Here is a 125,375-nt window from a genome sequence, read left to right as displayed (position 1 = left end):
CCGTTTATAATGCAGCCCCCACATCCCTGCTTATGGAGGCCTGCGTAAGCAGGATGACATTTGGGCCGCCAAGAAACTGACAATGTTTTCAAAATTTGCCACTGTGTTGCTGAGAAAAGCAAGATGTACTGCATGCCTCAGAAGTCAACAGCCATTATGGAGGTCTCCAATTTATGTGAGAGGCAGTTGACGGTAATTGTAGCTTCCAAGCGTTTTACTGGCCACTGGACATTGTTTCACTGCCTTCTCCTTTTTAAAATGCTTTCAAATTTATTTTTATTAACTTTTGAATCTTTAATCTGTTCTGAAACCAGAGAAAATGAATTCATAAGTTTACTTTAAACCCATCAATCCTCCCAATAAACAGGGCCACAGCTTCCACTCTTCTTGGAAGGCTTTTCACAAGATTTTGGAGTGTTTCTGTGGTAATTTGTGCCCATTCATTCTGTAGAGCGTTTATGAGGTCAGGCACTGATGTTGGACAAGAAGGCCTGGCTCGCAATCTCCGTTCCAGTTCATCTCAAAGGTGCTCGATGGGGTTGAGGTCAGGGCTCTGTGCGGGCCAGTCAAGTTCTTCCACACCGAACTCATCAAACCATGTGTTTATAGTCCTTGCTTTGTGCACTGGGGCTCAGTCATGTTGGAATAGAAAAGGGCCTTCCCCAAACTGTTGCCACAAAGTTGGAAGCATAGCATTGTCCAAAATGTCTTGGTATGCTGAAGCATTAAGATTGCCCTTCACTGGAGATAAGGGGTCTAGCTCAAACCCTGAAAAACAGGTGTGGCCAAATACTTTTGTCCATATAGTGTATATTTGGGAGAGCCATTTTCTTCCAGAATGTCTTTCTTCCATGCAATTTGCTTTCCTGAATAAACTCAATGACAACAGAGGGGGGTAGGTTTACGCCAAGCTTATTTTCCACGGCTACATAAGACTCATTCCAAGGATCACGGATTCTATTCTAAAAACACAGGGATGGTAGTGATGACTAATTGGGTTCCATACTTGGTCTTTCTCCTGCCTTTTACATACTTCTCCCCATCAACAAGAGCTATCAAAACACTCAATTATAACAAGCCTAGTCAAGCAGTGCACTGAAAACTTTCCCAGAGGGCATCTTTTCAACGCAGAATTAAAGGGCGGTTTATTTTAGTGGGTCTTCACAGTGGTCCTGATTGGCTGGGTCAGACAACCCACAATGCCTGCACTGTATCTCCTCCATGGGAATCAGACAGCTGTCCAAAAGTGAAGTGCACCTACTTCAGGGAGACACAATATCAAGCTGCACCACCCCAACCCCCCACTCCACTTCCACGCTGACCCCCTCTATCCAATGATGAAAAACGCAATTAGTGGAGCGAAAGTTTAAGTTTAACGTGTAAATTGGATGAGGCTTTGTAATAAACTACACAAACACCAGTAAGGAGACACAGGAAGACTGAGTGCAACATCACCTAGGCTCAGCACAAAGCATTTAATCATTCCACAAAAATATTTCTAGTTGGTTTCTGTGTTGCTATTTGGTCAGAGGACTTTTTTCTTTTTGTCTAGCACGAGAAGAAAGCACTACTCCATACTAGAGATGAAACGGTATGAAAATTTAATATCAGGATTATAGTGACCAAAATTATCATAGTTATCAGTATTATTGCGGTATTGTTAAAATGCGCTGAAAATGTTTGAAAAGTACTGATACACAAACTGAAATCATTTTACCAAGTTTTATAGTGAAACCCACAAATAAAATTAGCAGCACTATGCACTTTTTGTTTGCATAAACATTAAAATAATAACATAGCCAATACCTTATGGAAACATATGAAAACCATATCAAATGTGCATTTGAGTATATGCAATGACCCCATGCAAAATTTACACAAATACAAATGAGTCTTAAGAAGACAGTGATAAAGACAGTGATTTTCGAAAAAGCTTGAAATGGAATATTGAAGAGACTGAGGTATGACAGAGAAAACAGGAGAGCAGACAGTTCAGGGACTTGTATTTGTAAATGCAAGGCTCAGACAGTGCAGGCTCTGGGGACAGGGCCAGACGGAACGTCCTCGGTTGGCCGGTTAACTGTGGAACACTCCAAAGCAAGGCTCCTTGAGACCTTTGCAATCTTTTTACATGTACATTTTCAATGCTCTGTTCAAACTTAAGGAGTCTTTGAGGGTTTCCTTTCTGTGCCCTTTTCTCACTTGAAGTTGTTTCAATAGGATTTGGTATTTGTATTTTGTATAAACCACCCAGACCATTAGCAAAATAGTTAGCACAATGTTCTCAAATGCACAGCAGCAAATGAACTTGTTCAGCATTTGCATCTTAATAACGTGTAATGTTAATATTAGCTGCTTCATTGAATCACCTGGCAACTCCTGTTTGACACAGCTTTCAGTAATTGATCTGTAAAGTGCTGTAGCTTTGGAGGTATTGAAGCAAAATATCTGAAATGGCAGTTCAATACTCCCATGACAGCTATCATAAAGGTCATTTTATGTCTTAATGCCAATGACAATATGATGACATATATGAAGACTCTTTAGATTTTTATAGTCTTATAACTCTAAAAAAGCTAAAACCATTTGTGCCAAACAGAGAAAATCAAGATGTACCACCATTAAGTCCCATTCCGTGATACTAACATGAAACTTACCCTTAATTCAAGGCCAGGGCTCCCAAGAAGTTAGTAAACTAGCAAAACTATAAAGCAGCAAATGTCCCAGTTATATACTTGGTTCCCAGTTGTGTTGCTATACACGGGTTACATGGAAAAGAAAAGAGTGCATAACAGTGACTTCTATGCAAAACTGTAATGTAAATATAGCATACTTTGTGAGGAGTTAGGACGTGATGGACAGAAATAGCCAATACAAAGCTTTTTGTTTAGGGGTCTTAATAAAAGAGGGAGGAGGAAAGGAGGAAAATCTATGCTTACAAGGCACTTAAGGAATCTGACAAATTCCACTGCCAACACTGTACAAAACCACCTACGTGTATGTGGCTACCACACCAAGCAGGGGGTAGTGGTCTGAATCAATACAGGCAATTTTAAACTGATCAAGTTCTTGATTTTGACCACAGCTTCCCCTTAAACACGAGACACCCTATAATTTCTTGGACTCCACGTAACACCTGACCATTCCTCATAGGTTGAAAGTAACAGAGAAGGATCGAACTACAAAGATGCAGGCATTTAAAGAGTTAACGCTCATCATTTCAAAAATGAATGGCTCGTGATTAAACTTTCAAAAGTGCTCTCTATTGAAGAAAAGGCTTAACATTACGCAGAACAAAAACATCACTGTCACGTTGTGGCGTGGGCGTTGCACTCTGGGTAATCCCAGCTGGGGAGCGAGAGAGAAAGCGTTCTTTTCCTTCATCACCACAGCCCATGTGTTCACCAACAACCTGCAGGTTTAAACATGCAGGCCTCGAGCACATACAGTACAAAAACAGCTCTAGGCAGCAGTTGCCCATAAGTATGGATGCAGCACCAGTTTTGCTGTTTAGTTTATAATGGTTAAATAGGTAGAACTGCAGGCGGGACACTGGTCCTAGATCTGCACTTACGTGCAACTTCTGCCCCGAGCACAAAAAAGTAGCACAGTACGCAGTAAAACCAGTTCTCTGGATACCAAAATGGAGGAAACCGCACATCCCGTTTTGAGGTGGCCTGAAAACAGCCGTGGAAAGCCGGTGGTGAAGGAACGAGCTGCGGATGTTTGTACAAAAATTTGTTCATGCACGTATGATGATGTGGAACGTCACACTGATGGCGCTGACAGCCTTTCATCCTGGGTCATCAACAGAGCAGCTTGGCCGATGCTTTTAGAGTTGAACTCGTCTTCATTGCCCACACTGTTCTGACCGATTTCCACCTGCACTTGGTGCTCTAGTGCACTCCCCAGTACGATCTGCATCCCACAGTCTAAACCTTTTTAAGAGTAGGCCAATGACAGCTTGAAGCTCACTGATGAGAAACATGGGCAGGTGTTTTCAATAAGGCACATTTAACTATTTTTAAACATTCTAAGAAAATCATCTACACACAAGCCCACAATTACATATGACTCCAACTGGTCCATATCAGGAAATTGCTTTCAGTTTGGAAAAATTTATGAAAAATCTCAAGTCTAATAAAAGTATTTAGATAATATGTAGACTTGTGTTTTGGATAGGTCCTTATCATTCTCTAAGGGTAACTACATGCAATCCAAAAATAAACAATCCACATTTAATCAAATATGGAGTAATACTAAGCAGAACCTTACTAATAGTTCATCTGTTGTTATATATATTAGCAAGAAAGCTTCAAGAAGCTTCAAGAAAGAGGATAGTTAAAAGTACATCTTCTGTACACCCATTACAATATGCTTTCAAATTTACTGCCTTTTTCAAATTTCTTATTGATGATGGTCTCTGGTACCAAAAAAGAAGAGCTGGAATATTAGTGCACAGACTGACATTGCAAACAGGAACATAACTAGAGCCTGATGTAGCCTGAACTCTTTTCTGATATGTACACTATGTACCCTTTACATTTGTCACAATGTAGGCCTACGCATTTCAAAGCTTGAACTCGAGCCCACATTCTATGTAAGCATAACACTGTGTCATTGTGTTGTTTGTAACGACCCTTGCTTCTTAACATTCTTCATTAATTTCAGTGCCTACTGACCTCACTTTGTACAGACAGAAATACAGAAAAAAAAGCTTCTATCACAACAAGTTAAGGACAAAACAAACTTCAGTTAGATTGAACAAGGCCTACAAGTTTCAACAGATCAACCTGTTCTTCAGAGGAGATGTCAGCTATCAGGGCACCATGTCTCCACGAAACCTTGCCATCGGAGCCTTCTTTCTGAGCCTGTCTAAAAGCAATGAGCTCAAGACCAAACAGTGAAAGGGGTCAGATACAGTATTTTCACATCTCACCTCTTACTTGTAAGCATTATCTGTTTATTAACTTTGCCTACACAAAGAATTCCCTTTGCTGCCAGGAAAAGCAAGAGGTCACAAAAGCACAAGCTCAACAGTTATGTCACAACTACCAAAAAAAAAAGAATTTAGGCCACTAGCAATCTGTAAATATTCAAAAATATTCTTCCATATTTTTCCTGTCAGAACAGAGCTAGTATTAGAAAACTTATGCCAATGTAAGTACTAAGAACAGAATTTCTAAGTAAATGGCTGTATTTCTTTAGCAGAATATTGTAAACACACAGAGTAAGAAATAATATTATAATAACTACATAATATTATAATAACTACAATACATGAAACAAAAGACTCCAAGAACAACAAATGTAAAACTGCAATACAAAAACCATCACATGACAAATGTTCCTTTTACTATGCCAAACTCTGCATTGTTTGGAGGAATCTGATAGGCCAAGCAAATGCTACTTTACCCACAGTTATAAATAGCCAAACTTCACTGGACTGAACACTACACTTCGCTCAAAAATGTGAACAAAACAATGTGAGGACCCACAACACTCTGCCCGATACATTCTAGTCCCATACTTTGCTTAAGGCACGTCTGTCTTCCTGAAAACATGATCTTCCACTCATTTTATCTTCCACTGGCATATGTTACTTAACACTGAGCAATACGGGCTAGGAAATTATGGCTACATTTTCTTAGGTCATTCAGAGGTCAAACAGCTATGAGCGTTTTGACTTGTTTAACAGAGGATGTCAATACATCTACCTACACTGTGAATAACCATGAAGGAAATATGCAAGCTCACTCCTGAGATGTTGAACTTGTGTCTGCCCCTTGAAATAGAGGTGGGTAACCTGAGCCAGGCTAGCAGGTGAAGGCCACAGAGAAGGGATTGGGGGGGTGTAATACGGATGGGTTTCACTGGTTGTTACAGTCATCTGGTTTCAAGGTTCTACCAAGGCCCTCTCTTGCAAAAGCAGCTGAACCCCTTAACAATAGAACAACAACTTATTGGTTAGCACCAATTTATCTCCAAGACTGGATTGGCTCACGCGGTAAGTGCAGCAAAAAGGACTGGTCCATGCAAATAGGACCAGTCCAGAATAGGAACCATTAAATATAGCTAGAACTTTGTTACTGAAAAGAGCCTGGACCCTTTGTGAACCTTGAACAATGTTCAACTTCTTACTTTCAACATTTAAGTGCAAAGCACCTCATACAAGTTGTTGCCCAGGTCATGAAACACAGCGGTGTGCTTCGGGAAACCTACAGCAAAGCTGTAGAGAAAAACACATTTTCAGCATCCGCTCATGACTGCTTTCCCAGGCTCAATAGTGGAGCACAATGCATGCTGTGGTTACTATCCAAATAGGCGTATGTACACAGAGTTTGGAATGACTTGCTACCAAAATGCACATGCAGGGCAGTTTATGATGGTACACCAAAGTGCTCTGTCATACACCAAAATCCTGAACAGCATTTTCCTCATATATCTGACTAAAAACATTGGTCACATTATCTTCTGTGCCGTTGTAATCTTATTGAGAGACTATTGGGTAGGATACACTGTACGTCCTAGCCAATGCACAACGCTTTCTTGAGGGCAAACCTCCCATTCAAACTGATTTTAAACCTTGTAAATCCAGCAAGCTGGGGTTTAACGAGATGCTTTAAATCCTGCCAGGGCTTTGATCATCAAGTAATCACTTCCCCTTTTCTTCTCAGGAACAACCTCCTAGACCCCCATCAGTCAGGATTCAGAACTGGACACTCAACAGAAACTGCACTCCTGGCCGTGACAGAGGCTCTCCACACGGCTAGAGCCTCCGGCTCGTCATCTGTCCTCATCCTCCTCGACCTCTCTGCTGCTTTCGATACAGTCAACCACCAGACACTATTATCAAAGCTGTCTGAGATGGGCATCTCTGGAACTGCCCTCTCCTGGTTCATGTCCTACCTGACTGGTAGATCTTCCCAGATCTACTGGAAAGGCTCCACCTCTGCACCCACCCCCCTCACTACAGGAGTCCCACAGGGTTCAGTACTGGGACCCCTACTCTTCTCAATTTATATTAACTCTCTTGGCTCAGTTATCAAATCGCATGGTTTCTCCTATCACTGCTATGCTGACGACATCCAACTCTTTTTCTCTTTCCCTCCCTCTACCCCCCAGGTCAACGAAAGAATCTCTGCATGCCTGGCTGACATCTCCAAATGGATGACATCCCACCACCTGAAGCTGAACCTCAGTAAAACGGATCTCCTCTTCATCCCAGCCGGCCCTTCCCCCCTGCATGACCTTTCCATCACCTTCGATGGCACCACAATACCATCCTCTCGGACAGCAAAGAGCTTGGGCGTCACCCTCGACAGCAACCTGGACTTCAAGGAGTACATTGCTCGCACGTCACGGACCTGCCGATTCCTCCTCCACAACATCAGGAGGATTCGCCCGTTCCTAACCACATACGCGACGCAGCTCCTTATCCAGGCCACAGTTCTCCCTCGACTGGACTACTGCAACGCTCTCCTTGCAGGCCTCCCAGCATGCACCACCCACCCTCTCCAGCTCATCCAGAATGCAGCTGCCCGACTGATCTTCAACCTCCCCAAATTCTCCCATGTTACTCCCCTGCTGAAATCCCTCCACTGGCTTCCTGTCGCTGCCAGGATCAGATTCAAGACCCTGACCCTCGCCTTCTCTGCAGTCAACAGGACAGCCCCTGCCTACCTCCAAGAACTCATCCAGCCCTACACACCAGCCCGACCCCTACGCTCAGCAGCAACTGGACGCCTTGCTCCCTGCATGGTCAAGGCAGGAGGTGCTCGTTCTGCCAGACATCGGCGTTTCGCCTACATCGCTCCCCAGTGGTGGAACGTACTCCCGGTCTCGCTACGGACAGCTCCTTCACCCCAGTCCTTCAGACGGGGCCTGAAGACGCACCTCTTCAGACTCTACCTGGACTGACCCAGCACACAATTGCTGCCCCCCCCCCCCCCCGCCCATCAGTGCTGTAAATTGCTGTGCTTTTTTAAAATTGCTGTGCTTTTTAAATTGTGCTTTTAAATTTTGTCTCTTGTTGCCGCCTTAACCCTGACGCTCATTGTGCCGTTTTGAAGTTGTTGAAGTTTGCCGTTCGAAAGTATATCGTACTAGTTGCCCTTTAGGCTGTAATTGTAAAAATCTGATAGTACTGCGTCCTCAAACAGACCTTGCTCTCAGCTGAGAACTGTCTCATTGTGGAACTGTACACATCCTGTCCCCGTACTGTCGCTGTACCTACTGTATGCACTTTTGTAAGTCGCTTTGGATAAAAGCGTCTGCTAAATAAATAAATGTAAATGTAAATGTAATTTTGCAAACACTCCGGTGTGAAGCTGGCCATCGTCCCGACACAGCGGGATCACCTGAGCTGTACACTGAAAGCTTGTTTTGTTGCAGTTTTGTGCCACCAAACCATCTTTGTTTGATTTTTCAATCCACTTTGCTTCCCGTTCACACGTTATCAAGCTACCGAGTAATCCTGATCAGCTGCTAAAGTCACTGCCGCAGACTCAGTTAAAACAAATGTAATCCCCCTCTCCATGAAAACTGCTTACAGGCTCCCATAATAACCAATTTTCTCCTAACATGAGTACAACACAGATGCAGTGCATTTAATTTTCCTTTTCAGCTCCTTGCAACCTAAAGCTGTCCTGACAGAATGATCACATTCATACTACAGACATGGCAAGCCTACAACATCAGGGAGATGCATAAAATATCCTTTTATAATGCGCAGACTGTCAACTCAATACACTATGGCCTGCAAACATTGAAAGTGGTTTCTTCAATGTGACTGCCTGGAAAACCACATGTGAGCGCTAGACAAATAGGATTTTCATTCTATTCAGAACGAATGCGGCTCGCAGGGCACACCCACCAAAGGGAGGACTTCTCATTCACTGTTCAGAAGGGAGGGGGAAGAGGGAACTCCCCTCTCCATGGGGGCATCCTGTCCTTTTCAAACATCTGATGCAAGAAGGATGACAGGCCTTCCACATCAACAGGCAAATTTTCCCTTGTTTTTCTTTTAAAAATAAAGTCGCATTCCATTATAGTCAACAGTGTTCTCTACACCGCCGCCAGTGTCGCCACGCGACTTTCTCTATGCTGCACGATCGCCCAGCTTGAATTGATTTCTGTCGCATCACTTGGCAATTTCTACCAAACAACCAGAATTATTCATCGGTGCTCAAGGAACAACCCATGTGCACTCCCAGAAATCATTGTTTTTGCACAGTTCTCCTATGGGCACACAACATGACACCTGCCATTACCATAAATGCTCTGTGGCTACACTTTAGGTTCAGGCACTGCGTGATCTGTGAACACAGGATTAATGTCAGACAGACCTGCTGACCACCATCTTCCCAGTTTCGCAATTTCAGCACACATCAGTCTTGATGAGTGAGGCAGCTCTAAATTTTGCAATGACCAGAAATGCAAATTTGCTAAGGCATAAAAACCAGCAAATCACATATTCCCCACCCTAACATTTATTTGTCAAGCTCTACCCTGCTCTAACCTGATTATTTTTCCACTTTGACTTCATTTTCCTTCCAGCTATTCAAATAGCACCGAGTGACTCAGAGCAGCCCTCCCACAAGTTTTGCACTTCTGAATTACATTAGACCTCACTGGAAGTAGTGTCCATCATGACTGCCCAAACCGGCCGAGCCAGAGAGTCTCCTCCATGTTTCTCACACTGAACAGAGTGATTCTCCTCTCTGCTGAGGGGGATTATGGGGACCTAGCCATGGCAAGGGCAGATTAGATGAGCAAACAGTTCTAACCGAGCAGCAAAGTGGAAGTAATTTCCCCTAAACTAACATGGGCCCATGGAGCCATTTTACAGCCCGAGAGAGGTGACAAGGCCCCTCAAGCCCAGACTGCACTTTGATCACCGCGCACCAGCTTCACAGCAAGGCGTAAATTTAGGAACCATAGCCATATGTCCACGGGGGGGGGGGGGGGGGGGGATAAACTTAAAACACGCGCGCCCCAGAAAAATGTCAGATGTCCACCCGAGACCAGCCGGTCCCCTCTCCGGCTTTCACCACGCACTGCACTTTGGAAGGACCGCCACCAGCTTCCGAAGGAGAAATGGCACAGGATTGCATGTTGTTGACGCAGGCAGATAAAGCTGTGTTACATGCGGTAGATCTTATCCAATCAGAGTGAGCATGTCATTAAGCTTTCATAACTAGAAAGGGTTGCAAAGGACATGGGGTTAAATACCAGTTTACAGACCTCAGTGAAAACCTTGAGAATTACACATAAAGGTCTAGGCCCAGAAAAAGGCAATATTAGTTGTGGCCGTCAGTGCCTGAGCTTAGTAGTTAGCCCCTACCTTTTGGTTTGGGGTTGTGTGTGAAAAAGAACTGTAAAGCCTCCTTCACTTTCAGACACCACTGGCCCCTTGGTCCCCAGCTGAAGGTAATGGAGCATCAGGGAATTATATACTGGTGAGAAAACCTGACCTGATTATACTGAAATTATGAAAAGAGGAATTGATGACAAAAAAGGCTGAAGAGGACCTTGTTCTTTGATATTGCCTTCTATTATTGAATTATCAAAGGCTAGCATATGATTTTCTCTTCCAGAGAGATGAAACCAACCTCTTTGTACCACTGGGAAAGTCTCCAAATTCAGAACAGCCTCCGCTCAGAATGGCCTAAGATCCCAGCTTTGTACAATTGACACCCTGTGGCCGACTGAACTTTATAACCTGCTGCCTCAGCTATAGAATCAGTACAACACTGTCACCTTCACTTTTGATTATATTGGGCTCTTAAAAAGAAATGGATACAAAAAAATCAGGAGATCTGAATTAAACATTATTCCCTATTGAAATGTTTTACCGAGTCCTTCCAAGGAATACGGCCTGAAATGGAGTCCCCTCCCATGTCTCCCCTGCTCCCCACAGTGGCTTCATTTACACACTTGATAATATTGGGAAGTTGCTGACAATTCCTTTCATTGCTGAATAATGATGCTTTTGTTAGTGCTTCCAACGCTCTATTTCAGGCCATGACTGTGTTATTCAGGCCACGCAGGAACAATAGCTATGCCCAAAACTATATCAAGATATCACCAGTGAGCTCCTGGAAAAAAATTGTCTTGTTTTACCCTTTACAGAGAAAATGCCAGGAGTCTTCAGATAACAGAGTTGTTTCCATCTCTGTATAATCTGTGTTGTTTTCCATAAAGCCAAACCATGACCATGTCCATTGTCCTGCTGTATAATTAATTTCATTTATAGTAAAATGTATGCAACAGCTGAGATTAAAATTGGCCTTTTGTCCAATGAGAAGGTAAGAAGAAACAAAACAATCGGACAAACACAGGGACTAAAAAAAAAATTAAAAACTGTCCACAGAAATGAATAAATCCAAGGTTTTTACATGAACTTTTTAATGAATATGAATATTGTATACAGATATGACTTTTTGCTTTACACCTCGGTTGACTCGGCCACCAAATCCTTTTATCTGATCACCTTAAAAAAAGAATAAATAATGCCTAAAAATGCCTAGCTTCTGAATATTATGAGTGCCACAAAAATACCCAAGTGTGTCCCTGCATTTTACTTCCTGCTACTGAAAAATGCAACAGCCACCCAATGTTTTGGACATTACACCACCACACCAACAAAGATGACACTTCTAGAAGCAGAAATGCTGTACACAGGATTGTGTCACATTCAAAGGAAAGTAGCGCTGGTTGTCTGGAAGTCTGCATTAAGCTTTGCCATTTGGTTATTCCTAAGATATGGACCCTCATTACATAGTTTGGAAGGGTAGCAGTTTGGCACCTTGGCCCTTCACAACACTGGCCTTGCAATGGTTGTCCAATGTGCTCTTAATCCTGGTCACCTCATGAAATTTTTTTAAGTCCCACATTTCAATACGTAATCTACAGTGGTAGAAGGAAATGAAAACTGCACTACTGATTAAATCCTATTACAGTACCAGTCAGCAGTCAACCCTGAATTTTTACAAGGAGCGCTAATACCTAACAGCTATTCTCACAGTTTCTTAGTCTGGCTGGTAAATACATCTTAAAATGCATCTGCATGGTTCTAGAATAACGTTTTTAAAAAGAAAAATGTGTTGTGAGACACACCATGCATTCATAAAGAATCCCTGTATGGTCTCCTGTGGTGGGCTTTGAATAACCCAGTAAACACATTCACAGGTGGACATTTTCAAATACTTTAAAATTGAGTCCATGATTAACTTACATTTGTTCAATGGTAAATGTAAAGGAAACTGCTAATTAATATTCAGAGAAAAGTCCCAGATGTGCTTTAAGTACATCATCGCTACATTTTGACTGAAAAGATGTGCTGAAAGGTCACAGTTTGAGCAAGCAATTACAATCCATATTAATTTTGGACTAAACTAACATCAACATATCGGCTAAGAATAGTTCTGTGCAGGAAACACTTCACACACACATTATACAAAAAAGTCTGCTATGGTTTTCAAAGAGTTTATGATGTGTACAAAAAGTGGACAGTCTGTTCAACGCTTTGGCTCAGAGGCATTTTCCATTTCACCGCTGCCCTAAGTCGGAGGAAAACCTAAGCAGACTCAACTTTGAAATGCCAGGGAAGCGTGGCCCTTTAAAATGGGTAGCATACACCTACTGTGCATTTCAGTAGGAGAACGTCGAATGAACCATGCTGGTCAACACGTACAACAGTAAGATACTTTGCTATCCATTAACATGGTACTGCGAACTTTCTTCCCACGGTGACATACGTGTAACTTGACTAAAGTGGCTTCCTCTTTAGGGAAAAATAGATTGCCGGACATATAAAAAAACGAACAGGTGTGGAGACGTCACCAACAGCAGCGTTCACTTACACAACCAACTAGCAATCCAAAATCGTTAGTCAAAATGCTAGTCTACTTGGTAAATCAAGTGCTTTGATAAAATCAGAGTGAAAGAGTTGAAACAGATAACTTTTCCAGGCAGCCCCTCTGCATGCCGAGAATCGAATGCTTTTCTCCGTTTGCATATTGGCTGCATTTGCCGCTCTTCGCTACGGGTGCAAGCACACATCTCATCCAGAACGTAACTTGGTATATTTTAGCCAGCAACATGATTAACTAATGTTTCATGAAAAAAAAACTGAATGGGTAGCTACTCACCTCGCCTTAAGACCAAAAGTACAGCGCATATGCTTAACACGTTGTTGATGTTTTTCATTTAAATATACCCTTTTGCCAAACCAGATAGGCACACACATTAAAGCATTGCTGTCCAATGTTTTTTTTTTTAATTAGTGTATTCTTCTGCACGTTTCTACGCCAAATTAAGCAATGACTACCAACACGATTGATTCCCGTCTATCTTTCTTTCACTCTTCTCTTTGTAGTTTCTGTGTCCGCCACCAGCTTCACTTCGTGCTCATGCGCATAAACTCAGCTCCGCAGAAGTGATCTATTCCACCCTGTCCCTAGAGTGCTGTACAAAGGATGTGCCGTGGCGCAATGCTCCAATGGGACACCGCGACAGGTATCCGACACAGATACTGTGTCAAATATTAATGGCGTTCGTATCAACGCGTCCTTGCTAAAGCACGTGTGCTACTGAGAGTAGCATTTTTGTACTGTAATTTTGTGCGCGCCCTGTGGTTAAACGGGAATGAGATTGAGTAATTAAACGAGGGTCATTATTAGCAGAGTTGTTTACACAGTAGCCTATTTGTGTTAATTATAACAAATCTATGGTCTATTGATATTAAAACTGCTTCTATATCTGTCAGTGAAATCAAAGGCAACACATATGTAGCCTATCTTTTGTCTCAACCCGCAAGCGTTATTTCAATTTTATATTTGACTAGTACCTCTGAGAACAACTTGAAAGCATTTCAGTGTCATACATTGATAAACCGTTATAGGTCTAAACATGAACAAATGTATTTCTAACAAATGAAAAAATGCGTTATCCTTCTCTTGAGCTATTAATGTTACACTGACTTTAATTAAACATGTTTTTCAGAGAACTTTGACGTTTTTGGTCCTTAAATCAGAGGACATTGTTTGGTCATATTTTCTGCGGCCATTCAAACACGTTAAACATAAATTCTAGGAACTACTGTTTTGTAAATTCTGTACATACCGGTCTCTTTCGAGTAAAATAGCATGCCGTTGGAGAGCCTTTATTCAAAATAACTCAAAGTCAGGCTCTAGTATTTCATTGCACAACAGAAGCAAATACCTGAAGTAAATTGAGAATGGTCTTGTGTCGTGTTTCACCACTTCAAATAGTAATTTAATGACTAAACTGAGAGGGACGCCAATTTCTTGAACATATGCAACAAAGGGGCGTTACAAATCGCTCCTTTCTGCCTGGCTAGGCCGAAAAAGATTCTTTGACCAAGAAAGAGGGAAGCCCTTCCACAATCACTGTCATTTAACAGCATTTAGTTAAAAAGAGCTCGCCTCCTAAAGCTTGTGTTACCTGGTTAATAAACCCCTTTCTCCATTTTCATTGAGCGGTGTCGCGTCTGGTCCTGCATTACCGTGCAATTTCCAAGTCACGACCGGCTCAGATTATTTTACTTCCAGCTCAACATTTTTTTTTTTTACCTGCACTCGTACATCTGATATGACAACCTGCATAAAGTTCAAAATATAACTTACATTGATCAAAAGTATGACATGAAGTATTGGACATATCCGTCAGGTTTTCCCACACAAGTGTCCACAAGGTGGCTTCGTGTTTGTAAATGCCCTTTTTCTTTCTTTCTTTCTTTTTTTGCTGAATAACTTCTGCTTCAAATCCAAATGCATTTTCGTATATGCGACAATTGCTTGTCAGTCATCGTTCAAATCATGTTGTTAAGAGTGTTTAAAATCATTTCACTCAGTGGCAACTCAGTCGCAATTTAGAGATTCCAGTGTGTAACCGTTGTAAGCGGGTGCCTGTTCACGAAAAATGAAGTGGTTACAGTGGAAAAAAGGTTTGAGGAAACAGTACAAACCCAAGTGATAAACTTTCAATCTCAGAGATGATAGCTCATGCGTAATGAATAATTTAGCGGGGGAATTGATAAAGCACACAATGTCCATTTGCAGAGCAGGTTCACTGAAAAAATGCAGTCATGGTAGTGTGCTCATGGGTCCAGCACCCCATCTGAGATTTAAAACTGTAACTCTCTGATCAGAAGCGTCAATCTATTGTGACAAGTCCAGTTCTATTATTGCTATTTCACACTGTTGCCCATGTTGATTGGTACTACATATTATTGTTAAACAAACCTTTATATGCAGTCAATCTTTAAAAAAAAAATCCTCTACTCTGTCCTGTAGTCTGCATAGGCATGCTAGAGTATGAATTACTTGAGCTCCCTGTACATTCTCTCCTCAGTGTGGCATTCCTTTATGAACAGGCGATGATGGCAGTGCATGTGATTTCATGCAGGGGATTAACCAGCCTGCTAAGTAGTGGGCCCACTCAAGGAGAGCTCATTTCAGCTGCAAAGTTGACATCTCCGATATCTGACAGTCTGCAGAGCTCATCTGTTACACTTCACTGGGGAAACACAGCCAAGAAGATGGACAGTGGGAGTCACACATCCAGAAAACCAACAAATCCAGTCAACACAAGAGATACCTTTCCTACCTGTATTCACTTCACTGACAGCTTCAAAGGGACTTTGCTGTATAGAGTTCAGCTGGAATATGACATGTCCTTCTGCTTCTGACAGATGACAGATGACACTAATACATCTATTTTCTTTTCTTTGTTGTTGAGTGAGAAGTGCAGAGTGGACATTCTGAAATGAAATCTGAGCAATGCACCATTTTCCTTCTTTTTTTAGTTACTTGTCAGCACTCCATAAACATGCTCCTTGGGGACACTTCAATTTAAACTCTGAATTCCTCAATGTCCGATAGACCAATTGTCTCCAGCCTGTTGACTCCAGCACTGAATATATATGTTGTTATTCATAACACAGAAATTTGGTACTTTAGTGGCATCATGCCACTCTTATCCTTGAGCTCTCCCAACATGGGGACAAATGAATAAAAGGGAGACATCTTGTGGTTAGAAGAGGAAGTCCATTTTTACTTTTTATTCCATATTTCTTACTTCTAAGAGTACATATACTTAAAATTGTACTTTATTGCTTTGTTTTTGTTTGTGTGTGTGTGTATGTGTATGCATGTTTTGTTTTTACATCCAGTCCAGGATGTGGGTGGAATATCCCCAGTAAAATTCATATTTAAAGCAATACAAAATATCTTTAAAATATTTCATTAAATTAGATATATAATGTTTAATTCAGGCTATGTCAAGAAAACCATTTATTGCATGAAATTAGAATTTGCTCTTTGATTGGCATAACATATTTTCAAGAGTAATTTCCTCCTATGCAGGCCTGTTCAAAAAACCCAATATTTACCTTTGATCTTTTTACAATGTCAGGATGAAATGTTTCTATTTGCTTATTTGGATTGGGCTTGATATTTGTTTGGAACAGTACTGTATGCAGTATTGACACTCTTCTGAAGCCTATACCTTTATTCACCAGAAGATGGCAGTATCAATTACAGGCCAATAGAGGAGACTGGAGTCAACTGGTAACAAGTGTTACAACGGATTACAGGCTCTCAGGGAAAGACCTTACCTGTATTGTACTTGTTATATGTACAGCAGTGTATAATGTTTTGAGCATCAATCACAAAGCATTACTTATACACTCAAAGAAATTTATTTGAGCTAAGTATCTTTCAGAGAGATTGTTTAGCTCTGTAAACACTCAACATGAATATGGGAAGTCAATACTGAATTACATGATAGTCTACATTTTAACTGACAGATGATGCATAACTCTCTGACAAAGTTCAAATGAGCCTTTTGTTGTGAAAAAATATAGAGAAGTGTTATGAAATCATGTCTGGTAAGTCTAATGACCCCGTCTCACCTTGTTGTCTGTGATCATTGTTCCCTCCACAAGGCATTTAGTAATTTATTCATTAATCATACATTATCTGACCTATACACTGAACTTTGGTCTCAGAGGTTTCCAAAGAAAGCATGCTTACAAAGAGAACAGCAAATCGATAATGTCACAACATATTTAAGCCTATGGTGTGCTGTAATATTTTTATAATCTGCACAAAATTTTCACTGCATTCATTTTAAATTAACCAGAAAAGAAACAATGCTGACAATTTAATGAACGTAATATTTCAATGTTTTAAGACATTGATGCTTCTGCTGTTGCTGGGAACCAAAAAAAAAAAAAACTAGATTAGTTAAAGAAGCATGGGGAGATGTTTGCTCAACTTCATCTGTGGGAATCTTGTAAAACCATTTGCTTCTCTTGTGTTACTGTCTGTATATTGCTTTATGATCATCATATGAACACAAGGTATGCTAACGTGGCAGAGTGCAGTTGCACCATGGGTAAGCCACAACCTGAGGAATGAGGATGCATGCCTTTTGCAAAGGAGTGATCTAAGGTGTCTGCTGAGAAATGCAGCTGCTTTGACAGTCTGCCAGAGGCACCAGTCAGGATAAATCCGGCTACTCCACCTCTCACAATGCACCCACAATAAATCACGGCATTTGAAGACGGCACATCTGCACAGACCCAAGGCCACTGGAAAGACTTTATTGGATTCATTAGGGCTTACATAACAGCTCTCACAGATGAAGAGGAGCTCCCAGGACGAGGTGACAGGAAGGGCTGCCTATGGTCGTTTGCATAGCTGGCACCCGCTGCGATTCCAAAAACTTTTGTCAACTCAAGTGTTTATTTTGCTGAGACAGGTTTTCCCCTAGTAACCAGGTCACTCATTTCTGGGCTTTTGGTAGATATTTAGCATGTTAAGTATATCTTTGTCTACTTAGAGGTTTACACTACAGTATAATATTGTAAGAGCAGTGCAGCAGAATGTAGCGCAGTACTTAAACTGGGCCTGTAGCTTGAAGATTGCAGGTGTAATCCTAGTGTGAGTAACTGACATTGTCCCCTTGAGCTGTAGCAATACCATGAGTGTATATCTGATGTGTCTGTAGAGGTCATAGGGACAGATGCCTGGCACAAATGGCCTGTGATTTTTTGGCTGTTTGGGTGTTGTTTATTTCCTTTAGGTTACTTCAGATTGTTAGTTTGTTACAGTCTTATAGGACAGCATCACTGACCAGTGGTGGTACTGTACGACTTGTAAAATATTATTGAATCATGGGGCGTTGTGCATACTCTGACTCCCTGATTTTCAAAACTTGTGTGGTGTGTGGAGTCCCAACTCCACAAATTCCACTGCAGCCCGCTACATGTGTCAGGTTCATTCCTAGCATATTTTCCTGCAATTTGTAAAAAAATGTAACATATGCACTAGGTTTAAACTGGGTAGCACAGTTATAATGAATGATTTACAAAAAAATATATAGGATATGTTAAACCAAAAACAGGAACTGCAGATAAAAAATACCAAAAAAACCTTTCTTCCCCCCCCCCTTACTCATTTACCATACTGTAGGTGTTAGCTTTGTAAATCACATTCACGTTGCCATAAATGTGCACTTTATAATAAAAAGAGCTTAGATAACACTTCCTTGTTTAAACCATGTGTCACTTTCCCAAGCAAGCCCAATACAGCCTCTAGCATTAAAGACAAACTTCCAATTCACCAGCACGGATCTCATCTGAGGTAAACGGTCATTCGTGAGATCAGTCGTTTGAATGAACCTGTCAACTCCATGTGCTTATTAGTGCTGTAGTTTACAACTCGGTACTCGCACACGTAAACGTCAAGTATGAAAGAGGCTCTTGTTATTTTCGCCAAGTGCTTTCTCACTCTGCGTATCTGCACTAGTTGTCTTCTGTTCATTGTTGTAGCACTACCCCAGTGAACAATTTCCAGCCACTCCTCTCTGAGTATGATATCAATGTGGATTGGCCCAGCCTTCTTCACACCCACTTCTCCCACTATTTCCGTGTTTGACTCCTAACAGCTAAAAGTGAATGAAAAGTGACTTTCATCCCGCTCACTTTTCTGACCTGAAACTGCAGAGCACGTCGACTCCGCTCTAACCACCAAAATGTCAGACAAAGCTGCGTTCGATACCAATGTTGTTACCCTCACAAGATTCGTGCTGGAGGAAGGGAGGAAAGCTAAAGGCACTGGAGAATTGACAACGCTGCTAAACTCAATGTGCACAGCCATCAAAGCCATCTCATCTGCAGTCAGAAAAGCTGGCATTGCCAACCTGTAAGTTTTACATGTGCATACATTCTTACTGAGCAGGTCACTGAGTACTGAATGAACTGAAATGAATTTAAAACGTTCCGTACCGAATTCATTCGATTTCGTGAAAACGCTATGTCAGATACCTGAGCTGCGAAGCTAACGTAGCCACTGGGGAGAGCTCGCTCCTCACGAATTCCCAGCATAATACGATTTAGGTAAGTCTGTGTCTTGATTTTGACCAAACATCGTAATATGTGTAATTTTAACTTGATGGTGATAACGCAGTATATCTCGCGTTAGTTAACAGCGTTAACTAGCATGATAACTAATCAGTTTCCTCGTTTGCTACTAACCTCAACTACAGAGGAACAAGGGTTGTGTTTTGCTCGTTGCATGCAACGTGGAAAGGGGTGTGTCGTAGAGTTTGGGCACACTTTGTGACTCCTGATTGGATCGCATTGGTTACGGTCCTCTCGACCTCATTTTTTGGTCACAATGTAAGCACGTGTCGAGCTCGAGTTCTGCTGTGATGAGCATGTTAGAACTCCATGCTCAGGTCTCATGTGTACATGTAGATGGGACTTGACTATTGCGAATTTCGATTTTGTTTCAGCAGCACGAATAATTGATTAACCTTGGCTGTGTTTTCTTCTACAGGGAAAAGTTACCCGTAAGTGCTGATCTGGGACCAGCCTTGCCGTTTAACGTATAATTGTTAACGTTTGAATTGGGGGTGGGGAATCTGGTCCTAGATCAGCACTAACACGCAACTTTCGCCTCTAGTGTGTTTCCGCGACTTTTAGGCCTTGGCAAATCTTGTTCAACAGGAAGTGACCTGAAAGTATCAAAGCATCCTGTAGTAGCCTCGATCTCACCGTCTGACGTCGCCATTAGACTAATAAAATAATTCATTAAGACAATTCGCTGACGCTATTGTCATCGCCAGTGGGCTGCAGCGCACACAGTACTCGGTGGTTGTGTCTTACCACAAATGTGTGAATGGGGGAAAATGGATTACCAGCTCTGTAGATTTAGCACTTTTTAAATAGTTCTGGATTTCAATCAGAGGGTCAGAGTCAAGGAGATGTTGTTGTCAGCCCATCCATATGCAGTATATAGTAGGGTTTAAATAACATTTCCCTGGGACCCATGGTGCTACATTCATTCAATTTGAATAAATACAACAAGACAATACAGACGAAATAACTATACAATAAATAGACAAAAAAACAGGACAACAGATTGTAAAAGTGGCAGGCGGAAGAGTGAAAGTGAATATGTAAACTTGTTACACTTTTTAAAGTGGTTGAGTGCATTTTGAATTTGGGGTGCTCAGTCCAGGGGAGTGGGCAGGGGGCATGCTGTGCTCCGGGGGTGTGGGTCTGTTCTTGCGTAGGAGGGGAGGAGGGGGCAGCGAGGAGTTGAGGAGCCTGACTGCCTGAGGGGAAAAAGTGTCGGGCAGTGACGGTACGGATGCTCCGATACCTTCTGCCAGGTGGCAGGGGGTGAACAGTCCATGGGAGGGGTCTGTGGCGATGCAGGTTGCATGCCGGATGCAGTGGTTCTGGAAGAGCTCTTCCATGGTTGGAAGAGGGACCCCAATGATGAGGATGAGCCCCACCACTGTTGTGTCATCTGCAAACTTGATGATGTGATTAGAGCTGTGCTGGGCAGCACAGTCATGTGTCAGCAGGGTGAACAACAGTGGGCTCAGCACACAGCCATGGGGGGCGCTGGTGCTCAGCTTGATGACCCTGGAGGTGTTCTTTCCTATACTGACAGACTGAGACCTGTCAGTCAGAAGTCCAGCATCCAATTACAGACAGAGGTATTCATGCCCAGTAGGCTCAGCTTCCCAACCAGCCTCTGCGGAATGATTGTGCTGAATGATTGCAGTTTCAGATGGCAATTTCAAGGTCTGCAGTCTTGTCCAAGTTTGGATTCATTTATCAGAATGTCATTTGATAGTAAGCAGCTGTTTATTTTCATTCCATACAGTAGTTTTCACTACATAGGTGTCAATTATGAGAGTGGAGGTACATTGTTTTTTTTTTGTTTAAAATATAATGACTTTAAGAGTGGGAGATTTAGCACTGAAAAATATGCACAATACAGCTAAAAAGCATTTCTTTTATCATAAATAAATCACAAATCCCATTCAGAATTTTTAAACTATGGGATTTTTGAGGAATTGATACTTTTATGGAGTTGTGAAAATTGACCAGTGCACGACTAGTTAATTGCCATATTAAAAGCTTATATTTCCACTTAAGAAATAAGTTTTGTGCAGTAAGTTAGTCTATTCCATATATTTTTGTCAATGCCTTGTACATAAATTCAACCTATCATTTTAACAGTGCATAAATTTCACCTTTGGAATAAGAGTGAATTTAGCAGCTGTAAAATTCCTGTGGGATGTTTCAGTTCTTCCTCAGAGGTCGCCCCACCACCACCCCCTTCCTGTAACACATAACACTGAGTTATGACTGTTCCAGTAGCAATGGCCTCGTACATGTCAGGCAAAATACTTGCCGTGACATTCATTGAGCATTTTGACTCCGGTCAATCAATCAATTCATCCAACACTCCAGTGCCAGGAAGGTCAGTTCATTATCCTGCATCCATTCAGGATACTGCCCCACAGTATCAGTTCCACGCAGTATCAGTTCCGTGCATATTGTTCAGCATTCTGATGCTAAAATGCTACCCCCCCTCTCTCCTGCCAGCTATGGTATCGCAGGGAGCACCAATGTGACCGGAGACCAGGTGAAGAAGCTGGACGTGCTGTCCAACGACCTGGTCATGAACATGATTAAGTCTTCTTTCACCTCCTGTGTGCTGGTTTCCGAGGAGGATGACAAGGCCATTATTGTGGAGCCAGATAGGCGGGTAGGTGTGGAGCACTGATTTGAAACGGTGGTTCTATGAGAAAATGGCACTAAAAACATACCATGCATTTATAGGTTAGCCTCAAGTCAAAATGACTTGCACTGAGGTAGTCAATACTGAGATTCATTTTCAAATACTTATTTTGTTTTTTTCCAGAAAACATGAAATGTGTTCTGACAGCAGTGATTGATGCCCTTTGACTTATCTGTCACTCAAAAATTGATGTAGGGATAATACCACTTCTAGTTACACACAAACTTTGAATAATCTCTAAACAAAAGTCAAGCTATGAAATTCAGATGCATGTGTTATATGATACATTTAATCTATAGATATTAAAACGGTCACGTTTTTGTGATAATTTTTGTCTTCACCAGGGAAAGTATGTGGTCTGCTTTGATCCTCTGGATGGCTCTTCAAACATTGACTGTCTGGCATCAATTGGATCCATCTTTGCTATCTACAGGAAGGTGAATTGTGCCGAAGCAAAAGTTAGGCCTATGGTTTACCGTCACAATATTGGGTAGAACATATTTGAAAAACTGATATCTTAATTCAGTTTATTATTTGAAGCACAAAGATGGCCTTGATTAAAAATGCATATAATTGCAGCATTTGTGAATTATCCCATTTCTACTGTTTGTATTTTCTTGTGCCTTAATATTGAATTATACTTTCATTTAATAAGTGACCCATTGTTTAAAAATGAGTATTGGGTTGGTATGCTTCTTCATTGTCAGTAAATATGAGCAAGAGTGTGCTGCAGTGGTTAGGAAGAGGGCTTGTAACCCAAAGGTTGCAGGTTTGATTCCGGTAGTTACAACCTTAATTGCCTCAGTAAAAATCCACCTGTAAATGTTTAACATGGAAAAATGTCAGCTTTGTCAGTCACTCTGGGTAAGATAAGAGTGTCTGCGAAGCAAGTGTAATGTGAAACAAAAACATTGTTAAATACTGTATGTGTGTCTTTATCTCCAGGTGACGGATGATGAGCCCAGCGAGAAGGACGCGCTGCAGCCTGGCAGGAACATTGTGGCTGCTGGGTATGCCCTGTACGGCAGTGCCACCATGCTGGTCCTCTCCACCGGCCAGGGGGTCAACTGCTTCATGCTGGACCCTGTGAGTCCCTGTCCCATCCCTATTTACAGCTGTGGACTAGGGTGGACTACCTGCTTGTTTACGGGCATCACCTCAGACCAGGCGCTGCACAGATCCACGTATCTTTATATAATTTGGTTGCAGTCGTGTGATCATGTGCGTCCATTGTCTTCAGCCCATCCCAACGATATGTACACACGTTGATCTGTGCTGCACCTGTTCTGAGGCGATACTTGAGGACAAGCAGTACATCTGGTGGGAGGTGTTTTATGCATAGAGATAAAGAAGCTATTAGAACTTCAAAACAGTCATTTTTATAGTCATTGCCATGTTTTAACACCTGTTGTTCGGGCAGATGCAGCACTTTGAGTGCTATGTACCTTGAGAGAGTATGCCCCTTGACTTGTGCATAGTTCAAACAGAGTTACAGAGGACTGAATTTACAGTGAACTAAAATAGAGAATGTTGATGTTTAACTCCTAATGTCTGCAGTTAACTATCAACGCTGATCTCTTAACTCTCCAAGCATTAATCTACATAGAACACACCAAGTTCTTTCTGTCTCAATGCCAGTGGCTTGCTTTCATAATGAACTCACCTTCCCTATGTGGTTGCATGGTAGAAGAGGGAGTGCCTGTCAGTAACATGAATTCCTCTCTCAGGCTATCGGGGAGTTCATCCTGGTGGACAGGAACGTGAAGATTAAGAAGAAGGGGAAGATCTACAGCCTCAATGAAGGCTACGCCCAGTATTTTGACCCCGCCATCACAGAATACGTGCAAAGGAAGAAGTTCCCAGAGGTATGGTGGCATTAACGTGGACACCTTCCCAGCCAGTCTGTCTCTCCAGATCTCTCTCTTCCTAAATTGTATTTGCTAAAAGGATAAATGCATTCCCTGTATGTTCATTGTAGTTTCTTTTCTCATGGTTCAGAAACTGGTTTCACTCTACACTGCAGTTTGTTTGTGTCAGGACAAGCATGCCGCCTGTTTGTGCCCAGTGGAACACTTTAACTGAAATGAATGTGCTTTGAAACCTTTTGCCTGACATTTAGGACGGCAGCGCCCCCTACGGTGCACGGTACGTGGGCTCCATGGTGGCAGACGTACACCGGACACTGGTGTACGGAGGCATCTTCCTGTACCCTGCCAATGTCAAGAGTCCCAAGGGAAAGGTAAGGCCAAAAGAGCCTCTGAAACAGTTGACAGATGGATACAAGTTGGATTGATCCACAGGGAAGTGTGTTCAGATGTAATGAAAGGTTCAGATGTAATGAAAAGGGACGTTTCACAGACATTTCACAGAAAGGGCAAAGGTCATTTCAAAGACAATGTTTATGACTGGTGCATACATAGGAAGGTGTAATGCATTTCAAGATGCCTACCACAGGTACTCCATGTTGTGATGAGATATTCAAATCCTGTGTTCCCTCTGTAACATTACTTGTCATTTAGTTTCAACATAAAACTAGGGTTGGGCTTGTTGATTCTGCCATGTTCTATTAAGTTGTGCAATTAATAAAGGTGCCAACCTTTTTGCTTCATTAGCAGTGCTCCACGTTTGAAAATCTGTAGAATCAGCTGATATGTTATCTCTCTGCGTGATTCTGGAGCATTTGTATTTATGAAGCACATCTATAGTGTCAAAGTCTGCAAGTGACTTGATAAAGTTTATTTGCCTCCACAGATGAGTGGCACTTGTTTTCTGTACCCTGAAATAACCTCACTAAGATTAAAAAAACATCACAAAAATCCAAACGCCAGTTTTCCCCCTGCATTATATTATATACACACAAATGTGTACTGTGTTTGTTTCCATAACTTGAGTGCAGACTGTCTCGTGCTAGCTGCTGTCCTATTTATAGAAGAGCCTTGCATACCTGTAGTTCCTCACTGCAGGAAAAGGGGCAGGGAATCTGTCAGGGAATCTGGCGTGCTTAGGAATCTGTCTTTGAAATCCCCCAGCTGCGGCTTCTGTACGAGTGCAACCCCATGGCCTTCATCATGGAGCAGGCCGGAGGGATGGCCTCAACAGGGACCGTGAACGTGCTGGACATCCAGCCCGAGTCCATCCACCAGAGGGTCCCTGTGGTGCTGGGCTCCCCTGACGACGTGCAGGAGTACATCGACCTCGTCAAAAAGCATGCCAAATGAGCGCTGTGGCGCCACCACCTGGATAGGGGGCCAAATGACCAAAATGCCAAAAAAACAAATAAAGATGCGGGACCAAATGGGCAGCAAAGGAGGTGTGTCCTCACAACAGGGGGTGTTACTGATGATGATGTCATATACGTTACATCACACCCAGGGTTCAGTGTTTATTTGATATGTGACCATGTCAGTAATTCTTTCTGTGGATCACTGCCTTACTTTGCAGTCCCAAGAAACAATCAGAAAAACTCCTCAGCCCAAGGACCAAATAATGCCTTTACATATTGCATATGCTCTCGTTATGGGTGTGCCTTATGTCTCATGAATGTTTGTTGTTGAACTGAAGGATTGAATTTTGAATAAAAACAACTGTGCAAAAGTGAATGCTGTTTATTTTTCCCTATAATCCCGGATAATTTTGTGCACAAGTATATATTTAACCATTTAAGCATTGTTTATTGAATATCTTGACCTGTTCCCCTCCTGTTATGATTATAGAAAGCTGAGACATAAACAACTAAATGCATACTAATGTTGAAAATGGCATATCATACTAACTTGAAATCCATGATGTTTTATTTTCAGAACTACAGACAGTAGTTGAACACAAATATGAGAGGAATTTCTTCCAGGATATTTTAAGATTATATCAACTGTCTCAATATTTGAAATGATTTATATTTCAACACAGGGCTTGTTGTACAGTGTCATGATGCTATATCCAGAGAGGGTGACCTTTATACTAAAGGTCGGGTGAATGGCATGGAAGTCCAATGACATTTAAGGCAGGCAGCCTAGGCTGTTGTGTGCATTGGATTTTCAATCAAGTCCTAACTTTATCTTCACCTTTATTTAACAAAGCTGAAGTTAAAGTTTTCTAATGACAAGCTGGACAGATGCAGAGGAGAAATGGGTTGCAAGGATTTCCATCAACCACTTATGTACAGCAGGGAATGAAAAAACATTTTAAGAATTACAGGAATGGAATCTGGGAAAGGCACCTTTATTTGCATGTAATTTTGACTGCCACCACGAGTCATATTACTGGAGTGAGCACTAGTTACCTCAGCCTAGCTCATTAACACAACAGCTCATAGTAACCCATTTCACTGGCTGTGTACCAGCTACTGATCTGGCTTCAGCCATTCACTTACAAGGTCTTGGACAAAGACTGCCTTCTGGCAGTACAATAAACTTTGACATAAAGAAGTTGAGTACAGCATTAACTTGAAACATACTGCATTTGTCAAATTGGAGACTCAATTTAAAATCAGCCTTAAATGCCCTTTATTTGCTTAGAAGATGGCTTTATCCTGGGCGACTTACAAATTCTGTTTTGTGCAGGTCAATCTATAAAGCTGGTTATTTACTGCAGCCAATGAGGTGAATCACCTTCCTGAAAGGGACAGCAGCAGTGCCCTACTTGGCAGCTGAACTTGGAAACATCTGCTTACAAGCTCAGTTCCCTAATCACTACACCCCTTCCAACAAATAACCAAATGAAATCAAACTTACTCGCTGGAAGACCTGTGTGAGTACCTACCTACACGTCACGTGAGGTTAGAGGGCAGTGTCTCTTTTGTGGATGTGCATGACCCAGACTCCATCGGAATCTCCGTTACTTGATCTGTGTGACATTCAGCTCACAAATATAGCACCTGGCATCGGTCCACGAGCTCTGCTTGAAAAGAATCGGCCTGGCTACAACTACGCTCACAAGCTCCCTTGCTTGCCTGCCTTGCACAACACACACACACACCTGCACACAGAGGACCCCCGGGGGGAACGGAAAGAGAGCTTCCGAAGATGTCGGATCAATCGCCCTTCGATGTGGACGTTTGGACCCTCACGCGGTTCGTCATGGAGACGGGCCGGCAGGTCAAGGGGGCGACGGGCGAGCTCACCCAGCTGATCAACTCCATCCTGACAGCCATCAAGGCCATCTCCTCGGCTGTCAGGAAGGCAGGCCTCGCTCACCTGTAAGTGCTGCGGTTTCCAATCTGTCTCTGTGTCCCTGTGAGAGGGGTCTGTAGATAGACAAAGGAAAGGCCCTTGGGTCTGTAAGGTGATGCTTTTCCTGGGGCTCCATGTAGGGGAATGCATTTTCTCTGTACTGCAGTGTTCTCCTACACAGTCTAAGATTAGACAGTGTGATGCCTGGATTCATTTCTATTTGAATGTGTAAAAAGTGTGAATCTTTAACATCTTGCAAGAGCACTTTTAAGCAGAGATCATCTGAGACCTAAGATGAATTGCAGTTAGATTTTCTTTAAGGTGCTCACAAACATAAGGTGACCTTTGACATTTAGATTGGTCTAAACAAGTTTGAACAATTTGTTGGATTTAATCTACTAGTTATGGCAATCAAACTTATGTTTGTGCAGGAACTCAGGCGTTTATGTTTATGTCTCTTCATGAGTGATTGAAGTGGATTTGCTACAAAGTAGCTATTCAAAGTGTGTTATTACAGCCCTGGTGTTAGTGACTCGTACATGAATTCACCTATGACATTTTCAAATGACTCTGTGGCAAGATATCACATTAGCTTCAGATGTTTAATCTCTCTACTCATTCAACACATTGCTATACCTTTCTATCAATTTACATCATCCTAATTGTATATGTTGCATGGTTTATGTTTTCTACTTGCATTACAAGTAGTCTTTGAAGTCTGTTTGATTTTTGCAGCCATGCTGTAACATAGTAATTCTGTAAATGTATACAGAATTCAGTGAATCAACATGTGAATGCAGGTCTTTAAATTTTAATTTTCATTACAGATGTTGTCTAGGGAACACATATCTGGATTATTAATAGTCACACAGATTAGTAATTGTTGCACATATACTTGTTCTTCAGACAACAAGACTGTTCTTTCCATCCCTTCAATCTGTGCACATCATGGAGGTGGTTTCTAGCAGTTTCATATTTGAGTAACCTGGTTAGGAAGGTTTCAGGTGGCTCATAAATGCCTTTGGTTGCTTAGCTCATTCACATCGTTCCAAACACAGCTAATGCCCATCTCAGGTAGGCTGAGTAAATTTTCAGCACTGGGGGAGATAAAAGAAGATGGCTAGGTTGGCTTGTTGGGTATGGGCCTGTCACCACTTAATACATTGTTTCACCCATCGCTAAAGGCAGGGTATTGCTGGCACAGTGAATGTCACAGGAGACCAGGTGAAGAAGCTGGACGTACTGTCCAATGATCTGGTCATCAACATGCTGCAAGCATCCTACGGCACCTGTGTGCTGGTCTCGGAGGAAAACAAGGACGCTGTTATCACACCAGCTGAAAAGAGGGTATGTTATGCACACACCTGGCCATTTGGTGGAGCACTAGTACTGTTGACACGAAGAGAATGAAATGGAAATGACACTATATCTACAGGAATGTTTCTAAAAGTTCTTTCTATTGAAAAAAAAAAAAAAACATGAATTTCATTTACACAACAGCCACCAGGTGTCTCACTAATCTTACTTGAAGTTGCAGAATATATTTTGGAATGTTCCTTCCCAGTTCTAAAATAGTTTCTATTTTTTTTAAATACTTTTTTTTTTGAATGAATGAATGATGAAAAAAAATATATATATATACATAAATATATATACAGAGAATTTCTGAAACTGTATATTTTCATCCTGTCTTTTACACAGGGTAAATATGTTGTCTGTTTTGACCCACTGGATGGTTCCTCTAACATTGACTGCTTGGCATCGATAGGTACCATTTTTGCCATCTACAAAAGAGTGAGTACTTCAGAAAGCTGAGAAAGGCTGTAGTTTCTGGTGCATGTAAATCATTTGAACTTGCCATATGAAAATAATTAATGGTATCTATATGAGAAGATTAATAAAAGCTTTGCTAGGGTGTTACATTATGTGTATGTGTATGCTGCAAGCTTGACTAATAGTCAGAAAAAGAAAAGCACTGTCATTAGCGTCCTCTATGTGGCTGCCAGTCTATGGGACACATTATGCTGCTATTGCTAATGTCTGATAACCCTTCTGTCAGAAAGTTTGCTTCATTTGATGTCGAGTCTCGTTGTGTCTCGTTGTGCTACTCTCCCACGCAGATTGAAGAGGTAGATGACCTTCTTTCCAGCACCAAGATCACATGTGCCTGCTAAGACATGGAATTGTGACAGTCTATAACAACACTATGGTGACTGAACACAGCTAAAAAAAAAAAAAAAACACTGTGAGCAATAAAATATCGATCTTAGATCAGTCTGTAGACTTTAAAATAAAGGTGTAAGGTATTAAGGAGTTAAATCCTATCCAGTGGTGACTCCAACAACCTTCACATCCAAACAATTCCGGGTAAGAGAAAGCTTCGCCAAAAATGTCAGATCTCCAGCTCAGATACTATAACCACACTCACTTACTGCATACGGTAACATACACTAATGAAAATTAACCGTATTAGCTGGAGTCGATAATACCCACTGATCCATGTTAAATAAACTTTGGAGAACTTATTGGAAAGTAGACTGCAATGACTTCTACTGACCTCAGGGGGTGCTATGACCTCATTAAACTCGGTGTGCATGCAGAAGTCCCGTATATTTATTTAAAGCACATCAACTGACAAATAAAAACTATTCCATATATGAACAAACCATGATTCACATTATATATATATATATATATATATATATATATATATATATATATATATATATATATATATATATATATATATTTATTTATTTTTTTCATATATACCTTTGCTTAACCCATCCATGGGCAGCGTGAGAAGCTTAAAGATCCTACGCCACCCTTACCCTTACCAATAGGTTAGAACAAGACTTGCTGACAGAGAGCTCATAGTAACAAAACGTGTTTTGCATGACCCTATTAACAGTCCGTTTGCAAGGCTCGCAGACAACACGTTGGCATCGTCTCCTCTCTGTTCCTTCTGCGCTTAACCCATACAGACCTCGGAGGGTGAGCCGACTGAGCAAGACGCCCTGCAACCCGGCAACCAGATAGTGTGCGCCGGTTATGCGCTTTACGGCAGCGCCACACTGGTTGCGCTTAGCACCGGGGCTGGAGTCAACTTCTTCATGCTGGATCCGGTGGGTATACAGTGACATTTCCGAGGCCTCTCTTTATAGTAGCCTACAATCACAGCCTTAGACACGAATGCTGTAAAGTCACTGATATTCGATAGTTTACTTGACGTGTCAAACAAGCGCGGTTGTTCATAGAGTTTACATAATACTAGGCAATCAAAAGGGTTGCCAGGAATAACACAACAATGTACTGTACGTTGTAAAAAGGTTAGCAACAGTAGTAAAGCACTAAACACTGATGGGGAGTTAAAAAAATAATCTGGAGGGCAGAGAGGCGATGTAAAATATGGACAATTTCTCAACAAGGACATCTGCTGTTCCTTAAGTTTAATGCGATCCTTGCATTGCAGTGCAGTGAAATGTTCAACAGCGTGTTATTTGTTTTCAGGCCATAGGGGAATTCATTCTCACTGAGAGAAATGTGAAGATTAAGAAGAAGGGGAAGATATACAGCATCAACGAAGGCTACGCCAAGTACTTTGATCCTTCAGTGAACGAGTACCTAAAGCACAAGAAGTACCCCGAGGTATGACCGACACAGCATTAGACAAGTTGTGCATGTGACATTGTAAACGTGGTGCTGTGAGGCCTTATTTAGTACAGGCCTAGCACAACAAAAACTAAGGCCTCATATGCTTACCCCATGATAGGCCTAACTACCGCTTTACATATTCACACACAAAAACTTTAAAAGCTAAAATAGGGTTTGGGTGCAGATTATTGTGTTGGACAAAAAAGAAAATAACGACTCTGGCAAAACTCCACATGAGATAAAAACTGGCTGCTGTCTAAGCGGAATGGCAAAGTTAAACACACGACATGCGTTTCCACCTCATGATGTACCTCTCATCCAGCTTGGCCACAGTCTGGGTCAGCTGCCCCCAGGCAATGGTGACATCCACAAAACCACACTGTCGGGATCGTTGCATTACCTCCTTCCTCAGGAAGTCTGGTGTTGACCATGGAGAAGAGAGACTATAGAATCCATATGGTCAGCATTGCGTCAGTCACAGCACATGGCGTATGTCAGTTACATGTGACCGTCCATGTGTGGGATGAGTCCGCACAAAAATGTGTCAGATATGTAAAAACAAATGTCGAACATCTCATCTGTCGACAAGTCGGGGACAATTCGAGGGACGAGGTTGTCCTGCCCTTGAGAAGAGTTACTGCTAAATCAATAGAACAGTCACTAGAGTTTCCAACACTGTGCTTTGATCAAACAAACAAGAGAAAAACACATCTACCACACATCAGTCATTTAAAAATGATCAGAAGCTTCTGTGAAGTAATGACTCAGTGTGGCTTTTCACTTACATGTTAGGTTTACATATTCGACACTTGAATAGTGAATATAATAGCCTAAACTAGCCTAAACTGGAGTTAGTGTAACTCATAGACCCAAAGGGAATGCTAATGCTAATTTGTTTGGGGCTATTACTTAATAAAAATTAAAAAAAAAAACATTTGACCGCAGTTGACCCCCACATACCTCAGTGCTGTTTGTTTTCACCTCTTTTTGCCTGCTTTCAAAGTAGGAGTTGCCTTCCACTGTTGCCAAACAGCATAGTTCATCATGACTCCTGAGGGTGATTCGCAAGCACATGATGGCTTAAGGGAGCATTTTTATTTACTCTAACAAGGTTCTCTATGAAGAGAAATGCATTATTCTCTCCACAGTATTTGTTTAATACATCTTAGTTCCATAATTTTGTAAATCAAACATTGTGTGGCTTTTTGAGTAGTCGTGCCGTTGTTTTCTTTTGATGTTTCATTTGATCTTTGGATAGGTGGTAATTACCTTTTGTATTTGCTCAGAAGAGAAAAAAACAGTGGTGTTCAATCTGAATCTTTAAAAATTAAATCTTTAATTACTCATAGAGATGAAAGTCGTGCTGAAATAAATTCTCCACCCTGGTCCAGTGATCTCACTTGATCTTCAGACTTTTTACTTCAAAGCAAGCAATTCAAAAATCCCATTTATTTTGAGATATCATCTTAGGAACAAGCCATGATTCACATTATTTTCCATATATACCTTAGCTTAACCCATCCATTGTTGTGGTCTCAGAAGCTTATACTGACCATTAAGCCCTTTTAAAGGGTCTGGCAAAGTCCCTCAGTTCTCTGTCTTTTTTTGCATCAGAGCATATAGGTCAGGTATACTCAGTTCTAACTTTTGATGTTTTGAGTCCTGTCCGATGATGTTTCAGCATCCAAAGTAGGAGAATAAACAAAAAAAAAACTTTACAGACATTTCTACAATGTTGACACTGCTGTTAGTAACCTCAATGACATTTGTGATGCACAGCTTTGGTAACTACAACTTGCATTCAGTTTACAATATATCTCAATACAAATGACAGTCAAGGCAGTAATTTTAGCTATTCAAGTTTTTTCTCTGCAGCTAAATGATTACACAGGAATTAGTGGGTAGAAATTGGATCACACTGGGCCATGTGACTTGCCAAAGGTGTGGTCTAAATACTCACAAATAATCATAAGAAGCACACGGATGACTCAGATGCGAGATACCACAGAAGACACAATAGCAGAGGCTTGAAAACCTGACCCAGAGCAAAGCCATGTGTTTAAGCACATGATTGTTTGCAGTCTATGGTCACCATTCTGTACTACTTCTGATTATTCAAGCATCCTGTTTGAGCAATTGATCCCATCTACCCTCTTCAATTCATTTCTATCCAGTAGTAGGGAGTACCTTTTTGGGTTTGCTGCGGAATCTGGACGCTGCTCATAAACATGCATTTTATACCTCTACTATTTTGGTCTTTGGTCAATGTTCACATACCAGAAACTTAAAAGCTGAACATATATTGATTCCGGGAGAATTACAGGTCCTACACTGTAGATCCTTCAGTGGACTGGCGTCTCGTACAAGTGGCATATATAAGACTTGTACGCTACTCCAGTGACACTGAGGAGCTCTGAGCTGGCCAGAATCAAGCTCTACTTTTAGTGGAGTTACCAGGGTAAAAGCAAGAGCAGCTAACTAATGATAAAAGATAATGAAAGGGGTATTGATTCAAACCTTAAAGGAACTTGGAAATTCTGAGATGTATTCAAACTAATTCCTGTTCCACTATGTCCTTGCAGGATGGCAGTGCCCCATATGGAGCGAGATATGTGGGATCAATGGTGTCCGACATTCACCGCACTATTGCTTATGGAGGAATCTTCATGTACCCAGCCAATGAGAAGAGTCCGAAAGGGAAGGTCGGTCATTCAACATTTTCAGTACAAGAGTGTCATTACTTAAACATAACCTGAAACTATCCAATGCATAATATAAAAGCAACATTACAAGTGAACATTGGATTCAGTGTCCAGTTTTGGGGAAGCTACTTTGAAAGCTTAGCTTTGCAAGCTACCAATTACTTCACACTGGAAGAAGTTGAACTACAGCAAAGCTACCCTAGGGAGAAATCTAGTTTGGTTAACTAAAGCTACTTAGAAAAAGTAGTTTGAACTACTCTGTGGAAAAAATTATCAAATTGACAATGTACATGTGATACAAAATTATAACAAAATATAATTCAAAAAAGTCACATGCCAGCAAAAAATGCCACTCAATTGAATTTATTGCAAAAAGTGCCCACTTGTTCACAGGTCATACATAAACCAAAAAAATAAAATGCCCCACTATTGCAAGGAATGTCAGCTTTTTATGACCCAAAATTGTTTGTAGTTTCAGTAGTTAAATACACAAAAAATGGCGAAAAAAGTAATTTAACTACTTGAATCGCTACACAAATATGAATGTAGTTGAACTACCAGCAAGCTACTGCAAAATGTAGTTAAACTACTAATTTAACTACATGTATTTCACTACTCCCCAACACTGTTAGTGTCCCAGGAGGTTTGATGTTGTGAAATCAACAAACTGCACAAGGACAAAGAGCACCTGACAGAAATTTTCAGGAAGGAAAACATGAAAAGCAAAGTTGTTATTGGCAGTGTTATGTCATGGCAGGCAGCCAAAGAAACTAAAGAACAGCAGGTAGAAAACTTATAAAAACAGCTAGATGGTAAAAATAGGCCTGTATGCTTCTCTTGGCCTTTTTATTAGGTCATTCATTATACGAAAATCACAATAGGAAGCCATCAAACTGCATCAGACTCTTTTCAAACAATGAAAGAGTCTTTCAAGTGGACCTGACCTGCTCTTATTATGTCACATGTATGTGTGAGTGGGAGATTTACATTGACTTTGAAGTTCTCTGGAATAATTTATCTTTAGGAAATATTATCCATGTAGATGTCTGGTTGTATATAGACCCAGGTAAATTTGGTTTTTATAAGTGGATCTATAAATGCTTCCCAATAAACACTTTCCCAGGTGTTGGATTTTCTTCTAATCTTACAAGTAAATGAACCGGACCAAAAGCGCGCTTGGAGAAAAAGCTTTATTTGGTGATGGAATCCGGCAGCATCTCTGCCTGCGAAGTTTTAACTGTTACCGTGATCGGCCTATACCCTGAAACAAATGGCAACAAACAATAGGTTTACACTGTTGCAACATCAACCTATGTTCCCAGTGCAAATCGGGATCCTTTGATGCTGAACGCCCCTTTGTGTGGTGATGGTTGCCAATTTTCCACTCCCGGTTGTATGCTACACTTGATGGCTGTTGCCTGCCTTAATCAATTGTTTGATTACCAACAATTGAAAACCAACTGTAACGTGGCGCCAAGAGGTGTAGAGCTTCCTTTGTAACCATGATAATAAGGCCATCAGGTTAACAGTTCTCTGATTCTGAACCACGTCTGGTCAGATGTTAGAAGTACTATAATCTTACACAGGGTTTCATTTTGTCAGAGAAGAGTCTTTAGACTGTCTCTCTCACTGCTTTACAGTAGTGAAGTGAAATCTGTGGGAATCTTTTCCCTTTGTTTATACTGAAAGACCATTGTGGTCCCTCGATCAATATCAGCACATATATTTTTAAAGTTAATATGTAATCTGTTGAATACATAAATTGTCATCATATTATTTATATAATTATTTATTTATGGTATTTATTGTATTTATGCAGTTGTTGGGGTGTACCATCATTTTCTGTGGTGAACAAGTTTTTGTTCTGTATTGTCACACACTGCTGTGAGATGTGTGATAATATAGACCATTTCCTCTTTTCTCCAATTCCCATCAGTATGGGGTGTTGGGAGTTTACATTCTCCTAAATAAAGGTTCTAAATCTCCTGTTTCACAACGTCACCCAAGTATGCCCCATAAATACCCGTTTTTAACAGTAAACCTTTAAACTATGGCCTCCGACACCTCATATCACAGCTCACCTGACTTCTCTATGGGTATCTGGTCGCGCCCTCACTGTGAGAAATCTCGTAAAGTCACGTAATGGTGAATGTGCTTGACTGTAGATTAGTGTAATGTACTTTATCACTCCAAATGTCACTATCCAACATGTTTACTTTCTTCCAATGTACAGCATGGTCTTTATATTTTCAATCTTTGTTCGACAAACAGTGCCAGCGTTATCGTGAAATCCAAGCGTGTTATTTTCGAGCAAAGTTTTTTCAGCATATCACGATATGTTTCCTAACAAGCCGAAGAGAGAGGGATGGCTGCAATCTATTATGTTAGCGTGAAGGTGGAATAAGTCCTGACTTTGTAGACTGTTTTGGGCTCCAAGTCATGCAGAGGATCTGATTAATTCACTCTGCCTTGGGTTGTTCCCCTGCCCCGTGTTCTGTGTCCTCAGCTGAGACTGCTGTATGAGTGTAACCCCATCGCGTTCATCATCGAGCAGTCGGGTGGCATGGCCACCACAGGAACCCAGAGGGTCCTGGACATCAAGCCAGAGTCCATCCACCAACGCGTGCCCTTCGTCGTGGGCTCCCCGGACGACGTGCAGGAGTACCTGTCCTTCGTCAAGAAGCATCAGAAATAGTCACGTGCTGGGTGTCACTTTTCTCAGATCTGATTTAGTCTGAGATCACTTACCCTTAAATATGTTATAAAATCCCTAGTGTTGATCAGCTACACTACCCCGATCAAGAAGTACAGCAAATCATGAAGCATTGTTGTTGAAGTCACAGCAAAGCAAAACAAAGTATATTGATTGTCCTTTTCTATGAAAAGCTCAATAAAAAAGGTTAACTTCAGATGAAAATGTGCTTGTTGTTCCAAATACCTCCCAGTGCTGTTTCCATTCTTGCGAAAGAGCTGTCCCTGACGGATGGGCTTCTGTCTGGGGGTGGAGGGGGGTGAATGTGTTTGTGTGTAGAACAGGAAGTGTCAGTGCTTGGCTCCAGGCCCTCCTTGTCGCAAACATGATGTGCTGAGTCAGCATGGAGCTGCTGCCAGCAGATATGAGACCCGCAGTAAACAGCGAACCCCTCCCCCCGCAGCCCCTGCCCTGCAAACCCCCCCAGTCTCTTCCCCAGCGATCCCAAACTGCCCACTGTATTTAACGGTGCCTCACCCTGTCGGTTTGAACAGGCTGCTTAAGTTAAAAATAAATACATATACATGAGCACATGCCATTCTCAGACACAGAGAAGCCAAGGGGCTTAGTGATAGTCAGCAATCTGAGGGCATTGACATAGGAAGGTAGTGCTTGGTTTTCTTACAGAGAAATCCAGACATTGGTAGGTATTGTACATCTTCACAAATAAGACAATGTATCTGAAAATATAATATGACATCCTTTCAGAGTTTTGAATTTACCCTAAAAATACATGACATCTACAGCACGAAGCATCTGTGGATAAGGGGGATTTAAAAACAACACTGTGAAGCAAACCTTGATAATCAATGCAGAACTAACACTTCAGAGTTATAATTTGAACAAGTGTTATAGCTACAGTGGTTTATTTTTTTAGTGGGATAACTCAATGAGCCAAGCAAATATCCAAATCACTAGCCTGCATGTAATCTGACCTGCTTAGAATGGTACACTCATTTTACCAGCCACACAGGTTATCTTGTTCTCACTCTCTGTAAATAATTTTCCAGCCCATACTGTAAAGCATTATCTCCTTCAGTTTCTTCCTTCTCAGCTGTAAGCAATGAGCGAACCAGCAACAGCCACAGACGTACATTGACTGTCACAATGAGGACAAACAGCATACACCCAAAAGCCTCACGCAGCCATGTTTGTACTTCAGCTCTAAGGAACAACACAATCTTTACACCTTTCAACCTCACCATTGTCAGAAAAGTCAAACATTCACCCATGTAAGAAAGTTTATTAAAGGGTTATTGTAGTATGAAACTAATATTTAACATTTAAGTGATGGATTATAAGAATCTCATTTTGTGGCTGAAATTCAGTATTTCCATTTGCATTCAAAACAAACTGTCATAACAATTGTATTTCAAGGTCCATCTACAACAGTTTTGTCACATTTTTGGTTTATATCCCTTATGTGCCATTTGTATCCAAGTAAAGAATGAAATAATTCAGTGTCCTGCTCACCTGTTGATGCTCAGCTTCAGCCCTTGTTTAAGAAAAGGCATCAAACCAAAACCAAACTGGACATGTCTCATGCCTGTTTCACACTTACTTGGTTTAGAAGAGGCTACCTGGAAGCAAGCTCAGTTTTCAGAGGTTTAATTTGTTTTAATTAAAATTGACACTTAGGTGCTGCTTAGCAAAACTTAGTTTTCACTTCATTTCCTATTTTACTCATTTCCTTACACATGCTTATTCAGCAGTGCTAGTTAACTACTCAAAAGCAGTTTGAAAACCAAGATTTTTATGAAGTATCATGTAGAGTAATTTGCCAAGTGTCCTGTTCAATCCAAAGAGGTGAGATCTGTGATCACTTGGCCTTAAATATTCCCAGTATCCATCAACTACATTTCCCCACTCCAGTGGATTATATGAAGCTCATTTTTGGGTGTACATTCAAATGCTGATGTGTGTTCAAAAGTAAATACCATGTCACACGCACCTGCTAACACTGACACTGGAATTTGGCAATGAAAAACAAAGCATTGGGTTTATAGACTCATCCTCCCATGGCATCCCTTCATGTCCAACTCATGGCGCAAAGGTGCATTTTTGCCATGATACACTTCTCATTTTTACATCAATCTGCAGTTTCAGATGACAATATCTCTCTCACACATCATTTTGCATTTGCAGCTGAAATACATTCCGCTGCTCGTGGTTGTAGTATGCGGTGTTCAGCTGGAAAACCTGGTGCTATTGCCTTCCTAGGAAACGTAATTTCTCAACATTGAATAGGGTGTGGAAACAAAAAGGGGGCATTTCTCTTAAACCAAAACACTTGAGTCAGGTGAAGCATCATAGCCTGAACCCAGGAAAATTAACACGTAGGGAAGGGTTATGGTTTGTGTTTTCGCTAAGACAGGGCATCAGAACCCACTTGTAATGCCAGAGGAAAAAAGGCAATGGAAAGACAAAAACAGCCAGGTTTAAAGAGTTTTAATTGACCGTGAAAGTAGAAAAAAGTCAAGGACCAAAAACATACGACCTGAACCTTAAAACCCACATGTAATCTTTACATGTAAACATATTTACAAACATTTAACCTAAAAACAGCCAGACAATCAATACAAACAAACAAAACACCATAACAGAATTGCATTATTCCCTAAAAGTGTTTTTTTTTGTTTAAACCACATAATGTTTGGTGTGGTTTCTCCTTCTATCCAAGCCTCATTAAGGCTGCATTATAAACATGGTTCTTTCAAACCATTAAGGAAAAAATAAAATCAAACTAGGCACATGTTCCCACATGCTACACCAGAGGGTAGCTAGCAGCAGTAGCAATACCACAGTGGTTCTGCCTGTCCTTGGCCATATAGATGTAACCTTTGTCACCCCAATTCTCACTCCAGCTGCAAGACAGACAAATGGCGCTGTTAGCATGGCATGTGGTGCTGTTGTGTGTATTTTCTCAAAATGTCTACAATGGAAAAGATGAAATCTGCACTCAAAGGACATGAAGGTCAGAACTAGGAGACCAATGGTAAGCACTTAAGCCCAGTATCAAAGTTTGCAATCGTACCTGTTCTTGACGATCCAGTACTTCTTGCCATCTACATCCTCTCCCTGGAATCCGTAGCCCACAGCCAGTACTCCATGGTCCAGGTCTTCACTGCTGCAGTCTTTCTCATAGTAGATCCCTACAAGAGGTCAGACAGGCGAATGCCGTTAGCTCAAGAATGAGGGAAATCCGGGCGGTTGAGGCATGTACAGAAAAACATGACTTAGTCTGAACTGTGTCATGGCTGCTACCACAGAAAGGGTTTTAGCGGATTCACCTCCCAGCTGTGGACAAATAGCTGCATGCCTCTGCAATCACATCAGTCAGTTTCCAACCCATCTGCTGCCCAACTGACCATTTACATATGCATAGCAAATGCACTCAGCATGCACCATCAATGAATCATTTGGTTTAGCGAATTCCCCCAAATACTACCTATGCAAATTCCATTCAAATCAGTCTCCAGTTCATTTGGTTTAATTCTCTAATGGGATTTGCAAGTTGTGCACTTCAAACCTCAGGAAGACAACACAGGGTGTGCATACTGAATTTGTGCAGCTCCAATGAAACCCATCGCTGCACTGCTCTGAGGACACGGCTCACCCGACAGGTTTCACTCCCTGGCAGGGCAAGAGGGCCTCAGGCATTGATAAATTATGCACAAATTGGGGTTGACTGTTGCCAGGTGAGGACCTCGGGAGGAGCCTTCTGCACACTCACCTGACTGGTAAAACTGGAAGGACTCGTGGCCAGCATCAATGGCAACAGACACGGGGCCCACGGCGGCCACGGCCTTCATCAGTGCATGCTCCTTCCCGCTGGGCAGGTCCATAAAGCCTGTGTCGTTGGCTGAATTGTACTTCGGGTCATAGTGGCAGGGCTGATCATCCTATTAAAGAGAAGGGGAGATCTTCAATTCAAGGCTGCCTTTTGCACAATGAACGTAGAAAAAAATGTGTGGATTTGAGAGAAGACACACCTATCAGTCCCTGACTGAAAACAACAAACCACATTTTTTTGACCTCCTGGTATGGCCTGGCACAAAAGCGCAGACCAAGGTCAAGATACAGTTTACACAGTTTTACTACTCTACGCATATGGAGCCACTTGCACATGCATGTCAGCATTAGAAGACTGCTGTAATACTCTTAGATACAGTGCAATGTTAAAAAGAAAGGGACTGACGTGGCAGGAAAGGGAAACTTACGGTTCCCAGGTAGGGGTAGGACTCCTCAGAGTCGATCCCATTGTTGTCCTTGACATACTGGAAGGCCTGGTCCATGAGCCCACCATTGCAGCCCTCATTGCCCTCGGGCCTGGAGCAGTCCACCAGGTTCTGCTCACTCAAGGACACCAGCTTGCCTGTCTTCCTGAAATGCTGACCCTCCAAGGCACCGGTGGTGCTGAAGGCCCAGCAGGACCCACACTGACCCTGATGGAAGGCAAGGGAAGCAATTATAAGAAAACCATTCTGTTAAATATAACAGTTTACTATAATGAAATGACATCCAATACTGCATTACAGCCATTAGCTTTAGGGTTGAGGCCATGTCTGAAGAACTGGGGCATCAAAAATGTGCAGTTTAAAGGCACAATTTTACAGAAGAGCTGGCTGAAAGCACTGCCCTCACTTGTGCACATTCATGGTGATAGGAAGTTAATGTTTTAGTAATGCAGTTGTATGAGGAGAAAAAAAGAAGACTGTGTCTGGTATATATAGATACACTTGCCCATGTGGATCTGCTCGACAGCCTAAGCAAACTGTCATGGAGCAAAGTCCAACAACTGTTAGCCAGGCCATAACGTGACCACATACTCCGCAGAGAACCGTTTCCATGCACTGTTAAAACCGTTCCTCACTATGCAACTGTATTATTACTATTAACATACTGAACGGTGTCAAAAAAGCAGAGCTTTCACTTAACTGCGCTTCATTAGACACTCCACCCACACAAATGTTAACAGCTTGATAAAGTGGCTGGACCCATTTCAGCACACAGAATAACCACAGGGGTGGGGTATTAAGGAACATTTCGTCCTCATTGCAAACTCAGATGAAATGTGCCAGAAAAAAGGAAATAAACACAAAAAACCCAGCGTTGAACATTTCGCACCTGATCCTTGACGGGAGTGACATAGCCCTTCTCCCTCCAGTCAACCTGACGTGGCGCCTCCAAGAAATTTGGCTCCAGGAACATCGACCCCTTGAACTTCCTCTCTGCCCTGCGCTTGTAGCCATTCATGACCTGCCTGAACTCCTCATGCGGCTGGAGGGAGAAACATCAGAAGTAGAGATCTAGGAGATGACGCCATCATGCACTGTGCTGCGAATGCAAGACTCTGCATTTTATATGACCAGGAAAACAATGACATTATGCAGCGAGCAAACCTGACTCACCATGTCACCGAAGTGGTTCATTCCCAGACGATAAGAATGCTTTCCCATGGAGTGTTCAAGATTGTGCATCTCGATTTTCTTCAAGTTCTTCTCCCAAACCATTCGTCTCCAACCTTCTTCCTTCTGAAAAGTTACAAAGCACATATTTACATTTCATGTTGACAATGTGGACATTGCCAAACCATGCTCACAACGATTCCAAATGACAAAAGCTCTTGATTACTTTTAACACAGTCTAGACCTCTTCAAACTCTACCTGGACTGACACCCTTGTCATTTGACCTTGTAAATTCTGAGATTCTTGGCTCGTACTTGTAGCACTCTCTCTTACGTTATATTTGTAGCACGTTTTTGCCTAGGTAGTATGGCAGCAGTTTATTGTCTCATAACTGTATTTGATATATGTAACCTTAGATCAGATTAGTTCTGTCTCGCTACACCGACCTTGTGCTCAGCTTCAGCACTATCTGCACTGTATGACCTGTACACATCTTGCCCTGTTGCCTGTTGTTTGCCCACTATATGCACTTTTGTGCGTCGCTTTGGATAAAAGAGTTTGCTAAATGAATAAATGTAAATGTACCCTTGTTTCAGGCAAAGAGTTAAAAATCTGGGCTCAGCAGACACTGTTCTTGGAGATGCAAAGAAAAAAAAAAACACACTTGTGCAGACCAACCTCGTGGTACTTTTTGTTGTGCCACTGCTTCCATTGATCCCAGTGGTCGTTCAACTGTGGGTCCAAGCTTGGGGCTGCGCAAACAGCGCCGAGGCACAGCGTGATCGCCACCAATTCCAGCTTCATGGTGACACGGCTGTAAACCAACGAAGAAGGGTTAGTTTCGAAGGAGTAAAAGCCACGAATGCCATACTATCGCGTAAAAAGACAGGAACATACATTTCTTCAGATTAGCCTACTTCCTTTAAACAGAGAAATAAAATGGCATTTTACAGGGAGAACGGGACAATAAGGCCGGTGGCAAATATATGTTTATCCATATTCCAATAAAAATCGACGGAAATTAAACACTGCAATCGACGACACGTAGGCCTGCAACTGCGTTTTATTTCATTTGTTTATATAAAATAAATGCTCGACGTACTGCTCCCACTGCACATTCCCAATGGCCAACCAGTGCAACACTCGCGTTACCCCTCTGTATTTAAAAGAAAGGGGGGGGTCACGTGTTCACACATACACAGGACAGTCTGCATGTTTACAGTAAATGAACACCACAAATTGCTTAAACGATTCAAGCTGAATCTGAAGTGTGTTTTGGGGGAAAAAAATGCCATTTCCTTTGTTCTTGGTGATCACGAGCTACGGGCGGCTCCAAACCAAGCAGCTGAATCATTGTCCGGGAACAAAACATGGATCGAATCCAAGGCAACGGAAATCGAAAAGAAAAGCGATACAAACTTGTCGGAATACTTTCAGGGAAAGAAATAACGTTCAACCGATTTGTGTTTGAATGATACACGTAACGAATATCAGTGGCTACCAGTATTTTACTTTTAACATGAGTATTTTGCGCCGTAATCGAGAAAAAAAATTCGGCAGCAACAAGGCCATCAGCAGTCACAAGAAATAAACCAGCATTACAACATCACCACATAAAAAACACATTTTACACAGCCACATTTAACATTACATGTTAGCAAGATACGTTTTTTCTTGTTTGTTCCAGAAATAGCCAAGTTTCACGTCAGCAAGCACCAGGTTTCAGCAACGTTAAATCATCACAAGATTCACACATGGAATTTGCAGTATACAATAAAACGACTCCCAAAAGTAATACTTAGTCTCACCTACTGTCTCTGATGCCGATGGACGATTTCAGTACAACAGCAGGAACCGCAGCTTTATAGTGTTACAGCTTGTGTGCACACACAACACGCAGAGAATCAGCCATTGGCTGAGAGAAGACCATCTGAACACGTCTTGTTCCCACCCATAAGTTAACTCATCCTTGCATGTGATCGACGAACACGTGACAGTATTCCAAGGAATGACGGCGACTTTTGGGAAGTTGGGCAAACCAGGAAACAGTAATAGTTTTTTGAGAATTGTGGAAGTGCCCAACAGGCATTTTATATCTCAAAACGGGTATGATTCCCGGTGCTGCACAGCCCCTTCCAATTTGGCATACCTCCCGTAGCATATCAGTTGTTCTCGTAATCATCTGATAGCGCCAGGGTCTTTATTTTGTCGGAACGACCCATGAGCCGAGTTAACATGATGTCAAAATATCCTACTGACCCCCAATCAATACGGCCAAGGCGCGAAAAAGAGTTAGCCGTGAATATCTTTTTTGGTCAGACATTTAAAACAGCACGAAAGGTTTCGCAAATCACGCTTGGCTGTGAAAATGTGTGGATGAAGAAATGTTTCTCCTTAAATTGAATAACTATCACTACTGTAGGTTTAAGACGAGGCCTGTGTGTATCCATTATGGAGAATGCACGAGTAAGACAAAGCAAGAGAACTAATTGGTAGTCCTGAGTGCTTTGCAGCAGATGGTTTTCAAATGACTGTGTGCCCCATTTCGCGTTCCCGTTCGGTCAAATATTATTTAAAAATACCATTAAAAAGTGGTACAGTTTTGCATGTTCAAGGGTGATACCTAGATTTAAATGAATCGGTGAAATCATGTTTTGAAACCCATTACGATTTTTTAGAAAGTGTCGTTCACAGTCGAAGAAACAACTCCATGTGGCGTCTTCAACAGTGAGAAATAACATGCATGTTAGAACAGGTATGGTGTCACAGTTTGCCTTATCATTCTTACATGACTGAATTGCGAAATAGCACATTTTGTTAAACTTAACACACTACCCGCTATGCTTAAGGTTTATAGCTTTGCTGTACAGTATATTTACATACTGTTTGTAACACAAGCACTGCAATACATGTATATAAATATATTTACATATATTAAGTTAAATTAAATAGTTTTTTGTAGATTGGCAGGGACTGTTCTATTGTATGCTGTGGTACTGCTGGGAAGACTGATGTACTTACTTGGAGGAGAAGGAATTCAAAAAATATTTACATATATTGAGCAATTTAAAAATGCTTCAGGTAGCACACAGTGAGAAGCACAGCATATGGTAAATATGAAGTCATGTGAGTCTGTGTGGTTCTGAACATATTCTTTCTTGAAACTAACTTGCTTTCAGTTCTCTACAGAAATGATGGTGAAACCTGTACAGGGTAAGCTTTTTTTCCCACACAGTAAGCAAGGTTGGCCCTTTCTGTGCTGTCAGTATCTCCCAAACAACCTGGTTCTTCCAGTGTGTGACTGAATAACATGGGTGATGTACTAAATGCAGACGTTTCTGGAGGCCTTGGCAGAAATGTCTCATATAAATGATTTAGTATTACATGTAATGTAATTACAGGCTTGATTATTTTATCTTTGTGTGACTATATACTGGTGTGTTGTTCTATTGTGTACAGTTCATTTCAGTTTTTAATTTTTGTGCTTACCATGTGCTTACTTGGTCCCCTTCAAAAAGATTTTTTAAAGTTTCAAATAAATAAAGGAAATAAATCAGTTCAGCACTAGCAGAATGTGTCCGTGGATGTCAAGTGCTATCTTTCTGACAAAATAAAGCATATCCTATTCAAATTATGCAGTATTTTCAGTAAATGTCATTCAGTATCAAGGCATATCAGTATCAGATTGAAGTATGTCGTTACTGACATAGCAGTAAAAAGTGATGCTACATCCGTTTTATCAGCTGTGGTTCAGTCTTAATCATTAATGCCAACAGCATGCTGTACTGCTGTATTGTTACCCTTGGTCACATACTGTAGGATGTAGGTTCTCAAACAAGTTTGTCAAATAAAAGATGTAATCATGCACCTATCACCTAACTGCCTATCACTTGTGTCATGTATACTGGAATCTTACCCTTCTTGTAAGATATCAAAGGAAATAAACACTTGCTGATGTTGGTATTTCCTTGATTTGGCTCCCTTGTTTACTCTTGTGAATTCCTGTGTCTTGATATGTTAACAGTTAAAAGATACTGTCAGAATGACAGTGACATAGTGTCTGTGACCATCACAAGTCCTGTGGATCACATGTGATGATGGGGCCATGTTGTTCAGACCTGTGAACTTCATGAACCTTTTTTTATCACCAATGAAATGTCACATTGTCTGCCCCCCGTCAAAGATGTTGGAACAAGAAACAGGAATATTGATTAAGGTTATAGTATTTCCCCTTCGAAAACATGTTTTGAGATGAAGGGTTTGTTTTTGCAGAGACGTATGCATAGCTCAGAGCCAAACAAATCGGTGTAAAGGCCTCACTGTTATGTTCAGCATTTGTTTGTACACACGTATCCATGTGATCTTTAAGTAAGAAAGAGGAGGAGGATCAGTGCAGACAACGATGGCGCCAAAAAATCAATTAAAGGTCAACATGCCACTGATTGCAGAAAAAAGGGATGTAAATACAGAACTGAATGAATGCCACTATCCTGGATACAGCAAATGCATTATTTTGTGATCTTTCTGTTACTCATGCTCATATTCAGAGCACTGCTAATTCATTCTTTTTATCTGTTCCTTGTTCACCCTATCAATGAATGTCTTGGTATCTCACACAACAGATGGCAGGGGGATGTAATTAATAGTGCCTCAAGTTTAATTGAGCAGACGAGAGGAAATGTTTAAATAAGAACACTGGAAGTTTAATGAGTGACAGCCTCACGTAGGCGCATCACTGCTATTCAGCCTCACAAGGCACATTATTCTTCCTTTTGTCTAAACTGTACAAAACTACTTTCTCTCATTAATGAAAACATTTTCAATGTCTCCATGTAAATATGAACTATTTTGCACCTATTTTCTCTTGACAATTCTGTTCATGGCCAGGGTAAGTTTAAACTCATCGGTCCTTTAACTCAAGGCTGTGTACACACACCATGTACTTGTGGTTTGTAATGTAGGTATAATGGTTAAGGTTACTAGGTGTGGCAGTCTTAAGCTTCAGCAAGGCTCTTAAGATGCATTGATGCTGTAACTGTCCATCTGTGAAAAAGTAAGCCATGTAAATCACCCTGGATGAGGCTGTCTACTAGGCAGATAAACCACAACATAATTAGATATTTCAGCTAAGCTGTTCAGGAGGTTTCACTGGATGAGGGCAAGTGAGGAATTAATACCATTTCTTTTTCCTTATTCTGCCAAGTAAGGAAGTAATACAGACAAATTCAGTTTGAATTAATTTGATTTTGCACAACTTGACAGTGGTGTAGGCCAGCGCCCTTCAACTCTGTTCCCTGGTCTAACTTTTAACTTTGTCTAATCAAGAAAATCACTATTAAACACCAGAACAAACGCTTGCACAGAAGTTGGCCCTCTAGGACCAGGTTCAAGATGTAGACTTTCCTCCAAAGACTACAGGCCCTCAGAAAAGACTCTTAAAAATACAACACCTTGCAATACCTTGCAAAAGTACCTGTGACCATTGAAACTGGCCCTGTAGCTCACATGTGATGTTTCAGTATTGTTCAGACTTGAAACAAGGAAGTAACACTGTTTCAGTTCATATGGGAAAAAGTATCCAGCAGTCTTGCTGTGGAGAAACACATTCATCCTTTTTCATTGTTTGATTTTGCACAGCTATATGGCTATAGTGCTATGGTGCAGATGCCTCCATTGTATTTGACCCCTTCGTAAAACTAAATTTGCTCAGGTGCTTAAGAAATTACCTTGGCAAGCCATACGCTTAGCTGAATGACCTCTGTCTGTGTGCAATAACAGCAGTGTGCATTTCAGAATAAACACATCTGCCTTTGGAAGGTCACTCAGTCAAGTAGTAAAGACCTAGGACACTGATGAGATCCAAACTGCGCAGCTGGGGGGTGGGGGGGACTGGTTAGGGATGCCACTGTAAGGCCAACAGCAGTTTTGGAAGAGCTACAGATCTCAATGGCTGAGATGGAATAAAATGTCCATTAGTCAACAATACCCCAGTCACTCCTCAAAGCTGGCCAGAGTAGGTAAGAAGGAAGCCTTTTCTGGGGGAAAAAAAATCTAAAATCTTGCAAGGAATTTGCAACAAGCATTTAAGTGACACTGCAAACATGGCAAAAGGTTTTATGGTCAGAGGAGACAAAATGTAAACATTTTGGCCTAGTCTATATGCAAAGTGGTTTGCCTTGCACAAACCCAACACAGTGCATCACCCATGCAACACCCTACTGTCAAGCATGGTGATGGCATCATTATGTTATGTTATTTCTTTGCTCTTTTCTTTAGGTTTCGACAGTCTGTAAAAAGACAGCTCCGATTTGTTGTTGAATCTATTTGTACAGTCAATCTAACACCAGCTCTCTCCACGTTTTGGATGCGTTTTTTGTGCTGCATTCAAGCTGAACGCTAACACTGCCACTCAGTGGATGTAACCCGCAGTGACTCCGCCTACTGTGACGTCATGTGCATAACCGCTATTGGCTGTATAGGGGCCCACTACAGGTCCTCGCCCCCTTTGCAATGAGCCATCGGCTCCGCCACTGGCTTCCACCTATTATTTACGTAGAGGAGTGAAGACTTATGCTACAAAAAAGTATTATGCATATTTCGGTTTTTTAAACGGTCTCATTTGAACAAGTTTGGAAAGAAAAAAAGCAGCAAAAATTCGTGGAGATCATTTATAATTCTATAAAATGGCATAACATTGGAGGAGGGTGAATAGTGCTGCAAGGCACTACATCTTCCACATTCATACAAGTCTGTGTTTGCCTAATTACATCACTGGATTGCATTGTCATGTGAGTCAAGAGGTAAGAGTCCATGTTAGAAAAGTATGTTATTCTCCCAAACCCATTTCAGCCAAACACTCACAATCAATGACAGATAAACCTTCAAAGACACTTGAAGAATATCTGTCGAAATGTAATCAGCAAAACACTGTCCCAAACATTTTCAAACACCCTTGGTAGTTCAATGCATTTGCCTGGGTGACAGCCATTCATCTAGACTTCCCCAGGGAAACCAGACAGAAATCTTCTTAGGTAAACAATTTATTATAAAAAATGTACTACACTATAAAGTTTAAGGAAGTATTAAGGTCATGGCATTCCAATACATGCTTTAAGAACATAATGGTATAAATAGAAGAAAAAGTTTTGTGCAAAGAGATGACTGTACAAATAGTCTTAATTACAAATGTTTCCTTTCCCTCTACTGTGTCACAGGAGGTCAAAGACTGAAAAACAACCCCCCTCCAACACAACAATGGTTTCACGTTCGACTCCGAGGGCTGTCATAATTACTACAATCACTTACGACAAGGATGTGCCTTTTGGAATGAGAAAATAAATGTTTCCCTTTCAGAGACTTTGTTTTGTCAGCTTGGCTGCAAAGTCTTTGTGAGAGTCCGGAGGCAACCTATTGTCCAAGCACATCTGTCCGTCTCTCCTTTGTCTGCTGTTGCCTTTCAGTAGAAATCTACTGGGCATCTCTTTGTGATGTTGTCAACCCAAAAGGCAAGGCTTGAAGAAAACGCTGACTTGTCCGTGCATATGGCTGTTGCCATTGTGTCGCTGTCAATTCCAAATATTTCAACCCTTAAACGTAGTACATTCCATTTTTTTTGTCGTTGAAATGATCTGCGAGCACGCTCTGAGGATGAATTTTGGTTCAGGCCATCGCAGAAAACATGAAGAGGGGAGAAAAGAGGAAGGTGGATCACATGACAAGAAGGCCTTGTATGTTATTTACAGCAATGTCCTGGGTGTGTACATTCTCATGTACTGTTACAACTGCTTACGCTTACATTTGGACTTCTCTTTGCAGGCCTGTTTGGAAGCCACGGATGGGTAAAGATGAGATTGTTGAAGTTATCAATACCTCCTGATTTCCTTTAGTGGCACCAGCCTGTGTCGCTAGGTCAGTTGTGAAATGTCGTGGATGGATTCATGGAAGGTATATACAGTACACATGCACTATTTTCAGGTCACCTCCAGGGGGGTTTGTGGCAACAAAGTGAACCACTGTCAAAATCTCAGTGCTTCACAAAGAAATAGGACAGGTACACTTAAACAGTTGTAGCAATACTTGATCATGCTACTAAAGAACACTACGAGACCAAGTTACAGCAGTTTCCTCATTTCCCCAGTCTGCAAATATGGTTGCTGGCAGAAGTATTGGTTCAGAAGGCTACCACAATTTGATAAATGATAAACGATTTGACATATGTGATCTGCGATAATGTGATCAACTGTCGATTTAGTCAATAGTGAACTGCAAAAATGTCACTATTTTTTTAATTTTCAAACCGTACACCAGGTTGCAGTACTTTTAACTTGCAGAAAAGGGTTTCAATTGATCATTTCAGATATTTGTTTCTGACATTGTGGAATTGCCTGCTTTTATATTCATCATGCATTGCTTTGAGGAGCAATCAGCAGCTGCACTGTATTAGTACTTCTGTACGCGTAAGAGGAATTAACAAAGCACTTCAGAGAACTTAAACAAAATGGAATTAGCCTGCCTCTTCAGGTCAGAGTTGGGTTTCAGGGATTTCCAAGTCCTCTGAAAGAGTGCAGTGGTTTTTCTTGTTCTGTAATTCCACAGTTACCATGGGTTTGGAATGTGAGCGATGTGTGCTTTTGACATCCCATCAGCACAGCAGCCAATGAAGGGCCTTCACAGGGCTCCCCGTCTACCTGTTCTGTCTCAGTGGGGCTGAAAATACTAGCTGCTGACTAAACCGGTTTATAACCTGTGTCTTTCCCATGCTGACATTCCTGCTGCTGTTTGACCTGCAGGTGTACACTGGATAACACTGTTTTAAGCTCACTATCCTTTCTAGAGGAACAACACCCCCCCCCCCCCCAAAACTTCCATTGCACAACTTATATGTACTGTGCATTTCAAGCTAGCTGTGATTATTTGTGACTTAATTTGCAGGGTTGTCCTTCATAAGGGTCTATCTTGTGCAAGGAAACCCATTTGGTAAACATCCCTTCCCTAACAGACTTGAAAACTGTGCTCATTTGGGGAGGTAGAGGGCTTGTCTAATACAATGGTCTAAGGGGATGGCTGACTGATAACAGTACGCCATCACATAAAGGCACTCGTTATTTTAACTCTTCACAACAGATTGTGCTGTCATGTGTTCAACTGCAATTATTTTCTTAATGTAATGATTTTTAAGTAAATGGCTGTTAGCAAGGGCTTTATTTGAAACGCATAAAACAATCCTATGTGGAAAAAAGAAGCATCACTGATTGTTGAGAAAATTGCAATAAAATTATTTTCAATTCGCTGTAATGCTTATATCATGGTGATAAAGCGGCAGTGACGTAGATTGTAATGTAACTGAAACAGTCCTTCAATACTCAGGGCAACCAGAAACAGAAACCATTCAAACGAGGACGAGGGTGTGGACATGTACCAGGAATCAGACTGACACGAGACTTCCCGTTAGCTGTCGAGAGACTCTTTTTTTTGTACAACAGAGGAGGAGCGGCCGGTCCCAGTGAGGATTGCACTCAGCGTCCCAGACCGCGCTCCCCCTCACCGCGATATGACCGAGCTGATGGAGTTGTAGGACGTCCCGCCGTTGCAGGTGGGAGCGTAGCTGTCCGCGGCGGCCACCTCTGGGTTGACCCTGAACACGGGCGCCGCTTTCAGGAGGAAGTCGGCCGCGTCCCGGCGGCCCAGCTCTCGGAGCTTGGCCATGAGGACGCCGACGGTGCTGTCGGGCCGCCCGCTCCACTCCCGCAGGAGCACAGCCGTGGGGCTGGGCTGGGGCGCCCCCTCTGCCGGCGTCCCGTTGGGGGCGCTGTGCTTGGCCACCAGCTCCGTCAAGCCCAGGTTCATGGCCAGCAGGCACCAGTCCTTGCCCATGGCGTCGGGCGGGTCCAGCAGCCGGCTCAGCTTCCTCCTGGCCAGGAGGCAGACGTCCGATATGTGGACGTCGGTCCCCAGGCTGCCCTGGCGGTAGACCTCGGCACAGCCGAAGCTCAGGATGCTACTGAAGCTCTCCTTGTAGCCGCCCATGGTGTTGGTGAGGGAGGCCTCCCGCTGCGCCTGGGCCCGGAAGAAGTCCTTCGGCTGGTAGATCATGACGGGCCCGTGGTGCTCCCTCAGCTGCTGGGGGCTCAGGTAGTACTTGGCTGTCAGCAGTCCCGGGAGTGTGGCGGCCAGCAGGTTGTCGATGATGCTGCAGATCAGGTCCAGCAGGGTGTAGCACTTCACCCTGTCCGAGTCCGGCCCCCGCACCTGCACCTCCACGCCCTGGCCGTGGTTGACCAGCAGCACCATGGCCTCAGCGCCTGCGTGCGAGATCTTGGCCCCGTTGGTCCACAGGCGGATGTCGTCGCCCTCGGGCTTCTGCTGGTGGCTCCAGCGGCACAGGTTGACCTGCAGCTTGTGGAAGAGGCCGCAGGGGAAGGGGGCCAGGTGCTCGGCCGGGACCACACGCACCCCGCCGTACACCAGCGCCTCCTCCTCCTCGTCCTCCTCCGTCCAGGACCGGTGCAGCCCGTTGGTCTTGATGAGGGCCGGGATGTCCACCATGGCCGGGTTGCTCAGGTCGCGCGCGCACACGTCCATGGCGTCCAGGATCTGGAGCAGCTCGTCCACGTCGCTCTCCGCCACCAGGCCCTGCAGCTCCTCCAGCCGGTAGCGCCCCCTGTAGTGGTGGATGGCCTTGGGCGTCTCTATGGACAGTATCTTGGCCAGCACGCCGCTGCACAGCCAGCGCGGGTCCAGCAGCACCACGTCTTGCACGGTCTCGCTCTGCATGATGTTGATCTGCAAGGAAGGAGAGGGACACAGGGTGTGGTGAGGAGACTGGGCGTGGGCTGGCCAGAGTTCCTTTCTGCTACGTCACCCAAGGGCTGATGGGTGAATGTGGTAATGTATCACTGAGTAAGAATGCTTCATAATAGATGGAACAATACTAATGTGGTGCACTGCACACAGCTAAACAGTGACCTCTAGTGGATACATTGAGAAAAAGAAAATTAGCATGAGGATGTCGTAGTCCAACAACAGATTTAAAAAAAAAATGTTATAGACTTTTGAAAGCACAACATAGTGTACTCATGCAACAGGAGTCTTTAATTCATACAACTTTCTTTATTCTATTTGATTTTTTGAACTACAAAAATGATTTGACCTACAAAAATGAATTGCAATACTGAAGCATGTGCACACCTCTCCCATGCTGTGCAGCTGGGAGGCCAGCTCCCGCAGGTCCTCCTCGCTGACCAGGGGATTGATCTGCTCCTGCACGTCCAGCACAAACTGCTGCCAGGACATGAGCTGGTTGGGCCCGTTCATCTTCCTCCACGAGGGCAGGGTGGAGACGATCTTCTCACACAGCAGGGTCATGGGCTGGCATGTCTGCAGGAGGGAACGTTCAGGAATTTAGATTCAGATTGACACTGTTTAGAGCCAGTAAACAAGATAAGGACTTGGTAGGTACACAGGTGTGGAAACAAGGGAAACAGTCCCATGTGGGCCACAAATTAGCTGGGAGTCTTTGTTCAGTGTGGGGGGTTTTTTGACACGGAGGTGTGAGTCGTGCTGTAACAAGTCCCTAGCGGCAGCGGTGTCCTCATCACAGACCCGCAGCACATCTTTACTGCTCTTAATTAAACTGAGCCCTTACCAACACAGCGGCACATCTGGGCGACTTACGGAAACGATGGCATTTCGCAGCTCCTGCAGGTGATTTCGTAGCAGCTTCATGTCTTTGGAATTGGACGCCCCGGCATCCAGGACAAAAAGCTTCTCAGAGATCTGCAGGTCATTGCCAAACCTGCAAATGAGTAAGACTTTTAAAAACTCCATTAAAGTGCCAACGGTTGCAGTTTCTCTACCCAGCATTTTAAAGACAACTGCAGGAAATGTGTAAATGTAGAGAATGACTGTGTGGACAGGTGTACTGTAGCGTGTCACAGAGAGGTGGGGATGCACAGCATACCTGGCCCTGACTTCCTTTAGGAGAGACCTCTCCTTGTCGTAGCCAAACTCCCCCCCAAAGGATCGTGGCAGGTTCACGATGTCAGCGTGTGTGGCCACCAACACGACCTGCAAGGGGTTTTTAATCTTCCCTCCAAAGGCTGGAAGTGAAACAAAGGTCTCCGTGTGAGGTCCTCATGAATTCTATCGTTTCGTAACGTTTACAGATGTGATTAATTACTGCAACAAAGGCTCTGCATGCCCCCACAAGTGATAATTGAACACAACCCCAGATACGAGCTCCATAGCTTAAAACACATACTACACCTCTCTACTCACTCTACATACATGAACAATATTCCCGAACTACTTTTTTTTTTTACTATTTTACTGTACTATTCTTTCCGAATGGTTCTATTATGACACGGCATTCGTATTCGTATTGATACGACAGAACAAATGCATTTGATGATGCACAAACAACGAACGAACGAACCATCGATTAACTGAGCCAAGCCAGGCTGGAGGTATGAGAAAACAGTTGAAAGAGAGTCAAAGAAAACAAAATAATGGAAAATAGTATGAATGAAATATAATATAACCAGAGACAGCAAAAATGAACAAAGGCATACTGAGTCATACAGTTATGGGAGGGATATATCCCCAGAGGGGCTGTAAAAGAGAATGCCATTGAAAACAAAGCATTTTAACTGAATGCATAAACAATAAAGACAAGCTGACAGCATGATATCATGAGATAAAGCAGACAGGACATCCAACGGAGCCATGGCATTAGAATCAACAAAGACACCTGACACAGACACAGTCCTTTGATCATGTAGGCACATGGAACAGACATAACAGTGACCCATCATGGGACTAGAAACAAGGTTCAAGCAAAATGCTGCATGGACCTTTTCAGGATAATTTGTGTATCTGTGTCTATTTTAAAAGCCATTAGTGTCTTCTGCTTCCAAACTATTGTGCACGTTTGGTTCTTTTCAAGTGTATTATGCTATTAGTGAAACAGGATGTCATACGCGTTTTGGTCAGAAGATAACAGGAAAAACAATGGGAAAGTTTGAAAGATTTTGAGTAGTATTTAAAATATATGTATACCGGCAACCTGCTGCATAAGTGTAAATTTCAGGTCCTTGTGTGTTGTATGATTTCTAATGTTAGCTTTTTCATGACAATATTCTTCTAATTACACCATACTATGCTTGTTTTCAGAAGAACTCCACAGCTCTCAAGCTTAATACATTTAACAGACACTTGCATCTTTTAATGAAGCATAACCATTCTCAAGAGATGAACCAGTCCAACCTGAAGCTCCCTGCCCTTCTGTAACACTAGGCCCGAGGAACACTGACCAAACCCTGAGGGAGGGTAACATGGCTGGCAATAGCCTAAAATAGGCTGATATACTGTTTAAGAGCTGCGGGGGAACCTGTGTGAGACTGGAAGAGGTGAGTGGGGGCGGGGGTCCGCACCTATGTTGTCATCAGGTAGGGTGAGGGACTTGAGGAAGTTGAGCCAGAAGGTGACCTGGTTGAGCTGGGTCTCGTAGGGCTCCTCCAGGCTGAAGAGGACCAGGTGAACCGCGGTGCTGTCGTTTGCTGCGAAGTAATCGTACGAGCAGTAGTATACTGGGTTACCAGAGAACTCCCACACGCTGAAGTCGCCCACTCCTGAAAGACAAGGACAGGGAAAATTGGAACATCACAAACTACTTGTCAGCTCTCCACACACTAATGGCACGCTGTTATTTCACTGAACTATTGTTTCTGGATCATGTAACCTTACCACAGAACTGTTAAAAATAACAACTATATGTTACAGACTGAAACTGATTTCACAGTAAAAAAGAAGAGCTACTTATAATTTGCAGGATTTCAAAGCACTCTGTGCCCCAGTAAACCCCGCTGCGGCTCTGAGCCCCGCGGCGTGATGGGACAGAGGAGGACCCCGCACCGTTGATGTTGGCGTGCTGGATGTCGATGGCCCTGGTGGCCTGGTCGTCGGCGGCGGAGAGGGCGCTGTGCATGGGGGAGAAGACCTCCAGGACACCCTTGGTGAGGCTGGGTTCGAACATCATGCTTCGGCTGCGCACGCTCACATTCTCGCAGCCCGGGTACAGGTTGCTGATGCTGACTGAGACTGCGCACAAACACACGCCAGTCACACACTCATTCACATTCAGCACAGAGACAGGGATAGCTTACATAGCATAGTGAACTCTGAAATATGATTCAATCATTCACCAGTATTACCAACCAAAGTAATTAAAGGCTGGGCACCATGCTGAAGGGGACAACCAGAAGGCTGCGGGTTCAAATCCCAAAATGGGGACAACTTCTGCAGTCGCCCATTTAGGATTTGAATCCACAAACCTTTCAGGTTAGACATACCACTATTTTCTTCAGGTTAATTAATCTTGTTTGAGTATTTCTCCTTTTAACCAACAGATGGCACCTTTCCCTTAGAGAAAACAGCATGTCTAGATCCCCCGTGTCGGTAAGCGCAGCCACTGAATCATCCATTTTGATGGGAATATCCCTCTTTCCTAGAGGAGGTGTGGTTAATTTACATACAGCTGAGAGATTCAAAGTAATGAAGCTGTCTTCCTGATCATCTGATAGTCAGTCAGATTAGGAAGCATGTAGACACAGCACTGTCTTTCAACCCCATTCTATCAGCTCCATTGCAATTCTACTCTAGTCTATTTTCGCAGAAGATCCAGACAGGATTATGTAAAGAAAGAAAAAAAAATGTCGTAATCTGATTGAACACAGATAAGCTGAACATCAAAAGGCAAATACCCTCATAGGACTATCATTAGGTCACACATGATCTACAAAGATGGCTCGCCAACATCGATTGTAGCCATTCACAAAAGGTCGAGAATGTCACAGGATTGCAGAGTTCAATTCCAACAGCCACCCCCACTCAGACTGCACCAAAAGGGACAGGGACAGTGTCCTGGCACACCCCTGCTAGCGACGCGGAAACAGCCATTAGCACTAGCCGGACCCTGTTGCATGCGGTTCCACAGTGACCGACGCGGCGGCACAGGGTGGGGGGGAGGAAACCGATGTTTTAACACCGCGGAAAAACACACGCAGGCGACGAGGGACTGTTTGAGTCGGCGGTGCTGGAGCGTGCTGCGTGTCTGGCACACCACGCTGAACACATCTAACATGCCTGACGCGTCGTGACTCCTTCCCACAAGGCCTTTATTTCCTGCAAACAAGGCTATCTGCGGGGGTGTCGGGGGCGGCAGGAGAGGAGGGGATGGTGACAGACACTTGTGAGGGAGGCGGCAGGACCAGGGGCTCGGACAACAAGCGGCATCTGCTGTGCTTCGATGTTTGAGTGCAGATGTGCTTGCATTTCTGAAGGAGGAATGTCTTATATATATATATATATATATATATATATATATATATATATATGAAACTGCTCAACTGACCAAAATAGCAGGCTGTGGATATTTTAGCTAATGCTATTCCCTTTCATTTCAGGCCAGCCTAATCCCTGATAAATACCCGCAAATGAAACAAATGAGCAAGTTGCAGAACTCGAATATCTGCAAAGGAGCCAACAGGAAGGCGGCGTGCGAGCGGGGGCGGGAGCCGCGTACCTGCGGGTTTGGAGGAGACGGGGGAGGGGGGGAAGCGTGAGGAGTTGGTGGAGGAGATCCGCGGCCTCCGCCTCCTGAAGAAGCTGCGCAGAATGCCGCACTTGAGCGAGTCCAGCAGGGTGCTCTTCCCCGAGCCCGAGTGGCCAAACAGCTTCATCTTGATCCGGGGCTGCGGGGTCTGCGTCGGCCGCAGCTGCTGGATGTAGCTGCCTTTGTGCGTGTCCTGAGAGCGACCAATCACGCGCAGGGACGGGGAGTGAGATCATGCTTTACACTTGCGTTTGGACATTTGCCTAACACTCAGTACATAAAAAGGCACATAAAAGCATACAGTCTGGCAACTGAATGACAGTATGTACAGGACATAACATGTGTCAGTCCATCACATAATGCTATAATATCCAGTGCTGTGCTCAACACATTAATTGCTGCAATAATGAAACAATTTCGGCAATCGGAGCCAAAGTGCAATACCGCCTTCCAGTAATATATCAGATGAGGCAAGATTAAAGTGCTGTATGTCATTTATTTTATGTCAGCATTTCAGACACTGAGGACATATCACTATAGTAAAGCCTGAGTGTATGAAGCATTTCTAATGGAAAAGCTCCCACAGTGACAGTTTGAGTCACACTCAGACAGCACACACAGGGTTCCGTGGAAATGTTTTAATGCTCTATAAGGAACTATGCGATCCCTTAAAATGATCCTTAAGCCAATTATCCCTCATTAACTTTCTATTACAGTCATTTTGTTTACTCCTGATTTCCCCTGCCATGGTATAGAGTGACTTATGCCTGCAGTAGCCTAGCGATCTGAAATGCATCATTAATTTAAATTTGGAGTGTGAATTAAATCGGGGTGGTTTTTTAATAACACATCAGGCGGCGCGATTAATTCAGCTCTAATGAATTCAATGCCACGGAGTAATGTGATCTCCACCTCTAATTGACGATACGCCACCGAAACAATGATGTAATGACTTTCAGGCGTGGAATATTGAGGACAACTCCTCAGTACTACCACAGGATATGAGATTAGCATAATTCATAGCCAGACAGTGACATCAGAGAGATGCACTGCTGTGTATAGGGCAGGCGTGCAATGGGTTAGACATCCATTAACCAGAATGGAGTCACATTAAAAATAAAGAGAGCTAATGTGAAATGTTACTGTAACAGTTTACATCAGGACACAGGGTTATCCTTGTGGCTGTATCACAGTAACCGGATGGATGTGATTCAGAGCAGGCTCTCCTGCCGTTACCTTTTTCAGCTTTCCCAGCAGGACGGCGATGGGCTCGTGCTGCTCGATCATGGCCAGGTCTTCGGCCGACTTCCCGTCCTGTCAGTACAGAGTGACAGTGATCGATCACCCACAGGGAACTTTAACAGCAGCGGACGCTGCGCTACCGCACGATGTGACTGTCCTCGGGCCGTCGGGTGAGGGCCGTCTGCGCACGGCGGGGTGCACCGCTCCCCTCGCGTCCCGTTACGGTCCCCCTATCTGTGCTACATTACCCCATCTATCCTCCGACGAGCGCTCTAATGCTCTCAGAAGCTCATCGCTGGCGGCGCCGTGCTGTGAAGCCTCCCTCTCCTGAGCCCAATCATCTCCTGAGAAAAGAGGTATTGACTTCCACCTGGGCGCTTCCCCCCTGCTGGGTGCGGAGCCACCACACAGGGATGACGGGACAGGGGCGCGGTGCGGTGGCCATGGGGGAACCGCTGCTTATTACCGCGTGCGAATCAATAGTCTAATGACCCGCACCATCCGAACGCCCCTGGCCTGTGTCAACCTCCTTTTCAACCGCGTGGTATCCGCATGCTGCGCTGACTGTGCTCTCTGGGAAGGATGCGATTTAAAAGGAAGACATTTGGCCAAATCATTACTTTGTCTTGAGAAATGGATTTAGCTCTCCGGGAAGGCTCGGTCATTAACAAATCAAGCTGCCTCACTGGCAGCTGATCATTGGCTCTAAGTGCGAGTATGTCTGTGCGTGCCCTGATTGTACATGAGTAATGTCCGAGCATTAATGTAAGTCAGGTCATGTGACGATGGCAAAGGTCAAAGGGCCAACATTCACGCTTGACATGAATGCAGGTGTGTGATGTTGCTCTATACCAGACAGGCACATCTGAGACTGAAAGCTGAGGTTGAAGTCATTCTGCATGCTTCTCTATGCCAAGCCCCATAGGAATACATTAAGCAGATTTGCTGAGTGAGAATTCTTATCTGAAATGAATTCTGAAAACTCATCACAAACAGTAATGAAAGAGGACCCAATGGGGTACCTCTGACAGAGGTGAGAAGCACCCGTGTTCAAACGCATCCCAGAATAAAGGGAGGAGGAGAAACGGCCCACCAGACTGTAATTATTCATCTGTCTAATAAGCCTGCGATTAAACAGGACGCTCTGCTGCCAATTACTGTGTGCTGGAGAGTGACTACACAAGCGGAGCTCTTTAAACAGAGCTGCTCTTCTCCCTCCCCCCCCCTCTCCTCCCTCTCTATTTCTCTCCCTCTCTCAAGAGCCACGGCTGCGAGCGCACAGATTCGCAATTCTAAAATTGATTTTTAACGGTCCTCAAAAACGGAAAAAAAAATTGTTGACGGTTAAACATCTCAAGGACGCTTGAAGTGTTCTGACATTTCATGGAATAAAGTCCTTGAGTTGAAACAGACTTCTTCCATCTTGGCAAGACCGGTCATTCACGTAGCAAGACACAATACTGTCAACATACATTTAATTGTGGACCACTTCCTGAGCATGCAAACCATTGTTTGCATGCAAACCATTGCAAACCACACAGTCAAAAACGACACTCATAATATCCAAGAAAGGTGCAGTACACAGGACATCATTCTATGTAGTTTTTCATTATTAAATGTAATGATCTGTTGCAGAATAATGTTTCTGAGACATGCCTGACCCTAAGTCCATGAAGAATGAATTGTACATCTTAATATTCTTTTCATATATTACACATGCCTAGTGCATCCATTTGTCATACAATATTAATGCTATAAAATACAGGAAGGTCAGACAAAACCCAGAATTGTTTCCCCTCTTGTATATACATGCATTTTTTGCCATTTCTGCTATAGAAGAGATGGATGTACAGCCCTAGCGAGTAGATTGAGTGCAATTCCACTGTGATCAGGGAGCGGTATAGCGAGCGTTATTGATTGCTCTGGTCTGGAGCGGGCAGGAAAGGCTGGTGCTCATCGCACGCCTCACCTGTAATCCCTGCGGCAGGGACCTGAGCGGTGCTGGGAAACAGTCCCTGCTCTCTAATTAAAGGGCTTTACAGGGGCAGGCTGAACGCGCAGTGTGAGCTGCACTAACGCCCCACAGCTGAACGCTGCCGAGCCGCCTCAACGCCGCTGCTTAAAAATGGCAGAGCTGTGGAGAGGATGGACATTCTCTAAATTCTACATCCTATACACTCATCTCAAGGTGAACATGTGGGCTCATGCAGATGGACTTTCATTCGTGGTTTGGGTATGCACAGATGTACATTCAGGAAATGCGCAGGTATGCATGCATGATGCATTTTGACTTAAAAGTGATACCAAAGCTCATATTGACTCTCACTTTCCAGATATTTCTCCCCTTCCTTGAGGTTTATTTTAGAGCACATCATTTGTATTCACGTCCCTAAGTTATTCAAAAACAATCCCTTATCTATCTTTTAATTTCTGGTATGAAAATTTTATGCAAAACAAATGACTCCCTGCTTTTCGCTTCCAGTAAATTGCTGTTACGAAGACTTTGTGGGAACTAGTTTTACAGGAATGGGTTACGGTGAGGAAATGTAGTCTTAAAGATTCATTATTATGATAAATATGAGGAGATTTGAAACAATAGCTGCTCCAGCTCTGCCATTAATATTTACACAAAGGAAGATAAAGTGCCATGCATTCCAAGCTCTTACACAAGCGCTACACCTGCTGTTTACTAAGACTCCTTTTACCCAGTTTACACTCTAACACTCATATGAATATCATTCTGTATTCTTCCATCTGTCTGGCTCAAGACACCAGCTTACAGACATTTCATCGCCTATAAAAATGAAAAGCCCAGCTTTATAAATGGGAAAAATAAGGGTGACCTCCGTGGGAATAAATCATGAAAACACACATTAATTTGCTTACGTTGGTGAGGATGTCGATGTTTGCTCCGGCAACGCACAGGTGTCGAACGACTTCAAGGCCTCCGTTATTAGCTGCCAGGTGCAGAGGAGTTCTTCCATACTGAAGAAGAACAAAGACCACAGTGTGTTACAAATTAGCATGTTCCACTTTAGCGTGTTACACACTAAGTTACACACTAAATAAGTTGCAGATAATTAAGTTAGCCAAGACACCCTGGTAGAAAAAGGCTAGAGTAAGGGACTCTCAGTGACAGCAGGGACACCAGTATGCTGCTTTCAAAAATGCCCATCACCCTAGTGCTCCTCTCTTCCTGCCAGTAGACAGCCACTGTGACATTTAGGTTTCATGTGAATAATTTTTGTCCCCTTGGCTTTCAAGTTTGATGGAATTGTTGAGAATGCCCTTTTTACCTCAGGCTTAAGCTGGCATTCCCTGAGATGACGACTTCTTTGCAGTTGTCACGAATACACCAAGGAAGTGGTATGACAATGTCACCAAATGCCCAAAATAAAAACCATTACAATGCCCAAAATAAAAGCCCTTATACTTCTCAAAATAAAAGCCCTTATAATGCCTAAAATAAAAACCCTCATAATGCCCAAAAGAAAAACCATAATAATGCCTAAAATAAAAGCCCCCGTAATACCATTTCGGTGATTATAGCTCACCTCAGCTCTGTGCGAGAACAATAAGCTGCAAAGAAATCACCTTGCCAATTGGCTTCTTAAAATCAATGAATTAATGGGAAAAAAAAGAATTTCTTTTTCAAGCAATCAGCAACTAAGTGCTGAAAATGAAAAGCCAATAATAAGCCAAACTATCAGTTGCGCTTTGAATCCTATGAGAATCCATGTGAAATGAGTGAAAATCCAGGCAATCTGTCTGAAAGAGCAAAATCTGCCAGTAGTGGCTGTGGTGGAACTCTATATTTATGTGTTTAAAGGAGTCTTGCGCTGGCACGAGTCCATTAGAGCAGTCGCAGGGACACATGGATGAGAGTAAATGGTGGACAGACGGAATTAGTCTCGGTCCAATAGAACAGGCCATTAGGCGTACCCAAGTATCAGACTCACTTTGTTGGGGATATCCAGGCTCGCCTTGGCCTCCAAGAGGAGCGACACGACGGGCAAGTTGCCGTCCTTGCAGGCGATGTGCAGGGGGGTGTTGCCGTGGCGATCCTGGTGGTCCACGTAGGAGTAGTGGCTGAGCAGGCACTTTACCACCTCCACCTGGCACCTGCGCACGGCCAGGTGCAGGGCGATGTGGCCGTCCTGAAACACACACACACACACTCTTCAGCTTTATGTTCTCTCATCACTTCTGCCTGATATAGGGCTCCCTTTGATGACCCAAGAGGCATTTCATTTGGAGAAACTGTTGTTTCAGCCGAAAAAACATTTTTTTCCTTCTTCCCTTTGAGCCCTTTGAGACAAAGAAGGACCCTTTCTCTTCAAAAAATGCTTGACCTCCAGGGGTGATGAAGGTTATACACGGGCAGAAACACCCTGTGGGCTGTTCAATGAAAATAATATCCGCAGTTTACCTTACAATTACCAGTATCTCTATACAATTAACAGTATCTCTCACTGAAGCTTGAAATGTATTCAATTTGTCTGGAGAAGGAAAGTGTTTAGTTTGACATACAGGCTCACATCAAGTTTATGCCCCTCATGAATAAGAAATGACTGATGTGTCCAACCACTTTTCCAGGGTTAGAATTCTCAACAGAAATACCCTCGGGGCCTTTTAACAAGGTTCTGGCTGTGGAAGGTACGGCTGTTGCCAGTGTCGGCAGGGCGGACTCACTTTATCAGTGGAGTCCAGGTCGGCACCGTGCTCCACCAGGCACTCCACGATGTCCCGGAAGCCGCGGGCGGAGGCGGTCAGGAGTGGGCTCTCCCCCTCCCGGTTCCTGACGTTGACATCGCAGCCAGCCTCGCACAGCACCCGGGCTACGGGCGAGTAGCCGTGCCAGGCAGCGCAGTGGAGGGGCGTCTCCTGCTCCTGTGTGGGGGGGGGGGAGGGTACACGCTGACCACGGCTGGACACTCACTCATGCACGTCAAACAGCGAGATCAGACAGTGCCAGTCTCAATACCACCATCCAGATCACTACAGGTAGACTTACAATAAACACCTTACACTCCGAAGCTTTATTATCTCTGCTAGCGTCTATTATCTAATTACCACAGTCACGTCATCCCTGTTTTCCCAGGTGTAAACACGTAGGTGGCACATACCCGGTCTGGCAGGTCGGGGTTGGCATGTATACTGCAGAGGTGCTGGACCACGTCCACATTCCCATACCTGGCTGCCACGTGAAGGGCAGTCTCTCCAGACTAAGAGGCAAGAACAGGACATGACATCACTGAATATGTGGGTGACATGAAGACTCAAAACAAGCTAAACCATAACGTTTACAAGGCTGATTCCTTGGTGGACCACTGCTGTTGTGTCCTTGAGCAAGATACTTAGCCTAATTTGGTACAGCTGTAAAAACAGACCACTGACTATGCTAATTGAATTTGAAAAATATACAGAAAGGCACAGACACTAAATTAAGACAAAATCTGGATTCAGAAACATTGACAAAGTAGTCATTGCAAGTTTCAGACAAAATCAGACATAGAAACTACTGTATATCAAAATGGAAGTCAATTTTAGTAACATTTGACCATCTCCAGAGCTATTGCCAAGCCGCGAGCGGCCAAAGAGTTAGGATTCCTGACCAGACTCATATCCATGGCAACCGAAAATAACCCGATAAAGGAAATAATCACACAAATCTGTTGCCCGGGGCTGTTTGAAGCGACCCACCTCGGGGGAAGCGTGATGTGCAGCACTTTGATTGGGATTTTGCAGGCGTATGAGAGTGCATGGGAGATGGAGGTACCTTATCTTGGGTATCCAGAGGGCACTCCTTTTCATGCAGGAATTTCAAGGTTTCGACATGCCCGTGTCTCGCCGCGTAATAAACAGCGTTCGCACCAGACTGCGGAGGGAAGGACACTTTCACACTCTGAACTGATTACGCCGCCGTTACTCATTGGCTAATGCGCTAGAAACCAACGACATGTAGTTTTCCCTAACGACATGGTGCTACGTTCACGAACCATGCTCACTCAATGTTTACTTATAAAGATGAGCCCAAGGTTTCAGCATGTTGCCTTCATCAGAAAAATAATGTTATTCTGTTGGCAACTTTTATCAAAAGACTGGCTCAGGCACTTTTCTTAATAAAAATGCTAACATTAAAATGCAAAGGTCTGAACAGAACTGCAAACAGTGTATTCAAAAAATGAAATGATCACTCATGTCAAGAAATCAAAGTGTGTTAGAGTAATGCAATTCACATGAATGTGTTATGTGGGCTGCGGACGTCCTCATGTCTAAGTGTTTGCTAAAATGAGCTGTTTATTGGTTCAGTGAGAAGGCAGACCTTGTCATGGGCCTGGATCTCTGCCCCTTTCCTCATGAGGACGTCGATGATCTGGATGTTTCCACAGCCGGCTGCGATGAGCAGTGGGGGAGTCCCATGCTATAAACAAAGACAGACGCGCACACACACACACACACGGTTCAGACCCTGCTGCCCGGGACAGGCCCGGCCGTTCCCAGACACCCACTGAGTGTGAGGAAATACTCACAGAACAATGAACACATTTTCAACCTTACAACCCCCCCCGCCCCCCCCCTTTAAACACTGAAGCTCCCCTTGCCGCCTGAGCTGCGGCAGGGCACTTCAGCTAAATTAGATTCACTCTTTTATGATCATCTACACGGCGTTTCTAATTGCAACATGCTTCGTTCCATCATTTCGCAGCAGTAGTTTAAACTCCCTTCTCGATGGGTGATGATTTCAATAATTTGCGCGGGACGGGGGAGCGGGCTCGTGTGGGTAAATGCGCGGGATTGGAGACGACCCCTTAATGCAGGTGCATGCAGCCGGGGACCTCTCTGCGAAGCTAACGCCACCTTAGTCTCTCTTCCCTTCCCTGTTCAAATAAAGACTTCAGCAAGGACTCCCTCCCCCACACTCTTAGCCCTGAACGCTGACGTGATCGCTACAGCTATTGCGATCGCTACACCTCTCCTAGGTGATGAGCGGTGTGAAAGATCAAAATAATATTCCTCTCGGTGCTCTGAGATTATTTCTTGTCTCACATCACACCTACAGAAAGTGTCTTGCATGCTCTGAATGTGTCTGCAGTTTTTCCACCGAGGTGCTAATGAACTCAAACGCGGCTCTCAGACGATTTAATAACACAAAATGGAGATAACCGTTCTCTTAACGAGCGCTCATAATTTCTCTATAAAACTGCTGTAATCAAGAAGCAGCTTTTTAGGAAGAAGAGAAAAGCATCACATGCAACAACATGCAATTAAATGGAAGAAGTGAATGGAGACTGCTCTTAGAACAACAGAAAGAAGTAAATGGAGACTGCTTTTAAAAAAATGCGACCGCGTCCTTGTCGTCAGGCTCCACTGGATCAGATTAAGGGGGAGGCTATTGGGTTTCGTCCCGGCGCGGTGCTTGGAGTCACCTTGTTGGGCTGGTTCACGTCATAACTTGTCAGGGATCCAAGGAGGTGCTGCAGTCCCGGCACATTGTCGTCGTTGATGGCATGGATGATTGCCTTCATCACAAAAGAGTCTTCCTCATCCTGTGGGTGTAACACAGCACGGTTGGTCTCTCTAACCCAGGGTTCTACACAAATGCCCAACACGTTGTGTGCAAAAATTCATGAAATGTAATTCACTAAAGATGTGCTCATCCACTGTGGGAAAGATACAACATTTCCTTTATTTTAGCTTCCAGCTGCTCTTTGTCAGATCAAAATGAACTTTGAAAAGAAGGAAACTTTCAGTGCAGTTTTACTGCAAACACACATCCTGCTGTCACATTCTGCTGTGTACATGTTGTACTCATCACCTTAATATTTTCTAACGGTCATGGTTTTCCACAATCCTGTTACGCTCCATTGTGTGCTGCAACAGCCCCCCTTTTATAAAACAAGGCCTGCGGTATGCTAATCCCATTAAATAATGTACATGCCTCAGAAGAAAGCACTGGTTTTTTTCCTCTCTCCCCTGACAGAGCAAGTCCACCATGTGACCCAATAACCTTCAACAGAATTTGACAGCATTGACACCAGAGCCGGAATGCTCAGCTGAGCAGGGCAGAATCTAATGGCCACAGGGAGGAGGGGATGCCTGGCCGAGAGTTCAGACCGCATGCCTTCGCCGGTCTGGGTCTAAGATGCTCCCATCAGCGCACAGGACTTCACTAAAACAAATGCTATTGGGTTAAATCACAGGGCTGGCAAGGCAACTGGGTTACACTTAAGCTGTGAGACTACAACAGCAAATGATGACCGTGTTTGCTGTTAACCTTGTGGGCCGAACACGATGCACCTCCTCGCTTTCTAAATCCGCCTTCCTCACGCAGCTCTCAGCAGCATTTCCTGATTTTGCTCAAAATAGTTCCCAGCCTGCCTATATGTGTATAATAGTTTTTCTTTTACCCTAGATCCAAGGGCATGCCCAATATCTCCATCAACTTTCCACAGTACCTACCCACTCATCTTACCTGTGGCACATTTATCAGGCGTAGGCAGCACACATGTGGAAACTACTTAGATTCTGGTCCTTGAACCCAACCATGCCTGACATGACAGCCATGCACAATTTTTACAGAATGTGTCTATTTTGCACTTTTTAAAGTGACGTGACAATGCCACTGTGAAGGGTGATAGACTAAATAAATGTGAACAAGTGATTGATTACTGAAGAGACACATATAAAGTGCACTGTAATATTCTGCATCATGACACTGATAGTCTCACGCCTCTTTTTGGATTTTTGCTCGCAGATGACAATGTGATAATCGCTCTGCCCACACATCTCTAATCCTGTATCTTCAAAAGGCACCTTCTCACCAAACAGTCTCATATTCATCCAAATAATCTTTGATAAATTGTTTTTCGATAATATCCCAACCAATGGTATCCTTTTGATTAACGCTGTTCATTTCAAGGTGCATTCTTCCACAGAGGTGGTCTACACTTGTCAAACTAATTTTTGGCAACATAAAGCCAATTGTAAAGATGACAAAAATAAATCTATTGGTCCATTAAGGGCAGCTCACAAAAAGTAAACACTGTTTCAATTTCATCATCTTTCAGCCTAGCAAATCAAGGGAATTTATACAAGTTTTTTGCTTTACTAACAGAGGACCGGTTCAAATCAAAAGGGGCATTATTCTTTTAATTCATGCCACTAGCATATATAAACAAGTCGATCTGAATGCCTGTGTTTAAGGAGGAAGAGCCCATTTAAATTTTCAGGTGATTAAACACCTTGAACAAAGTCACCTGCTGTTAACGGTTCACAAATCATTAACCATTTCCCAGGGTGGAAAAATGGTTGTATAGAGCCATGTGTTTGAGTCTCGTCACTGGTAATGGTGAAGGATTAAACCAGAGGTTATTCATTTTTTTCTTTCTCTGGTAAACACTGTTTTCATTTACACAAACACCACAGACTCAACCTCACCAAAGAACACTGGCTTTAATGCCTCAGCATTTAACCCTATGATGTCCATGACCAGGCCCACACTCTGTTTGCTAAGGGATTTTCTCTGTTAATGACTCAAGTTACTGCACAAACACACTTCACATGTAGCAGACCCTGAGTGATGAGTTAACAGTAAGACTGCATGTTGAGCGACCATTTGGTTGAAGATGGAAAAAGGCTGCCTGTTATGAGCGAATCACACTATTGCTCCCCACTTCCTCGGTGTTAATCACAGGTCTTACCAAGGTGTCATCACTGCGAGCCACACTCATGTTGCTCCTGGACAAGAAAGACCTTGAGAGACGGTTGCACAGGGAGATGAGCCGCACTGATTGCTGCAGATGAGAGGAAAGACAGTGAACCATCAGCGAGACATCAAATGTCCTCGTGTTATGCAATGAAGAGAGTCTACAGCGAAAGAAAACAGGGTTCCACTAAGTGAACTTACTAAGTAAGTGGAACTTTTTTTAGAGATGTGTATATTTGTCATGATTCTCACGCACTCTGAAATATCCTGTCTCTTTTCCAAATTACAGCAAATCATCTTCCCAGAGACAAATGCTAATTATGGGATTAAAATGAAAATGAAATGAACATGGCAGAAAAACAAGGAGGGAGTCACACCCAAAAAACCATCAGAGACAACTAATATGTCTGCAGAACAGATGAGCAAATCATCTCCAGACACGAAACTGCTGTCATGCTCAGTGCAAAAGCAAATGTTCACAGCTGCAAGGCTAGGGTAGCTGGCTTGCCAGCACGTTTTAGTTGCGGCCTGGGAAATTGTGTGATGTTTCCCTAATGTGATTACACCGTTTAACCGAAACCAAGGAGGACAAAGAGGGCTAGCGCTAAATAAGATCAAACATGACACCTGACTGCACATCGCTAGCTGGAAACACAGTTATGCTAATCTGCTCTTTTTATTTGTCAGACATTTGCTCTACCTTAAACATCACCTGACATCCTACTTATGTAATCAGCAGCTAGATCAAGGTTATGACTAAACCATTCCTGGAGAGCAAATTCAAGAGATTAAATTGTTGCTCACATACTGTTACATACCCAAACTGAATACCTCTATTGTAAAAGAGATTTAAAAAGACAGACTTACCTTCCATTTTCTACGAGCTGCAAACTTCTTAAACTTCTCCATGTTTACGGCAGATTCCTTCCTGCTAAGTGCCTGCTGTGTGTCCTTTGGCTAAACCAGAAGAGAAGAAAGGGTTTAATACCATTTACAACATAGTGATACATGTCAGCAGCCTGTTTCAATGTGCACTCATTGGACACAAAAACAACAGGACCAACCTTGATCCAGGGATGTTGTAGGCTATCCTGAATTGTCATTCTTTTTCTGTGGGGAACAGGAAAATAGACCAATGTTGAGACTAAACTTGTTTGTACCAAGAACAGGAATGTTTTGGTGTTTTACTGTTCTTCACTTGTATAGGCATTGTGCATTATGGGTGGCTGTCTTGTAAGCCTGCTGTGATAACTACATTCATGACTATGAACTGGGAATCCCTAGGGTATTTACTGTTCAAACAGTATCATGTTTGAAGATAACTCAGGGACTGTGGTGAAACTAGCACAGATAATAGCTTCCCCGCCAGTCAGGTTTTAGTTCCCATTCAGCACTCCACTTCACCAGCTGAATGGCGAACTACGACCCATCAAGGTCTAGCTTGTGGTTAGTGTACACAGACAGAAAATAGGATATATTGCTGTAAAAATATTTACATGCTCTTACAGGACATTAACATATTTTGTCAGAATACCATGAATGGCATCAAAGAAGCACAAAACTGTTCTCAATTAAGCAGCAAGTCCTCTGGTTTCTGTCAGTTCCAACTCTACGCACTTCTTTTTAAAACAATCCCCTTGGTGAGCATTCAGTTGATTTAAAGACCTCAGTCATGGCTGAAACTAAATGCTGGATAACAGCAGGATATTATTGCCTTTGTTTTTACACTTGACTCTGATGAATCCAAGGATATATTTTATTGGACATTATTATTAAAATTCTGAACATTATTATTCAATCTGCACACCCCTCCAAAAGAAAATAAAATGGATAAAATCAATAAATAAATCAGTAACAATAAATGAAAGACAGACAAACATACTTTGGATCTTTGATCAGCAGTCTCGTGATGAAGTCTTTGGCCAGGGCGCTCGTGTTTCTGAAGAACTCCTCATCGAACTCGTAGTTGACGGCGGAGACGTTGGCCAGAGTCTCTTGTTTGTTGTCTCCAAGGAAGGGGGAGGCGCCGCTCAAACTAACGCGGAGGACGGGGAGAGACAGAGCGGCGTTTAAATTGGGCAGGACAAAGCTCACTGAGGAGAAACGGATATAAAGCATTAAGACGATGGCTTCCAGAGAGCACGAGAACACAAAGTGAGGCATTCATCGTCATGGACAAATATCAACCAACGGGAAACAGCGGACAAAAAAGATTTAAGGGAGACTGCGAGTCAAAAGTAAAGCCAAATTGGCCTGGTGATGAACACAAAAGATTTAGGAGACTGAGTCAGAAGTACAGCCAAATTGGCCTGGTGACAGTTCTGTTGGCTGTGTTCCACATTTATTGTACACAGGGATAAATGATTCTGATATGCATTTTCACACTCAGAATCCTGCAGTTAATTGCACGTTTGACTTTCTTTATGAAACAAGACTCTTTGCACAATGTAATTTGATTTCAAATGAAGGAGACTGGTAGTGAAGGAGCCTGAACAAATGTAATTTACCGCTTAGCTCTCATCATAATGTGCTTCAATGTGAATATCTTTCCTTAGAAATGAAAAATGAACAGTAATACTTAAAAAAAATGTCAAGAGACAAAAATCACTGAGTAGAGATTTATTGCACGCAAGCTCACAAGGGCAGTAAGATAAAAAAGGATCAGATGAATGGTTGAAGCTAGTGTGCTGTTCGATGCATTCACTGACCCAGGGAGGATAACAAAGCTTATGAAGAATGTGGTTGTCACTCCTACATTAGCCAACAACAGTGACTCCTCAAAGCAAGGACGCCGTTACCCAGAGTGCCACTCATAGCACAGAACCTTTAAACACACACCATCTATTTCACCTGCACACCCTTAACCCAACGGAAGTGTCGAGTATATCTATTTTTGCACAAGGGGAAACAAAAACCTCGTTTAAATCAGCATACATGCACAATAACATTGTGATTGACATGTTTCAAGATAAGAAAGTGCACGTTTTCCGATGGTCTTGTGGAAATATGCGACTCCAGATTTTGTTATTGGTACATGGCAGCTGCTCGGGTTCAGGCGGCCAATTAGCTTGTCTCTCGGCAGGCAACGCTCTGAAGCCTGAGCTACGGGAAAGTGCCAAAAGAGCGAACAAACAAGCTAAAATTTCACAAATCAAGGCGCTGCTCTCAGCAAGCAACCTGAGCCACAGTGACAGGTTGTGATAACAACCGGATTGTGGGACCTATTTTTACACAGCCGTGACAGGGAGGTGGGCGGAGCAGGCATGGGGATGGGGGGGTGGTCGGATAGAGGGGTCGAGAGAGGGATCTCCTGGTTTGTGGAGACCTGTTATTACATGATCACTTCCGTGTAAGTGAAGAGGGAGGGGGGAGAGACAAAAGGTGAACCCCAAATCATGGATCCCACACACTCACAGAGCTTGAGGTGGGGAGTACTGGGGGTGGGACAGTGAGAGTTTCAACATGAACCAATCATTTGCATTTCAATGTGGGAGTGGGCGGACTTGTTTTTTTTCATGGCCGGGGCCTCCCTCAAAGCGCTTATCTGCTGAAGCAGAAACGTGTCGTTTTCATTGCAGACACGTTCACGCGCCACTCGGAACCAGCTGCTTCCTCACACACACACAGGAAATTAGAGGCTCCCCCAAATTACTCTAGCGAAACAGTCACAAGTACCCATAAACAAACAGATAACCTGCAGCTAGTAACAGCTTTAGATTGCGATTCTGAGGAGCGATTGTTTTGATTGCTCTTTGCTGTGAGCACGAACAAGGTTTTTCATTTTGTCAGCTTCAAATGAGCCGTGACATGTCATTATCACAAAAACCCGGGCTGTGTCCACTAAGGAATGATCATTGTCAGCTGTAATATGTTCATGCTCCAACTTCTTGATTGCAATTTAATATGTGAGGCAGCACTATCTAATTTAAATAGATCATTCATAAGGACAATTCCAAGCATTATAAATAGCTATGTGGGTATCTGACTAAGCTGCTACTCTGGCCATAATAAAACTGCATAAGTATTATATTATGTGGTGAGCATCAAATTCATTTGCTGTTGTCATCACCATTAAAATGATTGTACTTACAGAATATATGTTATCACCCCGATGCTCCTGAAATTCAAAAACAGAAGAATTAGACAACAGAAAAGGCAGCGCGCAGATTCTCTGATTTGGGTTCAGTGACTGAAGAGAAATAACATCTCACCACATGTCCGCTTCCAGGCCAAGGGGCTCATAATTCACCACTTCTGGAGCTGCACAATAAGACATACAGGGACTGTCAGAAATAGCATGCACATCTCAATATACTACAGACGCAACCAACATACTCCTGCCATTTCACAACAAATTTCTCTGCTGGCTTAATGGGGTCTCTAGAAATCTGAGTCCCTTGAAAGCTGTCCTTCAACATTATAAATGTCTACAGTTAAAGGGGACATTCGTTTGTTGTTTAGATAAATAAGGGAAAGATCTGGGAAATCGTTCTGTCAACAGCTGATGCCAGGATTGTTGCGAATTGAGGACCCCACAGCTCGGGACCCTATTCTCCAAACTGAGGTGATTTGGCACTGAGGTCCCCACGAGCCCCGCCCCCCTGTCTCCCTGCTGAGTTCCCTGTGGATATGGGTCCCCTCATTGTGCAGCCTGGTAGACGGAGATTTGTGGGGGGTGGGGTGTGTTTGGACCTTTGGAGCCTCTGCTGTAGCAGAGTCTCCCAGCAAACAGGATCTGTGTTTATTTGCACTGTAATATCATTCCTGCCCTGCCCAATGAGTCCCCACAGGACAATTGGCTGCTGCTCAAAAAAACAATGGATTAGGTGACGGGGCGACGGGGGAGGGTGGGCACTTGGAGAGGGGGGTGTTGGTGTCAGCCCAGTTCTGAACAGTGCAGTGCTCTCTGTGGTCAAGCGTGGAACAGGAAGTGACAGGAAGCGTCTTGGCAGCTGTAGGTGGGCCTTCTGCGAGCCTTCTCCGGCTGTCTGTCACTCTCCCTCACGCTGCATTTACAAGCAGGGCTGTCAAAACAGGCCGGGCAGAGGTGCCAGGAGCCCCATTATGATGCCCCGCATTACGGTGGAGGGGGGAGCCGGTGGCTCAGACACTGACCTACAAATTCCGGAGTCCCAAAGATGTTTTTGAAATCGTTGCCAAAATCGATCTTGTGAGCCAAGCCAAAGTCGATGAGCTTGATCCGTGGGTGAGGCACTGTCCTGTTCAGCAACATGATGTTCTCCGGCTGAGAGAGAAAGAGAGAGAGAGAGAGACAAAGAAAGAAGAAGAGAGAAAGGGAAAGGTGGGGGGAGAGAAAGACCGCAATAGAAGAGAGCAGCCATTACACATGGAAATCACATGCAAAGCCAGAGGAAGTTGTCTCTAGAAAGCTGAAACCCATTCAAGCCATGCTGGAACATAATCCAAAACTGCCCTCCCACGGAAACAATCCTAGCATCAGTGCATTACCTGTATTGAATCGTAATCCATCAAAGCCCAGCTGACTTATGGTTGAGATATATTAAAGAACCTCAGACACCTTAGTTAAGTCCCAGGAAGAGAACAGATATTGTTATTTTTATTCAGCAGAAGCCCTTATCTGGGATAAATTGCATATCTTTTTTATACTGATGTAATTATCATTAATACCTTGTACAAGAGCACAATGACAATGACACACCTGAGAAATATATGCATTGTTCTGCAGTTGATGTTAACAAGCAATGTCAAATCCTTCAGTTGAATACACAGCTGTTACATCACTGTCTGTAGTCAATGAGATACTTGTGACACTGTTACGCTGCACACTCCAGCTACAAAAACTGCAGGTGGCGAGTGACAGGGCAAAATATGTAGAATGTATGGCCACTGTAAGCTCCGTATTTGAGAGTCAAGGATAAAAAAAGGAGATATGATGCATTGTGACCAATTATGAATATGTTGTGAATGTTTTGCTCAATAGTCTCAATGAAGCTTTGAAGCTGCAAGGTCACAGCCTCAGGCACAGCAGTTGGACTAAGATGGTTTTGACCACGGAGCACCCCAGGGGAACCCAGCTGCCCACGCCGTACCTTCAGGTCAAAGTGGGCGATCCGCTTGGAGTGCAGGTAGAGGACTCCGTCTAGGATCTGCTTGAGGAATTCGGTGGCTTCCTCCTCCGTCAGAGACTCCTTCTCCGCCAGGAAGTCGAAGAGCTCTCCCCCTGCCACCCTGCGGTGGGGGGAGGGGAGAGACATTGACATTTTACAGACGAGCCGAAGCAATCAGGAAAGCCTGCTGATCTATCTGCCCTGCACAAACATGGAAAAACACAACAGGCTGAATTCTATTCAGTCTTATTTTCTCTAATTTATAAAGTACTTTGAGTGCCCTGTTTGAAAAGCAATGTATAAATAAAAGCTTATTATTATATATAACTGCATATTACAGGTGATCTAACATGAAAAATTGAGGTCTGTCATGCAAATGCCTTGAGAATTTAACTTCCTTCTACAAAGGAGATTCATTCTACAAAGAGATGCAGACGGCATGTAGCAATTTGCATCCTGTCTCTTTATAGAATGATGTCTCAGACTACAATTTACGAGTTTGCCTCCACCAAAATGCAATGTTGCTAAATGTACCTTACACCTACAGGCCTAAAATTATAGTTGTGGCATGAAGGTGAAACCTAACCTTTTCTCAGCTATCATGGCAATAAGACTTGACTGTATACTTACAGAATTGACATTTAATTGAATAAACAACCCCTCTGATTAAAGTGAAAGAAATGAGCTCTTTTTTTCCCCAGTGGTGATTATTTTTGCTGAAGGTTACAATTAATGTTTCCACATGCATATGAGAGTGGTGATATGATCCGCTCCTGTTTGTTTAACCAGAGGAAATGGCAGCACAGCTGTGGGGCTGTGACAAGATAATACTGTGCGATAATGGAGCCGTGAGACTGATTGGCTTTACCAAACACCCGCAGCCCAGCTGAAAAAACAGTCACTAGCATTGAGCTTTCCTTTCCCACCCACAACAGTACAAACTTTACGCGTTACACTTGCAGGGATATGATTCATGTACCGGCCTGCCAGGTTGATGACAAAACTATGGCATCGGCCTACGTGCATATTCCCCCCTCACCTGACTGTTCTGAAGACCTTACAAAAACCTGTTCTGTAAGAATAAACGGTTTCTCTTTGGGGGCTTCTACAGAAACATTTCCTGGAACCACTGTATTTTCTAAAATGCACTGTGGACCCTCTGCCTCTCATCTCTTTTAACTTGTCCACTGCTTTGATTAGGTAGCTTACATATGTAGAGGCAAAACCATTCTAGAATACCAACAAAATCACAATGCAAAACAGAGCAGGGAGGCACTGGTTTGCATGCTGAGGCACCAGCTCAACACACTGTGAGTACTGTTCATGTATTTATGATACGTGAGCCCTGTTTTCTTTGCACAGAGGTCTGCTTCAGTCCACTCCATTCAGTTTCACCAGTGGGAAAGTGACTTATTTCAATCATTGCTCAGTAACACCGGGTCCTTATTCCTTCACATGTCTACCTTACAGGACCTTTCAGTCCTCAGGAAAAGAACATGTTCTCTCCCAAGAAAAAAAAAAACACAAATTCCGTTTAAAGAATGAAAACCTGCACTTTACCATATTCTAAATACAAACAAGAAATTCTGAGAAAGCTTGGGGTTGCTCCTTTTGATCATTAACAGATTAGTCCATGAATGACGGATAAACCCCAGAGGCACATGCATACGAGGTCACGGGAAAAAAGCAAAGCCACGTTTAAACTGATCTGAATCCAACATCCACTGCTGAGTGTAATTTGATTAAACTATATTAGGTTGTTTAGCTCCAGCATGAGTCTGTATAAATTTAATGACTGTGGTCACTTTGATGTCAAGTTTGGAATATTTTTTAATATATTACTTGTAAAGAATTTATGCGATTATGTTAAAATGGAGATGAAAACTGACAGATGCTCTCCTTACACACAAAACAGAATTTAATTACTACAACTACTACTAAACTACAGTTTAGAAGTCTTTTTCATGATTGGGTCACCAAAGGTCAAAGGTCACCAATATGGCCTTCTTCAGTCTTTCTGTTTAAAAGGCTGTAGAACAAACAACATGCTATACATCACTGCTGTAGTATAAAGAAATGACAATTACACAAATACTGACTGCATTTAGCGACAGGGTCTCAACAGGATGTGGATAACACTCTGCTCGCAATTAGAGCCACTTAAAACAAGTTCAAACTGAGAACTGCCAAAACCAGTCGTTAAAAAACTTTTGCTAACGCTCACAATTTCTTCTACAGCCCAAGCAGAGGGCGTGTACCTGTTAACCCCAGAGCGTAAAGCCCTTGCACATGTAATATGTCACCCCCCCAACAGAAGACATGTACATCATAACAAAAACAAGCAAAAGAAGTTAGGATACAAAAAATAGCCTAAAATACTGTACCAAGAAGTGAAATAGCAATAATTTTAACCAGTACCTGGCAACAATAAAACTTAATAAAGCTTACATTGATTCCAGAGCTAAAATATTTGTCATCTGCTCAGATCTCACTAAAAAAGCAACCAAAAACGCAACCACCACTTCCTCCATAGCTGATCAAAAAGATCTTGAAACCAATGTACTGTATGTCAGTGGCTAGCTAGCCAGCCAGCCATTTACAAACAAATGAGCAATTTAACTTGTTGGAAGAACCTGTGGTGTCCAGTTTGAAACCACTTCAGATTTATACTAATTGAGCTGAGGTTTCCCCACTGGGGTCGTAATGTGGGGATTTTCAGGTTCAAAGCGATTCCAGCCCTTTAAACGACCTGTCGTGGGAATGGGCTATAAGAGTGTCACTCTCTTCCATCCCTTCTTTCACCTGTTAAAACACATTCATCTGTTTAAGTGTAGGTGGAGGGCGCAGATGGCAGACATGAAAGGCACACGGGTAAAGCTCTGTCTGTGCGTGATCACCACAACAGGCTCGACTGGTTAGACCACCGCTCACAGCGCTGACCCGACTGGTTTCACACAGCCCTCTGACAGTAAACACGGCTTGTCAACCGCGTAGGTGAAGCGTGTGGAGTGATGTATGGATGATATTGTGTCTGACAGTATGGGGAGCTAGGGTAAGCATACACATCAGTAGCAGAGCCTCTGTAAATAACCACAGGACTTAATGTATTTTGTGCAGCTCATTACAATGGTGAATTTTGGATTTTCACAAATTCCTGTAACATTGAAGTGTTTGAAACAGAGGCCTAATTTGGCCTTTTGTTTTCTCCCACTCTAAACACTCCACTGGGTTGAAGACTTCCAAAAATGCGAGGAAGAGTACAATACATTACAATATTGTCATTTAGTAGGCACTCTTATCCAGAGCGACTTATATAGATTACAGTTTTTTGACATGTTATCCATTTATACAGTTGGATACCTTACTGAGGCAATTGTGGGCTAAGTACCTTGCCCAAGGGTACAACGGCAGTGGCCCAGTGGGGAATCGAACCAGCAACCTGTCAGTTACAAGTCTTACCACTATGCTACACTGCTGCCACACTGTAAGAGTAAGAGGGAGAGGAAGAGCATGTGCGGCGGCACTCACAGCTCCAGGATGAGGATGACTTCGGTCTTGCTCTCAAAGACGTCATGCAGCGTGATGACGTTGGGGTGTCGGATCTCTTTGAGGATGCTGACCTCCCTCTCGATGTCCTCTTTGGTCACCCCGCGCCGGCTGGACTTGCTCCGGCGCTTCTTGATGAATTTGGCGGCGTACTCCGCCCCCGTGCTTTTCTCCCGGCATTTCTTGACCACAGCGAACTGACCGCTGCAGGAAAGAGGAACACATGGTCAATCTCATACATCACAGGAAAACAATAAACAAAACCCACTCCAAGGCTACGAACAAAATATACTCTGTGCGATGCGCAATGTGTTTCAGTAATAACCAAGCCAGTGGGAATTAAACTGCTAATGAAAACACTTTTGTCTATGGTCATTTAAAGATAAAGTATTTGAAAGATGATCATTAGCTAACCTCACACTCATTATATTTTTAATCTTCTCTGGAATGGCTTTGTAGAAAATGAGCCTCAGGGAAAGTCTTTAGTTGGACAAATTAAGAATACGAATGGCTTTTCTTGGGTTGATCTGTGAATGCTCGGCACGTCCAACCAAACATTTTCCCCGTTTCACTGATACAGAAGCATTCACAGTGGCTTTTCTGTCGAATACATTACAAAACGACGGCAGTAAAAGGCAAAAAGTATGGTCAGCAAGAAACGCTAACTGGAAAGATGTCTGTTTTGTGGTATCGGCATGGCAGAGACACTAGAAATCAGATTCCGGCGGGCTGCTGCTGCCAGAAGTGCCGCTTCCAAGCCGCACGATTAGCGGCCGTCCCCGATTCCCTCCGACACGTCGGCCGCTCCAGCTCTGGTGAGTCACGACTCGCGGCCTGAACCGCGGCCAAGTTGTGAAAGCGCTGCCTACACTCTTGCGAACAACAAATACTCTGGGTACACTCCGGTGGCCCATGCCGCGCTCAAGGAGTGAGTCAGAGGAGCGGCGCATTCGGCGCAGAGTGGCGCATTCGGTGTGGAGCGCCGCAGCCGGAGCTACGCTCGCAGATAACAGCCGGTTCTGCGTGACATCTCCCACGTGTCCTCATTTACCCTGGATGCACTTCTATGCTAACTCCTGCTCTCACCGATATCACCCTGTGGGGACAACACTGACTCCACCATTCCATGCAAAGTCCTTGACACACGAAGACACTGAGGGCAGGTGTTAGGCTAGAACTAGTTTGCTGGCCTCATGTTAAAAATTATTTTATTAATATTTTTAAATCAAATACATATATGAAAAAGTATATAAAATTTTTTATGGAAGGAATCATGGACTCCCCATTGCATGGCAAAGACTATGGACAAATGGGAAAATTTAATGGATATTTTGCTACCCTGGAATAATGTTTTTGGTTTAATATATGAAATGGATACATCACTTAGGGAAAAAAAAAAATGAATATGGACAGAAAGGACGGCCTTGGCCCTTTGTGGCCTCTGTGATTAATGCTGCTTGGGACCCCGGGAAGCAATAGGGGCCACTTGCGTACAGCGGGCTCCACAAGGAGCCACGCTAATAAACGGGCCGAGGCGTATGTCATCCTTTTTTAATCATAGGAGGTTTCCCCAGACAGGAACCTGCAGCAACGTCGGCCCTGCTGACAACGCTGGAGAAAGCCATTAGCCTGAGATCTGTTTGCAAGGCACGCAAACATCACAGAGACTGCAACCTTCACAGGGACTAGACAGGGAGAGGGCCCGCCTAAAACACCCCCTCAACTGCTTTTTCTACCCTACGACATGCACTCAAGAATCTCTCACCTTTAAGTGTGTTGAAGTGTTAATTACCTATCAAAATATTCTTGCATGCCTTAATGAAAGGCATGCAAGGCCTTAATGAAAGAGTCAGTTTTGGCTCTTTCTGTGATGTGTTTGACAACATGGGGGGGGGGAGACGACAACACGGGGGTGGTATCGAAGTTGAAATGAGGACAGTGCTTTGAGACTTTCTGAGGATGTTATGGGAACAGTTCACTGCTAATGTGGCCAGACAATGGCAGGAAGGAAGATGGCGCTTGGGTGGGTTTTCTCATGCTAATCTGAGAGATAGGCCTCTGCTCAGCCTGGCTTCGCCTACTTTCACCCGGGCGGCGACGGCGCTGATAGGCCCTTCATTTGCATTTTATCTGAGGCCAAGGGATTGTGAAGTCCCCCCATGATTCACGGTCGTGGAAGCAGGCTCGGTGATATCTGACAGACTCTCTAAGGCTGTAACTGCAGCTAACGCTCCACCAAACAAGAGTTCAACGGCGACAATTCACTCCTGCCAGCCGCGACTGCCGCATTGCGTTTCCGCAGCAGAATCACGTAGCAAATGCCACTTGGGGGTGGGTGTGTGAATTGGTCTGTGAGGCTACCGACGGATATCAGGGGAAAAAGAAGCCAGCAAGTGAAAACACAAAAATCACACCAAGCATGGCCATCGCGAAGTAGGGTAAAAAGTTCTTTGGTGACAGTGGGGAGGGCGTAGAAGAATGTTCCAACTACGAACATTTTTTTGTCATCTCCATCAAAAAAATTGCCTGTTGATAATAAAGGCATGTCGCAGAAGACTGCTGTCCAGCCAAGAAACACCCGCCGCATGAAGACAGTTATTACACCCCAAATTAGAGGAGAGCTGCAAGCAGCTGGCTTTGCTTTGTGTTGCTTAATGGCCAGACTGAAACGACTGATCGGCCTTACTTTGGCCCTGGAAGTACATTAAGAGGGTGCCTTACGGTCTTTCATTTTATGCATTAAGCAGCATCACAACTTGTTTGTCATTTATCATATTATGTTTTCAAATATGCAGAGAATATACAGAAAAAACTAAATCCCAAAGATGATGTTAGACCTGGTGTGTATGAATTGGCTTGTGTGTCATTGTAAGGCAGCCACAGTGTAATAGGAACTGAGGCACATAAAGCAGTTTTGTGGGTGACACCCATAACTAAGAGGTGAGCGGGAGTCCCCCCTCTCTGTTAGTTTCCATGGCACTATTAAGTGGCTCCTTTATTCTTCTTTGCCTCATTGCGAAGGCCCTGCAGGGAGCCGTGGTCCGGCGTGCAATGCAAATGACATCACATTCAGGCCGGCCACCGCCTCACAAAGGGGCTGACTTGTCTGTCCACATGTAAATTCGGGGCTGTTGGAGCCGGGAAGAAAGCGGAGGGCTCCTTCCAAGTGCCGTTTGCATCTCAAGCGGACGCTGCCAGCGTGCGTATCAAGATGTCAGGGTGGCAGGGTCCCTTTTGCTCCCGAGTCCCGAATGCCATGGTGACGAAGGGCCTTAATAATCACTGTGGCGATGTAATTGCCAGACTAATGGCAGTGGTCCTAAATTGGGCATTGTGAGAGACTTGTACCGGCTAGAAATGCACTGCAATGGCTCTGCTGCTGGGTGGCTTGTACTCAGTGTCATGTCACCCCAAAAACTAGGCATATTCTCACTGCTTACAGAGAGGCAACTACTAGGTTCTATTAAAAACGCTGGTTTTGGTTCATTACTGCTGTACCTTGTGATTTCCTTATCCATAGCCTACAGACACTGCCTGCTGTGGTACGAAGGGCCAGATTACAGTCTGTAGACAAAAAGGAAAAATTCTAGAAATTTTAAAAACAAACATGTATTTTTGCAGCTTAACCTCTGAAGAGCTGAGGATTGAGCTGAGAATTCCTGTAATGAGATACTGGTGCCATTACATACCATTTCAGCCAGGCCATTTGACCCTCTTAAAAGGGCCATTTGCATCCACACATATTTTAAACTGCTGTCCAGCTACATCTGTAACCACTGGAATTCGAGACACCTTAAAATCAGCCGACTTTTACACACAACTGTGTGTAAAAGCAGAACTAGAAGAGTTTAGTTGTCCAGCCCAGGAAAGGATAATATTAGCATGCTGGAGCCCACAGATTTCCACTACCATATTCAGAACAGAAGAGGCAGTGGACTCCTTCAGGTTGAAGGAATTCGCCACAGGTGATAGAGACTTAAGGCGGAGGGGTTAAGAGGTTAATGATGCCATTACTTATGTGTTGAGCATAACGAGATATGCAGCCTCCCACATGGGATCCCGCTGACATGATTTCACAAGCTCAGCAGACAGGCGTTGAGCAATAAGTGGGAAAAAAGGCCCGCCCTGTACGATCATAACACCAGCTGCATGCAGATACGAACAGCGAGGGAAAAAAAAAGATGGCTGCCATCCAAATTAACACAGAGGTGAAGAGAGACAGCAGTTCTCGCGGAGGGTTAGGACTGGCTGAAGCAAGACCCGGTTCGACCCAAATATTCCAGACCCCTGATGGAGGGGGCGCCCACACCCCTCAAGAGAAACGATGCCAAGGCGAATTCTGAGCTGCTCGACCACCCACCTCATTAGGGCAACGCTTAGTATCTCGAGAAATCAACACAGGAGTTGGCTTGTAGGCTCACTTAAAACGTATGCAAAGCGAAAAATTCCCACTTTCTAATTGCACCCACGGGATCCTTCAGGGGGACCGCCGCCTGCTTTAAAATTGGGAAACACTTCTGAATAAACAAGAGGAGGGGGCAGGCCCCCAAATTATTCATGACTTCATGAGCACGCATTATCAAAGACACATGTTGGTCTTATTTTGACATGAGTCAAAATGAGGGCTGCTGTTTTCGTGATATGTTTTTTTGCCTGATCACAAACCTCAACTTTGGGGCTGAAGTGCGCTCTTGTGCTGTTTTAATTATTTGGTTTCCAGCATCCGCTTGCTCGTTTCGGAGTGAAAGAGCGAATAAACTATGTGAACAGCCAGCCTCCGTTCTTTGCTGTTTTCTTTGTCCCTATCATGGGCATGCTTAAGAGGCCCTCGGCGACAAAGAAGTAAAACACAGATTTGCATTACACAACACAAGTGGGTGGGAGGGTTTATCTGAGAAAACATACTTGGGGACTGTGTACGTTTCACTTCCATGCCAAAGAAGCCCAAGTATTTATGGCTTTATGGTGTCCATGCTTTGGGAGGTTTTATCACAGATACGTGAACACGCTTTCAAATGGCACATTAACTGCACATTCCAATTCTGGTGGTGATCACAGTACATGTCTGGTGTTTATTCGCTAAAAAACATGCACGCTTAATTGCTGGCTGATGTTCCCAATGATCTCCCTTTTTAAACTCCTAGCGTTTGTGGAAGCCTTAGAAAGAGACTTTCTCTCAGTTCCTGCACTGGGAATGTGCATATATTTCTCACCCCAGCCTCAAGTGGAACTCGTCAACAAACAATATAGTTCACAACCAATTAAAGTTTTCAATGGGGCACATGAATCATTTCCTGTCTGAAACCGGTCAATACATAGAGGGACCACTGTTCTTAAACAGCTGGGGTGAACACCAAAGCGAGTGTAATCGAATGCGTCACACCGGCGATTGTTCAACATCTCATGCCAGACTTCACTTGGTGTTTCGGTTAAAATTGCAGATGTGTCTGACAGAAGTGATGCAAAGTGACTGGACTCAATGGGAGAAACTTAAGCTGCAAATCAATATGGGCTGAGTCTTTTATCTATTCTGCTCCATTACTCTGGTATTCAATCTTTTCTAGTCAGATTCAATCCACGCATATCACCACATGGGGCAGCGGACGTGTCACGGACGCGTCCTACAACAGGGCCTTCTGGCTTCCACGGCCTTTTACATTCTGTTATCCTTGACTCCTCCGGAATGGAACATTCGGTTACATTTTCCACACCGGAAGCTGGCAGGCCAAAAGCAAAGCCTACTGCGGGCGCCAGAACAAAGGCTTGAGCAGCACCTGATTTCTGCCTTTGTTGAAATCGCACTAGACCCTCGCCGTTTAGTGAGAAATGAAGATTAACAAGGCAGGCAGATAAGCTTAAAGGCTGCACTGACAGGTGACAGGGGGGGGGGTTCGTTCTGTCCTGAGGGTTTGAGAGACCGGCAGCTTTGCCATCAAAATTCTACGCTGGAAGCTGCCAAGCGATTGTTGCTGGGAGTGTTAAGACACTAGAATATTGGATAACTTGTAATATTCATAGCTGCCATTCCAAATGAGCTGGCTGAATAAGCTTTACATTCCAAGCTGGAAGGAATGTTCATCTGTTATTGAGATTATGCACTGGGGAGCTCTGATCTTCGCCTTGAAAAGGAACGACCCTGCGTTCCTACCCACCAACACAGAAAGGTTGACAGAACACTGACTCAAATGTTACATTGTTTGGCAGTCTACTGTAAATACAGTACCAGCCAGAGGTACTGTACTGTATTTAACCTGACAGCATGGCAGGTTCATGTCATCTTGATTCCGGGGCAAAGCTGACGTGTGGAAGGTGTGCCATGCTTAACTCCTGATCTCAGACCAGTCTTTCCACTCTGAGGCGCTGCCAGCACTGGACACAGAAGTCGCAGAAGGAGCCCCCTCCACTTATGAATAATTAAAGCGTTTCATTTCCATGCAAACGCTCGCCTCTTGTTGCGGACATTAACATTCTGGGCATCTCTTTCCATCCACCTGTGAATCACTCGCTGCATCCGTTTGTAGTGTGACTAACCAGAGACGCTGAATCCAAAGACTCACGCTAAGGCTCACACTATCCAGATTCCTCAGAAGAAAAACCTCGCCTAACTGAAACAGTGTAGCACCAGTATCATGGCTCAATCTAATATGAGTAATTCACGGCACTGTCAGTATCCACTCCAATGATGAGTGTTGACAGTACAGTGTCATGACTGCACAGCAACTGCATGATGCTGCTCTCCAGTTTTTCATTAATTGGGCCTGGGTTTCTAGCTGTTGTAATTCCCCCAGGGAAACACACTGTCCAGTGCTTTGTGGGAATTCACCTGTAAAAATGCTCTATAACAATAACATTTCGACTGTTTTAGTACAACCACAGGTATTACTAGTTCTGTCCATTACACCGAAGTCAGAGCCAAATTATGAGTTTGAAAAAAAAAAGCAGCCTTTTTCTTTAAAAGTCTGCAGAAGCATGCTGTGAAAAGCCTGTTTGCTTCCTGCAGAAACAGCTGACGGCCGATGACTCACGGCACTGAAGGCACTGCTCTCAGAGACACCTGCTTGGAGATCTGCTCTCGGAGCCAGCGGCCCGGCCAGCACACATGCCCACAACATCCTTCCCCTGACGGACTCCCCGCTCCCGTCAGAGGTTGGGGTCTCGGAGCAGGGAGGGGAAGCATCTGCTTTGAAGGAAGCGGCCACCCTTCTAATCTTTGACCTTAATCCGGTGCTAAATCCATCGAAAAGTATGACCCATGAGAGCATCTAAACACTCCATAATGCAGCCTAAAATGTCAAAGAGTCACCATTGTGATGATCCTCCTGCCGAAATGCTGAGCATACTTATCATTCTGCGGCAAGGAAAGGGAACAATGCAATGTGACAGAATAATGCGAGGCACATTTCTTTCATGCAGCGGAATTCAATCAACATTCTTCATCAAAAGCTTAATCGCTTAAAGTGAATATTGAATGTTCTGGAAGTTCCTCTATGAATATTCTAGTGTTTTTGCTTGGTCTTGAGAAAATGCAGTGCTTGTCTTTGAGAGAGGAGTGATTAGAGCCTGGCTCTCTGTGTTTTCGAATGTCACGTTCTGCATTGGAGGATGCAGACTCAGCTCGTTCCGAAGGGCTTCAATTTTGTTCGGCTTGCTCTGTTCATTCAAGTGCATAATTGGAAAAGTGTAGAGACAGAAAAAAAATCCCTACAACGAATCTGTGAGATATTTCACTCCGTAAGGAAAGACTTCACACCCCACCCCTGTAATATTTAATGCCAATGTTCACAGGAGCCAACAGCAAATTTAAGGGTTGCAACTGGTCCGAACCGAATGCAGCCTCATTGCTAAACCTCAATATGATTAGCATACGAGTGAAGCAATTTCAAACCGGCTACCGCCAGTCCTTGTGAATAGATGCTTTGGAGTGGGTTTGAAGGGCATGACAAAAGGCATCTATGATCAGAAGAGCAGCATCATTTTGCAAACACTCTGTAACACAACATTCTGTTACACTTTTCAGCTATGCATAAAGTGGGTAAAAGTATGGGAAAAATGTTGTAACGCTACTAGGTTAAGATGCAATCACCCGACCCTCCCCCAGAGCATGGGTCGCTACACAAAAGCAAAGAGCACTGCAACAACAATGTTAAAAATATACGACATTAAAGCTGTACACTAAAACACAACATTCACTGATGGAGCAAGTTCTACACTTTTGGCAGCTAACAACAAAGTAGTTATTCATAGCATTATTTTATAATGAGGAAAATCATAATCTGAAATGAAAAAAACATTTCAAAACCTTTTAGCATCCTACCTCCCAGTCCAGTTGTCACGTATTGCAAATAAATAGGCCTGAAACTCAAGCAAACCTACAGAGAGGCCCTATGAGCTAATGTGGACTCCACACTGCGTCCCCGAACCTTCAAGAAAATAAATCTCAGTTATCGTCAGCCTTGCTCATTTTAAACGTGAAGAAAACTTGTTCTGTTACTCGACCCTGAGGGCTTCTTCTGAATCTGAGGTCATTCTGATGTCAACGCAACAATAGGGAAGAATGAGCTGGAGGACAGAAAAACTGACCATTCAGTGACCGCGCACAGACCGTGGCATACTGGCGCTCATTGTCTGGCCTGAATACATAACACAGCTTCCAAACACAAGCCAATATACAAACTCACACCAGCAATGTAAATTAACACTGTAAAACAAAGATGAATGGATACATTTGCTTAATGCACTCTCTATACACCAGTGAGACGTTTTCCCTGCATCATCAATATAAATAATTCATTTGTATGTTTGTTGGTATTGTTTTTTAAGCCAAATACACTGATCACATTTTTAAAAAATCTACAGTGTTCAATATATCCCAGCAGGATCTTAAATGACAAATATTTTCCCCAGTTTAGACACCTTACAGATTATTCAGCTCGGTCTGATCATTTCAAAAAGACAATAAATTATATCCCCTACAAATAATACAAAATAATACCCCCTACAGTCTAGCTTAAAGCTTTTGAGACAAAAAATAATGGTATACATTTCAGATTTGTCTCTGGAGCCCCCAGATAAAAAATATTGCGCATAATCTCGGCGACTGCATTACGACCCCTGTGAGGTTTGTGACAAAGCAGCTTTTGTGCGCCAATTTGATTGGTGCATTTACCCTCCCAACGGGCGTGCGGCTGGTTACCCACACAGCTGCATTGATTTATGGGGTATGTGTTCAACAAGGACATTTTTTTTAAGTGTGTTTTTAAGTGTGTTATGTGTTAAGTGCGCCTGATATTTTAATCTTGTCTGATCCATAATGTAAATCTGGTGGGGGTCAACAAACTGGAGTACATTAAATGAATGATTTGAAAATGATAAATTGAAACGCAGCCGCCTGAAATATCACAGGCAGGCTGGCACACACACACACACACACCTGGGAGCCGCCATATGGACTCGGCTTTTGCCTGCTTTCAGCTCCCGATCTAATCTTTGGTGTGATATTCGTCAAAACTGACACCACATGAAGAAGCGCTTGCTTGTTAGTGACAAAGCCCTAAGGAACGCTCGTTCTGCCAAGACTCTATGGCGACATCATCACGTCGCAGCTTTGCCGAGCGCTGATCAGCCGCCCATGCGGAGGCCGGCCTCGAAACAGGCCAGCCTCAATTACTAATCAGACGCTCGGATCTCTGCTGCTGCAGCAGATTATTAATTGTGATGGCGCGGTGAGTGCGACAACAGAATAAATCACCATTCGGCCATGCTGCAGTGATGCTGAGCAAACCGGTGATAATTCGGGAGGCAGGGGAGATGTCCAGTAGTGATGCAGGCATATGCATGATGATTCGGAAATTGAAATACTGCATTTCAAAGATCAAAATAAATTTGCCAAATATCACTTCACACAGGTTGTCATTTAGACATGATATTCATATATATCTTGGAGCACAGGCAGCAAGGAGTACAGCCTTTGCCAAACCTCTGCCAAAAATGATAATATAAATGAACAAGGATGGCCAAGGCTTAAAGAATATGATTTTCTACAGCAGACCTGGTAGGCTGAACCGATTCACTCCCATGAGCCTCTACACCTCCTGCATCATTTATTAATGCTACTAGACCAATTCACAGGACACCGGATTCACTGACAGGATGCACCTTCCAAGTGAAGATCAAACAGGTGTGTGTGCGTGTGTGCGTGTGTGCGCGTGCGCGTGTGCGGAGGGGCAGGGGAGATTGTGAGTGTGTGTTACGTGCGTGCGTTTGGGTGTGTGTGTATGGTGTGGTGTGGAGATCAAAGGCTGACCAAGGCCATATTAAAATCAATAAATCATCCCCTATCATGCGTTTGCCACTGTGGCTGGAACAGAGCAACGTGGACATGCGCCTTTCCTGCAGAGTATACACACTTCCCTGCTCCTCCACACAAAACAGCTTATCTGCACTGTTCTACGGACATGCCCTTTCCATCACACGCGGAGTGGGCGTCAATTATTTGTACATTGCAGGGGTTCTGACTGAATTTTAAGCAGTTCCACTGGTGGCTGAGTATCTGGAATCAGTGCTTCATCAGTCACTAGAACCCTCTTTCAGGCAACATAATGCTTTTGGCAGAGCAGGAATTCCACTGTTATGCATCAATTTCATCCATGCAAAATCATGGGTGCTTTTCTCAACTTTGCAATAATTTGCAGAAAGAGGGAATCACCACCTATTATGTGTGATCAAGACAGTGAAATGACCTCATTTAATTCATTTTTGGGTAAGTGGTTAAAACAGTAAGGTAGGATCACTGAAATAAACACACTGTTGCAACACTGAGTAGCTGTGTATGTGTGAAGGTTTTGGCTATGAGGGGTTAATCACTTTACAAAAAATGAATTCTCCATTCAGACTCAAACAAGGATGCCAATATCTAATATGGGCAGCTGTGAAATGCATAATACAACCAGTGCAAGTTTCAATAATTTGAGCCTTTCAATTGGCCTACATTAACCGAAGGAGAATTGATTCCTCATAGTGCACCTTCACGTCAGACAATGGCTTGATCCTCTGCACAGGACTGTCATGGAAGTATGAATTTCCTGACACTGTGTTCAAGGAAACCCCTGCAGAATACCCAACCCATCTCTTGCAGGTCACTAATGCAGCTACAAAAACTGCAGCTGAAGTCACGTCCTGAAATTGCTTGGTTAACTTGACTGTGATCGCGCTAGACTTGCTTCATTGGCAAATCGGATTGTTCCTCCCACAGACGACGATGGTCTTTTGCACAACTGCCTCTTCACTTGCCAGCATCCTGAGCGGGGCCTGCTCATCTGCGCCACTACCATTTGCAGAAAAACGCTGTCGTAATGACAGAAAATGGCTTGATGCTTAACCACTCTGGAGGGAGTGAGACAGAGAGGCTTCATTAACTGTCTCGCAGGCAAATTTCATCATGTAGGCTGACATGCACTTCACAGGGCACTCAGGGTCTTTCTAATAGAAAATAAAACCTGAGGAAAGATCGTGGTTGAACATACCAAATGTTTAAAGATCCGTGGGCTGTTCCCACTCATATGTAATAGGTGTCATGGGTTTGACAGTGTAGTCATTTCTATCCACAGGGCTGGCAGATTATTATTAATATGTTAAAGCAGCCAGTTCCTACTTCTGGTTGCATAATCTGTGCATGGTGGGTGCATCTTTACCATTATTTTTTACACAGATCTATACTTGCTTGTTTGAATGCGCATGATTTTACCTAATCATTCTTGTGTGAGTCACACAATTCATTAGTGAAAATGAATGTGGGAGGACAGTTCAGAGAGATCCGAGCCCACTAATCTGCATCGCCCAAACCGCACAAATTATGCAACTGCTTCACCGCTGAGCCGCTGCGGAGTAACCAAGGAAACAGCATTACCAGGAGCGAAGACACGCTTCAAGGTTTAAGCTAAGGATATTGGGGTCTGAAAGGGAAAAGTCTAAAGCCGGTGTCTGGGTTGTGTGTAAAATCAGTAGGACTAAACCACTAATACTACTTAAGGGAGATGCCACATAGAGAAGGGGAACACGTACACCCTATTTGCTCCTGTCAGACTGCAGACTGGCCTGAGCGCTGTGGCATTTCCATATTCGCCTTTCAGACAAGCACACTGACGTATGACAAACTGACCACAGAACAGTGCTTCATCAAAAAGATACGATCTCATAACCACCTCACGTGGACGCACTGATCAGCCCCACCATCCTCCCACACCCTCATCTGCCCCTACAATTCTGCCATCTGTATTTCCTTGTCATCGTTTTGCATATGTGTCAGTGTACCCTGTCCCTTATACAAGCCATTTTTCAGGAACTGAAAATCAAATGGTTTCACCGCTGTGGGCAGTCCAAGGCCAGTTCAACAGCTTCCTTCCTGTCTGCACTGCTGACCAAATGCGTGTTTTTAATTCGCTTTCATTTAGTTTACAACAAAATAAAGCAGAACAGAACACAGCAGAAATGTAGCTTCTCTTATTTTTCTTTGGTAATATTGTAGCAGTTCTGAGTGGGCGCCTGAGGAGATTTAGGCTACCTCACAAGGGCACCTGCCCTCAGGGGGCCTCTCTCCTCGACGCGTGACGGTCAAGCTCGCTCGGTCATCGCAGGCCCGAGGAGGCACTGGCGCGTACGGGTTTGGGCAGGGAGACCCCTCGGCTCTGTGGCCGCTATGCCCCACCCCTGTTCATTCCTCCCCGAGCCTCCTGATGCTCCACGGACCGACAGTCCCCTGCAAGGGACCCATTGCCATTGATGCTCTGACAGCTTCTCAAACTGCTTTAACAGTACATCTCTTGATGCAACCGCTCTGTGTCTTTGCCTTGGACTGTTCCTTGTAACTGTATAGGTTCCGTAATTTCCTAACTAAAGAACTAAACTGGGGTTCACAAGCTATGTGACAACCAAGTTAAACATAACGACTGTCATTAATAATGACTAAAAAAGCAGCATTCAGAGTTTCCATTTTTGCTTTAATTACTGAGGAAAGGCATTCAGCATGTCACTGGAATGTAATTTAGTCTGTTCCTGAGGATTTAAGGCAACAAAGGACACATTGTGCATGATGGCGAGAAAGGCAAGTGTGTAGCAGGAGGAGGTGACATTCAAAAGCTCTGCTTTTTATCCAGGTTTCCAGAAAATTAACAAGCATCCTTACAATACATTTACATTACATTTACCTAGCAGCTGCTGTTATCTGGAGTGATTTCTGTGGCTTAAAGTTTTTAAAATGCTATATTTATACAGCTGGATATTTGCTGAGGCAATTGGGGTTAAGTATCTTGCCCAAGGGTACAACAGCAGTGCCACACCAGGGAACTGAACCAGCAACATTTGAGTTACCAGTCCTGCTCCTTACATTTATGCCAAACTGCTGCCTCTACATCTTTTAATGCGTCAAATAATTATGATGGACCGTCGAAAGATTGTTCTGACAGCGTGGCAATCAAAGGTGTCAGCCAGTTGTTTCACAACGCTAAACCCATTAACAAAGTGCGTCTAATGCAGAAAGATGCTGGCAGATTAGCTGAGCTGAAGGTGCCCCTATGTCCACAGAAGCTAACCTTTACCTGGTATCGGTGAGGCTTGCTTAATGTGACAACAGGAGGAATCCTCTTGCAGAGAGGTGTAGTGGCATTAAGCATGGCCTCCCCAATTTCTTTTTTTCCCTCCTGCTTGAGGAGCCTCTCCATAAAAGAAACAGAAGCTCTGTAACTCTACATCTGATGAGCTCTGTGCCAGGGAAGTTGAGCCAAAGAGATATTGAATTTCATGACTGTGGATTTTAATGGCTTGTCTCATTTTACAGTTTTCCTTTTTTTTCCAAATCAACAAAATGCTGAGGGGATATTTCAAAACAGCTGCTGTTTCTAAATGCAAACATCCATAGTATGTTAAGTGTCCCTTTTAAAATACTCCAATACACCATTCATTTTGAAACAGCAATGGTACAAAGTGTTATTAATTTAGTCATCCTTATCTTTTACATTGGTGAAAGTATGTTAGTTGTCTGTAGCCTGTGCTACAAACAAGTGATAAGCAAGGGCAATAAAAAGTTGTCGTGTGTAAAACGAACATGAATTGTAGCAACTGGCAAGAGCAACTGCAGAAATTCACCATAATGGACCTGGAATTCCAACAGCTTAATAGCACGCTGCATACCTTCAGAGAAATACCCAGAATTCATTTCAGGCAGTCAGTGGCTGTATCCAAGCAACAGCAGCAGAAAAACAGAGCTGGCAGCGTGGCGCACTGAGCAAAGTTGCATGACAGAACTCATAACCTGCCGATAAATGCACTCAGTAGAACTGAGAAGCCAAACATGAATTTATTACTGATAACCAATACAGCTGCTGAGGTAATGACCTTTGCGCAGTGACACAGCATTGGCCCTAAGGATTCACAACATTCCTTTTGGAAAATGTTTTTACAGTAATAGCAGTTACTTCCATCCTCTGAGACAATCAGGGAATTAGTGGTTAAAAGGTACAATCCAGCTTGCTCCTTGTAGTGGATGCATGGGGAAGGGTGTGTGTGTAAATATATTTAGATGTTTTTTTTTCAGCTGTCTTTTATATCTAATACACAGATTGCAGTTTTTTGTCCATTTTCATGTTTTTTCTATTATATCATAAAATGCTGACACAGACTTAGCTTTTACTCAGGTCCTTCTCACTGTCCAGTAAGCGTTATTCAATAATTAGCTGTATGAAGCAATTCACACAGGGATTCAGTTTTTACGTCATATTTTCCCCATTAAGCTTTAGAAAAGAGACAAATATGGAGGGAGTTAGAGAGTTCACAGAGTTCAGAAAAACTGTGCAAATGGGCCAATACCCCCACCAGAGATCACTGTACAAAGATCTGAAGGGTTCTGCATCAAACTCTCATCCATCAACGTAAAATGTGCAAGTCCCCAAGGAAGACTAGGTGAGCCAAGCCGAGTGCACTCACGAAAGGATAAACTGAAACAGCAGACTCAGACTGTGAACCCTCTAACTGATACTTCTGTGATCCAAGGTACAATCCTTCGGTATGCCAAGTATGTTACACTGTATGCAGCGGACTCATGTTTTGAATGCATTAACTGATACCTCTGTGATTCACAGTACAATCCTTCAGTATGTCAGTTATATGGTCCTTTGTAGGCTAAAGGATGCAGTGCACCAGCATCACAGCAGTGATGCAGTGTCCCATTGCATCCTCTGTCCAACGGAAACAAGATGAATACCACGGGTAGGCACTCAATGACAAAGTGGTAGGGACGTGACGCCCTTCCCCATACATCCAATACGATTAGCTGGCTGGTTTGTACCTTTCGCCACCAACTCCCCGACCGTCTCAGAGGACCGAAGTCTAAATCACCAGGAAGGACAAAGCTGAATTCACTCTGCAGCTAGGCACATGATCAACATGCGTGATACATTATCCACGATTCCTTCCTCCCTCATACTACCCTTTGTATTAGGCTTTCCATTAATCACGCCATGTTAGAGTCCATAACAATGCGCGGTGCTCATAGTTTGACTGCACGCTGAATTCCGCCTGCTATGTAGGTTGATGTCCAGGCTCAGACATATGGATGGGCTGATTGTAAACGGAATAGGCTTAAAGGGTCCAGTAAACAGCAACTGACGGCAAGCCACTACAGTGCATTGTGTGTGCTATGTAACCATCCCCTGCTGATTCCATGGTGCATCAGTCCAGTTTTGGCTCAGACTGTGGTGGCCGTTAGGGCCTGGTGGGTCCCTTGCTGGCTCACCAGTTCCCCTAACACGCACGGACAGCTGCGGTTCTCGCTCCATGGCCTTGCATTGTGCCTCCCCCAGGCGATCTCATTAGCCCCTGCTAAGACGATAGGGCCCCACCCCCTGACTTATTAGCATGTAGCCACGTTCAGCACTTACCCTTGTGGTGAGGAAAAAACATGTCTCGTGAGCATGAATAGCAAGGGCAAGTGTATGTAAAACTAGACAAACATGAAAAAAATTAACAGGCTGTAATGTTTATAATACAAAATAAGTGTTTGGGGTTTCCCCTTCCTTAAACTCTCAGGGAAGACAATTTTAACAGCTCAAATCCCAGAGACCCATTGGCTTCACTGTACTGGTGTCCATCTTTTGAACTTGAACTCTTCAATACAATGGTAAGAGAAATCTAGGTCACTCTGTGGGAAATGCTTTGCATCTATGCATAACATTATGCGGTTGTGTGGAGTGTAGCACCCCACAGGATCTGAGGGGTGAGTTCCTACTCCCACAGCAGTTTTGGAGCTTTGGCAAGAGTATATCCATAGTTAACTTGCACTTTCTAAAATGAACACATTTACAGCAAAACATTTTGAATCAGAAGAGACAAGGGCCAGACGCCGTTAGAGGGGCGTGGCTCCCCCAAAAACTCCTCTCCATCTGCACAGACAAGGAGGGGAGGGGACACGACAAAGAATCCACACACTGTCACAAAAAAAAGACAACACGAGAAAGGAATGAGAAAGAGGACCAATTAGTACCGAGGGACAATGGACACAGCCAACCTCACTGACAGGCCGTCAGCGGCAGGGTGACGTGCTGAGATGTTGACACAGATATCAGTGCGCCCCACACGGCACGAAAGGCACCGCTGTGGCTGAGTTATTAATGATGACATAATCGTGAAACGCTCTCTGAGCCCGGTTTGATGCTCATGACTCGGCAGGACTCCTGAAAGAGACGAGTAACAGCTGTGTCTTCACACTTGTCATAGGCAGGCTGGCCTTAAAAACGGTTAAAGAGATGATCCGTCATTGTAGGGTGAACTTTGCATACACACACAGCTTCCTTCCATAAGACTAACGTACCTACAGATGCAGACGTTAGAGCACGCTATGATTCTATGATATAGCTCAGCTGAGAGTGCAAACATGAATGATTAGCAGACGAAGAAATGATTAGGAGACGAGGATTTTCACACATTTTCACAAATAAACACTGTTAGGCTTTGGTTTTAATGTCACAGATACACAGTACAATACAATACAAAGTACAATATTGGCAAAAACATCCACCCATGTCATATTTTTCTGTTTTGTCACAAAGCTGGTATTCATTAAACTTTTAGAGGAAAAGCAAGAGAGCTTGCGCAATATCAACAGATGTCATTTAATAGAGGCTGGAGGAAAACATTCATAAATATTATAAAAACAGTTCCAGTAAAGTTATTGGCATTCATGGGATGTCATTAAAATGGACATTTCTGCCACAGACATCACTAATGAGCTTTAACAGAGCATTTACCCATCAATCTCCAGCACACAAACTTGTCTGTCACATTTGGACAACACTGAGGGCCCAATGGCTTGGGGATTTGAACTGGCCCAGAGAAGGACAAAGTCCAGCTCGAATCAATGAAGGATTTACCTTCTTCTGCAGAAGAAGATAAAATTATAAAACAAACATATAACTAAATACTACCCCTCTACTGGGGCAGAGTATGTCTCAAGGCAGACGACAAGATCTCCTTTATGAACCGAGAAATTTCTGATCTCTTAGTCCATAAAACAAAACAATTTCACAAAGCTGGTGATTTTATGGTACAACTTCACTCAACTTTAATGTTTAAAGACCTATAAAACACCTTCTTGGAGTCTGGCTACAAGAGTATGATAAAACATTAAATTCATGTTACTCTGGGATCAACTGCAGTGGCACTTTCATAAGTGGAACAGTTTAAAGCTACATGCAGTTCTCACTGAGCGGAAAACACTCCTTTAAAGAACCTGCAATCTACAGGTTTTGTCCCACCAACGTTACAGGTTTTTTCAGCACTGGACTTTTTTTTTTGCGGCAACACTAAACGGGACCATGAATGCTATTTAAGCAAAGGCTGCGAATCTCATTCAAGAGCCCACAGCTCCATTATGGAGACCACCGGGAAAGAGCTCCTGAGATGAGCGATTGCTTCTCAGTTTCGGAGCTTTCTCTGGTCGCCTGTTCAAAGCCCAATCAAGCGGGGGGGGGATGACTATATGTGTTTAACCCCAAGGCCAATGTCCCACACACCACAACTCTGATGTAGAGCTATTTAAGGCTTCGCCGCCAAAAAGAGAGCAGGGCAATCTCTGGCCCTTTATGCTCGTTTTGATGAGGCGATCAAAAGGATAGCCGCCACACAGTGTGGCGGCACAAGACGAAACCAGCGCAGGCTTAAAAATGCAGTCTAACCACTGTGATTCTTTGTGTGTAACTTCTGAGTAAGGACATTCAGTGAGCTTTACATTTTATTGCAATACATACATGTCTTTGTAAGTTTGGCAGTGGTGGAAATGAACTAAAAAAACTGAATACTAAAACAGAAAAACTTTTCTTTTTTTTTTTTTTTACATATACAACTCACAGTCAAGGCCAAAGTGATCACATTCGATGCAGACATAAACTGTGGTTGCCAATCCTGTGGCTGGAAATCATCTGTGGCTATGTCATGCTAATTTAGGTGAGCTGAGACGAGCAAGAGTTAAGGTCGGTTTTCTACAGCAAAAAGAAAAACAAAAAACTTTATTTATTTATTTTTTTTTTTTTTACCCCAGATCCACAGTAAAGCCATTCAACCAAGGAATTTTAAAAGTCAAACTTAAACGCAGGTTGCATCTTCCCCTCTCATACTCTCAAGAGAAGAGTAATTACATTTTATCTGATAAACCTCACATAGCTTAAAATGTAAATGCGGTGCTCCTAGTCAAAATTTAAGCCATTAGCTGAAGCATTAAGGAGAATGCACTTGAAAGGTTCTAGAGAAGGCTGCAGTGAATTCTTTTAAATGTTACCCCTGGCAGCCTAACACAACCTCCCCTGTGAGAGCACATAGGACTGTAATTCTAATCCTACAGTGGATTGATTATTTGAATATGAGTGTAAAGATCTAACATTCAAGAGAAAGAACACAAAACAACACAAAAAGGGGAAAAAGACTGAGCATTAGACAGGGAAAGACTGGATGATTATCGCAAACATTCCAGCCTTAACTTGCAACAGGGCTTAACACGCTGGCTGTAACTATCAATAAGGATACTGTTCACAATCCAGAAGTCAGATAATTACTGCTGAGTAAGGACCAAAGGGACCCTTGTGAGTAGAGACCTGAATGCCTTCATGCAACTTAAAAAGCACCAGTGCTTACAGGACGAGAGAACAAAACCAGGGGCAAGCCCACCAAGCAGTTATAAATCAGCCATTTTAAGGCCATTTGCTCAGTGTGTGCCTGCTCCCTGAAACTAAACACTTCCAGGGGGCTCCGTTTTCAAATACTTAATGACTTCTTCCAGGGAGCTTAAAATGAATTTAACCTCCAATTAGACATGGACTTCCAATGACAATTTCAAGGTAAACTACAAATTATTTTCCAGACAGTTGCACTGAGTAAGCTTTACATGCAGCGATAGTTGCTATGCACATATAGAGAAGGATATCTTTACAACCATAAAAATTGCTCCAACATAAGGGTTCTATGTAAATAACTGATAAAACTGAATAACAATCAACACAAAGACAGAAGTTCAAGGAACTGACATGTGTACAACATGTTATAAGAGATTAAACCCAGATCACTTCTGCATTATATTCTGGCTACCTCCATAAAGCAGAAGGTATCATAAGATAGGGGTCAACCAGCTTGCTGTGCCGACAACAGACCATACAATTGACTTCTGCAAAAAATTCTCATTTAGGAAACAGGCCTCCAGCCAGCTGCCAACAGACAGAAAGAGTTCACAAAAGGTGTGTGGAATAAAGCTGTGAAACCAAATGCTCAGGGTAAATGTAGTCCTATTTGCATGATTAAATTAATAAAAAAAAGAATGAGCCGGCAGAGATAGTTGTTAAGCCTTAAGTCAACCATTTTATTCTTCACACAAATGACTGTGAGGGATCAAACCCATAGGCTACAGTGTGCAATTGTAACGAACAAAGCAGATTCGCAGACCAGAACTCAGACAGAGAGGAACTGATTTTGCTCAATCCAACAAAAACGCCACTCTTTATAAAACCAGACTAACCAATCCGTGGCAAATAAACCTATGAGGACTCAAAATGGAAGGCATGGTGTGAAACACAAAGCAATAATCAAAGATCAATTTGTTTATGGGAATTTATGGCATCCCTGACAGCCTCCAGGAGGAGATCAATCCCAACCTGTTAGGCCTTGCACACCTAGTTTTCCAGTCATCTCTGAGTTCCCTTTCCCATCAGTAACACAATACTGTTTCTGAGTTACACTCCACCCACATTACAAAACCCACTGGATACAGCACCTTGAACCACCTTGGCTCCTGAACGTAGCTTAATATAGCTGACTGGGTTACAGTTTACACACAAAGTGCCAGCAGAGACAATTACACAACCAGGTAAGCTCAATTCATGTCCAGAAAGTGCATGTGTCCCCCTGGATAGACTACAAGAAACATCTTCAAGATCTTTTTTCAAATTCTTTCAAGTTTACAGACATCTGAGAACAAACATAGATCTCAAATTGCATTATGTAACATTACACAATGCAGTACAACTATTTTCTGCCTGCCCGTAACCTATTACCCTGGTATTCACCAAACCAGATTTAATACATCCTCTCCTGCTAAAAAAATAGCATCTTCAGACAGAAATTCCAGCAGATTTCACCTTCCATTTTTACCAGACTGTGCTGTGGAAATAACTCCAAGAAGCACTTCCTCCCAACGGTTTGCACCTCGCGATATTAAAATTCCACCCTTGAAATTATGCAAAGTGGAACAGTTCTTACTCCTGCTCACAATATGTATTTACACTGAAGATTACGCATTAATATCATTCCTAATTCACATGTAAATGGCAATGATATCTTGGCACAACCAGCGATGAATAAGCCATGAACTGCAAGTCTGTAGTCTCAGTACCGGCTGGAAATGCTCACCCTCATGTTATATGCAAACCTGACACAGGCTATGCCAACTGCTGGCACAACACCCTCACTGTGGCATAATGACCTCTTTCCATTACTCAGATTTTAGGGTATTGTTTTCATAGCTCTAGATTAACCCAAATACCCTAATACAAGATTACACTCTATGATCATCTTCTTAGTATGGGAGGGATATATATTAAAATGTTTCATTAATAACTTATAAATTGTTATTGTTTGTGGAAATGAATACATTTCAGTTTTCATGAAACATAACACCTCCCACCCCCTACCACCACCAACACCACCACCAAAAACTATCAGTTCAATACATGCATCATATATGACAAAGCACTGACTGAGCAATGTTTCTTCTGTATATCAAGTGTACTGATCAGATGGGAGTTTTGCTGACTCTTGCTAATTGCTTATTCTCGTAACAATTTACTGTAAAAAAGAAGAACCAATGAACCAGTCTGTCTTTGCAAACGCATGATTCAAGTCAATTTGCGCCAAATGTTCATCGTAAAATTTGCTTAAATTCTTTAGTGAAATGATGCACTAACCGAATTCCTGCTCTGGTCGCTACGATAATCCTGGGCAAACACGAAATACACTAGGAGTGAACGCAAGCGATATGGTCAAAGAATTTGCGCATTACAAATAAATGTAACCTCGATGCATACGTTATTCTACTTCGGGGAGGATCATTGTATCAATCAAACCATTCAATACCACACCCTGGTTCAGTTGCTGAACTCTTGTTTTAAACCAAAGCCACCTACCTTCCAAGCTCATCTCCAATTTCGTAATATTCCTCAACATTCTCCTGGTTGAATACGGTCATGGTGGTAGGCGCTACCTGCTCCCGAGAATCCCAAATCAGCGCCCACCGCTTTCAGCAACCCATTTCTGTCAAACCTCTTGACATTTTACGGCGAACCCCTCTCATATTTGGTCTACAAAGGGAGGAGAACAAGAGATAGTGTCAAAATACTGTGAACATATTATACACGAGAAACGGCGTCAGGTTTAAACGTGTTCCCTACCAATACGTAAAATGGTTATATTCTGTCTACTTTTGGTGATAAAGCTCTTCAGTCGTCTCACATGTACATTCAACGGTGAAGTCACGATTCATTTCCACCGACAACAAAGATGATTTTTCAGAAACACCACGAACACTTCCAAGCCTTTCCGCGATAAGAATCGACAAAACTCCCGTCTTTCACAGAACAACATTTATCAACGAATAGGAAGGGTAAATACGCTCTCCATAAACGCTTGGCGTTGCCTAGAGAACACAGAGATGTGTTTGGAAGTGCAGTTCTTACGTTACCATAAAATACGACCGGATTGTTCGCACCGCACCGAATTCTGGCGAATTTCCCGGAGCCTTAGCAGGTGTTAAGACGTTCACATTACGCGCAGAACACACATGAAATATACACACTTCCTTCTCCTTCTTTTATACTAATTGTACTTTATCAGATAGGCTGATTAAGTCGGCTACGGCCTCTTCCTTTTCATTTCATGTCAAGAACTAAGACATTCACCAGTGCATAAGAACCCGATAACAGCAAAAACAGCAAAAACAAAAGTACCTTCGAAACCCCACATCCGTCAGTTTCCAATTTGCCGGTACCCCCCTGCACACAGCGCGTTAAACAAGCCGAGCGTTTTTCAGCGGAGACATTAAAAAGAATGTTGCAGGAAATGGGAGGCTCGTAACAATGTACTGGTGGTGTGTGGCGTTCTCTGTGTGCGTTCTGTGTAATGTTATACTCGGTGATAGAGTGTTTCGGTCTAAAGGAGGCAGCATAGTGCGGTTACCCAAGAGGAAATACACTAAGGCGTAAGTAACCAATAGGAATTTCTTTGGAGATTGTCTGGGCTTCTGTGGATTTCAAGTGAGTGACAACAGCGCCGATAATTTGAACCACGGGTTACATATTCTCACGTTTATCAAAACAGAAGAGCCCTCGAAAAACATGGTTCACTATATCGCGTAGGGCATTTTTATTGAAGGTTTTTATGATGACAAACAGCACCATGTGCACATAAAAAAATAAAATTATGACCATATAGATCCTGCTGTTCCAAGATCACACAGACGGATGAAGCAATTATGTAGAATGTGACATATATAGTTGGCTCTGTTAGAATAACAATTGCCTGTTAAGCTGGCGCGCAGACTGAATTGTGAAACTACAGGTTACAATACGAGGCTCCAAATGGAAAGCAATGCTGGCTAAAATAAATACGCCTAGAAACACGCGAATATGACTGCAAATATCATCAGACGCATTTAGGAATATTCAAATTTTAATATAAAATAAAAGGACCAAAATATACGTGTGATGTGGTTTCCTAATGGTAATAAGTATGATAATGACATAAAGCAACCAATTTACTGACATTTCAACTCTGCATTTGCATGGAGTATTGATCATGGATTAGATACAAAAGGACTCATCAACATAAACACACAAAACGCATTTAATTAAAACACTCAGTAGTCCAAATGAGAGTAGGCGATGAAGACAGGAGTTTTTGGATTTAAATCTCAGATTCTATCCCATTTTACCAAACTGAATGCTTATTACACAATATATTAGAGAACATATCAGAAAATTCGAGCAAATTTCAAGTTATTCTGAGGATGTTAGAGAATGACACATACAGTGAGTTAGAATAATTTTTAGCTAGTTTTTTTTTTTTTTTTTTGTAAATCTGGATTTACATGGATTTTCTTTCATGATGGAGATATCAGATACTGAATCGCCCTGCATTCTCACCACTTACTCCCTTGTTTCTTCCATTTCCTGATATGACCAGATGTATTTTCCATTCCTCATTTTATTATTCAGTCTACATGCAAGCAAAAAAAAAAAAAAAAAAAAAAACTTTTACACTGATGCATGTATGCAAGTAAAAAGCACAACTTGGATGAGTGATTAATAAAAAATAGTGACATTCAGGGGTAGAGCGGTTTGAAACTGTTTTAAAATACACTGGAGAAAGTGGCAAGTATGTGTATGAACAACTTTTTAATTTAGGGATTTTGTTTTCATTCAGCAGGGCTGGAGATACTCAATGAATTCTGGAATCAGGGTTAATTGTCTGTAGAAACACTTCTGGCAGCGCTCAGGCATAGGTGATCTACATCTAAAGCACGTCAATGGACATGTGGCTCAGGCTCACACTGAAGGTTTCCTGTTGCACCATCAGTTTTGGGTGAAGTCCTTTTTTGGACCACGTTCCATGGACCCAAGTTGTCCCTAGCTCAGGTTTCTTTCCCTGTGGAATGAGGGACTTGATATATTTGAGTAAAGTCTAGCCCAAATTAACCGTTCACATGTGAAGGCTTAGGGCCAGAAAAGGCACCGCTGTATCTCACACACAAACTCCTCTCTCAAGTAGGTCTCAGTTGTACTGCCGCTCTTATGCACACCTCTTGCCTGTGCTTCATTGTTGTCTATGTACTGTTGGAACCACGCACCACACTCTGAGGAGACCACAAAACCAGCGGAGGGGCGAGGTGCCAGTGCTGGCAAGGATGTGGTTAGCCTCCTCCTCCCCCTCCTCCTTGATGTTGATTCTATGAGCAGCTTCGGGGTGCAAAATGACTGTCATGGTGACGGTGAGCTCACATGCAACGTGACAAAGTGCAGCTTGTTACTCTTTCGAGGTTTCCTGCCGCTGTGCCAGATGACTGTGATCAGTGCTTTCCACTTTGTCAGGATTAGTGGCCCTACTTTATGACTGGAGTAACAGTGTAGTGTAGCCGTAAGTAGCAAGACTGGCAACCAATCAATTCCCTGGCAGGCCACTGCTGGATGAGCTACCTAACCTGAATTGCCTCAGTAAAGATCCGTGTCTGTTAAATCAGATTACATGTCAACATTTTCCGATATTAAAGTTGCTGTGGATAACAGCATCCGCTGAGCACTAATGTAATGTCCCCCTTCCCCTTTATAATGATAGCTGCGCGTGCATGCATGGGGGCAGGTGTAGGGTGTGGTGGGCTTTGCATGAATAATAAGACTCTCCAGGAAGTAAAGTGTGAGGGCTGTTTAATCTTTTATCAGAAATGTCAATTCACATGAGGAATAAGTGGTTTGTTCTTTAGAAGGCAACTCAGATATGTTGGAATAATGATAGTGAGACATTACAAAATAGTCTTGCAAACACCTTTGGGAACTCCCTGTTTAATGTTTTAAATGTTGGCGTTACTGTTGTATAACTATAAAGTAGAATATCATGTAGTGTAACGCAGAATGTGAGAACCAAACAACATAGCTTGGTTTTACTTGGGAAAACAATACAACAATTTGTTCAGCAATGGTACACAAGCCGTGGGTATGGTAGTTAACTGACAAAAATTAAATCATATCCACAAGCAATTTTATTTTCCATTATGCGTTAATGCTGGTAGGTTTTGGAATGCACTGTGGAAAGGGTGATGAGGGTTACAAGAGGGTCACATTGTGGCCATTGCAATGTGAAACAGAGGACGATGAAGACTTTTGATGAGACTTCTGATGTGCTAGACTCTTTCCCACCCTCTTAAAATGACATATTTGGCATGAGAGCCCGGTGTTGGTGGTGGCAACAATTTTGCAAATCTGTGTCTACTCTACATATAAATGGTTAAATGTCCTTTTCAGATTTAACTAGGGACTATGTTCTTTGCTAAAGCTCGCTCCTGCTCATAAATCGTTTGGTATTGACTTCTGTGTCTAAGGGTAATTCCATAGTATGAGTGAGAGCAAAACCTGAGACGGACAGGCTGCCAGCCTTGTACCCTAAGCACAGACGAACCCATAACTGTTTGGTAATTATTTTATGTGCACACTCCTGCCGTTGCAATTTAGGACACATGACCATGATGGCATTCTCTTCTGGGTCTTTCAGTATACACCACCTCTGTGTCACCTATTCCAGTTTACGTTACCTCTTGTCACCAGATACAAAATCCACCTTAATTCCCTCTTTCACTTTGCTGGTCATCAAGGAGAGATCTCTCTCAATCTTTCTGATGCTATCTTTTTGGAACAGTTCTACATGCATAGATGGCTACTGATGGCTGAGCTTTCACTCTGGTTTATATAGTCTTAAACTTGTGTCCTACTGCGATATTAACAATCTCAATTGTAATACCCAAGGTCATTTCTGAATGCATAAAGGCGTAAGATTTTCCTATTCTTTGCTCTCAACAGCAGGATATTGACTAAAATGACTACGCAGAATACATTGTGGTTTGTGAAGAGCTGTTAGGCACTAGCATTGATAGAATGGCTTTGAATAATGCCATTGTCCCCATGGGAAATTTGCCTTGCAAACAGAGCAACAGCAGCACGATTTACAATGTTCATTTCAGCAAACAGTATTTTCTAATAACATACACAATATTCAACATACACTGTTTACCATGAATCACTGAAGTGGGGCAGTGGCAAGCAGACAGGCTTAGAGATATTACGCAATTAAAATATGCAACTATTCATTTTCAGACAAGCTATCCCCTTATTCCCTCTCATTATTATAAATGTTAGTATCTGAAAACACCATTTGTTAGGTCATGGATTTTTTTTTTGACAGAAAGTGTTACCTTTCTCATAAAGTGTTCTGTGGTCCTCTTGTAGTTCAACAGGTATTGCATTTGCGAAAAGGATAGACTGCTTAATTGCCAGAAATTATCAGCCTGTGCTGGCTATTTTTCCTCTGCATGTTTTCTTTAATTTCATAGCACCTGCATTTAACACCAGTATGTTACACAACACAGAACACTCAGAATTTCAAATGAATATTTTCTGAAAAGCTTGTGATTCATCAGATCGCATACACTGGGAATGGCCTATTAAAAACATATCGGTCTTCCACTAACCAGATTTTAGTGTAGTTTTCGTTTTGTTTAGAGGCATTTGCAGAATGTTTTTTTTTTTTACAGCTTGTTCTTTTTCATAATAGTTCTCACATTGTAGCCAATAATTATCAATAACGGATGACATTCTTGTCACTGAGGTGACATGAAATCTCATTGACAGAGGAATCTCTTGCTGTTAAAATGACTCTGCGTTTTCCTGTCGAAGGGATTAAAGGTTGCATTCTATAACTTGCAAAGGGAAGACAGTCATTATTCAGGACTACAGCCCTTTGCGACCTGCACAGATTGTGAAAGCCGTGTGATCTGATCTCCTGCTGGGTTACAAATCTCAGAGCTTGCCGCCTTCTGGGAAGATGCCTCTTTCTGGACTCCTTCTGAAGAGACTTGTGTGTGCACATGTGCGCCTTCAACCTGCATGGGAACCTCTTCTACACCACTAAAGGGTTATGTAAGTAATTGTGCAGTGCCCCCAAAAAGTAGAACAGTGGTGTGTAACACTTCGCCTTGAGTGAACAGACACAATACAGCACAGTGCTGAAATGATGATCATAAAGTAAACTAGAGCTTGACGTGACATTGTAAGTGATGACACCTCTCACCTCACTTGTAGCTCTGTCAAAGGAGATCAGGGCTCTTTCGGTCTTTTGGAGAGAGTGTGTGGGTGTATGTGTGTTTGAGTGTGGGGTGTGGGGTGTGCATGTGCTTGTAGGTATATGTGCGTGGTGTGTGTGTGTGTGTGTCTGTATATATGTGGGTAATGCATGAAAGTGTGTGCGTAAATGGGTGTGTGATGTCCGTGTGTACATGTGTGATTGTATGTGAGTGTGCGTGTGGGGCAGAGGGGTGTTTGTGTGAATGATTGTGTGTGTGAGTGTGTACATGGTGAGCGTACATGTCCGAGTGTGTGTAAGCTTGCTGGTGTCTGTGTGTGCATAAGTGGGTGTGTGGTGTGGTTGTGTGTGTATGTGTGTGTATGTGTTGGGGGGTGGGAGGGGAGTCCTATTTGCTTGCTGGTTCAGTGATACCGCCACTCTGACAGTGGAACTGATATTGTGTATCTAATTGTTTCCGTGTTTATTTGACAGCTCAGTCACTGCCTTCCTATTGTCATTAAATATTTAAAACCACAAACATTTTGGCTGTTGCAGCTCAGGATTTCCAACAAGCTACACCAGTATGCTGGGAAATGAGGTGCAACATGATGCTGGTAGGAGGCCATACACAGGGCCAGCCTTGTAGCTCTTGTAGAGAATGAACTGTTTATCATGGGACCAATTAACTATATTAACCATTAACATAGTTATTACTGAACCTATTATTGTTACAGTGGTAACTGCCAGCAAAAGATAAATGACCTCTAGAAACTCCAGTCAAATGGCTGGCCAGTTAATGCATTTTGAATGGGGATATGGGATAATTGTGACTTTTATTAATTGCTGTTCCATTAGCAGAACAGGCCTCTCTTTGTACATGCCGGTACTTTCAGTCAGTGAGTTGGTGGGCCATCTTTTTACACTGTGTCATTTATTGCACAGATGTGTGCACCTCCTCTATCCCAGTAAATGAAATATCCTTTCAAAAGAAGTGAGAGAATAATCGGAGTATGGTGCACTATTACGATCCCATGCTGCTGCAATGATACAATAAGTTGTTTTTGTTACGGATTACCAGTACTTCTATCAAATGACTTGTGAAATGCAGTCTAAGATTTTGTTTCTCTAGGAAAACACAAAGAGGAAACCAAAGTCAAAATGAACTGGAGTGCATAGATTTATTTTATTAGTCAATTTGTGAGGTTTCATGATAAAGGGCTTAGTATTCTTACTGTGAGTGATTTAAGAGGTAGTGTAGTTTAATTCACTGCTCTGATGATAATTTTAACCAAAACAAATAATTTTGCTTACATTTGAAACATAAAATCAAGAAGTCAAACTACAATACCAGGTACATTTGTTATGAATACATCTATAGATTAATTGCATTTGATTAATTAATTGATTAAGAATAATTGCATATTGCATAGTAAGCCAGAAGACTATGTAAAGCCCATGACAGATAACCTTTATTTTTAAATTGCAGTGTAAAAAAGAGAAATCTTACATTTACAAAGCATAGGTGAGGGTTGCAGAAACGAAATGCGCTAGTGTCATCTACCGGTTATTCGTGGTACTGCAAAGTGCACATGTTGCCGTACTAAAATGTTATTTGAACTCACAGCATTTCCCGATAAAAAAAAACAAACAAACAAAAGCTCCTGTTTACACGCGGTATCATTGAGTTACTTGTCTCAGCTAAATGTTAATTAAATATAAATGACATCACTTTCATTTAATTTTGCAGGTAATTGAATTCCTACACAAACAGGAAAGGAAAAAGACACAAGCATTAAGTAAAATTTATATAAATAACTGAACTGAAAAGCACAACAAAAACACGATGACTTGCAATATCATGCGCTGCTTAATGCAAACAGCTAGAGCTGACAAAAAAGTACTCAACAGCCTAAATCATCACAGACATAATACATAAATGCACAATGCTTATTTAGCCATTGTCTCACTGTAAGTTTGTTTATGAGTATGCATATTATTTTGTTAAAAATGAAACAGAAAATGGAAAATTGGAAATAAGGAGAAAAGTACTGATGCCTGATTGATTGATTGATTTATTTGGTTATATACAGTGGATCTAAAAAGTCTACACATCCTTATGAAATTGCAGATTTTTGAAATGTAAAGATACATACCTCTCAGACTCTTTCTATCTTTAATGTGACCTTTGAACAAACAAAAATCCAGAGAAAAAAGAAACAGTTCATTATTATGAACATTTTAAATACAAAATACTACAACACCCTGATTGCATGAGTCTGCACACCCCGCCCAACTAATACTTTGTGGAAGCACCTTTTGCATTTATTACAGCAAGTCTTTGTGAATACGTCTCTATTAACTTTGCAAATCTTGACTTTGGAGTTTTATCCCACTCTTCTTTGCAAAACAGTTCAAGTTCCTTCATATTGTGAGGGGATCTCCTGTGTACAGCTCTCTTCAGGTAATTTCACAGGTTTTCGATGGGATTGAGGTCTGGGCTCTGACTGGGCCTTTCCAAGACTTTGATTTTCCTTTTCTGAAGCCATGCCTTGGTCAACTTGGATGTGTGTTTTGGGTCATTGTAATGTTGGAATGTGGAATTCACATTACAAAATATAGGTTTGGGTATTTAAATTACATTATGTATTGAATGCTTAGTTTAAGATCACAGTACCATTATCACAAAATCTCACAATACTTCTACACAATCAGGCCTACAATCATGTATGCCTATTACAGAAACAAAATAAACCGTAAACAACAAAAAGCTTCTGTTACTAAGATAAGACAGATTTCTGCTTGTCTTAGAATGTCCAGATTGTGCATGTTTCACCTGAATGAGATTACTCAGATATTTTTTTTTTCCATTTATGACGACTTCTTTTTATTTCTATTTTTCATATTATTTTAAATCTGTATACAACCTGGACCTGAGAAGAGCATGATTTCTGATACACGTGAAATAAAGAAACACTTACCCATAACTGATAACCATTCACATAGGGCATCGCGCATGTGTTGTTTCCCATGTTGCAACTGACAAAGATACTGCAGATGTCTCTATCTAGTAAATGGAACTTGCTTATCGCTTAAAGCTGGACATTTACTAAGTACTTTGTGCCCAAGAGTACAACTGTGGTGTGGTTCTCACCTGGAAATTCAACAAGCAAACGAAGGCCTACCCCCCAACACTGCAGCACACTGGGCGCAAGCTTGATTGGCATTGCAACAGTCATGAAACCTTTTGTTATGTGTTTGTTAATTTAGTCAATCAAAGAGGGTCAGAAGGCATATAGTCTATAATGTTCCTTGGTCGATGCAATTGAATGGATAGAGGAGAATACTATTGCCCCTGCAAGAAACAAACAAAATCAAAGCAAGGAGTATCAGTGCACTTTTGAAATCTAAATTCTTGACCTTGAGTAGTATGATGCATGTCCATGCCCCACGGCTGTTCATTTGATGGTACTTGTAAGCAGATGACTGTCATCTTATTTTATGAGGCACTCTGCACTCTGCAAGTTGTGATGCTAACATAGCTATGAGCGTGTAACCAAAATAAGCCGACAGGAATTCTTTATGTCTAAATAAAGGACTTCAGTGTCCACTGTTTGAAAACAGAAGCACAATGATTGTCACCTCTTAAGACGTGCACTGAAATTAAGGGTTTCAGCAGCTGTCTGTTCTTGTCTACATTGTGATATCAGTGCTGATCTATACTTTGCATGAGGACACTTTTCAACACATTTTGATTACTAGTTATTAAAAACTGTACATAAGCATAATGGCTGTACCGAATCAGATTAGCAACATCGTCTGTCATCAACCCTGAAGTGTTGTTCTGAACAGAATGATCTAGTGTTGTTTCTGTACATTATCTTTGAAAAAGTGGTTGGTCTTGTCTGCAAAGCACAGTGCATATTTAGCACTATTTGTATCTGTTTGTATCTGAATTCCACTTTCTTTCTGGTAAATTACCGAGGGGCTAGAGATCTTTCTCTCATGATTACTGTGTCTTTTAAATTCATGAAGTAAGGCACGCACACAAAAAATGCATTCATTCAATTCAGACATCATAGGAGTAAACGCTCCAAAACCTGCAATTTTGCTTCGGGATGTGGCGCCATCTAGTGCTTATAACATGAATGACAATAGAAGGTAAACGTACTGGGTTTATATTGTTGACGAAGCAATTTTACACATCGTTGGCAAATATACTCCCTGCTAATATTAATATGATCCTACTTTGTAATTGAGGCGTAAATTAATATTTTGTTGAGTTGTAAGAAAATTCTGTATGTATACTCAGCGAAACCACATGACAAACTTTGCCCGTAATAAATCATACTGGGATCTTTTTGATTTCGCTTAATCTCTTTAGAGTATAGTGCCACGGTGGTTTAATGAAAACACTTTGCTGGTAAGGCAAAGACTGTCGACTGTTTGGCCTGCGATTTCTGGCCTCCGGAGACTTCTGCCTGAACAGAAACCACTCTTTTCCCCCTCAAGGATTTTTGGCTATCTCCCACTGGCCTGGCAGAGTTTGACATTTCACTGCTGTTAGCGGATTTGCCCTACGGGTTTCCGCTCTCTGGTTGACAAATGCACTCTCCCCTATGTTCCCAGCATGCACCGGTGCTCGCCGCTGCCAGGGTTTCTGTGTGTGGTCTCCGCCGTTGCCTTCTTTAATTATCCCGGGGAGTCTGACTCTCGCACCTGCTCAAGCTCTCCTCTGTTTAGCTGGGCTGTCCTGTGGTAAGCATCACAGCCCGCTCTGTTTTTCTGGGACTGTTATCAAGACTTGAGGGATTTTTTCCCCCTACCCAGTCTTACTGTTAAAACAACTGAACTGAATACTGTACAGTGCCGAGCACTGCTTCCATTTTTTCTTTAAAGGCGTAGATCCTTACACAGAATCAAACCGATTTTGTTATTAAGTGTGATTTTATTTTGTGTAATAAATCACATCAAAGCTCAGTAGAGGAAGGCTCAGCGCGGCTCAGACGGGATTTCTCCGTTTGTTGATTTAGTTGTTTGCACGGTTTTGGTGGTGCTGGACCTAACGACCGGGCTTAAGTTTATGGGCTTGATTGCCCCCTTCCCCCAAACCTATAAAACCAAGCTTTAAAACAGTACTACAAGATGTGTAATAAATGACAGACAGTAAAAGGTGGCGAACAAAAAGGCGTGTTTATGTCAGGTGTGCGCTCAGCGATAACCTGTCGACTGCTGGTGTCCGCGGCGTGCGGGAGGCATCTCACTCTCAGCGGTGCCTCTGGGTCGGCAGCAAAGCGCAGGAGCGGGCGTTGTGTTCCGCAGCCCACCGTGTTGTCATTCCCGGCCGAGCAGTGTGTTAAAACAACACGATCGGATTCTAGCGGCGTCCGTCTCATTAACGAGCTGCAGGTGGGGCCGTAAATCACTGCTGTTTACCTAGCTGCTCCTAACAACAAAATCAGCCCCTTTCAAAACACAGGTGACGCGGAGACACGGCGGCCCTTTCTCACTCTCCCAAGCCGCCCCCGAGCAAACGTGTTCCTTTCACCCTGACAGCAAAATGAGGGGTATGAGACGTGAAGGTTTTACGAGAGCAAACCTTACCAGCTGTCTTGTTTGTGAAATCAATGGTAAGGGCATTGGGGGGTTTTATTTATTTTCTTGTCACCATTGTCAAGGCCGGCGGCGTTTTTTTGCGGTCGTTTGGAATACCGGGCCGCGCCAGTGCACACTGGTCTCTTTGTGCCTGGGGTAGATACAGTCCTACACACCTGTGCGATTCGCCGCAATGAAAGAATTACTCACTGCGGAGCAACGTACGTTCTCTGCTACTACGGAGAAAGAGGGCTTGGCAGGAAGAGCTGCTCTAACTAGGGTTTGGGGCTCCCCGGACGTCGCCTTTTAGACACTGAACCACATAGCCTGAAAGTAGCACATTTCATCTGCCTCCGGCTTCACAATGATGTCTGCACACGACCTACTGGGTCCGCACCAGGCACTGAATCAGCAGCAGTAGGAGAGGACTTGCTGATGTATTATGTATTAGGTATATATTTTTAATCTCTTAATTTATGTCTGATGTTAATGTTTATCCAGAGGAAGTACAGAATGACAGGTAGGTATTAGAAAGCACTGTGTCATCTCGGATTGGATCCAGCAGCACTCAGGTCCAGAGTTCAGTCCTCTAAATCACAGCAACATTGTCACTTCCATGCACATGTAAGAGGTCTGTTCTAAAAAATTCATTTAATTTGTTGAAAATTCAACATTGAATTTGCAGAATGGTTTTCAGCTCTTGGTTTTCTAAGAGTTCATTGTGCTGAGTGTGTGAGTATATGAGAGAGCACTCCGATGCTAACCCCTCACCGCAGAGCTGCATCAGAAACCATGACCAGTCAGGGGGAACTCTGCAGTATTAAAAGCACTGCAAGCTGAACATTAGTGTTTTATCATAACAGAGTGTATTGGGCTTTTCTGGAGTTTTCTGTTTAGGAAAAGGTAGAGGAAGTATCACATGCCCTCAGCTTTAGAGGCAGAACTCAGACTTAGGGGGACAATTCACTTTCAATTCAGTTTGTTTTGGATCAATACACTGAAATGGAGGAAATATGTATGGAATTATTTGTTTAGATTGTCTGGTGTTTCTGGTTATTTGGCTAAAATCCAGTCTGAACAAGAGGCTCATATTTTATTCTGGAGTTGTGACTGTTTGCATCGCATTAATTAGACATCAGTATTAAGATTAGATTTAAAATGAAGGTAACATTGAAACCGAACCTCTGTCTGCAATTGTGTGAGCTTTATTCGGCCTTGGTATTGTTGAAAAATCTGAGCTTTAGGGCAAGGGACTTGGATGTTGTTCCTACACTTACACTTACACTTACATTTCATCATTGGAAGTCAGCAAGCTTGGGTGGCCATAATTAAGCAAACCGAAAGTGATCATTATAATGGGGTATGAGCTGATACATCATTTGTGACAATAATGAAATTACTGTACAGCCTTTGTGATTCTATGGTGGAAAGAGGTTGGGACAATGGAAGTGGCAGAATGAGTTAGCGTATGTTCGTCTGCATTCTTACACATTGTGATCACACTGTTCTTTATGCAAACATCCTTCTTTCCAGCTTTACACCGTAGTTCAAGCCTGGCTACAAGTCAACCCTTGGCATCAGAGGTGTAACCAGAACCCAGAAAGCTTATTATTTCTCTAGAAAGAAACGGAACATGCAGATACTGCACATACAATAAAAAAAATCATACATACTTGCTTTCATAGCCAAGGAGATGTAATGGCCTCAGGACTGGTAAGCCTGTTTTTTCTGGTTTTGTTTGTTTTTTTTTTGGCTCTTTTCCAGCAGGTCAAGTCAGATTAAGCCGCTGGGTAATAATGTCCAGCAGGGGGCGCCACAGCGGGATCTGCTCTCTCCTCTATTCCACAGGTTTCCTGTCATGGGACATTGTTCCCTTGTACCTCCTTTAACCCGACAGGCTGTCAGACCGCATTAGAGAGGGGCGAGCCACTCAGCCTCTTGTAAATAGAGCCCTGCTAGCCTCCGCGGGCGGCTGTGTTTACTAACACTTGACACCTGACTAGGTTGCTAAATGGCATGCTGGGCAAATTGCGTGGGCAAATGGGCAAATGTGGAGACACGAACCAAAGGGAGCCGATGTTAAACTGGGTGAATGTCACCTTGCTGCAAGAGTGTGTGCTTCAGGGAAAAAAAAAATCCAGAGTCAGAGATGTCACAAAAACTTTAATCTGATAACTGATCTTTTCCCACTCTATTTTACTAGGACACTTGGTTTAAAATCGGTTTGCTTTACATTTCGGAATGATAAGTTCAACATGGTTTCATTGATATGTCTGTTCTGAACTGAGTGTCAGCTGACATTCACATTAGGCTGTGATTCAATCCTGTTTCTGCAGTTTGAAGTAGAATATGAATAACATTGAGTTCACATAGAAACAGAGTGTTTCCCTCCTCATTGGCCTGGCCACTCTTGACTCAGAAACGAGGATTGCTCAACACGGTACCAAAGCGGGTTAAGTCGGTAGAATCATGGGGCCGGTGTCTTTGGCCCTGAGCCTGTGATCAGAGAGAAGTGTTCAGAGAGGGATTTGACCAATAAGCTACAGTTCACTGAGCTCTCTGTTGGAACACTCCCCTGTCTAATTAACTTCATTCTGCCCCTATCAGTGATTCCGATGTACAAAAGCACTGTCAAGGCTGATGGGGTCTGACACTGCTTTCATAAATTCCATAATCTCATCGTCCGCTACTCACAGGATAAAGCCGCATATTTCTGTACCAAGCCACTGGCAGCTGGGAAGAGAAGGCCACGGCTCATAGTGTAGCAGGGCTGCACCTAAATCAGGCAGTGATCAAATCGGCTGCTATTTGGAAATCATGGTGGTCCCATGCGGCTGATTTGAGATCAGTGGTCCAGCCCTGTGTCAAAAAGAACACTGGCATGTTTCTGTGAGCTACATCATACTTTCCTGCAGGAAGCTTTTAATGTACAAAGCGATAAAACAAGCGAGTATTAAAAACAAATAAAAACTGAGATTTAAAGTGATTTCTAATTATGTTGAGGTCAGAATGCTTCTGTAAAATCCATCTTGGTTTCATGATATTTCCTCCGCGATCAGAAACACTGAACGCTCGTCATTTCCCAAACGAACAAAATTCATTTCCCTTGATAGGCTTGTATGCCTTTGGAGCGTGTTTCAATCATGAAGCATATTATTTTTAAATGTTTATCTCACCGCAGCAGGCATTTCAAAGAGAATGAGAGAAGGATCACATTAACAGAAAGGTACTTAGCGTTTCAGAAAGACCTAAATTTGAGAACTGCCGTATTTATGAACCCACAATACATAATTACGGTTTTTATTGCCGTATAAACTATTATGTTACCTTGTAATTTTATGGTTACACACATAGCAATTTAAAGACCTTAGCTATGCTTCAGCTTTGTTTGTTTGCTTATTTGTGTAACAAGTTATGCTTTTCTGAAAACACAACTGTGTAATTTTCAGTGGGTGTGGGTTTTTTTTTTATTTCGACAAATCTAAAAGGGCGCACAGAACCCTGATGCACAGAGAGTGGGTCCAGGCAGGCATGCCAGCGATCTGCTGTACTTTCAAATCCAGAATTATACATTTCTGCCATCGCTCCAGGTTTAACGTTAATGTTAACTGTTTTACTCTCTGGGCTGCCTGGATCTAATTGCAGATTGTGTGTAAATGTTTGAGGTTGAGAGGAAGAGTCTTTTTTTGCATTGCATTAGTATAACTGGATTCACTGTGACAGCTTGGGTTAAAAGCAGTAGTTAGTGTCATGTAAGAATCTCAGAAGTTGCGAGCTTGGGCCCTTCATGTTTTGTTAGAACACTTTTGTTGACTTGTTTGCTCAATTCAGTTTTTTTTTTTTAACCAGCTTGTTCAATTAACAGTGTCGTTACACATGCTACTGATAAAACTGAAATATTTAATGAGAAAAAATCATTGAATCCACATAAACTAAATAGTATTGTAATGTTTTAATGTAATGTTACAGTGGATGTCTTTATTTATGTGCAGTTGTTTTAAATGACTCTTTCTAAAAACCTTGGCTGTACGTCAAAACCTGCATTGCAAGTACAGTACGTAAATGTCTTTCGGGGGAGTTCACTGTAATTCCTAAAACTATTCATAGGGGGTTAAAAGACACATCACAAGAATTTACTAAAAGCATTCTACTAAAACAAAATGCCCCCTCCCCCCACTTTGAGGGTGTTAATTAATGGGTTTTATTTGGAGCACTGCGAGATTTATCTGCGTGACCTCTGTCCGAGTGATTCCAGACTACATTTTCAGATTATGTCGGGGTTATTCCATTTTTCTTCTAGGTGTGGGAAAGGAATCAGATGATTTGTCTTGTGAGACCAATGTTTTTCCACTGAACCTTATACTCCTGAAAAAGTGCACAGCCATGTACCAAATCAAACACAAAGCACTGCCACGAGTCTTTATGAGGTGGTTCAGTTCCTAAGGAGACGGACATTGCAATCTATTGTTTGTTTACACTTTTCTCCCCCCACTTGGAGAGATACAGCTCCTTGAATAATTGTGAAAAGTGGACCTGAACCTTTAACCTGCTGTGAGAGCCTGCCATTTCCTCTTCTTTTTCCATGACCAAGTCTGTTATTCCTGCTTCGCTGATGAGACCAAAAAAAAGTGCCAATTAATCCTAATTTGAATTTCATTTTCAAGCTGTGGGGTCATGGCTTCCTGGAACATAGCTGAGTCCGCACATGGTTTCTCCTAACCTGAACCTGGGACGGACGCTCTTCCAGCTTCGCTCGCTGCCAGAGGGAAGGCAGGTGGTCTTTTCTCAGGGTGAGCAGGTCTCAGCAACCTGCGCTCTAATTGAAATAATGGCCTTTAAGTACACTTTAATTATTCCTCTAATTGAGGTCTCCAGCCATCCCAGAGTACACGTTTTTTGGTTCTTCCGTGAGTTCCAAAATAAGGGATTCTTTGGGGGATTCTCGTAATTGCTGCACTTGTGTGCAAAAACATGGGTGCACGGAGGAGAGGGGAAGCAAGGGGAGGGACAGTAATCGTGTGAGCACACGGTTGGCATTGGGGTGCGCTCCCCGCCCCTGCAGGCCCATGAGCTCTCGGCTGTCCCGGAGGAAAGTTCCTGTCAACAGTTTGAGTGACGGATACAGGAACGGGTCAAACGTCATGTCTCCAAACCTATTTGTTGGAAGGTGTGCTCTAAGTACAGGCTGAACACATACTCAACAAGCATGGCTCATAACCCAAAGGCTGCCAGTTAGAGTCCCTGTGGTGGGCCACTAGTATTATAGCCATGGACAAGGCACTTAACCCAAATTGCCTTAATAAATATCCGCACTGTATAAATGGATAACATACAAAAATATGCTATGTGCTTTGATCTGGTTAAATGCACCTGCTAAGTGAATGTAATGCAAAGAGAACTGTGAGTTCCTACCCAGGATGTCGCATGACGTGACCTTTGTGGACCTGTGAAATGAGGAGAGGGAAGAGGAGTGCGACTCAGAAGTGATCACAATTGTAATCTCAGGACCAGAAGATTAGGTAGTTTACATTCGTAGATAATATTTTGAATTTATTGGAGTCCTAACTAGGTGTTAAAATAGTGCAGGTATTTTAGAGCTGCAGGGTGAACTGCAGATATGTATTGTGTATGTATGTATTACATATGTGTTACATATTCTGACAAATATTGTGCAATTTATTCTGGTTTAACAACTTTATTGCCAGCCCTTTTATTAATTGTTGCAAACATAGTGAAACAAAACAACACATTCGCGTTTAGTAACAAATCTGATTCACACACAGTTTGGACTAGGTAAGTATAACTCGCTTGAAGAGCCTTTCTGTGTTTTCTGTCATAACCTCCATGTAAAATTCAGAGTTGAAAAACTTCTCAGGACTTCTGGAATTTTGGCACTCCTTTGACCACAAGAGGGCCCTCTTCCTTAGTTGTATGGCTCACTAATGGAACTGGTAGAAGTTCATTTTAACATTGAAAGCAGGCGCATGGATTAGTCAGTTTGCGGCTGGTTTTAATAAAAGAAGGAAAAAACTTTGTATGTAATTATAATAGCTGTGTTGGGGAACTATACATTGTTGTGTTCGTGAGGCATACCCTCAACATATAAGACGACATCATTGAAATATTACACGTACGGCAAAAAGAGATGCACATAAAGATAGTGGATTTATTTTATTATTTTTTTTATTATTGGTTACTATTTTATCTTATTCCTCATTTAATTCTATATTAATTCTTCTTAAAATAGTGTCAGTTCAGCACTAAGATTTTTTTTTTTTTGCTGGAGGCTGCATTTGATGCAGGATTTTTTGAAAGAAAAATCCCATCTGCTTTTTTAAAAAGGAAGCAAAATAATGTTGGAGATATGTAATAAAGCAGTAGATCAGCTGACTTAATTTTTTTGCATACGTCCTCTGATTACATCATAGGATACATGCGTTAATGCTTTTGTGAGGCTGACAAAGTGTCCAGAGCCATAAATCACATTGGAACCCGGAAAGTATTGGGTTACTGGCTGAGTGACACTACTTCAAAGGTTTTAAAATAATCTTGTTGTGCTCACTGACACAGTTTGGGGATAGGCAGCTGTTTTGGTAAGGCAAGTCCAACCTGCAGAGCCTAAGGGGGGTGAATGAGTTCTCAGCAGCTGCCGTCAGAGTGGGGCTGGGGGTGTTGAGGCCCTGGGCAGAACATTTCACTAGGTCCGGGCAACACAATGAGCTAACATGAGGGGAAAGACAGGAGAAAGAGCAAAACGCACTCAAGGTTCAGATGTCAGCACCCAGTCAAATTATGACTGAAAAGCAATGCTTTGCAGTGGCCATAAAAGGTGTATTTGTGACAGGATTTTTTTCTGATATTAACTTTATCTAGAGATGGGAAAGAATTCAGCAATAACTTACTACTTTGATTCTGTATTTCATTCAGCTGTTGTCCTTCTAAATACTTGTGTTAAAATGGTCCTTGGTTTGGTTCTGTTAGAAAGGGAAACCCATGCAAGCATTGTAATAACCATTGACTGCTTGGCTCATCTGACAACACTTTCCCCTTAGTCAAGTTAATACTTACTGACTTTCCCCTCGCAGCATGTTTTAACTTACACATTGAAGGACAATTTTAAGGTAAGTTACTGATCACATTTTTCAGAGGACACCCTCAGGTGTCTTTTAACATGTCTTTTATCATGCACTTAATTTCAAAACAAGTGCTACAGAAACACTGATAATATGAAAATCCAGGGACTTCTTCAGGGGCTTCTGCAGTGGGTTAGCTGCTAATGGCCTAACGCTCAAGACACCAGTCTTGTCAGAGAGATGTGCTCACACAACATTTGTACACAATCCAATTCCGCCAGACTCATGGCAACACTTGCTTTTACACCTCCATCCCCTCCGTGTCAGAGAATAATCAAACAGAGTCGCGTGTGACTCATTTAACAGAGGCAGGTCCTGAAGAGGGCTGCCTCCACTCCGCTATTTATTTGTTTGTTCAGCGGGGCTGAGGAAATTTACTGCATTCCAGGCATTTCTCTGTGCTCCCGGGCTCCGTCTTCCTCTACAACAATGTGAGCCTGACCCCCACCGGGCCAGTTCGCACTGCGATGCTCCATATATCTGAGGCGTCAGACACCAGCTTCATTGCAGAGCCCCGGACCTAGTAACTGCTGGGCCAGATTGTGCTCCAGAGAGGCCCTCAACTGGGAGGAGTAGGGTGGGTGGAGAGACCTGCAGGGACAGGCCCGGAGCACATGCAGATATCAGCCCAAATCCAATGTGTGCTCACCTCTGTCCCCTCTGCTGGGTTGCCTCGTCACAAACTGTCCGCTCTTTGGTAGTGCCCTGTGCCTCCCCCTGTATTCTGTGTCTCCGAGGCTTAAATGGGGACACCTGGCAACCATGCACCCTCTGAAATAACAGGCCAGCCATGAAGGATGTCATCCCCTTCAACCTGCTGGCCCACCGAGCACAGTCTTTGATAGCAACGAGGGACTCAATTTGGAAGAAATATTTCAACAGACGATTGCGTGCATTTCATGACCAAGTGGAGGAACTGTTGTCTGGAGTCTCTCCTGAGCTGGAGTCTGCTGTCCGGTCCACCACTTTGGACAGCAGGACGAATCATTTCAGATGCAAAGTACATGTCTGTTATTCTGAGTTCTCACAAAAATACAATACTGTTTTATTGGCTTTTAGAAATAGCTCTTTAATGCATTTTGGCTTTTGAATTACCAGTCTAGAATCATTGGGGAAAAAAGCACCTTTCAACACCTCACGAAAAAAGAACCAGAACTGTTACGGCTTGGATTTTCATGTGCAGATTAAAGTTTTCACAAGTCATTCTTTTCCCTCTTCTGATCACTAGTAGGAGTTACAGCTGTATAATTTCAAATTCAAATAGCAGAGCCGCAGGCCACCAACCACATCTCATTCATCCTGGGTCTTGGGATTGAGGTTATCCCTGAAGTACCTTCAGTGCACCTTGCAACCCACAAACACTAAATTACTTGTGTAACTGACAAATTTCGAGGTTTCGCAAGAGACTGTGGCAAAGCACGACTGTTTACATGCGAGAATCCCACAAAGCCACAGCCTTGTCTGAAGGGCCAATGAAATATGTGAGTTTCGAAAAAAGAAAAGGACCAATGTTTTATAGTGCTTTTCATCTACAAAAAAAAGGAATCTTGAAGATTCCGCGACGGTGCCAAAGCAAACAACCGATCGTACGCGGCAGAGTGCTCAATTCTGTCGTGGAATGTGGCAGCCAATCCATGCCAGCAACACATAATGTCACTATGGCAACAGACGGAATAGGGTTTTTTTTGTGTATCCTGGAATTTTTCAGAGTTGGGGGAATTCATTCGCGAAGGTATTGTTCTGGATTTGAGCTCCGCTGGTCAGCGGTGAACAGTATGGCGATCATTTTGGGAAGGGAATGGACAACACTGAGCAGTGATCCACCCCCACTTAGAAAGACCCAATAGTCATGATTTATTACCTACTCCATTTGATATCCAAAAGGAATCTTCTATAATTTTGGGTATTATCTGAAATACCGGTTTTCAGATGTTTCATATGTCAAAGCAAGCAAAACAATTCACACTGCACAAAATCATTGACAAAATATGACTTTGGGATTGGAATGTGAAAACACTGCTCAATCACAACAAAGCTCTGTTTTTCCACAAAGGTAAACTTGTTGGGCTTGTCTTCTGGGTTTAGTAAGAAAACGTAATAATAAACATCAGTTTGCAATTACTGTTGTTTTGTATTGTCTGCAGAATTCCCATAAGCACATAAGCAAAGCGCCAAACCCTTCATGGCTTTGTCATTATGAATATTACTAAATTGAATTTCAGTTTTTGTTACAAAGAGGCCTCTGTAAACATTAATGCCCAGAGTGCATTAAATATTTAAAACCAACAAAGAAGATAGTGCATCATTGTTCAGAAAAATTGAATTTAATGTTCATTAAATCATACTCAGAATGTTTACATTCCTAGTGTCATGCTACTTGCCATTACTTTATGCAATATATATCCCCATACAAAATGAAAGCAACATGACAAAGTCATATCTCAAAATAGTCTGTATCTCAGAAGGCTCAGAAAAGACTGTTTAGTAGACTTCTTTGCTCAAGTCTGTTTCCATGACTGAATTTTTCAGGTTTCCATGCATGTTTTTTTTTTTTTTTTACAAATGTACATATTAATTAGAAGGCAGTGTTCTGAGACTTAGCAGGTTGTTGATATTAAGTTGAAACAAGATATCAAAAAAACAACCCAGGGAGCTGAAATCAGCCTAAATTACACAGAAATGCAATTACTGTTGGTAAACTGCCTTACTGTATTAACCGCTGACTTAGTGTGTGGGTCCATTGACCTAGCTCTGTCTTTTTTTCCCTTCTCAAATTTAATTACAGTAATCTTTCAAACCAACGCTCTCAGTCCACCCTGTCAAATATGAGTGTAGCACCAAACCTGCGGGAGTTCCAGTGGAAATAATGACTCTTTTCTGGCCCCTGAAATGTGCTCTGGGCTCTGGGTGTTTTTTTGTTGAGCAAATATGCCCTTGGAGATCAGTCCACTTCCTGATTAAAACAGTGTATCAAACCACTGCACTGACGGACAATATCCGCGCAGTTCTCAGCGCTGTAAAAAAATGCGTGACCTCTAAAGAATCACGTTAACACTCAAAGAGGGGCTATGACACGGCAATGTTTTAAAATGCGCTGCTTAGGTTATTTGTTTTGTTTGAGGCTCGCCCATAATGTAAAGGCCCACTTTTTGCGCCGAGATATTAAGAAGATGTAAAAATCCCCCATAAAGTCTGCCTGTTTGTTGATTAGGTGACTACAGCTGTGCATAAAGTTAAGTTGTACGGCAGTGAAAATGTGTTTTCTTGTAACAATGAACTTAAATAAAACTTTGAGGCATTACTTTGGATGACCTGCAGTTGACACTGTTGGCCAAAGTGGGCCAGTTGTAGCCATGAAGAATAAAGTTGCATGTTTTGTACTTGGAATCAAGAAATGGATCAGATTATTTATCATTTAAAAATATATGAAATCTTGACACCCTGGCTGCTGCATGATTCTGGGGAATCACGTATTAGATGACGGTCATCTGCACTGATCCCTTGTGTGGACACTCAATGGACAGTCATTGAACCTGTGAATCTGTAGCGGCAGAGTACAGACAGTCATGTACCACTGCATCGGCTGCCATGTACTTGAAAAGGAGAGTGTGTGTGTTAGCTTTCTGCCTTCACTTCTGTCCATCCCTGAGACATCTGTGCGGCATCTTTTCAGCCGGTTCATATCTAGCAGCCTCTGGCAGAATTCTGAGAGATGAGACCACTTGATCCAGCACGCTCAAATATGTCTGACCACCCAGAATGCAAATGTGGACAGCAAGATAATCTCATGGTATTGTGGAATGAGAGGGTATGGTTGGAAAAGAACACACAAGTTCAGGAATAGTTGCAATTTGTACCCATTCATTTATCTGTTCAAGATTAGTATCTGTAACAAAATGAGCTAAAAAATACAAGCCTCCCACACTGACACAGAGACATATTGTTTTCGCTTATACTGCTACTTGGAAGCTACATGTGATCTGTGGTCTGATTTGCAAAACTTTTCAGAGCAATGTATACAGAGCAATTTTGGGCCTCAAACAAAAAGCACATTAAGTCAGTTTATATTGCTGGGATCAAACTGACCCCAAAAAGAATAGATGTTATAAATTTCAACATAATAAGATGGTTAAAGATATTGTTCCAATAATTTGTACTTTCTGTTTGCAGTTTACAAGAGAATGTTGTGAGGATCCAAAACTCAGACAGAGCATATAATTATAGTATAGGTAGCAACTTTTCTTTCCAGAATTATATTTATCCCCTCACAAAATAACAATACAATAATATGGACATCATTCACAGTTTCCTGTAAATGTAAAAACATATAGGAAAAGAATTACTTGCTCTATTGTGGTTTGTATGCTCTGTGGATGAACAATAATTAAAGGATTATGTACAGATATTTTAAATGAGCTCATGTATCCAGAAGCTAAAATCTCATTTTGACCTCATTGTTTTGGTAGTTCCACAAGATAAAGAGGTAATACGCATCAAATGTAAAATGACACATTTAAAACGATGCTTAGCACAAAGTTCCTCTGCTGCAGACTATTTGAACACGCTCACTTGACCGCTTCAGCGCAGGGAATTTCCTGAACTGGGCGATTCTTTACACAGTGCACACTTGACTGGAAAGTGAGGACATGAGGGCTTTTAGAGCCGGTGAAATATATCACTTACGATCTAAGAGCGGCTACGCGGCGTAATGATGAATGGCTTAAATGCCGCAAAAACAAACAAACAAAAAAGCGATAGAGCGCTATTATACTTTCAGAGCCGGGCTGTTGACTTTATTTCATTGCCGTCTGGCAATGCAACATTTGGTCTTTTGTAAAGCAGCAGCTGACGTTTACACTGGCAAAGGAAAATCAGAGGCCTGCTTTTGAGTCACAGAAGTATTCCAAATAGGATTCTCACTGGCCAGTTAGCTTTTATGTTTCAGTGATGTTTATTTTGAACGTTTTCTACATTTTCAATATACCAAACAGAGAACAAACCATAGGTCATTTTTTCAGGTGAGACTTTAAACTGAGATCCTGGCTCTGAATGGCCATTAAAGTTTGTGTAGGGCGTGTCAAGCCTGTGTGTTCTGGGGCAATATTCACTCAGGCTCTTTCACTGTCCATCTAATCATAGCATGGTTTCACTGACTAAATAACTCCCTCCCTCAGATGATGTGTAGTGAGCATTCTGGTCCAAAATAGCTGCCATGCATCACACAGATTGGTGCTACACATACTGTAGGTAGTGGCTGAGATGAGTCACCTCCCATTGGCCCATCTTACCTGAAAGTAATTTGGGAACCTTGAAATGTCCTGTATGAATGCAATTCATTATTGTGATTGTTTGTTAGTAACTTGCGAACTATAAGTGTAGGATAATACTAATTCATTCCTGAGGGAAAACTGCAAGTGTAACCACGTTCAAAACCTCTTACTCACTGAAAGGATCTGATATCCATCCCTCTGGCAGTGCTTCAGTTGATGTCTGCCTCCACCAAGCCTTGAGCCAAGGGTTAATTGATTAATTCAAGATTATTTCATTAAAGACGTTGGAATATATAACAAACAAGCCGACTAAACAAACAACAAACGAAACACAAGAGACAACCCTCAAATAAACCTCCATAATTACTTTTAATAGGGTGTGGGGTTTTTTGTGTTCCCCCTAAAGAGGCTTATTTAGAAGTTAAACTGTGAAGTGCGTTTTTTTTTTTTGTTTGTTTCGTTTCACCTTATCCCCACAGTGTATTCATGGAAAGCGTGTCGACGGCGGGGGTCAAGCGCGCTTGTAAAGGGGCGGCCCGGGTATTGCTGGAACACGGAGCTCTTGATTAGCCGCGTACCCTTGAAACGGGCCCGCAATCAGCTGAAAGGAAGTCTGTTTCAGCCCCTTCTTAAAGCATAAGTACTTCTCAAGCCCTCATTTTGCTCAGCCAGTGCGATCGGTTGCCAGGAGCGGGGTGTGTAAAGTTCCTCTGATTGCGCTTGGCGTCAGCTGCGCGCTATCTCAGATTCTGTGTAGTGGGGCCAAAAATGTGCTAGCATCGGCAGAAGACTAATGGGCCATAAATGCATAGCCTGTATGGCCGCGTAAAAAAATTCATTCCGCTGACAGTTTGTTCAGGCACCCAGCAATTAGATTCTCCCGAACAAAGGCAGCTCAAAGACGACAACATTTAGAGCTGGGGGTTATAATTTTTTTCTTTTTTTTCTGGGGAGAGGGGGTACAATCAGGCAAAGGGAACAAATCGGCCGACGGTTCCAAGTTCTGTGGTTGCACAAAACAGTTCCAGACTGCAGAAGCAAACTGCTAATTGGCTGAGAGGGGGTCATGTGACTCAGCATCCTCTCTGGTAAGCCAATCTAGGGTCCCAATGGTGAACTTAAAATATGGCGCAAACTTCTAGTGTTTACTTCAAAGGCAACCCATATACTCATATATGCACACACACTTTATGGAAATGATAGATTGCTTTTATCACGATGTAAGTTTTAACTAGTGCTCTGAGACATTATTTTAAATCGGCAAAATCTGGTCAAAAGCTTTGATTTCTTTTATTTCATTTTTGGCAAGTGATAAAAGTTCTTAAAAGTCAGTTTTTGGGGTGTACAAGTCATACGAGACAAAAGAGAATGGGAATTAATAGCAGATGCTGGTGTGCATAATATCAGCTCAAAATGCACTAGCAGCTGTGCGAGCTGGAGGCAGCTTCACAAAGCTCATTTTCACTGCATAGGTGTGAATTAGAAATATCCTTAGACTTTACACTAAATTAAACAAACGGCAAAAATGAGTAATGTTTCATTTTTGATTCACTGTCCCCCCAAAAGATGAAAGTGTCTTGAAGACGAATACTCTCCAGAGTGTATACCTGAATCTATGTGAACATCCAAAGGCGTAAATCATTTTCAAATAATGGTGTTGTTCACCTAAACAGCGCAACATATCCTTTCACAAGATGTTGGATGGAGGTTGTTTTTCTCACTTGTTTCCATACCATGTCAGCATGTGTTTTGAGTGCGGATTCTAAACTAGATCAACAGTACATTATTAATAATCTAGATGTTTATCGGACCTATTGCATATGACTAAAATGTCAGGTTGGGCTGGATGAGCCCTTTTACAAGAGCTTCTTTGTTCTGTCCAGCGTTCTTGGATGAAGTTCTTTTTTTCCATTGTTCGCTCTGTATGTGTGTATCTGGTTGCCTCCCACCTCGTG

The 125,375-nt window shown here is 42.8% G+C and overlaps 4 protein-coding genes across 5 annotated transcripts; 2 read left to right on the top strand and 2 right to left on the bottom strand.

Moving 5' to 3' along the window:
• The first annotated feature begins 18,974 nt into the window (after window positions 1–18,974).
• fbp1a (fructose-1,6-bisphosphatase 1a) lies at window positions 18,975–25,719 on the top strand. Its single transcript, XM_036526801.1, has 7 exons — window positions 18,975–19,235; window positions 21,941–22,103; window positions 22,481–22,573; window positions 23,082–23,222; window positions 23,864–24,001; window positions 24,256–24,375; window positions 25,166–25,719. The coding sequence occupies exons 1-7, from the start codon at window positions 19,066–19,068 to the stop codon at window positions 25,352–25,354; spliced, it is 1,014 nt and encodes a 337-aa protein (XP_036382694.1). The 5' UTR covers window positions 18,975–19,065; the 3' UTR covers window positions 25,355–25,719.
• Window positions 25,720–27,017: 1,298 nt separating this feature from the next.
• On the top strand, window positions 27,018–36,569 carry fbp2 (fructose-1,6-bisphosphatase 2). Of its 2 annotated transcripts, XM_036527852.1 has the most exons (8): window positions 27,018–27,330; window positions 28,489–28,651; window positions 29,006–29,098; window positions 29,425–29,433; window positions 30,289–30,429; window positions 30,815–30,952; window positions 33,541–33,660; window positions 36,167–36,569. In XM_036527852.1, the coding sequence occupies exons 1-8, from the start codon at window positions 27,158–27,160 to the stop codon at window positions 36,353–36,355; spliced, it is 1,026 nt and encodes a 341-aa protein (XP_036383745.1). In that variant the 5' UTR covers window positions 27,018–27,157; the 3' UTR covers window positions 36,356–36,569. The 2 variants fall into 2 exon arrangements, with proteins under 2 accessions (XP_036383745.1, XP_036383746.1); XM_036527853.1 differs by lacking the exon at window positions 29,425–29,433 and having other exon boundaries at window positions 27,025–27,330.
• A 2,284-nt stretch (window positions 36,570–38,853) lies between these two features.
• On the bottom strand, window positions 38,854–42,635 carry ctsla (cathepsin La). The gene is made up of 7 exons (XM_036526321.1): window positions 42,500–42,635; window positions 41,824–41,946; window positions 41,540–41,692; window positions 40,633–40,857; window positions 40,146–40,314; window positions 39,447–39,564; window positions 38,854–39,276 (listed from the first exon to the last, which is right to left on the bottom strand). Exons 1-7 carry the CDS (start codon window positions 42,623–42,625, stop codon window positions 39,177–39,179), a joined length of 1,014 nt encoding a protein of 337 aa, XP_036382214.1. The 5' UTR covers window positions 42,626–42,635; the 3' UTR covers window positions 38,854–39,176.
• Window positions 42,636–51,286: 8,651 nt separating this feature from the next.
• Window positions 51,287–100,696, bottom strand: dapk1 (death-associated protein kinase 1). Its single transcript, XM_036526546.1, has 26 exons — window positions 100,547–100,696; window positions 99,728–99,901; window positions 78,000–78,221; window positions 74,454–74,592; window positions 73,498–73,627; window positions 72,594–72,642; window positions 72,473–72,499; window positions 70,265–70,417; window positions 69,447–69,492; window positions 69,250–69,339; window positions 68,378–68,470; window positions 66,104–66,223; window positions 64,999–65,097; window positions 64,453–64,551; window positions 63,800–63,898; window positions 63,366–63,563; window positions 62,633–62,830; window positions 61,560–61,658; window positions 58,668–58,745; window positions 57,402–57,624; window positions 55,733–55,918; window positions 55,252–55,449; window positions 53,781–53,919; window positions 53,495–53,615; window positions 53,009–53,197; window positions 51,287–52,603 (listed from the first exon to the last, which is right to left on the bottom strand). Exons 2-26 carry the CDS (start codon window positions 99,787–99,789, stop codon window positions 51,362–51,364), a joined length of 4,299 nt encoding a protein of 1,432 aa, XP_036382439.1. The 5' UTR covers window positions 99,790–99,901; window positions 100,547–100,696; the 3' UTR covers window positions 51,287–51,361.
• Window positions 100,697–125,375: the final 24,679 nt, after the last annotated feature.

Source organism: Megalops cyprinoides, chromosome 4 (genome assembly GCF_013368585.1).
Source record: "Megalops cyprinoides isolate fMegCyp1 chromosome 4, fMegCyp1.pri, whole genome shotgun sequence".
Lineage (NCBI taxonomy): Eukaryota > Metazoa > Chordata > Actinopteri > Elopiformes > Megalopidae > Megalops > Megalops cyprinoides.
Note: the sequence above shows the minus strand (reverse complement) of the source record. Positions and strands in the feature narration are given on the sequence as shown.

Excerpts from the sequence above, each read along its gene's own strand:
- ctsla (XM_036526321.1), bottom strand. The coding sequence starts at position 42,625 with ATGAAGCTGGAATTGGTGGCGATCACGCTGTGCCTCGGCGCTGTTTGC. Across the intron at positions 40,858-41,539 it reads TCACTCCCGTCAAGGATCAG|GGTCAGTGTGGGTCCTGCTG; the intron begins GTGCGAAATGTT and ends GCCTTCCATCAG. Across the intron at positions 40,315-40,632 it reads CCTACCCCTACCTGGGAACC|GATGATCAGCCCTGCCACTA; the intron begins GTAAGTTTCCCT and ends TCTCTTTAATAG.
- dapk1 (XM_036526546.1), bottom strand. The coding sequence starts at position 99,789 with ATGACCGTATTCAACCAGGAGAATGTTGAGGAATATTACGAAATTGGA. Across the intron at positions 72,500-72,593 it reads GGCCTGGAAGCGGACATGTG|GAGCATCGGGGTGATAACAT; the intron begins GTGAGATGTTAT and ends TTTGAATTTCAG. Across the intron at positions 61,659-62,632 it reads GCCTGGATATCCCCAACAAA|TATGGAAGAACTCCTCTGCA; the intron begins GTGAGTCTGATA and ends GTTCTTCTTCAG.
- fbp2 (XM_036527852.1), top strand. The coding sequence starts at position 27,158 with ATGTCGGATCAATCGCCCTTCGATGTGGACGTTTGGACCCTCACGCGG. Across the intron at positions 30,953-33,540 it reads AGCACAAGAAGTACCCCGAG|GATGGCAGTGCCCCATATGG; the intron begins GTATGACCGACA and ends ATGTCCTTGCAG. Across the intron at positions 33,661-36,166 it reads AGAAGAGTCCGAAAGGGAAG|CTGAGACTGCTGTATGAGTG; the intron begins GTCGGTCATTCA and ends CTGTGTCCTCAG.
- fbp1a (XM_036526801.1), top strand. The coding sequence starts at position 19,066 with ATGTCAGACAAAGCTGCGTTCGATACCAATGTTGTTACCCTCACAAGA. Across the intron at positions 19,236-21,940 it reads AAAGCTGGCATTGCCAACCT|CTATGGTATCGCAGGGAGCA; the intron begins GTAAGTTTTACA and ends CTCTCCTGCCAG. Across the intron at positions 22,574-23,081 it reads TCTTTGCTATCTACAGGAAG|GTGACGGATGATGAGCCCAG; the intron begins GTGAATTGTGCC and ends CTTTATCTCCAG.